General features: G+C 41.5%; 2 protein-coding genes across 14 annotated transcripts in view; one reads left to right on the top strand and one right to left on the bottom strand.

The window, feature by feature from the left end:
- Positions 1 to 641, top strand: part of LOC139754961 (V-type proton ATPase subunit e 2-like) — a 50,252-nt gene extending 49,611 nt beyond the window's left edge. The window contains exon 4 of the mRNA XM_071672802.1: positions 1 to 641. This exon is cut by the window's left edge and continues 3,739 nt beyond it. The gene's annotated coding sequence lies outside the window, so the exon portion shown is untranslated.
- A 53,954-nt stretch (positions 642 to 54,595) lies between these two features.
- Positions 54,596 to 97,297, bottom strand: Rm62 (ATP-dependent RNA helicase Rm62). 13 transcript variants are annotated; one of them, XM_071672795.1, is made up of 12 exons: positions 97,109 to 97,297; positions 85,165 to 85,407; positions 84,877 to 85,063; positions 71,761 to 72,000; positions 59,515 to 59,667; positions 59,226 to 59,398; positions 58,808 to 58,918; positions 58,074 to 58,135; positions 57,910 to 57,969; positions 55,972 to 56,208; positions 55,741 to 55,866; positions 54,596 to 55,037 (listed from the first exon to the last, which is right to left on the bottom strand). In XM_071672795.1, the coding sequence occupies exons 1-12, from the start codon at positions 97,126 to 97,128 to the stop codon at positions 55,030 to 55,032; spliced, it is 1,620 nt and encodes a 539-aa protein (XP_071528896.1). In that variant the 5' UTR covers positions 97,129 to 97,297; the 3' UTR covers positions 54,596 to 55,029. The 13 variants fall into 13 exon arrangements, with proteins under 13 accessions (XP_071528896.1, XP_071528897.1, XP_071528898.1 ...); XM_071672796.1 differs by lacking the exon at positions 58,808 to 58,918 and adding an exon at positions 58,463 to 58,573; XM_071672797.1 differs by having other exon boundaries at positions 85,165 to 85,353.
- Between the last annotated feature and the right edge of the window lie 46,882 nt (positions 97,298 to 144,179).

Raw genomic sequence — 144,179 nt, 5'->3', positions numbered from 1 at the left:
TCCACTCCCAGATACTAAAACACTTTACTTCCTACAGTTTTTCTACATTCAAGCTTACATCCCAGTTAACTTGTCCCTCAACCCTACTGAACCTAATAACTTGCTCTTATTCACATTTACTCTCAACTTTCTCCTTTCACACACTTTTCCAAACTCAGTATATATTTATCTATTCATTCATAAATAGTAACCAGACTCTACCTGAAAGTGAGTACACTGCAAGTAAGAAGTCACTTTCATTAAGGTTGAATGATGTCAGTGAATGGAACAAAGTAGAATCTTGTTAGTAGTTCCTGGGCTCCACCTGCAAGTGATTATATTGAGAGCAAGAAGTCACATGCAAGATGTTCATGAATGGAAAAAAGTACTGTCTTCTTGCTCCAGAGAGTCTACTATTTTCCTGCAGCCTTGAATCTATAGGAAATCCATAAAAGGGGTCCTTGGGTTAGTTAATAAGGATAGATGATATTTTATTCAAATTTTTGTATATGTTGTTTGTTTAGATTGAGTGGTGGTAGATGCTCTGACTGTGTAGGTAGAACTTACCCATATGTTTTCATTGTCAAAATATTACAATTGTTCTGTATCTGTGTTGGTGACTGGAGTCATTGTCAAATATACAGTAACTGTTTAAGTTATTATCACTAAAGTTTTATTACCCTTTGTGTATGTGAAGTCCATGTTTGTAGAGGTAAAGATTGGTAAGAGGTAAGAGCAGACGAGATAAAAGAATAATGTGAAAAGGATACGAGCTGTGATGAAACCACATAGAGGGTTGGATACAATAGAATTTGTTCCTTTAGTCTTTTGATATCTAAACTATATTCTTGCATGCACTATGTTATACAGGTACACCACCGAATTTCTGGCAACTAATAGTTCGGCACCTCCTTTAGTCCAGACAAAATTACGTGAGGGAACTTGAAATTACCGTGGCACCCAGACTAGTTTACTGGGTGCCCACAGATGGCATTGTGTGTAGTGTGCGATTATTTACATTCTTTACATTGCACTTGTTAGTGGTGATACCACAATTCTGCGAGATTCTTAGCTTATTTTGCTTAAAATTATCCCTAACTATGGCTTCTAAGATATATGAGAGTGTCAGTCATGGTGTCAAACGTAAACACCAGTCCATACCGATCCAAGATAAAGTAGAACTGTTGAAAAGAATGGACTGTGGTGTTTCGGTGCGTAAGCTGTGTGACATCTACAGTATTGGTTCATCAACTGTTTATGATATACAGAAGCAAAGGGAGAAAATATTGAAATTCTATGCAGACAGTGATTTCAAGAAGCAAATGACGATTAGAAAAACTATGAGCATGATTGAGTGATGATGGAATGGTTTCGACAGCGTCGGAGTGATGGAGTGGACTTGTCAGGTAGCATGATAATGGCCCATGCTAAGTTGTTCCATAAAGAACTTAGATTACAACATAAGCATGACTAGTGAAGGATAGCTTCAAAGATTCAAGAAGTGTCAGAAAATTTCCATGAATGAAGTGTGTGGAGAAAAGCGGTCTGCAAACCACAAAGGAGCTACCGAGTATGTGGATGAATTTGCAAAACTCATAGCTGACAAGCACCTCAGTCCTGAGCAGGCGTATAATGCAGACGAAACTGCATTATTCTGGCGATGCACAATTAGGAAAACACTAACAACAGAAGACAAAGAAGACCCCATAGGATTCAAACAATCTAAGGACAGACTTACCATCTTAGGGTGCACAAACATTTGATATTTGTTTAATCAAAATTTCTAGCAGTCCATGGTATACTTAAGACACATGGGAGATGTATTATTAGTAGGTTAGAGGTGTCTTGATCAATTATTATTACGTGACCATAGTTGGTCCAGCAAAATGGTTAATCCAGCAAGGCTTTGGAACAAAGAGTGCCGGAAAATCGATGGTGTACCTGTACCTTCTTGTTTCATCAACTACTAGATTTTAGGCCAATGTAAGTAAATACTGTCAGCAAAGATAACCACTGTCCTGAAGTGAAGTATGCAGCGTAACTCACTAACAAGAGATAATGACACAAAGAATTATTTAAACTCTGCTATTGTGTGAATTTCTTGCAACTAATAGTTCGGCACCTCCTTTAGTCCAGACAAAATTACGTGAGGGAACCTTGAAATTACCGTGGCACCCAGACTAGTTTACTGGGTGCCCACAGATGGCATTGTGTGTAGTGTGCGATTATTTACATTCTTTACATTGCACTTGTTAGTGGTGATACCACAATTCTGCGAGATTCTTAGCTTATTTTGCTTAAAATTATCCCTAACTATGGCTTCTAAGATATATGAGAGTGTCAGTCATGGTGTCAAACGTAAACACCAGTCCATACCGATCCAAGATAAAGTAGAACTGTTGAAAAGAATGGACCGTGGTGTTTCGGTGCGTAAGCTGTGTGACATCTACAGTATTGGTTCATCAACTGTTTATGATATACAGAAGCAAAGGGAGAAAATATTGAAATTCTATGCAGACAGTGATTTCAAGAAGCAAATGACGATTAGAAAAACTATGAGCATGATTGAGTGATGATGGAATGGTTTCGACAGCGTCGGAGTGATGGAGTGGACTTGTCAGGTAGCATGATAATGGCCCATGCTAAGTTGTTCCATAAAGAACTTAGATTACAACATGAGCATGACTAGTGAAGGATAGCTTCAAAGATTCAAGAAGTGTCAGAAAATTTCCATGAATGAAGTGTGCGGAGAAAAGCGGTCTGCAAACCACAAAGGAGCTACCGAGTATGTGGATGAATTTGCAAAACTCATAGCTGACAAGCACCTCAGTCCTGAGCAGGCGTATAATGCAGACGAAACTGCATTATTCTGGCGATGCACAATTAGGAAAACACTAACAACAGAAGACGAAGAAGACCCCATAGGATTCAAACAATCTAAGGACAGACTTACCATCTTAGGGTGCACAAACATTTGATATTTGTTTAATCAAAATTTCTAGCAGTCCATGGTATACTTAAGACACATGGGAGATGTATTATTAGTAGGTTAGAGGTGTCTTGATCAATTATTATTATGTGACCATAGTTGGTCCAGCAAAATGGTTAATCCAGCAAGGCTTTGGAACAAAGAGTGCCGGAAAATCGATGGTGTACCTGTACCTTCTTGTTTCATCAACTACTAGATTTTAGGACAGATGTAAGTAAATACTGTCAGCAAAGATAACCACTGTCCTGAAGTGAAGTATGCAGCGTAACTCACTAACAAGAGGATATGACACAAGAATTATTTAAACTCTGCTATTGTGTGAACTTTCTTGCCAACTTGCTACAATAAAAGAACCTCAGCTTATAATCACAGATCCCTTGCATGTTGATGGAATAGCAGATTTTCATATGGTGGTCTCCTTCACCCTCATTTTCCCTTAGACCTCGAATTGTTGTAAGTGATATGTCAATACAGCCTACCACTGGTATTTCTGCTACTGCTTAGAACTGGGTGAAATAAGCATACATCCGATTCCTATTCCCTTTGGGAACTCCCTTTAGGGGTGGCCACAGCAAAAGTTTCCAAAATTGGTGAACTCCAGTGCCACTTCTCAGCTTTTACTTCTTCACCCTTAATAGGCCAAAGGTAGAGGGCAACTTTAGTATAGTGTTTTCAAAGGCTCCTACCTAATGTTCTTACCTACTACTTCTATCTAATACTCATACCATTTTGCTAAAAGGCAGGGCTAACACATAGTGCTCCACAGGAAAATCTAGAGTTACAAAGTTGTTGTTTGAGTTGTGTCATCAAGTGTTGTGTGCGACAAGGAGAGATTTTATTTTGACAGAATTCCAGCAGTCCAGGTGTGAATGAGGCAGAAAGAAAAGACAACTCTCTAGCTAAAAGGAATCCAACTTGACCTCAGAAGACTTCTAAGAAGGAATATTCAGTATATTCGCTGAAGTGAAGAAAGATGAATCCATACCATGATCATACAGGTTGATGCTTAGGTAATCAACTATGGGATTTATGTCAAACTATTAACCAACAAAACAGGAATAGATTGCCATCCAATGAAATTAGTACTTCTGCAAAGGCTAGAAAGCCAATGCTGGGATCTCAGTGGTGGTAACCTCAGGTTGGAGAGGGTTGAAAAGAATGAGCCTCCTCCTTTTGGATAGTGAAATAGGAAGGAAGGATTATGTGAATGGGTTGCAGCTGTTGCAGGAAGGGTGATACAATCATTATTCAATTATCAGCCACAATTTTTTTCCCCCAAAAAAAGAATCTTGCAGTCACCACTGCGAAAACCATTGTTACACTGCATTGTACCGTTTTCTCATAGCACTTATCTTCTCTTTGTACTTTTAATAGTTTTAATTGTTTTTAATACAACCAGCACAATGATTTCAGCATATCTAGTGATGATAGTGTTATTTTCACTCATATTTGAAACCCTTAACCCATTCACTACAGGAGAGAAGGTGGATTTCTGTTCTGCTGTGGCCTACTATTTTTTAATTTTTGAAAAAATATATGTTGTCAACATGAATGCAGTGAACAAGAAAAAATATTGAAAGTTATACACTGTGTTGTGAATGAGTAAAAGCAAAATGAAAAAAAGAAACATATGTAACAGAAGCCACATGACATATCACACATCAACATCCCTTATTGACTAGAATAAATGAGTAAGATACTATTTAATATTTGATGCTTTTTTTGGTCTAATATGATCTTTTTCTACATGCATATGTTCATAACTGATAATATACAGCAAACAGTATATATTATAATAACTTTAGTGATTATATTGTGATTACTTAGTACATACTTCCTGCCCCAGGAGTTGAGATAGGTTTACATGACCTTTTGTACATGCATATGTTCATAAATGATCGTATACAGCAAATAATATATATTATAGTAACTTCTGTGATTAAGTGGTGATTACTTACTACTTACTTCCAGCCCCACCAGTTGAGTTAACTGGTACCACTAGTGTATAAATCTCTTCAATACCTTAGGTAGGGAGAAAGAATTTTTCCTCCATTTTTTGTGTGTTGTAAAGGTCAACTAAAAGGGGCAGGGTGCTGGAGAGACCCCAATTGTATTTCAACTTCTGAGAGGAGGAACCAAGAAGCATATAGTGCTCATCCTTCTTGAAGGCTCAGGCTGGGTCATCTACATGTGTGTGGCTGCAACCAAGGTGAGAAGAGAGAAGAGATAGGTAATATGTTTGAGATAAGACACTTGGATGTTCTGGCTGTGAGTGAAATAAAGCTCAGGGGTAAAAAGAAAGAATGGTCTGGAAATGTCTTATGAGTAAAGTCAGGGATTTGTGAGAGGACAAGAGCTAAGGAAGGAGTGTGTGTGATAAAGTGTTAGGAAGTAAATTCTAAGTTAATGTGGGTAGAAATGAAAGTGGATGGCGAGAGAGGTGTGTTGGAGTTTTTAGTTCTTCAGACAATTTGGGAGCCCCACTGCCACTGGGAAATACTTCACTGGAGTTGCCCTCTGTCAGTGGCTTATCTAAGATGAGGAACAAAGGGCTAAGAAGTGGCACTAAAGTCTACCAGTTATGCCAAGGAGTGATAGGTATAAGTATATGAGGGTGATAGTGATGAATGTGAATGGGATGATTGGTGAGAGTAAAAGGAGAGCTTGTGGAGACATTTAAAAGTTATAGTTTGGATGTGCTGGGGATTGGGGAAACCCATATCCTTAGGCAGGGTATATAGAATGAAAATGGATATAATCAAAGCAAGTTATAGAAGGGCATGAAAGGAGCAGTGGTATGGACAGGAATTAAAGAAAATTATCAGAGAAGAGGGAAAGAGGGATGTACAATTCTGCTATCACTGAGAGTGTGGATGGGTGGTACAAAGCATGAATGAAATGGGTCAAGAACAGTATGGATGAAACGAAAGATTGAAACTGTACGCATGGGTATGTGTATGTGTGCCTATGAAAATGAAGACTATGTGAGATAATTATGAAATGGAGTGTTTTTCGAGAAATATGAATGTATAAACAGTTTTGAGAATGAGATAAACTTCATTAAGATAGGTGATATGAATGTGAAAGTGGGATGTGATGAAATTGGCAAAATAAATGGTAAATGGGGAGTGCCTGAGGTAAATGAGAATGGAAGTTATCTTATGGATGTCTGTGCTGAGAGGGGTTTATTCTTTGCACAAGATAATCCACAGGTATGCTTGGATGAGAAATGATGGAAGAAAACAGCAAAGGGTTTGATTGCCTTTATGGCAGTGGATGAAAGATTGAGAGAGGCCATGCTAGAGTTGGGAGAGGATTCTTTGGAGAGCATGACCATATTGCGGTTCTTGTTGGGGTTAGGATCAAGGAGAAGTGGAAGTATGATGTAAGGAAGTATAGCGAGGTAAAAGTGTTGGCAAGTGAGATGAATTAGAGAAAATACTGGGAGGAGTATGAAAGGAGGGTGACCAAAAGTTTAGTTGGAAGTGCAGTAGATGTAGGAAAGCAGTCATGTGTGAATGAGGTGTTTACGATGTTTAGAGAAAGACTCTAAGATTTTATAATTTGTAGTTGGATATGAGGCCATAAGATGTGAAATAAGAAGGGAATTGCATGAGGGAAGGAATATATTAAAAATGCTGATAGAGGAAAGCAAAGAAAGGTACATGAAGATTTTGGAAGAAAGTCGAGTGAAAAGCTTAGGGAAAATAAGAAACTGTACTAGGAGGAGGTAAAAAAAATGGAAGAGGCAGATGTAATAGTGGAAATGATATTGTGAGAAGTAAGGTTTATGAATCAAGAGGAGGAAGTGAAAGGAAGATAGGAGCATTTTGAACTGATGAATGTGAGAGAAGGGGAGGCAGCAATTGTTACATTTGTGGGTACAGAAGATGGAAGGAAGAGGATGCATGTACAATGGCCTATAGAAAAAAAAAAGGAGGCAAAAAGAGCAGTAATAAGTTGCAAGTAAGAAAAGCACCAAAAGTGGATGGAATAATGGGTGAAATCCTGAGGTATGGAGGAGAATGAATGGATGCATCTGATATGTTATTTAGCATCAAAACAGAAGGCTGTGCCAGAAGATTGGGTGAAAGCTATTATTTTTTCCTTTACTTAAAGGAAAGAGTGGTAAGGATGTATGTAGCAATTACAGGGGAATAAGTCTGTTAAGTATACCAGGAAAAGTGTATGCAAGATTGTTGATTGATAGAGTGATGGAAGGGATTGAATGCATAAGTGAGTAGCAAGGGGGTTTTAGGAAAGGTACGGGAAGTGTGGATTCAATTTTTGTGGTGAAAATGACTGTGGAAAGGTATTTAATGAAAGGTAAGAAGTTATATGCAGCTTTTACGGATGTGGAGAAAATATATAACATAGTTGAGTGGAATGCTTTATGGGATGTGTTAAGGATATAAGAGTTACAAGGACAACTATCAGATGGTATGAAAGCCTTCTACAGAGAAGCAAATGCACAAGTAAGAGTGGATGGAGATTGAGCAAAAGTTTCGGTATACATGTGGATGTAAGGCACGGCTGTGTGATATCACTATGGCTTTTCAGTACATATATGTACATTTTATTATATTTTTATACTTTGTCACTGTCTCCCGTGTTAGCGAGGTAGCGCAAGGAAACAGACGAAAGAATGGCCCAACCCACCCACATACACATGTATACACATACACGTCCACACACACACATATACATACCTATACATCTCAACGTATCCATATTTGTACACGCACAGCCATATACATATATACACATGTATATAATTCGTATTGTCTGCCCTTATTCATTCCCGTTGCCACCCCGCCACATGAAATGACAACCTTCTCCCCCCCCCCGCGCATGTGCGCGAGGTAGCGATAGGAAAAGTCAACAAAGGCCACATTCGTTCACACTCAGTCTCTAGCTGTCATGTATAATGCACCGAAATCACAGCTCCCATTCCACATCCAGGCCCCACAAAACTTTCCGTGGTTTACCCCAGACGCTTCAAATGCCCTGGTTCAATCCACTGACACCACGTCGACCCCGGTATACCACATCGTTCCAATCCACTCTATTCCTTGCACGCCTTTCACCCTCCTGCATGTTCAGGCCCCGATCACACAAAATCTTTTTCACTCCATCTTTCCACCTCCAATTTGGTCTCCCACTTCTCGTCCCCTCCACCTCTGACACATAAATCCTCTTTGTCAATCTTTCCTCACTCATTCTCTCCATGTGACCAAACCATTTCAAAACACCTCTCAACCACACTCTTTCTATTACCACACATCTTTCTTACCCTTTCATTACTTACTTGATCAAACCACCTCACACCATATATTGTCCTCAAACATCTCATTTCCAACACATCCACCCTCCTCCGTACAACTCTATCTATAGCCCACACCTTGCAACCATATAACATTGTTGGAACCACTATTCCTTCAAACATACCCATTTTTGCTTTCCAAGATAACGCTCTCGCCTTCCACACATTTTTCAATGCTCCCAGAACTTTCGCCCCCTCCCCCACCCTGTGATTCACTTCCGCTTCCATGGTTCCATCCACTGCCAATTCCACTCCCAGATATCTAACACACTTCACTTCCTCCAGTTTTTCTCCATTCAAACTTACCTCCCACTTGACTTATCCCTCAACCCTACTCTACCTAATAACCTTGCTCTTATTCACATTTACTCTCAGCTTTCTTCTTTCACATATTTTACCAAACTCAGTCACCAGCTTCAGCAGGTTCTCACCTAAATCAGCCACCAGCGCTGTATCATCAGTGAACAACAACTGACTCATTTCCCAAGCTCTCTCATCCACAACTGACTGCATACTTGCCCCTCTTTCCAAAACTCTTGCATTCACCTTCCTAACAACCCCGTCCATAAACAAATTAAACAACCATGGAGACATCAAGCACCCCTGCCACAAACCAACATTCACTGAGAACCAATCACTTTCCTATCTTCCTACACGTACACATGCCTTACATCCTCGATAAAAACTTTTCACTGCTTTTAACAACTTGATTTCCACACCATATATTGTTAATAACTTCCACAGAGCATCTCTATCAACTCTATCATATGCCTTCTCCAGATCCATAAATGCTACATACAAATCCATTTGCTTTTCTAAGTATCTCTCACATACATTCTTCAAAGCAAACACCTGATCCACACATCCTCTACCACTTCTGAAACCACACTGCTCTTCCCCAATCTGATGCTCTGTACATGCCTTCACCCTCTCAATCAATACCCTCCCATGTAATTTCCCAGAAATACTTAACAAACTTATACCTCTGTAAGCACTCACTTTTATCCCCTTCGCCTTTGTACAATGGCACTATGCAAGCATTCCGCCAATTCTCAGGCACCTCACCATGAGTTATACATACATTAAATAACCTTACTAACCAGTCAACAATACAGTCACCCCCTTTTTTTAATAAATTCCACTGCAATACCATCCAAACCTGCTGCCTTGCCGGCTTTCGTCTTCTGCAAAGCTTTTACTACCTCTTCTCTGTTTACCAAATCATTCTCCCTAACCCTCTCACTTTGCACACCACCTCGACCAAAACACCCTATATCTGCCACTGTATCATCAAACACATTCAACATACCTTCAAAAAAACTCACTCCATCTCCTTCTCACATCACCACTACTTGTTATCACCTCCCCATTATCCCCCTTCACTGATGTTCCCATTTGTTCCCTTGTCTTACGCACTTCACTTACCTCCTTCCAAAACATCTTATTATTCTTCCGAGAATTTAATGATATTCTCTCACCCCAACTGTCATTTGCCTTCTTTTTCACCTCTTGCACCTTTCTCTTGACCTGCCTCTTTCTTTTATACATCTCCCAGTCATTTGCATTATTTCCCTGCAAAAATCGTCCAAATGCCTCTCTCTTCTCTTTCACTAATAATCTTACTTCTTCATCCCACCACTCACTACCTTTTCTAATCTGCCCACCTCCCACGCTTCTCATGCCACAAGCATCTTTTGCGCAAGCCATCACTGCTTCCCTTAATATGTCCCATTCCTCCCCCACTCCCCTTATGTCCTTTGTTCTCACCTTTTTTCATTCTGTATTCAGTCTTTCCTAGTACTTCCTCACACAAGTCTCCTTCCCAAGCTCACTTACTCTCACCACTCTCTTCACCCCAACATTCTCTCTTCTTTTCTGAAAATCACCACAAGATAATGATCAGACATCCCTCCAGTTGTGCCTCTCAGCACATTAACATCCAAAAGTCTCTCTTTCGCGCGCCCATCAATTAACACGTAATCCAATAACGCTCTCTGGCCATCTCTCCTACTTACGTACGTATACTTATGTATATCTCTCTTTTTAACCCAGGTATTCCCAATCACCAGTCCTTTTTCAGCACATAATTCTACAAGCTCTTCACCATTTCCAACATTGAACACCCCATGTACACCAATTATTCCCTGAACTGCCACATTACTCACCTTTGCATTCAAATCACCCATCACTATAACCCGGTCTCGTGCATCAAAACTACTAACACACTCACTCAGCTGCTCCCAAAACACTTGCCTCATGATCTTTCTTCTCATGTCTAGGTGCATATGCACCAATAATCACCCATCTCTCTCCATCCACTTTCAGTGTTACCCATATCAACCTAGAGTTTTCTTTCTTACACTATCACATACTCCCACCACTCCTATTTCAGGAGTAGTGCTACTCCTTCCCTTGCTCTTGTCCTTTCACTAACCCCTGACTTTACTCCCAAGACATTTCCAAACCACTCTTCCCCTTTACCCATGAGCTTTGTTTCACTCAGAGCCAAAACATCCAGGTTTCTTTCCTCAAACATATTACCTCTCTCTTCTTTTTTCTCATCTTGGTTACATCCACACACATTTAGACACCCCAATCTAAGCCTTCGAGGAGGATGAGCACTCCCCGCGTGACTCCTGTTTCCCCGTTTAGAAAGATGAAATACAAGGACGGGTGGGTTTCTAGCCCCCCGCTAGAGTTGATAGAGATGCTCTGTGGAAAGTGTTAAGAATATATGGTATGGGCGGAAAGTTGCTGGAAGCAGTGAAAAGTTTTCATCGAGGATGTAAGGCATGTGTACGAGCAGAAATAGAGGAAAGTGAATGGTTTTCAGTGAATGTTGGTTTGCGGCAGGGGTGCGTGATGTCTCCATTGTTGTTTAATTTTTCATGGATGCGGTGGTTAGAGAGGTGAATGTCGAGAGAAGGGCAAGTATGCAATCTGCTGTGGATGAGAGGACTTGGGAAGCGAGTCAGTTGTTGTTCGCTGATGATACAGCGCTAGTGGCTGATTCGGGTGAGAAACTGCAGAAGCTGGTGACTGAGTTTGGTAAAGTGTGTGAAAGAACAAAGCCGAGAGTAAATGTGAATAAGAGCAAGGTTATTTGATACAGTAGGGATGAGAGACAAGTCAACTGGGAGGTGAGTTTGAATGGAGAATAATTGGAGGAAGTGAAGTGTTTTCGATATCTGGGAGTGGATTTGGCAGCGGATGGAACCATGGAAGCGGAAGTGAGGCACAGGGTGGGAGAGATGGCGAAAGTTCTGAGAGCGTTGAAACATTTTTGGAAAGCGAGACCATTATCTCAGAAAGCAACAATGGGTATGTTTGAAGGAATAGTGGTTCCAACAAAGTTATATGGTTGCGAGGCGTGGGCTATAGATAGAGTTGTGCGGAGGAGGGTGGATGTGTTGGAAATGAGATGTTTGAGGACAATATGTGGTGTGAGGTGGTTTGATCGAGTAAGTAATGAAAGGGTAAGAGAGATGAGTGGTAATAAAAAGAGTGTGGTTGAGAGGGCAGAAGAGTTTGTCTTGAAATGGTCTGGTCACATGGAGAGAATGAGAGAGGAAAGATTGACAAAGAGGATATATGTGTCAGAGGTGGAGGGAAAGAGGAGAAGTGGGAGACCAAATTGGAGGTGGAAAGATGGAGTGAAAAAGATTTTGTGTGATCGGAACCTGAACATGCAGGAGGATGAAAGGCGTGCAAGGAATAGAGTGAATTGGAACGATGTGGTATACTGGGGTCGACGTGCTGTCAATGGATTGAACCAGGGCATGTGAAGCGTCTGGGGTAAACCATGGAAAGTTTTGTGAGGCCTGGATGTGGAAAGGGAGCTTTGGTTTTGGTGCATTATACATGAAAGCTAGAGACTGAGTGTGAAAGAATGTGGCCTTTGTTGTCTTCCTAGCACTACCTCGCGCGCCTGCAGGGGAACGGGGTTATCATTCCACGTGTGGCGGGGTGGCACCGTAAATGAATAAAGGAAGCAAGTATGAATTAGGTACATATGTATGTATGTATATGTCTGTATATATATATATATATATATATATATATATATATTTTTTTTTTTTTTTTTTTTTGCCGCTGTCTCCCGCGTTTGCGAGGTAGCGCAAGGAAACAGACGAAAGAAATGGCCCAACCCCCCCCCCCCCCATACACATGTATATACATACGTCTACACACGCAAATATACATACCTACACAGCTTTCCATGGTTTACCCCAGACGCTTCACATGCCTTGATTCAATCCACTGACAGCACGTCAACCCCGGTATACCACATCGCTCCAATTCACTCTATTCCTTGCCCTCCTTTGACCCTCCTGCATGTTCAGGCCCCGATCACACAAAATCCTTTTCACTCCATCTTTCCACCTCCAATTTGGTCTCCCTCTTCTCCTCGTTCCCTCCACCTCCGACACATATATCCTCTTGGTCAATCTTTCCTCACTCATTCTCTCCATGTGCCCAAACCATTTCAAAACACCCTCTTCTGCTCTCTCGACCACGCTCTTTTTATTTCCACACATCTCTCTTACCCTTACGTTACTTACTCGATCAAACCACCTCACACCACACATTGTCCTCAAACATCTCATTTCCAGCACATCCACCCTCCTCCGCACAACTCTATCTATAGCCCACGCCTCGCAACCATACAACATTGTTGGAACCACTATTCCTTCAAACATACCCATTTTTGCTTTCCGAGATAATGTTCTCGACTTCCACACATTCTTCAAGGCTCCCAGAATTTTCGCCCCCTCCACCACCCTATGATCCACTTCCGCTTCCATGGTTCCATCCGCTGCCAGATCCACTCCCAGATATCTAAAACACTTTACTTCCTCCAGTTTTTCTCCATTCAAACTTACCTCCCAATTGACTTGACCCTCAACCCTACTGTACCTAATAATCTTGTTCTTATTCACATTTACTCTTAACTTTCTTCTTTCACACACTTTACCAAACTCAGTCACCAGCTTCTGCAGTTTCTCACATGAATCAGCCACCAGCGCTGTATCATCAGCGAACAACAACTGACTCACTTCCCAAGCTCTCTCATCCCCAACAGACTTCATACTTGCCCCTCTTTCCAAAACTCTTGCATTCACCTCCCTAACAACCCCATCCATAAACAAATTAAACAACCATGGAGACATCACACACCCCTGCCGCAAACCTACATATACATATATATATATATATATATATATATATATATATATATATATATATATATATAGATAGATAATACATATATATATATATATATATATATATATATATATATATATATATATATATATATATGATAGAGTGGCAGATATAGGGTGTTTTGGTCGAGGTGGTGTGCAAAGTGAGAGGGTTAGGGAAAATGATTTGGTAAACAGAGAAGAGGTAGTAAAAGCTTTGCGGAAGATGAAAGCCGGCAAGGCAGCAGGTTTGGATGGTAATGCAGTGGAATTTATTAAAAAAGGGGGTGACTGTATTATTGACTGGTTGGTAAGGTTATTTAATGTATGTATGACTCATGGTGAGGTGCCTGAGGATTGGCGGAATGCGTGCATAGTGCCATTGTACAAAGGCAAAGGGGATAAGAGTGAGTGCTCAAATTACAGAGGTATAAGTTCGTTGAGTATTCCTGGTAAATTATATGGGAGGGTATTGATTGAGAGGGTGAAGGCATGTACAGAGCATCAGATTGGGGAAGAGCAGTGTGGTTTCAGAAGTGGTAGAGGATGTGTGGATCAGGTATTTGCTTTGAAGAATGTATGTGAGAAATACTAAGAAAAGCAAATGGATTTGTATGTAGCATTTATGGATCTGGAGAAGGCATATGATAGAGTTGATAGAGATGCTCTGTGGAAGGTATTAAGAATATATGGTGTGGGAGGCAAGTTGTTAGAAGCAGTGAAAAGTCTTTATCGAGGATGTAAGGCATGTGTACGTGTAGGAAGAGAGGAAAGTGATTGGTTCTCAGTGAATGTAGCTTTGCGGCAGGGGTGTGTGATGTCTCCATGGTTGTTTAATTTGTTTATGGATGGGATTGTTAGGGAGGTGAATGCAAGAGTTTTGGAAAGAGGGGCAAGTATGAAGTCTGTTGTGGATGAGAGAGCTTGGGAAGTGAGTCACTTGTTGTTCGCTGATGATACAGCGCTGGTGGCTGATTCATGTGAGAAACTGCAGAAGCTGGTGACTGAGTTTGGTAAAGTGTGTGAAAGAAGAAAGTTAAGAGTAAATGTGAATAAGAACAAGATTATTAGGTACAGTAGGGTTGAGGGTCAAGTCAATTGGGAGGTAAGTTTGAATGGAGAAAAACTGGAGGAAGTAAAGTGTTTTAGATATCTGGGAGTGGATCTGGCAGCGGATGGAACCATGGAAGCGGAAGTGGATCATAGGGTGGGGGAGGGGGCGAAAATTCTGGGAGCCTTGAAGAATGTGTGGAAGTCGAGAACATTATCTCGGAAAGCAAAAATGGGTATGTTTGAAGGAATAGTGGTTCCAACAATGTTGCATGGTTGCGAGGCGTGGGCTATGGATAGAGTTGTGCGCAGGAGGATGGATGTGCTGGAAATGAGATGTTTGAAGACAATGCGTGGTGTGAGGTGGTTTGATCGAGTAAGTAACGTAAGGGTGAGAGAGATGTGCGGAAATAAAAAGAGCGTGGTTGAGAGAGCAGAAGAGGGTGTTTTGAAATGGTTTGGGCACATGGAGAGAATGAGTGAGGAAAGATTGACCAAGAGGATATATGTGTCGGAGGTGGAGGGAACGCGGAGAAGTGGGAGACCAAATTGGAGGTGGAAAGATGGAGTGAAAAAGATTTTGTGTGATCGGGGCCTGAACATGCAGGAGGGTGAAAGGAGGGCAAGGAATAGAGTGAATTGGATCGATGTGGTATACCGGGGTTGACGTGCTGTCAGTGGATTGAATCAGGGCATGTGAAGAGTCTGGGGTAAACCATGGAAAGCTGTGTAGGTATGTATATTTGCGTGTGTGGACGTATGTATATACATGTGTATGGGGGTGGGTTGGGCCATTTCTTTCGTCTGTTTCCTTACGCTACCTCGCAAACGCGGGAGACAGCGACAAAAAAAAATATATATATACATATATATATATAGGTATTCCCTCAAAGGCCCAGTCCTCTGTTCTTAACGCTACCTCGCTAATGCGGGAAATGGCGAATAGTTTGAAAAAAGATATATATATATATATATATATATATATATATATATATATATATATATATATATACATATATATATATGTATTATTTTATTATTTTGCTTTGTCGCTGTCTCCCGCGTTAGCGAGGTAGCGCAAGGAAACAGACGAAAGAATGGCCCAACCCGCCCACATACACATGTATATACATACACGTCCACACACGCAAATATACATACCTATACATCTCAATGTACACATATATATACACACACAGACATATACATATATACACATGTACACAATTCATACGGTCTGCCTTTATTTGTTCCCATCGCCACCTCGCCACACATGGAATAACAACCCCCTCCCCCCTCATGTGTGCGAGGTAGCGCTAGGAAAAGACAACAAAGGCCCCATTCGTTCACACTCAGTCTCTAGCTGTCATGTAATAATGCACTGAAACCACAGCTCCCTTTCCACATCCAAGCCCCACACAACTTTCCATGGTTTACCCCAGACGCTTCACATGCCCTGGTTCAATCCATTGACAGCACGTCAACCCCGGTATACCACATCGTTCCAATTCACTCTATTCCTTGCACGCCTTTCACCCTCCTGCATGTTCAGGCCCCGATCACTCAAAATCTTTTTCACTCCATCTTTCCACCTCCAATTTGGTCTCCCACTTCTCCTCGTTCCCTCCACCTCTGACACATATATCCTCTTGGTCAATCTTTCCTCTCTCATTCTCTCCATGTGACCAAACCATTTCAAAACACTCTCTTCTGCTCTCTCAACCACGCTCTTATTTCCACACATCTCTCTTACCCTTACATTACTTACTCGATCAAACCACCTCACACCACATATTGTCCTCAAACATTTCATTTCCAGCACATCCACCCTCCTGCGCACACCTCTATCCAAAGCCCACGCCTCGCAACCATACAACATTGTTGGAACCACTATTCCTTCAAACATACCTATTTTTACTTTCCGAGATAATGTTCTCGACTTCCAAACATTCTTCAAGGCTCCCAGAATTTTCGCCCCTCCCCCACCCTATGATTCACTTCCGCTTCCATGGTTCCATCCGCTGCCAGATCCACTCCCAGATATCTAAAGCACTTTACTTCCTCCAGTTTTTCTCCATTCAAACTTACCTCCCAATTGACTTGACCCTCAACCCTACTGTACCTAATAACCTTGTTCTTATTCACATTTACTCTTAACTTTCTTCTTTCACACACTTTACCAAACTCAGTCACCAGCTTCTGCAGTTTCTTACATGAATCAGCCACCAGCGCTGTGTCATCAGCGAACAACAACTGACTCACTTCCCAAGCTCTCTCATCCACAACAGACTGCATACTTGCCCCTCTTTCCAAAACTCTTGCATTCACCTCCCTAACAACCCCATCCATAAACAAATTAAACAACCATGGAGACATCACACACCCCTGCCGCAAAGCTACATTCACTGAGAACCAATCACTTTCCTCTCTTCCTACACGTACACATGCCTTACATCCTCGATAAAGACTTTTCACTGCCTCTAACAAGTTTCCTCCCACACCATATATTCTTAAAACCTTCCACAGAGCATCTCTCTCAGCTCTATCATATGCCTTACCTGATCCACACATCCTCTACCACTTCTGAAACCACACTGCTCTTCCCCAATCTGATGTTCTGTACATGCTTTCACCCTCTCAATCAATACCCTCCCATATAATTTACCAGGAATACTCATCAAACTTATACCTCTGTAATATGAGCACTCACTCTTATCCCCTTTGCCTTTGTACAATGGCACTATGCAAGCATTCCGCCAATCCTCAGGCACCTCAGCATGAATCATACATACATTAAATAACCTTACCAACCAGTCAACAATACAGTCACCCCCTTTTTCAATAAATTCCACTGCAATACCATCCAAACTTGCTGCCTTGCCGGCTTTCATCTTCCGTAAAGATATATATATATATATATATATATATATATATATATATATATATATATATATATATATATATATATATATATATATTCTTCTTTCTTTCTTTCAAACTATTCGCCATTTCCCGCATTAGCGAGGTAGCGTTAAGAACAGAGGACTGGGCCTTGAGGGAATACCCTCACCTGGCCCAATTCTCTGTTCCTTCTTTTGGAAAACTAAAAAAAAAAAAAAAAAAAAAAAAAAAAAGAAAAAAAAAAACGAGAGGGGGAGGATTTCCAGCCCCCCGCTCCCTCCCCTTTTAGTCGCCTTCTACGACACGCAGGGAATACGTGGGAAGTATTCTTTCTCCCCTATCCCCAGGGATAATATATATATATATATATATATATATATATATATATATATATATATATATATATATATATATATATATATATATATATATATATATATATATATATATATATATATATATATATATATATATATGTTGAAATGTATAGGAATGTATATGTGCGTGTGTTTACGTGTATGTATATACATGTGTATGTGGGTGGGTTGGACCATTCTCTCGTCTGTTTCCTTGCGCTGCCTCGCTAACGCGGGAGACAGCAACAAAGTATAATGAAAATAATAATAATGAAATATGACAGAGATATAAGTTTGTTGAGTATTCCTGGGAAATTATATGAGAGGGTATTGACTGAGAGGGTGAAGGTATGTACAGATCATCAGATTGGAGAAGCGCAGTGCAGTTTCAGAAGTAGTATAGGATGTGTGGATCAGGTATTCGCTTTGAAGAATGAGTGTGAGAAATACTTAGAAAAACATATGGATTTGTGTTTGGCATATATTGATCTGGAGAAGGCATATGATAGAGTTGATAGAGATATTAAGAATATATGGTGTGGGAGGCAAGTTGCTAGATGCAGTGAAAAGTTTTTATCTAGGATGTAAGGCATGTGTACGAGTAGGAAGAGAGGCAGAGTGATTGGTTTCCAGTGAATGTCGATTTGCGGCAGGGGTGCTTGATGTCTCCATGGTTGTTTGATTTGTTTATGGATGGGTTTGTTAGGGAGTTTAATGCAAGAGTTTTGGAGAGAGGGGCAAGTATGCAGTCTGCTGTCGATGAGAGGGCTTGGGAAGTGAGTCAGTTGTTGTTTGCTGATGATACAGCGCTGGTGGCTGATTCGGTTGAGAGACTGCAGAAGCTGGTTACATGAGTTTGGTAAAGTGTGCGAAAGAAGACAGCTGAGAGTAAATGTGAATAAGAGCAAAGTTATTAGGTTCAGTAGGGTTGAGGGACAAGTTGATTGGGAGGTAAGTTTGAATGGAGAAAAACTGGAGGAAGAGAAGTGCTTGAGATATCTGGGAGTTAGCAGCAGATGGAACCATGGAAGCGGAAGTGAGTCACAGATTGGGGGAAAGGGCGAAGGTTCTGGGAGCGTTGAGGAATGTGTGAAAGACGAGAACGTTATCTCGGAGCAAAAATGGGTATGCCTGAAGGAATAGTGGTTGCGAGGCGTTGGCTATAGATAGGGTTGTGCGGAGGAGGCTGGATATGTTGAAAATGAAATGTTTGAGGACAATATGTGGTGTGAGGTGGTTTGATCAAGTAAGTAATGAAAGGGTAAGAGAGATGTGTAGTAATAAAACAAGAGTGTGGTTAAGAGAGCTGAAGAGGGTGTATTGAAATGGTTTGGTCGCATGGAGAGAATGAGCGAGGAAAGATTGACAGAGGATATATGTGTCAGAGGTGGAGGGAACGAGGAGAAGTGGGAGACCAAATTGGAGGTGGAAAGATGGAGTGAAAAAGATATTGAGCGATCGGGGCCTGAACATACACGAGGGTGAAAGGCGTGCAAGGAATAGAGTGAATTGGAACGATGTGGTATACCGGGGTCGACGTGCTGCCAATGGATTGAACCAGGGCATGTGAAGCGTCTGGGGTAAACCATGGAAAGTTTTGTGAGGCCTGGATGTGGAAAGGGAGCTGTGGACTCGGTGCATTACACATGACAGTTAGAGACTGAGTGTGAACGAATGTGGCCTTTTGTCTTTTCCTCGTGCTACCTCACGGGTGGGAGGGGGATGCTATTTCATGTGTGGCGGGGTGGCAACGGGAATAAATAAAAGCAGTAAGTATGAATATGTACATGTGTATATATGTATATGTCTGTGTATGTATGTACATCCACCCTCCTACGACAACCCTATCTATAGCCCATGCCTCGCATCCATATAACATTGTTGGAACCACTACTCTTTCAAACATACCCATTTTTGCTCTCCGAGATAATGTTCTCGCCTTCCAAACATTCTTCAACGCTCCACAACCTTCGCACCTCCCCCACCCTGTGACTCACTTCCACTTCATGGTTCCGTTCGCTGCTAAATCCACTTCCAGATATCAAAATCGCTTCACTTCCTCCAGCTTTTCTCCATTCAAACTTACCTCACAATTGACTTGTTCCTCAACCTTACTGAACCTAATAACCTTGCACTTATTCACATCTAATCTCAGCTTTCTTCTTTCACACACTTTACCAAACTCAGTCACCAACTTCTGCGGTTTCTCACCCGCATCAGCCACCAGCGCTGTATCGTCAGCGAACGACAACTGACTCACTTCCCAAGCTCTCTCATCCACAACTGACTGCATACTTGCCCCTCTCTCCAAAACTCTTGCATTCACCTCCCTATCAACCCCATCCATAAACAAATCAAACAACCATGGAGACATCACACACTCCTGCCGCAAACATTCACTGGGAACCAATCACTTTCCTCTCTTCTTACTGGTCCATATGCCTTACATCCTTGATAAAAACTTTTCACTGCTTCTAGCAATTTACCCCCACACCATATACTCTTAATACCTTCCACATAGAATCTCTATCAACTCTACCATATGCCTTCTCCAGATCCATAAATGCTACGTACGAATCCATCTGTATTTCTAAGTATTTTTCACATACATTCTTCAAAGCAAACACCTGATCCACACATCCTCTACCACTTCTGAAACCTACACTGCTCTTCCCCAATCTGATACTCTGTACATGCCTTCACCCTTTCAAGCAATACCTTCCCATATGATTTCCCGGGAGTGTTCAAGAAACTTATACCACTATAATCTGAACATTCACCTTTATCCCCTTTGACTTTGTATAATGGCACTATGCATGCATTCCGCCAATCCTCAGGCACTTCAACATAGCGAGAGGGTTCCTTAACGTCATCTTAGATCTAGTAATCAAAATATTAATAAATCGAAACGTAAAATATATTTTCTTTGAACCAGGATAGGTACTAGTTAATTAACGAAAAATTATACACTTGTATAGACTTCCCAACTTACAGTAAAGCTAATATTTCACGTCAAAATAAAAAGGCAATATTTCAAATACTGAATCAGTGTAGTCCTTGGTTTGAATTACCATTTTGTGTGGTAATGGGAGAGTTCTATACTTGCAGAAGCCCTTCTCTTGAATGTTCTGCTAAGAGTTTGCCTGAATTGGATGACTAGCAAATAGTGCTCACTACAAGAAAATCTAGACTGAAGAATAAAGAATCGTATGAGCTACATGTTGTCTTTACTATTTGTGTGTGTGTGTGTGTGTGTGTGTGTGTGTGTGTGTGTGTGTGTGTATAGTATGCTTAGAGTAACGCACTCAGAAAACTTGTGCTGTACTATACAACAGCCATCCTTTGAGTGCTACTAACATGCTTACAAAATAAGATGAAATTTAATCCCTGATCATTTAAGTCAACCACATCACCCCAAAGACTTATCTTCTCCAGCTGTCATCACAAAACAACAACAGCATACGTTCATATTCAAGTATACGTTCATATTTAAGACAGCTTCGCATCCTAGCTTAAATGTCCAGTGTGAATCGTATACCTATATCATGAATAGTCTGTCGAAAATTCTAATATTCATCGCCAGCGAGGTGATGTCATACGCACTTACATCCATATGGATGGTTGTCGAGGATAGATATTCATGGGTAAGGAGGCACAACTTAATGAGATGTATTGGGAAAAGATACGTGTTGCATGGCCAGGACGGCAGATGAGGTTGGTGCTTAAGAACTGTTTATTGTAAGCTACTTATTTTCATATACAAACTTGGCATAACGACTTAAGTGATGATATTTCAACTTGATCATTCACATCTATTTACAGACCGTTACCTAAATTCCATTTCGATTCAAAGCCTAGAGTATCATGTTTGATACAGAAAGGATCAAATAATTACAAGGGTATCATCATCAATAAATAATTGTCTACAAGGCTATTACCACTAAATAATTGTGCCCATTAGCACTAAATCATTATGTGGCACAGAAAGATGTCTTAAAAAACATTTCATGAATAAGGAGCAATACATAAAATATGCTAATCTACTTTTATAGTAAAAAACAATGAATATCAAGCGTTTACAATAAATGGGACCCTAACAAAATTATTAATGGTTTTAACACCACTTACAGACAACGGCTGTGCGGAACCCAGTGGTGAGATTACTCCCACGGTTTTATCTGTCCCAGCCATTCCGCGGGTCCCCCAATCCCAACCAATTGCTTCTTTTGTGGCGGGGACTGTCGCTTATTTCGATGCATTACTACTCGTCCCCACAAGTCTATTGTGGGGCGAGGACGTCCTAAATGGAGCCCTTGACCATTTGCGTCGGGGTGACAGCCTCGCCGCAACCAGGGCAGTTGCAGAGCACGCACCACGAATGCTAAGCTCCTGTAACTCGCCCGAAGACCGTCCGAATCGTGGTGGAGGTGGTTCAAGGCAGTCGGCGAACTCTGGCCGCGTACGCCGCGCGGAGGAGGCTCCTTTGCGTGGAAACCGGCTTAGAAGAGAGCAATATCGCAAAGTACAGAGACTCTATCGTGAGAGTAGATCTTTGGCTGCTGGACAAGTGCTCAAAGGCGATTGGGAGGTACTGCCAACTTCGGTTGAGCCGGAACGCCTCAATCCCTTCTGGGGGGCTCTCTTCTCTCGACCATCTGAGCCGGATGAACGTGCCATTACCGATTTTGACCAAACATGTGAACAACTAGCAGAGATCATAACCGTAGACGAGATAGCACACCACCTCAAAGTCACTAGAACATCTGCTCCTGGACCTGATGGAATGTCGACTCGATTGCTGAAGTCCATTCCCCCGAGGGTTCTGGCCAAAATGTTCAACCTCTGGATAGCTACGTCTGCGTTACCAGAGCCATTGAAGGCTAATAGAACGGTGCTGATACCTAAGGTACCCAACCCAACCGAACCCAACGACTACAGGTCTATCACCATCTCCTGTGCCATAGTCCGACTGCTCCATAAAATCTTGAGCAGCCGCATCTCGAGCCTCGTCCAGATCGATGAAGCTCAAAAGGCATTCGTTCCAGTGGACGGATGCCTTGAGAACCTCACGATCTTGGATGCGATCGTCGGTCGTGCGCGGGCACACGCCCACGGTGTGCACCTGGCATTCCTCGACATGGCCAAAGCATTCGATAGTGTTAATCATAGCACTATCGAGCGGGCCATGTCGCGGAAGGGCATCCCAGCCCTCGTCAGGACATCCATTATGTCGACGTATGACCGAGCCTTCACTAACATCGAAGGCAGCAACGGGATGTCGGACAAGATAAATATGACTCGTGGGATCAAACAGGGTGACCCATTATCACCGATTCTCTTCAACCTTGTGATTGACGAGGGAATCGCAAGGGTGAAGGAGACCGGTGCAGGGGTTAAGTTGGGTGACCAAAAAGTGTCAGCATTGGCTTTTGCCGATGATTTGGTCCTGGTTGCGCAGACGCCCACTGGCTTGCAGAAGGCAATGGATGTGATGGCTGCGACCCTCGCGGGGGGTGGGCTTAAGGGTAATCCAGGGAAGTGTCGTACCCTCAGCATGGAGGTCGACGGCAAGCGCAAGACTTGGTACGTCAATAAGAACGGGACGTTCCAAGTCTTGGGCAGCGCTGTCGGATCCATGAGTGCTGAGGACGAATACAAGTACCTCGGGATTCTTGTCAGGGCCGGGGGTCGGCGTAAGTCTTACGGGGCTCCGAAACATCACCAGAGCCCCTCTAAAACCTCAACAGCGGATTGCGTTGCTTGTGGAGCATCTGATACCCAAGCTCATGCATAGACTGGTGTTGGGGGAAGTATTTAAGACTTAGTTAGCACGGATGGACAGGCAAGTGCGAGTGGCGGTCCGCCGCTGGCTGCGCCTAGCCCATGACGTGCCCTGTGCATTCTTCCACTCGGCAACTGGAGATGGCGGGCTGGGTATACCAGACTTTGTTTCAACCGTCCGGCTAAATAAACAAGCGCGGTTCGAAAAACGACTCACCTCGACCGACCCAGTGATTCAGGCGGCTGTCCGGGAGCCTGCAGTGTTGAGCAAGCTGCAGCGCTGGTCTGGACCCGCATGCATTGCTGGTCGACAGGCGGGTAGTAAATCCGAACGCCAGCACGTATGGAGGGCTAACCTGGTCAGCACCGTCGAAGGTGCGGCTCTTGCTCCATCTGCCGCTGTGCCTCAGGTGAGCAGATGGGTAAATAGCGGGAACCGTTTCCTGTCAGGTGCTGATTATGTGAAGGCTGTCCAAGTGCGGATAGGCGCATTACCCACCCCTGCCAGGGCGTCCAGAGGCCGGCCCGAGATCAACGGCCTTTGTGACACCTGTCAGAAGCCAGGTACGCTCGGGCACATCGCTCAGATGTGCCTTCGTACACATGGCGGGAGGGTAAAAAGGCACGACAACATCTGTGCCTATTTGGCCGGACGACTGAGACAGAGGGGTTATGAGGTGTCCTGCGAGCCGCGCATTCCGATTGTGGGGTCATTTCGGAAGCCGGACATCGTGGCTTCCAAAGGCACAGAGGCCTACATCATTAACACGCAGGTCTCTGGGGTTCACTTCCCGCTTTCAGCTGCACACCATTACAAGAGCAGCTACTACGGTACCCCGGAAGTCTTACAAGGCGTACGGGAATACACCGGGAAAGACACCGTGCATGTAACATCTGCCACCTTAAGTTGGCGTGGTGCATGGTGTCAAGAAAGCGCGAGTGCTCTCAGAGGGTTAGGGCTGACATAACGGGACCTTGAGGTGTGCACGGTCAAAGCCCTAACCTGGACTCACTCCCTTTACAGGATGTGGTCCAAGGGCACAGGTTAAAAATCGGAGCCTGCCTTGTACATCTGGTGTCGGCCACCGGGCAGGCGTAAGGTCATCTCCCCTTTGTTGGCTTGGGGTGTGCGGGATTAGGCTGTTCTCCCGTGGCTCCCAATGGCAGGTACCAGTTCCTGAGGTCGGGTTGTCGGGCGGGGTGGTGGACGCCTTGGCAGGGTTGCCCATTGCTCCCGTGAGACAGGCCACACTGGAAGGTGAGCGGTGCTGGAAGGTCGCTGTGTCCAAGTCGGCAATCTAAGTCGGAAATCCAACTATACCGAAACATCATCTAACTGCCATCTCCTAACTTATTTCTAACTATGCTATCAGCAATCTGATCTTCAATCTTCCTCTTATAGTGTCCATACACTTTTTCCTATTAACTTCTTTCGCTATCAACATGTAGTTAGGTCGGTTTGCCGACAAATAAACATCCCAGCACAGCACCTGTAGGTAGACCTTCCCTCACTTCACACTACTAACTGGCAGTAGTAAAAAAAAAAAAAAAAAAAAAAAAAAATAACGACAGAAACTTTGACGGTAAACCAAATGAAACTCGGCCTGTACGGTTGACAGCAAATTCATGAGTTTCAACGACCAGTTATTCTTCGGAAAAAAGAGTCACACATCTGCTTCTTAAAGAAAGACAGTTCTTACCTCCTTTCCCAATTGTCTGACGCTGTCGGGGTCAATCGCTGGAGGGCAAAATGGTAAGGTTTGTTTCCGTGTCGTAGCCAAACGTATAAAGAACAGCGATACGTACAAAATATGACTTAACTTATTGAACTACACCAGAATTTTAGTTTGATGATGAAGGTACCTGGTAGATCCAGTAATGTCTGAGCCATCTTAGGACGTTCCTAACGGTACAATCTTGAATTCATGAGCCTGAACTTTTGTCGAAACAACCACTGCTTGAGGACAGTATGTGGATATTTCCAATTACTAACCCATCAAACATTAAACTATCAGTATGTATTTCTTGGCATCTCACATCAAATTTTGAGTTTATACAAGCTGTGATATTGTCCGAAAACACAGACAAAAACGGGTTTCCATACGCTTGTACTCTCACTACAATTGGTAACAGTACCTGAAGACACCTTAATGGAGATAAATACTGGTAATTTCCGATGACTTCCGAGATCTCAAGGCCAGCATTTTCCATCAGCACCCAGTATCCTTCTGCATGATAAGCAGGTCGTAATTCATATTCATTCCTCTTTATATTACACGATGGTTTGGAGTGCTAATAATCCGTAGAGTCCAAATGACACAGATTACTTTAAAAATTCACTTATTGTATTAAGCGACATAATGCTACTTAGCAACTTGAGACCATTACCAGTAAGATATTCTCTCCTATTTTAGAGTTACTGCGTTGGAAATGATTAACCTTCCTTGAGCGGTTTTTGTGCGATTTAAGTAAATTACTTTGAAATCAATGGCCAACTAATTGTTACCCAGAATAGAGAAACGTAGCCTGGCTAAACATAGATGATTTGGGTACCTTCTGCGTTGTATCTTAGTTTCAAAGTCAGCACCTTGCCCAAACAGAACTAATCAAATGTCACATTTGGAAGCAAGATGTCTGATGCAGGTTTGACATTAAGAAACTCATTCATAAGTGTTCCGTTTGATATACATTTCCTTACGTTTTACACGGCAGCGGTGGGTAATAACGGCGAATAGAACGATCAGGATATGCCCGTCACAACGTAAAAGTTTAACTTCAATTATCCTAACCTAACTCAGACGTATATACAAGATAATCCCATTGTGTTTTCTTTTTCACCTTGAGAGACTCTAATATACCGTGCTAACGTTAGATATTCCAAGGAGATGAACGAGTCGGTACTCGCTCGGTTCCGACTAAAGAATATCCATTAAGATGTATAACTCCGTAAAAATGGTATGATATTTCGATTTGATATAAGACGGCGTTACTATGACCAGCTGTCGTCTGTTTTGTCTACATGTCTGAATATTCGCCATGGCACCCTAAATAGAAGGAAAAGTTGCCTTGTCTAAGAAGAGTCAAATCCAGATGAAATTTCATCGATTTCCTAAAAGATTCTAAAACCTTAAGATGCAATGGTACCGTACATGGATAGTTTAGGTTGGAAATAACAGTCATAAATGAATACTTAGCATACGAATGTAACAGGCATTGTAGGCAACAGGAAGACAAACACCATAGAGAGAGAGAGAGAGAGAGAGAGAGAGAGAGAGAGAGAGAGAGAGAGAGAGAGAGAGAGAGAATTATACCTCCTTATTTCCCGCTTGTAACCAAGATGAGAAGAGAGGACAGATAAGAAGTATGCTTGAGGAAAGAAACCTGGATGTTCTGGCTCTGAGCGAAACGAAGATCGAGGGTAAAGGGATAGAATGGTTTGGAAACGTCTTGGGAGCTAAGTCAGGGGTTGGTGAGGGCAAAAGAGCTTAGAAAGGAGTAGCACTGCTCCTGAAACAGTTGTGGGAGCGTGTGATAAAACTGAAAGTGGATTGCGAGAGATGGGTGACAATTATTGATGCTTAAGCACCTGGCCATAAGACCGGGTATTAGTGACAGGTAATTTAAATGCGTAGGCAAGTGATGTTGCAGTTGAGGGTCTAACTGGTGTGCATGGGGTATTCAGTGTTCTGAATTGAAATGGTGAGGAGCTTGTGGAGTTGTGTGTTGAAAAAAGATTAGTGGTTGGGAATACCTGGTTTAGAAAGAGACATTCATTTGTATGATAAATGGGCACTGTCAGATTGCGTATCAATTGACAGGCGTGAAAAAAGAGACTTTTGGATGTAAATGTGCTGAAAAGGACAACTGGTAAGATGTCTTGTCACTATCTTGTGGAGGTGAAGGTGAAGATTTGTAGAGATTTTCGAAAAAGAGGAGACCATTGTGGGGAGAAGAAAGTGGTGAGAGCAAGTGAGCTTGGAAAAGAGACTTGAGTGAAGAAATACCAGGAGAGATTGAAGGCAGAATGGTAAAAGGTAAGAGCACATGAAGTGCAAGGAGTAGGTGAGGAATGGTAGGTATTTAGGGAAGCAGTGATGGCATGTGCAACATATGTATGTGGCATGCAAAAGGTGGGAGGTGGGCAGATTAGAAATGGTAGCGAGTAATGGGATGAAGTAAATTAGCTGGTGAAAGAAAAAGTGGAGGTGTTTGGGTGGTACTTACAAGGAAGGAGTGCAAATGATTGGGATATGTATAAGAAAAAGCGGAAGGAGGCCAAGAAGAAGGTGCAGGGGTTGAAAAAGAGGGAAAATGAGAGTAGGGGTTAGAGAGAATCACTAAACTCTCGGGAGAATAAAGAGATGTTTTAGAAGGTGGTAAATAATGTGCGAAAGACAAGAGAACAAATGGGAACATCGATGAAAGGGGCAAAAGGGGAAATCATAACTGGTAGTGATGGAGTGAAGAGGGTATGGAGTGAGTAATTTGAAGGACTATTAAACGTGTTTCTTGACAGAGTGGCAGTTATAGGGTGCTTAGGTCAGGGTGGTATGCGAAGTGAGAGAATCATGGAGATTGGTTTGGTGAAGAAAGAAGAAGTGGTGAAAGCCTTGCGTCAGATGAAATGCGGCAAGGCGGCGGGAGTCGATGGTACTGCAGTTGAATTTATTGAGAAAGGAGGTAACTGTATTGTTGATTGGTTGGTATGGATATTCAGTGTATGTATGGATCAAGGTGAGGTGACAGGATAGAAGGAATGCATGTATTGTGCCAGTGTATAAAGGCAAAGGGGATAAAAGTGAGTGTTCAAATGATAGAGGCATAAGTATGTTGAGTGTACAGTAAATCATCTAGGAGAGTAATGATTAAGAGGATGAAGGCATATACAGAGCATCAGACTAGGGAGGAGCAGTGTTGTTTCAGAAGTAGTATAAGTTGTGTGGATCAGGTGTTTGCTTTGAAGAATGTGAGAGAAATACTTAGAAAAACAGATGGATTTGCATATGGCATTTATGGATCAGGAGAAGATATATGATAAGGTTGATAGAGATGTTTCGTGGAAGGTCTTAAAAGTACATGGTGTCAGAGGTAAGCTGCAAGAAGCAGCAGGAAGAGAGGAGAGTGAATGGTTCTCAGTGAAGGTCGGTCTGCAGCAAGAGTGTGTGATGTTGCCATGGTTGTTTAATCTTTTTATTGGATAGGGTGACGAGGTAGCTAAATGCAAGAGTCTTGGTGACAGGGCGAGTATGCTGTCTGTTGTGAATAAAAAGACCTGAGAAGTTAGTCAGTTGTTGTTCGCCGATGATACAGCACTGGAGACTGATTCGAGTGAGAAATTGCAGAAGTTGGTGACTGAGTTTGGAGTAGTGTGTGAAAGGAGTAAGTTGAGAGTATATGTGAATAAAATCAAGGTTATTAGGTTCAGTAGGTTGAAGGCCACATGAGTTGGGAAGTAAGTTTGAATGGAGAAAAATTGGAGGAAGTGAAGTGCTTTAGATATCTGGAAGCAGAAGCGAGTCATAAGGTGGGGGAGGAGACGCAGGTTCTGGGAGCGATGAAAAATGCGAGGAAAGAGAGAACGTTATTTCGGAGGGCAAAAATTTGTATGTTTGAAGGAATAGAGTTCCAACAATATTATATGGGTGCGAGGCAAGGGCTACGGATAGGGTTGTGCGGAAGAGGGTGAATGTGTTGGAAGTGAGATGTTTGAGGACAATATGTGGTGTGAGGTGCTTTGATCGAATGAGTAATGAAATGATGAGAGAGATGTGTGGAAATAAAAAGAGTGTGGTTGAGAGAGCAGAAGAGCGTGTTGAAATGGTTTGGACAAAAGGAGAAAATGAGTGAGGAAAGATTGACAAAGAGGATATACGTGTCAGAGGTGGAGGGAACAAGGAGAAGCGTGAGACCCAGTTGGAGGTGGAAAGATGGAGTGAAAATTTTGAGCGGTCGGGGCCTGAATATGCAGGAAGGTGAAAGGCTTGCACGGAATAAAGTAAATTGGAACGATTTGGTATACTGAGGTCAACGTTCAGTCGGTGGACTGAACCAAGACGTGTGAAATGGCTGGGGCGAACCATGGAAAGAAAGGTCTTTGGGTCCTGGATGTGGATAGGGAGCTGGGATTTCCGTACAGTTCACATGACAGCTCGTGTACGAATGTAAGCGGATGTGGCCTTTCTTAGTCTGTTTCCTGGCGCGACCTAGCTGACGTAGGGGATGGCGATGCTGTATCTGCGGGGTGGAGTGGCGTCGCAATTGGATGAAGACGAGGAGGTATGAATATGTACATGTGTTTATATGTACTGTATGTATGTCTATATATATGCGTTGATATGATGATCACACTAACCCGTGATGATAGTTTTGAAGGTGAAATTGCAATTCAGTACGAGTTCAGATGATTTCATATAACGTAATTTTTCTCTACATACATAGCTACATATTTCAGGGAGACAATCCTCTTCATCAGGTGCAAACAGTTCATAAAGTTATTAAATCCCAACACCAACACACAGATTCCGTCTTGTTACTGCCATGCTGAATAATACACTGTGTATCAACCACCATGGCAGCAACAAGACGGAATCTGTGCTGATGCTGGGATTTAAAAAGCTTTATGAAATACTTCCACCTGATGAGGTGGATTGTCTCCGTGAAACACGTAATAGAAAAACTACTTGTTGAATAAAATCATCTGAACTACTGAATTGCTATTTCACCTTTGTATATGTACGTACATATATATATATATATATATATATATATATATATATATATATATATATATATATATATATATATATACCTCGCAAACGCGGGAGACAGCGACAAAGTATAATAAAAAAAAAAAAATATAGGGGAGAAAGAATGCTTCCCATGTATTCCCTAGGTGTCGTAGAAGGCAACTAAAAGCGGAGGGAGCGGGGGGTTGGAACTCCTTCCCTCCAGTTTTTTGATTTTCCGAAAGAAGGAACAGAGAAGGGGGCCAGGTGAGGGTTTTCCCTCTTTAGGCGCAGTCCTCTGTTCTTAACGCTACCTCGCTATCGCAGGAAACGACAAATATGTATAAAACATTACATATGTATATCGTTAAATTTTAGGGAGAATAACAAGATACTTTGGAAAGAGGTAAATAAAGTGCGTAACACAAGAGCACAAATGGGAACATTGGTGAAGGGGCTAATGGGGAGGTAATAACAAGTAGTGGTGAAGTGAGAAGGAGATGGAGTGAGTACTTTGAAGGTTTGTTGAATGTGTTTGTTGATAGAGTAGCAGATATAGGGTGTTTTTGTCGAGGTGGTGTGAGAAGTGAGAGGGTCAGGAAGAATGGTTTAGTAAACAGAGAAGAGGTAGTGAAAGCTCTGCGAAGATGAAAGCCGGCAAGGCGGCGGGTTTAGATGGTATTCCAGTGGCATTTATCAAAAAAGGGGGTGACTGTGTTGTTGACTGGTAGGCAAGAATATTCAACGTATGTATGGTTCATGGTGAAGTGCCTGAGGATTAGCGAAATGCATGCATAGTGCCATTGTACAAAGGGAAAGGGGATGAAGGTGAGAGTTCAAATTACAGAGGTATAAGTTTGTAGCGTATTCCTGGGAAATATTATGGGAGGGTATTGATTGAGAGGTGAAGGTGAAGATTTGTAGGGGTTTTCATAAAAGAAGAGAGAATGTTGGGGTGAAGAGAGTGGTGAGAGCAAGTGAGCTTGGGAAGGAGACTTGTGTGAGGAAGTACCAGGAGAGACTGAGTACAGAATGGAAAAAGGTGAGAACAAAGGAGGTAAGGGGAGTGGGAGAGGAATGGGAGGTAATTAGGGAAGCAGTGATGGCTTGCGCAAAAGATGCTTGTGGCATGAGAAGCGTGGGAGGTGGGTTGATTAGAAAGGGTAGTGAGTGGTGGGATGAAGAAGTAAGATTATTAGTGAAAGAGAAGAGAGGCTTTTGAACGATTTTTGCAGGGAAATAATGCAAATGAGTGGGAGATGTATAAAAGAAAGAGACAGGAGGTCAAGAGAAAGGTGCAAGAGGTGAAAAAGAGGGCAAATGAGAGTTAGGGTGAGAGAGTATCATCAAATTTTAGGGAAAATAAAAAGATGTTTTGGAAGGAGGTAAATAAAGTGCGTAAGACAAGGGAACAAATGGGAACTTCACTGAAGGGGGCAAATGGGGAGGTGATAACAAGTAGTGGTGATGTGAGGAGATGGAGTGAGTATTTTGACGGTTTGTTAAATGTGTTTGATGATAGAGTGGCAGATATAGGGTGTTTTGGTCGAGGTGGTGTGCAAAGTGAGAGGGACAGGGAAAATGATTTCGTAAACAGAGAAGAGGTAGTAAAAGCTTTACGGAAGATGAAAGCCGGCAAAGCAGCAGGTTTGGATGGTATTGCAGTGGAATTTATTAAAAAAGGGGGTGACTGTATTGTTGACTGGTTGGCAAGGTTATTTAATGTATGTATGATTCATGCTGAGGTGCCTGAGGATTGGCGGAATGCATGCATAGTGCCATTGTACAAAGGCAATGGGGATAAGAGTGAGTGCTCAAATTACAGACGTATAAGTTTGTTGAGTATTCCTGGTAAATTGTATGGGAGGGTATTGATTGAGAGGGTGAAGGCATGTACAGAGCATCAAATTGGGGAAGAGCAGTGTGGTTTCAGAAGTGGTAGAGGATGTGTGGATCAGGTGTTTGCTTTGAAGAATGTATGTGAGAAATACTTAGAAAAGCAAATGGATTTGTATGTAGCATTTATGGATCTGGAGAAGGCATATGATAGAGTTGATAGAGATGCTCTGTGGAAGGTATTAAGAATATATGGTGTGGGAGGCAAGTTGTTAAAAGCAGTGAAAAGTTCTTATCGGGGAAGTAAGGCATGTGTACGTGTAGGAAGAGAGGAAAGTGATTGGTTCTCAGTGAATGTAGCTTTGCGGCAGGGGTGTGTGATGTCTCCATGGTTGTTTAATTTGTTTATGGATGGGGTTGTTAGGGAGGTGAATGCAAGAGTTTTGGAAAGAGGGGCAAGTATGAAGTCTGTTGTGGATGAGAGAGCCTGGGAAGTGAGTCAGTTGTTGTTCGCTGATGATACAGCGCTGGTGGCTGATTCATGTGAGAAACTGCAGAAGCTTGTGACTGAGTTTGGTAAAGTGTGTGAAAGAAGAAAGTTAAGAGTAAATGTGAATAAGAGCAAGGTTATTAGGTACAGTAGGGTTGAGGGTCAAGTCAATTGGGAGGTAAGTTTGAATGGAGAAAAACTGGAGGAAATAAAGTGTTTTAGATATCTGGGAGTGGATCTGGCAGCAGATGGAACCATGGAAGCGGAAGTGAATCATAGGGTGGGGGAGGGGGCGAAAATTCTGGGAGCCTTGAAGAATGTTTGGAAGTCGAGAACATTATCTCGGAAAGCAAAAATGGGTATGTTTGAAGGAATAGTGGCTCCAACAATGTTGTATGGTTGCGAGGCGTGGGCTATGGATAGAGTTGTGCGCAGGAGGGTGGATGTGCTGGAAATGAGATGTTTGAGGACAATATGCGGTGTGAGGTGGTTTGATCGAGTAAGTAATGTAAGGGTAAGAGAGATGTGTGGTAATAAAAAGAGTGTGGTTGAGAGAGCAGAAGAGGGTGTTTTGAAATGGTTTGGTCACATGGAGAGAATGAGTGAGGAAAGATTGACCAAGAGGATATATGTGTCGGTGGTGGAGGGAACGAGGAGAAGTGGGAGACCAAATTTTGGGTGGAAAGATGGAGTGAAAAAGGTTTTGATTGATCGGGGCCTGAACATGCAGGAGGGTGAAAGGCGTGCAAGGAAAAAAGTGAATTGGAACGATGTGGTATACCGCGGTCGACGTGCTGTCAATGGATTGAACCAGGGCATGTGAAGCGTCTGGGGTAAACCATGGAAAGTTCTGTGGGGCCTGGATGTGGAAAGGGAGCTGTGGTTTCGGTGCATTATTACATGACAGCTAGAGACTGAGTGTGAACGAATGTGGCCTTTGTTGTCTTTTCCTAGCGCTACCTCGCACACGAGGGTTGATATTACATGTGTGGCGAGGTGGCGATGGGAATAAATAAAGGGAGACTATGAATTATGTACATGTGTATATATGTATATGTCTGTGTGTGTATATATATGTATACATTGAGATGTATAGGTATGTATATTTGCATGTGTGGACGTGTATGCATATACATGTGTATGTGGGTGGGTTGGGTCATTCTTTCGTCTGTTTCCTTGCGCTACCTCGCTAACGCGAGAGACAGCGACAAAGCAAAATATATAAAATAATTGATTGAGAGGGTGGAAGCATTTACAGAGCATCAGATTGGGGAAGAGCAGTGTTGTTTCAAAACCGGTAAAGGATGTGTGGATCAGGTGTTTGCTTTGAAGAATGTATGCGAGAAATACTTAGAAAAACAAATAGATTTGTATGTAGCATTTATAGATCTGGAGAAGGCATATGATAAAGCTGATAAAGATGCTCTGTGGAAGGTATTAAGATTATATGGTGTGGGATGTAAGTTGTTAGAAGCAGTGAAAAGTCTTTATCAAGGATGTAAGGCATGTGTACGAGTAGGAAGAGAGGAAAGTGATTTGTTCCCACTGAATGTCGGTTTGAGGCAGGGATACGTGATGTGTCCATGGTTGTTTGATTTGTTTGTGGATGGGGTGGTTAGGGAGGTGAATGCATACGTTTTAGAGAGAGGTGCAAGTATGTAGTCTGTTGAGGATGAGAGGGCTTGGGAAGTGAGTCAGTTGTTGTCCCCTGATGAAACAACGCTGGTGGCAGATTCGGGTGAGAAACTGCAGAAGCTGGTGACTGAGTTTGGTAAAGTGTTGAGTTTGGTAAAGTGTGTGAAAGAAGAAAGCTGAGACTAAATGTGAATAAGAGCAAACTTATCAGGTTCAGTAGGATTGAGGTACAAGTCAACTGGGAGGTAAGTTTGAATGGAGAAACACTAGAGGAAGTGAAGTGTTTTAGATATGTGGGAGTAGATTTGGCAGCGGATGGAACCATGAGAGCGGAAGAGAGTCACAGAGCCGGGGAGGGGGCGAAGGTTCTGGAGGCGATGAAGAATGTGTGGAAGGCGAGAACGTTATCTAGGAGAGCAAATGGGTATGTCTGAAGGAATAGTGGTTCCAACAATGTTATATGGTTGCGAGGCAGGGCTATGGATAGCGTTGGGCGGAGGAGGATGGATGTGCTTAAAATGAGATAGTTAAGGACAATATGTGGTGTGATGTGATTTGATCGAGTAAGTAATGAAAAGGTAAAAGAGATGTGGTAATAAAAAGCGTGGTTGAGAGAGCAGAAGAGGGTGTATTGAAATGGTTTGGTCACAAGGAGAGAATGAGCAAGGAAAGATTGACAAAGAGGATATATGTGTCAGAGGTGTAGGGAACGAGGAGAAGTGGGAGACCAAATTGGAGGTGGAAAGATGGAGTGAAAAAGATTTTGAGCGATCGGGGCCTGAACATACAGAAGGGTGAAAGGTGTGCAAGGAATAGAGTGAATTGGAACGATGTGGTGTACTGGGGTCGACACGAAGCGTCTGGGGTAAACCATGGAAAGTTTCGTAGGGCCTGGATGCAGAAAGGGAGCTGGGGTTTCGGTGCATTACGCATGACAACTAGAGACTGAGTGTGATCGAATGTGCCATTTCATGTGTGGCGGGGTGGAGACGAGAATGGATGAAGGCAACAAGTATAAATGTGTACATGTGTATATATGTACATGTGTGGGCGTTTTATGTATATACATAGGTATATAGGTGGGTTGGGCCATTCTTTCGTCTTTTTCATTGCGTTACCTTGCTATCGCAGGAAACAGCGACTAAGTATAATATATATACATACACACACACACACACACACACACATGTATATATATATATATATATGTACACACACACACACACACACACACACACACACACGAACAACGTGCATATGAACGCGCACCTTCATAGAACATGAGACGTGAGACGAAGGGTATTCGAGTGCATAGTATTCGAAAAGTCATTTCCCTATTAGAGGCAGTCATAGCCTAGCGGTAGAGCTCCCACCTGGTGCACAGGGGTCTCGGGTTCGATCCTGGCTGTTGGAGGTTTTTATGTTCGATGAAGGTGCGCGTTCATATGCACTTTGTTCGTATTCTTATACCTCCGCGTTGTACAGTTAGGTTCGGTAAAATGCTATCTGCTGGCTGTGAGCCTGATGGTAAATGACCGATGTAGACCCCGTTGCTCACCAACGTGAGACGAAGGGTATTCGAGTATATAGTATTCCTGGGGATAGGGGAGAAAGAATACTTTTCACGCATTCCTCACGTGTCGTAGAAGGCGACTAAAGGGGACGGGAGCGGGGGGCTAGAAACTCTCCCCTCCTTGTATTTTAACTTTCTAAAAGGGGAAACAGAATAAGGAGTAACGCAGGGAGTGCTCATCCTCCTCGAAGGCTCAAACTGGGGTGTCTAAATGTGTGTGTATGTAACCAAGATGAGAAAAAAGGAGAGATAGGTAGTATGTTTGAGGAAAGGAACCTGGATGTTTTGGCTCTGAGTGAAACGAAGCTCAAGGGTAAAGGGGGTTAGTGAGGGGACAAGAGCAAGGGAAGGAGTAGCACTACTCCTGAAACAGGAGTGTCAGGAGTATGTGATAGAGTGTAAGAAAGAAAACTCTAGATTGATATGGGTAAAACTGAAATTGGATGGAGATGGGTGATTATTGGTGCACCTGGGCATCAGAAGAAAGATCATGAGAGGCAAGTGTCTTGGGAGCAGCTGAGTGAGTGTGTCAGTAGTTTTGATGCACAAGACCGGGTTACACTGATGGGTGATTTGAATGCAAAGGTGAGTAATGTGGCAGTTGAGGGAATAATTGGTGTACTTGGGGTGTTCAGTTTTGTAAATGGAAATGGTGAAGAGCTTATAGATTTATGTGCTGAAAAAGGACTGGTGATTGGGAATACCTGGTTTAAAAAGAGAGATATACATAAGTATACGTATGTAAGTAGGAGAGATGGCCAGAGAGCGTTATTGGATTACGTGTTAATTGATAGGCGCGCGAAAGAGAGACTTTTGGATGTTAATGTGCTGAGAGGTGCAACTGGAGGGATGTCTGATCATTATCTTGTGGAGGCGAAGGTGAAGATTTGTAGAGGTTTTCATAAAAGAAAAGAGAATGTTGGGGTGAAGAGAGTGGTGAGAGTAAGTGAGCTTGGGAAAGAGACTTGCGAGGAAGCACCAGAAGAGACTGAGTACAGAATGGACAAAGGTGAGAACAAAGGACGTAAGGGGAGTGGGGGAGGAATGGGATGTATTCAGGGAAGCAGTGATGACTTGCGCAAAAGATGCTTGTGGCATGAGAAGTGTGGGAGGTGGGCAGATTAGAAAGGGTAGTGAGTGATGGGATGAAGAAGTAAAATCATTAGTGAAAGAGAAAAGAGAGGCATTTGGACGATTTTTGCAGGGAAATAATGCAAATGAGTGGGAGATGTAAAAAAGAAAGAGGCAGGAGGTCAAGAGAAAGGAGCAAGAGGTGAAAAAGAGGGCAAATGAGAGTTGGGGTGAGAGAGTATCATTGAATTTCAGGGATAACAAAAAGATGTTTTGGAAGGAGGTAAATAAAGAGCGTAAGACAGGGAACAAATGGGAACATCAGTGAAGGGGGATAATGGGGAGGTCATAACAAGTAGTGGTGATGTGAGGAGATGGAGTGAGTATTTTGACGGTTTGTTGAATGTGTTTGATGATAGAGTGGCAGATATAGGGTGTTTTGGTGGAGGTGGTGTGCGAAGTGAGAGGGTTAGGGAGAATGATTTGGTAAACAGAGAAGAGGTAGTAAAAGCTTTGCGGAAGATGAAAGCCGGCAAGGCAGTGGGTCTCGATGGTATTGCAGTGGAATTTATCGAAAAAGGGGGTGACTATGTTGTTGACTGGTTGGTAAGGTTATTTAATGTATGTATGACTCATGGTGAGGTGCCTGAGGATTGGCGGAATGCTTGCATAGTGCCATTGTAGAAAGGCAAAGTGGATAAGAGTGAGTGCTCAAATTACAGAGGTATAAGTTTCTTGAACACTCCCGGGAAATCATATGGGAGGGTATTGATTGAGAGGGTGAAGGCATGTACAGAGCATCAGACTGGGGAAGAGCAGTGTGGTTTCAGAAGTGGTAGAGGATGTGTAGATCAGGTGTTTGCTTTGAAGAATGTATGTGAGAACTTCTTAGAAAAGCAAATGGATTTGTATGTAGCATTTATGGATCTGGAGAAGGCATATGATAGAGTTGACAGAGATGCTCTGTGAAAGGTTTTGAAAATATATGGTGTGGGAGGTAAATTGTTAGAAGCCCTGAAAAGTTTTTATCGAGGATGTATGGCATGTGTACGGGTAGGAAGAGAGGAAAGTGAATGTTGGTATGCGGCAGGGGTGCGTGATGTGTCCATTGTTGTTTAATTTGTTTATGGATGGGGTTGTTAGGGAGGTGAATGCAAGAGTTTTGGAGAGAGGGGCAAGTATGCAGTCAGTTGTGGATGAGGGAGCTTGGGAAGTGAGTCAGTCATTGTTCACTGATGATACAGCGCTGGTGGCTGATTCGGGTGAGAAACTGCAGAAGCTGGTGACAGAGTTTGGTAAAGTGTGTGAAAGAAGAATGCTGAGAGTAAATGTGAATAAGAGCAAGGTTATCAGGTACAATAGGGTTGAGGGTCAAGTCAACTGGGAGGTAAGTTTGAATGGAGAAAAACTGGAGAAAGTAAAGTGTTTTAGATATGTGGGAGTGGATTTGGCAGCGGATGGAACCATGGAAGCGGAAGTGGATCATAGGGTGGGGGAGGGGGCGAAAGTTCTGGGAGCTTTGAAAAATGTGTGGAAGGCGAGAACGTTATCTCGGAAAGCAAAAATGGGTATGTTTGAGGGAATAGTGGTTCCAACAATGTTATATGGTTGCGAGGCGTGGGTTATAGATAGAGTTGTGCGGAGGAGGATGGATGTGCTGGAAATGAGATGTTTGATGACGATATGTGGTGTGAGGTGGTTTGATCGATTAAGTAACGAGAGGGTAAGAGAGACGTGTGGTAATAAAAAGAGTGTGGTTGCGAGAGCAGAAGAGGATGTTTTGAAATGGTTTGGTCACATGGAGAGAATGAGTGAGGACAGATTGACTAAAAGGATATATGTGTCAGAGGTGGAGGGAAAGAGAAGTGGGAGACCAAATTGGAGGTGGAGAGATGGAGTGAAAAAGATTTTGAGTGATCGGGGCCTGAACCTGCAGGAGGGTGAAAGGCGTGCAAGGAATAGAGTGAATTGGAACGATGTGGTATACTGGGGTCGGCGTGCTGTCAATGGATTGATCCAGGTCATGTGATATATATATATATATATATATATATATATATATATATATATATATATATATATATATATACGAAGAACGTGCGTATGAACGCGCACCTTCATAGAACACGAAACGTGAGACGATGGGTATTCGAGTGTATAGTATTCGATTAGTCATTTCCCTATTAGAGGCGATCATAGCCTAGCGGTAAAGCTCCCGCCTGTTGCACAGGGGTCACGGATTCGATCCTTGCTGTTGGAGGTTTGTATGTTCTACGAAGGTGCGCGTTCATATGCACTTTGTTCGTATTCATATACCTCCGCGTTGTACAGTTAGGTTGGGTAAAATGCTATCTGCTGGCTGTGAGCCTGATGGGAAATGACCGGTGTAGACCCCGTTGCTCACCAACGTGAGACGAAGAGTATTCGAGTACATAGTATTCGAATAGTCATTTCCCAATTATGGGCGATCATAGCCTACCAGTAGCGCTCCAGCCTTTTGCACAGGGGATCCCGGGTTCGATCCTAGCTGTTGGAGGTTTGCATGATATATATATATATATATATATATATATATATATATATATATATATATATATATTGGAAAGGATCACAATTTTGCGCATGACCAAGTATATTCCTATGAGTCAACGGGGTAAAATGAAATACGATAAGTTCCCAAGTGCACTTTCGTGTAATAATCACATCATCGAGAGACTTAGCTAGGACGCCATTTGGTAAACAAGTGATTGTCCACCAAGACAGACAACGAGTATATCATAAACTTATTATGTGAACAAGAAGGTGAATTGTTTACAAATTTTATCAACAATAAAGTTATCCAATTTGCATAGACCTTCACTAATATTAAGGTTATAATTCTTTGTGTATTCAATAACAGAAGATTCAATGATATTTCTCGTGGTACTGGATTTAGAGTTGATAACTGAGATGGCATTACTCCAGTCAATACAGTGATCATAGTTTTTAACGTGATTAAACAGGGCATTTGATTCTTGTCCTGTTCTTATACTTTAATCATGTTGCTTAAGTCAAGCAGAAATATCCTTACCAGTCTGCCCAACATAAAACTTATCAATTTCTACATGGCACTTTATACATGCATCCAGGAGAATTTTCTGGTGAGTTCCTGATAAAGACATTCTTGATTGTATTATTGTTGCTGAAGGCAACATTTACATTAAAGGATATAAGCAACATGGGAAGTACAGCAAAATTATTATTAAAAGGGAGAACTAATAGATTCTTGGTGTCAATGGGAGGTTTGGGCTCAATTGTATAAAATGATTTCTTTGCTAACTTAAGGGATTTATCAATGAAAGATCTAGGGCACTTTAACTTAGATCCAATAGAATATATCTTCTTAAACTCATCATCAATACACTCTGGACTGCAAATGCGTAATGCCCTAAGGAACATAGATTGAAATGATAATAATTTAACTCTGTCATGTTGAGATGAGTAATAATGGATAAATGAGCATACACAGGTAGGTCTTCTGTTAATTTTGATTTCAGACTTGTTAGCTTTGAGGTTTCCTCACTTTTCACAAAAGTTCTAGTTGATGAACTTTTAGAATATCTATTCTATGTTTTGGATGATATTCATTTACCTGTTTCAAAGTCCGTTTTCATTGAACTGAAAAAAAAAACTATAAAAGGCTGTGTATTTCAATTCATTGGAGAATATTATGCTCAAAAATTTGTTATGGCAATGGGAAATTACTAAAGGACACTTTACCTTCTAATGCAATTTGGTTTAGGTACGTAGATGGTATTCTTTGTGTTTGGCTAACAAATGAAAATTTAGACAAATTTCTACCCTTACATAGCAATTTAGTACCTTCCATCAAATTTACTGTAGAAAATGAAAATAATAGTATGTTTCCATTTTTAGATTGCATAATCCATAGGCAAGGAAACAAGTTTAAGTTTAGCATATACAGAAAACCTACCAGTGTATGCTCATATATCCATTATTACTCATCTCAACATGACAGAGTTAAATTATCATCATTTCGATCTATGTTCCTTAGGGCATTACGTATTTGCAGTCGACAATTTACTGATGATGAGTTTGAGAGGATATATTCTATTGGATCTAAGTTAAAGTCCTTCCTTGCCTTAATCCATCCCTGTCGCTACCCCGCCCCACAAGAAAACGGCATCGCTATCCCCTGCTTCAGCGAGGTATCGCCAGAAATACAAACAAAAAGTCTACATTCGTACACACTCAGTCTCTAGCTGTCATATGTAATGCACCGAAACCACAGCTCCCTATTAGCTGTCATGTGTAATGCACCGAAACCACAGCTCCCTATTCACATCCAGACCCCACAGACCTTTCCTTGGTTTATCCAAGACGCTTCCCATGCCCTAGTTCAGTTCAGTGAAAGCACGTCGATCCCGGTATAACACATCGTTCCAGTTCACTCTATTCCTTGCATGCCTTTCACCCTCCTGTATCTCCAGGCCCCGATCGCTCAAAATCTTTTTCACTCCATCCTTCCACCTCCAATTTGGTCTTCCACTTCTCCTTCCTTCCACCTCTGACATACATATCCTCTTTGTCAATCTTTCCGCACTCATTCTCTCCACATGTCCAAACCATTTCAACACACCCTCCTCTGCTCTCTCAACCATACTCTTTTTATTTCCACACTCTTTTACCCTTACATTACTTACTCGATCAAACCAACTCACAACACATATTGTCCTCAAATATTTAATTTCAAACACATCCACCCTCCTCCGTACAACCCTATCTATAGTCCATGCCTCGCAACCATATAACAATGTTGGAATTACCATTCCTTCAAACATACCCATTTTTGCTCTCCGAGAGAACATTCTTTCCTTCCACACATTCTTCATCGCTCCCAGAACCTTCGCCCCCTCCCCCATCCTGTGACTCACTTCCGCTTCCATGGTTCCATCCAGATATCTAAAACACTTCACTTCCTTCAATTTTTCTCCATTCAAACTTACATTCCAATTAACTTGTCCCTTAGCCCTTCTGGACCTAATAACCTTGCTCTTATTCACATTTACTCTCACCTTTCTCCTTTCACACACTTTTCCAAACTCAGTCACCAACCTCTGGAGTTTCTCGCACGAATCAGCCACGAAAGCCCTGTTATCGGCAAACATCAACTGACTCACTTCCCAAGCCCTCTCATCCACAACAGACTGCATACTCGCTCATCTCTCCAAAACTCTTACATTTACCTTGCTAACCACCCCATCCATAGGCAAATCAAACAACCATGGGGACATCCTACACCCCTGCCGCAGACCGACATTCAATGGGAACTAATCACTCCTTTCTTCCTACTCGTGCACATGCCTTACATCCTTAGTAATAACTTTTCGCTGCTTCTAGCAACTTACCTCCCACACCATATACTCTTAAAATTCCACAAAGCATCTCTATCAACTCTAACATATGCCTTCTCCAGATCCATAAATGCTACATACAAATCCATCTGTTTTTCTAAGTATTTCTCACATACATTCTTCAAGGCAAACACCTGATCCACACATCCTCTACCACTTCTGAAACCACACTGCTCTTCCCCTGCATGATGCTCTGTACACGATTTCACCCTCTCAGTCAATATCCTCCCATATAATTTCCCGGGAATACTCAACAAACTTATACCTCTGTAGTTTGAACACTCACCTTTATCCCCTTTGCCTCTATACAATGACACTAGGCATGCATTCCGCCAATCCTCAGGCACTTCACAATGGTCCATACATATACTGAATATCCTTACCAACCAATCAACGACAGTCACCCCCTTTTAAGTAAATTCCACTGCAATACCATCCAAACCCGCCGACTTGCTGGATTTCATCTTCCGCAAAGCTTTCACTACCTTTTCTCTCTTTACCAAACCATTCTCCCTGACCCTTTCACTTCGTACACTTACCCGACCAAAACACCCTATATCTGCCACCCCATCCTCAAACACATTCAACAAACTTTGAAAATACTCACTCCATCTCCTTCCCACTCCATCACTATGTTATTACTTTTCCATTTCCTCCCTTCACCGATGTTCCCATTTGTTCTTTTGTCATATGCACGTTATTTACTTCCTTCCAAAACATCTTTTTATTGACCCTAGAATTACTGATACTCTCTTACCCCAATTTTCATTTGCCCTCTTTTTCAACTCCAGCACCTTTCTCGTGGACTACGTGTTAATTGATAGGCGTGTAAAAGAGAGACTTTTGGATGTTAATGTGCTGAGAGGGGAAGCTGGAGGGATGTTTGATCACTATCTAGTGGAGGCGATGGTGAAGATTTGTAGAGGCTTTCAGAAAAGAAGAGTGAATGTTAGGGAGAAGACAGTGGTGAGTGTAAGTGAGCTTGGAAAGGAGACTTGTGGTAGGAAGTATCAGGAGAGATTGAGATGCGAGCAAATGATGTGAGGGGAGTAGGCGAGGAGTAGGATGTATTTAGGGAAGTAGTGATGGCTTGCGCAAAAGATGCATGTGGTATAAAAACGGTGGGAGGTGGGCAGATTAGAAAAGGTAGTGAATGGTATATGCAGAAGTAAGATTGTTTGGGAAAGAGAAAAGTGAGGCGTTTGGACGATATTTGCAGGTAAGTAGTGCAAATGACAGATGTATGAAAGAAAGCGGAATATATATGTTTACCGAATAAAAGCCTTATTTTTGCTAGTGTTGTTGGTTGATTGTGGCGGAACTTTGGCAGGCTCATAACTCGGTTAATGATAATCACATATAATCCTTTTATAATATTTCTTTTCTTAAATGATTCTTATATAATTAACAAATATTTAAATCCCGTCGCGGTTAATCATCGAATAGGTCCTCACAAAGTGAGCAAGGCTTTGAAATAGAGGGAATTATAGGTTGGAATCTTAGATACCTAACCTAACTACGTCATAGCCCAGAAGAGGTAACCACAGCAATGTTATTGCCAAATATTCCTAAGAAAATGATCGTCCTGTAAACCTTCACTTAGCGCCAGGAAAAATACGGAGAAAGGCCACATCCACTCACATCTATTCTTTAGCTGTCATGTGTAAAGCACCGAAACCACAGCTCCCTATTCACATCCAGGCCCCACAGATCTTTCCATGGTTTACCTCAGACATTTCACATACCCTGTTTCAGTCCGATGACTGCACGCCGACCCCGGTATACCACAACCTTCGAATTCATTATATTCTTTGCACACCTCTCACCCTCCTGTACTGAATATTCAGGCCCCGATCACTCAAAATCTTCACTCCATCCTTCCACCTCCAATTTGGTTTCCCGCTTCTCTTTGTTCCCTCTATCTGTGACACATATATCCTCTTTGTCAACCTTTCCTCACTCATTCTCTTTATATGTCCAAACTATTTCAAACACCCTCTTCTGCTCTCTCAACCACACTCTTTTCATGACCACACATCTTTCTTACCGTTTCATTACTTACTCGATCAAACCACCCCATAATAGATTAGATTAGATTAGATTATTCATTGACCACAGAATCACATGTCACAAATTTCTAAAAAATACCGAAACCAAAAGTAAACCATAACCACCATAACATAAAACGTTAATTATGGTCCAAATGAAAAATACTTATTATATAATGACTTAAACATAAGACACCCAATACAATACATAAGAGAAACATAGTAGCTGGCATATTCTAACACAATTAGGCATATAGGTTCAAAATTTCATGAATAGCATGACATACAGTTTTATGATCCGTCCTATTTACGAAGAAGTCTTGGATGATAGTAATACCGAACTGCTGTCTTAGCTGGGTAGACATTGCGCACTGTTCTATAACATGTTTCTCGGTTTGAATATTTCCACACATACAAAGCCGCTCCTCCAATGGTAACCTGCCCCTCCCTCGCCTGTTCCAACGCCCTTCCTCCACAGCGAGGGAGTGAGCGCTTAAACGCAACCTAGACCATGACATTCGCTCTGTCTCTCTTACATCTGTCTTCAAATTATATATGTCATGTGTTACAAGACTTGGATTTAGGGAACAATAAAGTTGAGTTCTGTTTGATGATGAGTTTAACGATTTTTGTTTCAAATCCATCAGAGCAATGTGTACATCATCTACTTCGTTTTCCAGTAAGTCATGGATATAGCGAGACGTGTTGTGATTATAAGTAAGTATTGTACTGATCGAATGAGCTAAAGGGTCATCTTCCATTGAGCGTCTCTCCCTCCACATGATCGAGAAAAATTTACGTTGTTTGCTTAAAATAAGTGCACGTAGAGTAGGGTATCCTAACTCCAATAAACACAGATCATTACATGTTGTCCTTCTCACTCCCAACAACTGCTTAATGCACTACATGTATAATCTACTGACTGGTTTTATGTCACCATTGAGCCACGATTCACAGCCGTACAACAAGGAAGATATTAACGCCGCTTCAAAAACTTTTTCGCTTGACGTAAAATGGAATATCATTGTTCTTGTTTACAAATGCAATAAATTTAAGGACATGGCATATTTTACTTTCTGCGTGTACCTTCACTGCTGTGGAGGGAGAGCCATCGGCAGTGAAGGGACTGCCCAGGTATACGTACCACTCACAAGCCTCAACCACTACGTCGTCAACCACCATCTGCTGTTTGTCATCCTGAGTGCCATTTATAACGAAGTACTTAGTTTTGCTGTTATTTATCTTCATTCCATGTGTTGTACAAAACCTACTGAGCATCTTGAGTTTACAAATCATTGAATGTTTAGATGTAGATAATAGTACAGTATCATCCATTAAGACAAGTATATGCAACCAGCCCAAAAACCCGTCGTAGCCACAGCCTTGCTTAATCATATGAATGAGATGGTTGACATAGAGGGCAAACAGCAGACAGGAGGTTGGAGAACCCTGCCTACCGAACACCAATGGAGACAGTAACAAGGGCAGTACCGATTATACAGTTAGTCACTCTGTACATTGCTATAATTGACAACAGCATAGTCATGCCACATCCAAGTCTTTTTAGTGCCAGAAAAAGAACATCATGTCGAACTCTGTCATATGCCTTTTCAAAATCTACAAAAGTTACAAACAATTTAATATTTTTCTTTCTTGCTAGATCAGTAAACAGGCGTAACGCTACAATGTCTTCTAGGCAGCCTCTGCCAGCCTGGGCCCCTGCCTGCTCACGATATGGACAGAACCACTCACTCAATCTTTTACACAGGATCATGTCGTATAGCTTTGCAATACAGTCTATCACACTAATTCCTCTATAATTGGATACTTGGCTGCGTAAACCACGTCTGAATATCATGAACAGTTTTGCTGTCGTCCAATTTGAAGGATATGTATTAGATCCTAAAATCAAATCAAACAAAGTGACTAGACATAGTATCCAGGGATGTGATAATCTCTTAAAAATTCCTGGGGATAAACCATCTGGTCCACAGGCTTCATTACTCTTTAGTCTCCTTATCTGGTCAGTTACTTCTTGTGGAGTTATCGGATCGTCCAACGCAGGCATGTAAACGTCCGTATGCAAAGATTCAAGTTCAATGTTTTCAGCATTTGGGGGATTCATGGTGTGTTCAATATATTCTTTGAATTCAAAATCTGTGGGCGTGTCATCATTAAGTGACGTGGTGGGATTTAACCCTCCACGCCAATCGATTGCTCTCCATATCTGAGCATCATCATTGGAGTCAAGCAAACGTTCCCACCTACCTAATAATATTGTCATCTGACATTTCATTTCCAACACATCCACTCTCCTCCACGCTACCCTATCCAAGCCCATAGCTCGCAACCATGAAAAATTATTGGAACTCCTATTCCCTTAAACATACTCATTTTTGCTCTCCGAGATAATGTTCTCTCTTTCCACACATTCTTCATCGTTTCCAGACCCTTCGCCCCCTCCCCTACCCTGTGACTCACTTCCGCTTCCATGGCTCCACTCACTGCCAAGTCCACTCCCAGAGATCTAAAACACTTCACTTTCTCCAATTTTCCTCCATTCAAACTTACATCTCACTTTATTTGTCCTTCAACCCTCATGAACCTAATAACCTAGCTCTAATTCACATTTACTCTCAACTTTCTCCTCACACACTTTTCGAAACTCAGTCACCAATTTCTACAGTTTCTCACTTGAATCATCGGCGGACAACAACTGACTCGCTTCCCAGGCCCTCTGATTCCCAACAAACTGCATACTTGCCCCTCTCTCCAAAACTCTTGCATTGACCCCCCACCCCCACCCTATCCATAAACCACCATGGGGACATCGTACACTCCTGCCGCAGATCGATCTTCACTGGGAACCAGTCATACTCCTCTCTTCCAACTCGCACACTCTTCCACAAAGCATCTCGATCAACCATATCATATGCCTTCTCTAGACCCAAAAATGCCACATACAAATCCATCTGTTTTCTAAATATTTCTCACACACATTCTTCAAAGGAAACACCTGATCCACATAGCCTTTACCACTTCTGAAACCACACCGCTCTTCTCCAATCTGATGCTCTGTACATGCCTTCACCCTCTCAGTCAATACCCTCCCATATAATTTTCCAGGAAAACTTAATCTTACGCCTCTGTAGTTTGAACACTCGCCTTTGTCCCCTTTGCCTTTGTACAATGGCACTATACCTGCATTTCACCAACTCTCAGGCACTTCACCATGATCCATACATTCAGTGAATATCCTTACCAACCAATCAATAACACAATCACCCCTTTCCTTAATAAGTCCAACTGCAATACCATCCAAACCCGCCTCCTTGCCAAATTTCATCTTCCGTAAGGCTTTGATCACCCCTTCTCTCTTAACCAAACCATTCTCCCTGACCCTCTCACTTCGCACACCAACCCGACCTAAACACCCTACAATTGCCACTATCATCAAACACATTCAACAAACCTTCAAACTACTCACTCCATCTCCTTCTCACTTCATCACTGCCTGTTATCACTTTCGCCCTTGCCCCTTTTACCGATGTTCCCATTTGTTTTCTTGTCTTTCGCACGTTATTTACCTCCTTCCAAAACATATTCTTATTCTTTTCCTAAAGCATCCACAAATCTTCACCCTCGACTCCACAAGTCGATGGTTAGACACCTCACCAGCTGCCCCTGTCAGCACATTTACATCCAAAAGCCTCTTTTACACGCCTATCAATTAATATGTGATCTAATAATGCCCGCTGACCATCTCTCCTGTTCACATCCGTATACTTATGTATGTCCCTCTTTTTACACCAGGTATTTTCAATCTCCATTACATTATCCGCACACAGCTCCACAAGCTGTTCACTATTTCCACTCTAACTACGGAATGTCTCATGCCCCCTAATTACATCCTCAAGTGCCAAGTTACTCGCCCTCGCATTCAAACCACCGATCACTAATACCGGGTCCGGGTCTCTTGCACCAAAACTGCTGACACACGCAGCCGCTCCCAAAACAATTGCTTCTCATGATCTTTCTTCTCATGGCCATGTGCATAAGCTCTAATAGTCCTAAAACATACTACCTATCTCTCCTGTCTTATCTTGGTTACATCCACACACATTCAGACACCCCAGTCTAAGCCTTCGAAGAGGAAGAGCACTCCCCACTTGGCTCCTTCTTTTGTCCTTTCTTTTAGAAATTGAAATACAAGTAGGAAGGTTTCCACACTCCTTCTCGAGCCCGTTTAAACGCATTTGACGACACCCAGGAAATACGAAGGTAGAATTCTTTCTCCCCTACCCATATATATATATATATATATATATATATATATATATATATATGGGTTTCATTGTCAGACATAATGACTGGTGCAGAGCATCCCTATGCACAAGAAATTTCCAGATATTCGCAAATGATCCGGTGAAATTGCAGTTTCGGGCATCCTCAATACAATATAATGAAGGTCAAAATCGTCCAAATGACAAAATAAAACAAAAATAATTTCAACCAAACGAAACTAAAATCTAACAAAATCCACTGGATATTCGAAACTGTAATGATACTAATGATACATTGAAAAAAAATCCTGGTTATTACAATGCACATGAAAGTCTACAATCTCATGGAAAATTCCATTTTTACACATTCCCCAGCCGATACGGGTAAATCTGTCATCTTACATTCTTCCACACCTCTCCAATATCTTCCATCTCTACCCATTACTTTCCACACTGTATACATCAGATCTTAAACAGAAAGTGACATAAAGGAGTACTGTATCAGAGAGCGACAATAATAAGCGTAATTAACCACTCACCAGCTATAGTTGAGCATGTCATGACACGCTTGTTGTCTGAACTAGTCATACACATCAACATCCGTTTTCTTTTCCATCATTGGTACTGCTGCCTCTAGTGCGACTCAGCCTCCGCCAACAGGTTAGTTCTGCAAGACATTTTTATCTCCTCAGCATCACATACGGCGGACTGCCCCAGCTGGTAGATATACGATCTTTCACACACGTTGTCTTCCATTTCTCCAGACTTTTCAGTTTCTGTTCCAAGTGTGATTTAAAACAAAGTCCCTTCCGATTACTATAGTCTTATTCACTCATTTTCAGCATCGTGACAGGCTTACACCAAGGAAAAGAATGAATCGAATCTCGATAGAGGAAGGTAAAACAGTGGGCGAGTGTACGGAAGCGAGCCAGGCGTAATTGTCCAGAACTTTGAGGCAGCAGGTGCCTGCACCAATCAGAAGCGAGGTGGTGGCCAGTGCTTTAGGCAGCCAATGAGTGGCTCCTTGACATATTTCTTACGTGTATGTAATGGAGTAAGTTATAAATTTGTAACTATTAAGCGCAGTGAATTCCAGTTGATGTTGTTAAACTATTTTACGAAAAGTTACCATGAACACGAAAAGGCAAACTCAAGAGACGTGCGTGTCGAGTTGTGACGTCAACATAATCACCACTTCCTCTTCCCCGCTTCTTTGATTGGTTGTTATTGTGCAAATCTCCTCTTTTCCTTACTTATATACGATTCTTGTACAAAATACCCAGTGGTATTCTTTACCACAAACGGGTGAACTGATATATGTAATGATAGGAAGGGAAGGTAGGATCGCTCCATCATTAAGTGCCTTCCTTACACGCCCAACTAAATTCTTTGAAGGTTATTCCCGTGTAAAAAGCTTCGCTTCTTTAATTCTAGTGTTCGTACAATACATCACATACTATTTCTTACCACAAGTACGAAATAATAGACAGTATTGACACGGAGGGAAGGCAAAGAGTGTTGGAGTTACCATCTTCAACATCGTATGTCCAGATGTCTGTAGGTAGAAGACAAGTTGTACTTCAATATATACAATAATGCAACATAAGAATTCGGCTTATGTCACCAGCAAAAAAGCATTGGTGTTTAACACCATCGCTCGCTTTAACAACAATACAACCATAACTTGATTTCAACCTCTTATAATAGTGTCTGGCATACGAGTTTTATAAAAAATCATTTATATGTAGTTAAATACGCTGAAGCTTCGTTAAATACACTGAAGCAATGTTTCCAAATAACAATATCACAAATTCTTAAGGTTTCATGAAAAAGTATATAATTTGTATATTACTGTACACTATATTACAACTGCTTTACGAAGCGCCTGTCTGCTCTGCCAATTTACGTACAGACTTTTCCATGCATTTTGCGATCCGATATATCCAATTTGTTCTCTATTACTACTGGCGGCCTGCCTTATATCGACGACCCACAACTGAATCCTGATCCAACTTCACGAAACTGCAATTAACCACCCCACTGCTTGCCATCTGGTACGGGAGTGTCGGGGTACTCTTCAGCAAACTTTCTGTTGCACTTCGTCTGTACATTGATCTGCACCACGTAACACTTCCAACTAGCACCACAAAAGCCTCAAGCGACAATACCATTTTCGCGTCAATTAGCATCCGTATACACTTGCTTGAAGGACACGGGAGCGACATTGCCTGAGAGAGGACGATCACCGTCCGCGTCAAGCGATGTATGCCATTTGTTGTAACCAAGAATGAAGATGTCTTATCGTTTATATCATAGATGCACAGTGACTTTTGGCGCACCCTACAATAACGTTCATTCTCTATCCTCATTAATACATAGTCATTACCCCACCTCTCTCTCCTCCCACGTAACGCCTCATCCATAATACCTTAATTTACCATAGCAATACCCTTAACGTACCTTCACATTTATTTCGAGCCAACCACTCATACCACCACTTATTCACACAAAGCTCAACATACGTTCCAAATGCACACAATATGAAAATATTATTCTTAAGCTGTTTCCCCAAGTCCATAAATGCAACATACACAAATTTCTCCACCACTCATGCAAGAAAGGCCTAAACAAATTGGTTCATCAAAGATCCCCTGTGTTCAAGCTATCATTCTCATTCCCTTTCATTTATACACACACACACACGCTTTCACCGACACTTTGTCGCCACTTACCACAGATGTTTCCCCATCCATCCCAGCTTTTCAATCTTAGTTTTAAAAGTATCTTACTTCAGCCTATCTTTTAATCATACGTACCATTAAACAACGTCTTTCACAATTTCCTATGGACTTGAAATTAAGAAATTTCATCCATTGCCACCATCCTTTCACTGCTTACTTAAAACCCTACAAATTGTTCAGCCTCTATAACGTAGTACTCCATTTTCGCTTTTATAAAACATCGCTGCTTCCTAACTTTAAACCGTTTGGAATATTTTCTTTCCTTTCAGATAGAAGTCTAATCCTTTTGGCGAGTCTATCACATAAATCAAGATCATTGGTCTCAGAACAGGGCCCTGCGCACGCCACTGATTACTTTAATCCATTATTCTCCTAAATATGGTGTGCAAGCCGGGTGGGGGAGGGGGCGAAGGTTCTGGGGAGCGTTGAAGAATGTGTGGAAGGCGAGAACGTTTCTAGGAGAGCAAAAATGGGTATGTTTGAAGGAACAGTGGTTCCAACAATGTTATATGGGTGCGAGGCGTGGGCTCCGCACAACAGGGTTGTGCGGAGGGTGGATGTGTTGGAAATATGTGAGGACAATAAGTGGTGTGAGGTGGTTTAATCGAGTAAGTAATGAGAAGGTAAGAGAGATGCGTGGTAACAAAAAGTGTATGGTTCAGAGCGCAGAAGGGTGTGTATTGAAATGGTTTGGTCACATGGAGAGAACGAGTGAGGAAAGATTGACCAAGAGGATATGTGTCAGGAGGAGGGAATGAGAACTGGAGGTGGAAGGATAGAGTGAAAAAGATTTTGAGTGATAGCGGACCTGAACATATAGGAGAGTGAATGGCGTGCAAGGAATAGAGTGAATTGGAACGATGTGGCATATCGGGGTCAACGTGCTGTCAATGGATTGATCCAGGGCATGTGAAGCGATTGGGATAAACCATGGAAATTTGTGGGGCCTGTATGTGGAAAGGGAGCTGTGGTTTCAGTGCATTACACATGACAGCTGAAGACTGTGTAAAAGAATGTGGCCTTTGTTGGCTTTTCCTAGCGATACCTCGCGCGCGTGTGGGGGAAGGGAGGTGCCATTTCAAGCGTGGCAGGGTGGCGACGAGAATGGATGAAGGCATCAAGTATGAATGTGTGTACATATGCCTGTGTATGTATACGATGAAATGTATAGGTATGTATATGTGCGTGTGTGGTCGTTTACGTATATACATCTATATGTGGGTGGGTTGGGACATTCTTTCGCGTTTCCATGCGCTACCTTGTTAACGCGGGAGACAGCGACAATAAAAAATACACACTATTATTAATATTATTCTCGCCTTCCACACTTTTCAACGCTCCCAGAACTTCCGTCCTCTCCCATCATGTAACACTTCCGCTTCCATGGTTCCATCCGCTGCCAAATCCACTCCCACATATCTAAAACATTTCACTTCCTCCACTTTTTCTCCATCCAAACTTATCTCCCAGTTGACTTGTCCCTCAACCCTACTGTACCTAATAACTTTGCTCTTCACATTTACTTTCAGCTTTCTTCTTTCACACTTTACCAAACTCAGTCACCAGTTTCTCACCCGAATCAGCCAACAGCCATGTATCATCAGCGAACAACTCGCTTCCCAAGCCCTCTCATCCACAACAGACTACATACTTGCTCCCCTCCAAAACTCTTGCATTCACCTCCCTAACAACCACATCCATAAACAAATTAAACAAACATGAAGACATCATCCACCCTGTCACAAACAGACATTAACTGGGAACCAATCACTTTCCTCTTCCTACTCGTACAAGTGCCTTACATGCTCGATAAAACTTTTCACTGCTTCTAGAAACTTGCCTCCCACACCAGATACTCTTAATACCTTCCATAACGCCTATCAACTATTTCATATGCCTTCTTCAGGTCCATAATGATACATAAATACATTTGTTTTTCCAAGTATTTCTCATTCTTCAAATCAAACACCTGATCCACACATACTCAACACTTTTGAAACCACACGGCTCTTCCCCAATCTGATGCTGTGTACATGCCTTGAGTATTCCCAAGAATACTCAACACTTATACCTCTAACTTGAACATGCACTCCGTCTACTCTCAGGCACTTCATGAGCCATACATAAATTGAATATCCTAACCATTTTTTTTTTTTTTAATAAATTCCACTTCAATACCATCCAAATCCGCCGCCTTGCATCTTCCGCAAAGCTTTTACCACCTGTTCTCCGTTTACCATACCATTCTCCCTGATCCTCAAACACCACCTCGACCAAACAACCTACTTGTTACTGTCTCTCCATTAGCCACCTTTAATGATGCCATTTGTTATGCACTTTAACTCCTTCCATTTATTCAAATGTTCATTCACCCTAAATGGATGAACAATCTGGGTTAAGTCAAGGATTTGAAACTATGTCCTCAACCATCGGATGACTACTACACCACCTTAACGGTATACTAAAATTTTTATTTCCTTATCTACATTTCTTCAATTGACTATAGTTTCAGGTTTGTTATACATCAACTACGTATAAACGATTTACTTCCTTACAGCTGTATTTTTCTGCTTGTAAATTTAGCAATTTTCAAAAGTTGGCAGCAGCAAATTTACCAGAGGTATTGATATCAGTTTGCTCTGCCTTCCTATATACACATTCTTACAAACAGAAGTTCAGTATTTACTGTAGAATTTAGGCATACACCTACGGCATCAGAGATTTTAACTAGACTTAATACAATTAATCAAGTAACTAGTTTGCTTATCAACTTAAGGAATTTAGATGACGGTAAAGTAAATGCTTCCTTGATGGAAAACGACGATGCCTACAGCCATAACTAAAATTAAACTTTTTTGTAACTTCATAGCTAACAAAGTTATAAAGATGTAATCTACATTTCTAAGATTTCACTTATACACGCCATCAAATAGTCTTTAAACTTTGGTAACAGAACTCAACTTTTAAGGTTTTCAAGGAATGAAAACGCACTTACCTTCAACTTTGGCCCAGTAATTCTAAACAGTTTTAAGTCATGAAAACGAACTTACCTTCAGTTTCCACTATTTACATATTTAGTCACCTTTGTATTTAAAAAATCCAAACCAGTCCGCTACATTTAAACAAAGCCCAAAAGTAATTAGAGAAAAAAAATGCTACCTACGTTAACCTTCAATATGGATAGACAAACACTTGATCAACTTATAACTATTTTATTTCTTCAGTGGGTTACAAAGTTTCTTGGTCCATACACATCTTTTAAACGATACAATGAAAAATAATATCTTCTATACAGTATAAAGAAAATAGGAAATGCTTCCTAAAAGTACAATGGAATATTTGGTTAAAAAGGAAACGAAATATTTGATAAATCAACGACATGCTGACATGACTTAACCGGCTTTTGGACAGTGAGGTTTACTAGCAATGACGTCGTTGGCTTAAGCAGACAGCAGTCCAGTAGACAAGGAGGAATGGCGTAGGTGTCCGCACACTGTAATGATGGGGTGAGCCGAACTTTCCCTACCCTTGACAACCAGGCCTGTCAAGTACTTAGTGGTAACGTGCGCAACCTCTAATCTCCTAGAAAGGGGATGGTGCAGCGGTAAGCGGTCACCTCCAGCCCGGGCCTCAGTAAGCTGTAATAGATACCAACAGCGTCAATGGTAAACTCAACATAACTACTGATAACTACTGAATAGAACACCTCACTTGCCAAACATGCCATGCCATCTTAAACTTCAGAGACTACATCAGCATATTGGAATGGGAAAATTCCAATTCTGTCCATACAATATACAAAGGTCAAGAAATATCTTTTTTTTTTTTTTTAAGGTACACCTATGATGAGAAACCTTGCCAAGTGAGGCCCCATCATCAGTTCAGTTACAAGAAGACTGAGAGGATCGGTTGACACTTGTTACGGTGATGAGTCGCCGAGGCAAGAGCTGAGGCGGCCACTTGGCAAGGCCCCAGTTGGAGAGCAGGAGGCAGGAGCTTGACTAGGGCAGCCGCGGGGTCACTGCCGCGGCCAATTCAGTGCACCAGGCATGGCCCCCATCATGCCTAGGCCACCAACAGTACCATTTACGGAGGCAGACTGCTTGAACATGCCCACGGCCGTGTTGGCTCCCATGTTCTGGACGGGTGGTCGCTGGGGGCCATTTAAGTGGCCCTGGGTAGCTGATTGGCTCATTGAAGCCTTCATAGAACCAGAACCAATACCCATGAGTGGAGGTGGCCTGTTGAGCCGGGCCTGGCTTGCACCCACCCCATTGGGCACAGCATTGCTATTGCCTCCGCCTCTAAACTGGTTAAATCTTCCAAGCCCTTCAGACGTACCATATCCATTTCCGTTGCTGTAGCCGTTCCTTCCACCACCCACACGGCCGCGATCACGATCGCGATCGCGATCACGCCCAAAACCTCCCCTCCTATCATCATCACGTCCTCTCCAACGGTTACGTCCTGACAAGTAAGGGTGAAATTAAAAACTACTCTTTCAATGACAAAATTGTTCACAACAGTATACAAAATGTATCTTAAAAAACTTAAAAACAAAAACAAAAATACCTTTGCCAGCACCACCTCGCGCCATGTCCATAATCTCGTAAAGTCGTGGATTTACTACTTGGTTTGCCTCTTTCAGAACTTCAATCAGATCCTTAGCCTGCTTGCAGTTGTCTGCTGTGAAGAACGTATACGCTGTACCTGTCTTGTCTGACCGACCTGTTCGACCAATTCGATGAACATAGTCCTCAGAGCACGATGGGTAGTCGTAGTTGATCACGAACTTCACATCATCCACATCTACAGCAGAGATAACGTTAGAAAAATGAACCTGCGACTCTTCCACGAAACTGCCAAGTTCAAAGCTTTAGGCACATTAATTCAGGTTTCCATTTTTTCCGGTATTAACTTTAAAAGTGAAAAACTTGGCAGTTCTCGGGGGCCATTTCACAAAACCCAGTTAAAATGTAAGTACAGAAAGGGTAAGCCAAAAGAGCATGCATAAAAACAAAGTATGAAATGGCCCGTAAAATATTAGATTCTAATAAGGCTAACCCGCATTCCCTTTATTTTCATCATTAAACAAGCCTTCCACAACCACCTGTGGCTGGATACACTCGAGCCCTCAATGGGTGCACACTCATTACTAAACAAATTCTTATTACTTTTTAAAATTTCAGATCAAGAGCATGTTACTAGAACCTAAAAAATTACTGCGAGCATGCACCCCACATGCCCCCAGCAACCACTGCTTCCCGCAGAGATACCTACGTTCCACATGTGGCAGAGCGGGAGAGGCAGCGGCAAGTGGGGGCCGGGGTGGACCCTTAAGGAACATCCATTCCCAGGGCTGAGGGCCCTGTGTTTGGGGTCAGGGCCGCACAAGGGCCTGTTCAAGGCCCCTTGAACCACAGGTCAGGGGCTTGTGGCTTGTCACGATGCTACGGTAGCGAATCAATTAGCAGTTCCAGGATGGGCACATCAGGTGAGACCAGTGCGGACTGCTGCAGACCAGAGTGGGTCGGAGGGGACCAACACAGCCTGCAGGTGACCGTGAACTTTGGTCACCGTTGACCTCTGCCACCTCCTGATGGCCAAGGCAACATGACCACCTGTCTGGCACCAGTGGACACTTGGCACCAATGCGCATTCGTGCTCATTGATACACGACGAGCCTCAGAGGCACCGGAGCCTAATGCAACGAAACATCCTCCGTGCATTATCTCTCTATGAGTGCCTCTGCAAAAGAGAAGACCAGACTGAATTAACAGTGGCTCCATGCAAGGGAATGGCTTACTTAACCTCTGGAGGCACCCATAAAAATCAAAGGGAGGCTTTTAATTATATCAATATTATCAATGATGCCACATACCCATGAACAAGCTAGCATATGACAGCATTACAAGGAAACTTACATTAACCCTATTATTCAGAATATAACCCACATTTTGGCATCCACTCTATCAAAGGCAGACCTGACCTGTACATCAAACAGTGCATCCAGTAACGAATTTTCTTTCATGCATTTCAATAAAAATCGGCATTCCACATCATACAAGCCATTTTTACAGAATCTTGGGCCAGTACAGATCTTCCTTGGCAGAGCCAGTACCTAAATATGGTCGAAAGAAAAGCTAAATTGAACTTTTAATAAGATCTCAAGGAGCATTAACATAGGTGTCACAATAAGTCTGGACAATGATGCATGTTTTACACCTGCATCATGACCAGACTATCACTCCAGAGCCTTAAGAAGCTGTACACAACCACAGGTGTGGAGCTTGTCTTACTACATCATACAGGTGGAAACCATTGCCACTGTCAGCACTTGTGATCACCTGCAGTTATCGATTTCCAGCCAAAGGCTTTTCCCACTATATGAAACCACCAAATGTACAGTCTGGACTTAATCTTGGGTCCCCACCCTCCCACTGTCAATTTATCAAGAGACCCTCCCAACAGTCTGATCAAAGGTACGACCCAAAAGCATTTCATACTTACCTAACCCACGCGCAGCAACATCTGTAGCTACCAAGATTGGTGCCCTACCAGATCGAAATTCTGGGGAAAGTAAAAACTCATTATCAATTCATAACTCCAAAATAGAAAAATTAATTTATTTAAGGCACCAATTTCTCATTCACCAATGAAGTTAATCAACTCACCACTTAAAACCCAATCTCTCTCCTGCTGAGATTTATCTCCATGGATGCACATTGCTGGCCACCTGGACAACAAACAAAAACCACATGTAAATGATCATGAATTCTGACATTTTATCATATTTTCAAATCTATATGAATACAACAACAATGCCAGATCTTAAACAAATACAAGCTACGGATTACAGACCCAAGGGACACAACTTGCTGTGAGTGACGTAGATAACCGTGTGCATTTTGCTGGGGGGTACAATTTTAAACAGCTACTACTAAGTACCATATATACAAGAACATAAACTACAAACTCTCCGGGTCAGATGGGCAGTAATCAACTCCAGGCGTCTGGTATGGTGTGCAATAACACAGCATACAGGATGCCTTTCTTATCTTACCCAGTACTCCTCAAACCACGAGTAACATCCTCCACCTTCCTCTTCGTTTCGATAAAGATTATAGTCTTGTATGCCCTCTCCTGCGCCATCTCATTGATCAACTGGCGCAGCCTACAGAAAACAGGGAAAGGGGGATGTAGAGGAAATGCAACAAGCAGGCATCGCAGACTCTGCTGTCTTTCGAGTACATTAGCCTTTGATTTATATTTCCAACTAAGGGTGAAATTAGCTGCCGTATCCAAAAAAAGCAAAGTCTGCTCTGTGTCCCAAAGGCCTGAGGTAGCTTCAGGTAGAAGAATGTCACTGAGATCCTTAGGATCTATCATGAAAGTGCATTTTCTTTACCCTTCGCGTCTCATTCGCCTGGTCAAATCGTCGACCTTTCTTTTTGTTTCAGCAAACACGATGATCTTGCTTTCCTTTTCTGCCATGATTTCTTCAAGTAGCTGCCGGAGTCTATGGGGCAAGGCAAATCATAAAACAAACAACTTAGGTTCTAAGAGGCTGCTGATATGAGCCCCAAATATTCAGCTTAAAAATAAGTTAAATCTGGCAAACAAGGTAACTGACAAATATTTACAAAAATCAAACAGAATTTAAACATAAGCCACATACAAAAGGCCTTGTATTCACTTCCATATGGAAAATTCACTGTCAGGTATTGCAAATACCTGTATGATAAAAGCATAAACATCTACATCGTTTTAACAGATATGTCAAATATTTCACATTTTCAATGAAAATTAAATGGCATTTCACTTACTTGGTATCCTTTTCTATTTCCTGACACACATCTACGATCTGGAGGATGTTGTGGTTAGCAGCGAGTGAAAGGGACCCAACGTTGAGCTGAATGTATTCCTTTAAAAAGTCCTCTGCTAGGTTTCTTACCTCCTTCGGCCACGTTGCAGACCACATAAGTGTTTGTCTATCAGGCTAAAAGGGGATGAAGTAAAAATGTTTCATGACAAAACACAAGATATTCTATATAGTCAAAATAAATATTTTATCTGCATTACTGAAAATTAGTTATTCTGATCTACCAAACTCACCCGGATTTGATCAACAATTTTTCGGATCTGAGGCTCAAAACCCATGTCCAACATGCGATCAGCCTCATCCAATACCAAATAAGTTGTACGTCGAAGATTAGTTTTTCCTGCTTCGAGGAAATCAATAAGGCGCCCAGGAGTGGCAATACATATCTGAAAATCAAAGTAATAAGATGCACCTTATCACCAAGACAGTAAAAAGTAGCTGTTTTAGTTTTCAGCTTAATGGCTACACTTTACTACAACAGCAGGTAAATGAACTATTCTGAAGTGAAAAATTCCTTAAGACATTACTACTATCTATCCACCCACTGATAACACAGTTCAAGTGACTTTTTCCTTGCACTGTCACTTCTAGCAGTTCTACAATGCCTACCTATACATAAACATTGGTGTTTCCAGACCCTGTCTACCACTGAATACACCACATGTGAAGTCCCATTCAGCAATGTTATTCTAAGCCTGCTGCAGTCATAAACGAAAACTTCTAACTAAAGATTATCAGGGAAAACTTCTCACCAAAGATTATCATTAACCTGCAAGTGTATAGTGCTCCCTTCTTCAAGAGAGTTCCTGGATTTATTTTTCCATACCTGATTGTGGAAAAAAAAAGGGTAATGCACCAAAACCATAGATAGGCATAGACCTATGGCAGTCCTGCTAACAATTGCAATCTTTTAAATGATTAATCCAACACAAACCAAGCAAGATTCATTCAAACAAGAAATACTACATCAAGTATCTAATACTGACTGTTACCTTTTTTACATACCTCTTCCAACCTGTAAATCACTGTGGCCCCAACACCCTATTCTCTGCAAACCCTACACTTTTAAACCACTACAACTTCTTGAGTTTGCCACCTGAGACCTGTTATATGAAAACCTCTTTTTTGCCTCATTCCCGATAATATGCAGACATGCCCCTTTAAAAATTTGACACCCTAACATTTTGCTTCCCCATCATCCTTCCAATAGACACTAATCATACAAGTGACAAAGCTTCCTACATCCTCCGTTCACAACCGTATTTTGCCTTCCCACTAAAACCACCACCAACCAAGTTTTCCTTTATCTCGACAATCAATGTACCATACACGAGTCTGTTAACCAATTCATAAACCTTAAAATCCAGATACAAGTTACTTTATCCCAATGATCCTAACCTTCAAAACCACCACCTGATCCACATACCATTTACCTATCCAAAAACCATACTACTTCTCCTCAAACACCCCCCTTCACTACATACACCTAGCAGCTTGATTACAATCATACCCAGAATCTCGCATGAGGAAATTGCTATCACACAGTAGGGACATATTTCCACTTTGAAGATGGCTATCACTATCTTTTTACCTCCCAATTCACAAAGATTCAGTCCACAAGCCACCGTACTTGTACAAGCAACCTAAATCCACTTCCCATAAATCTAACAATCAGCTCTTTCAAATCCTAAACACATCAGTTTACTACAATCATCTTTGTTACCACTTCCCAATCTGCTGTTCTCACTGTAACCCACAATTTTTTAGCCACTTTGTTTCATTTTCCATCTAAAATTCACAAAATTCATTCGTACTCAACCCATTTCTTGTTAACCTTTGTTTTCAGCTCTTCTCATCTTCTCACCTCTTTTATACGTTTTTCCCCACTTTCACTGAATATATTTCCATAAATCTCCTCTTCTGCAACAAGTTATTTAACTCATTCCATGCAACCCTTTCTCGAACTGTATATCTCAACTTCCTCATGCCATACACTTCAACAACATTCTTAACCATTACTATACTTCTTAAAATACCTTCCACTCATTTCATTTACTGTTGCCTTGTCATTCTTCAATCAATCTTCTGGTGTTTGCATGCAGGACATTTTTCTACGCTATCTTTCACCACTTGAAATTTTCTTTTTTCCTAAACTCGTATCACCACCATATACTTAAAAATGCACCCTAAGGCCATAGCAGCGTTTCTCTTTAAAACAGACTGCTTCTGCCTCAGCATGGCAGAGACTCGAACAAACTACAACCTCATTTGCACACATCCACTCAACTATCATGTGCAATGTCTAAAAAACAAGCCAACCATCAATAGCCAGCCCTAAATAATTCTCCTTGTCTGTTTCATATGCCCTGGTTCAAATCACTAAAAGGCCTTCACCTCCAACACCAATTAAATTCCAACTACCCCACAAATTTTGCCCTCCTGAGAGCTCATACACTAATACTCAAAGTTCCCTCCACTCAATCCTTCACTTCCATGATTCAAAACCATTTCAACACACCTTGGTCTGCCCTCTCTCTCTCCATCAGCCTGCATTTTACTTGTTCCCTTCGTAATCAACCCTCGATGCAGTAGGATGTTTGTCAGTACCCTACAGATCAACATGACCTGAACTCCCCCCAACCCAAGAGGGGTTATTTCCTGACTGGAGTGCCAAAACTCTCCCCACCCAAGAGGGGCAATTGCCTGACTGAAGTCACTAAAACCATCTTATATCTACCAGTGCTCATACAAGAACTGTGCACAGTTATGCAAGCCAATAACTTAGTTTTCCCAAGTTATGTGCATGTCATATATCAACTATATTCAGTAATGCAGCTGTGAAAATATTCATCACTTAACAATCACCATCAATTACAATTTGTCAACTGTCCTGTACCTACTACTGTAAAACTCAAACATTCCATGAACGAGTTACACGGTTAAGCAAGCAAATGGCTTAGTTTTCCCATAGTTACATGCAAGTCAATTGCTATATTACTGTGATGCAACCAAGAAAATATTCATCACAATGTTCACCATTAATCATCACTATTACTTCAGTTCATCAAGTAACTTTACATCAATGTTAATCATTAAATACATAATGTATGTAAAAATATTAATGCAATTTGATAAACAGGTACTTTGAATCACCTATGTTCAATGAATAACCATAAATGAATTACGTATATGTGCTTAACAAAGGTATAGAAGTAGCCAACCCTACCTTGATCTTAAGCTTTTTTTTGAGATGTTATAACTTATGACAATTAAAACACCCTAATTAAGTAATTCCTCAACTGTGAACCTGTTACAATTATTACCCCCCCAATTATGTAAATGAACAATGTTTTCAGCCAAATGGCTGCCTGAATTCAATAAACCATTCTTTACTGAATTTGTTTTTAGTCATTTCATACATATCCTGTACACAGCAGCTGCACCCTTGAAAAACTTTACCTATATCTGCCAAACACAAACTTCAGCCCCAATGGTGTGTCAAACGCATTCCAAAATATCATGAATGTGGTTCACTTCCTGTCATACCCTTTCATATAATCTTCTCCCTCTCTCTCTCCCCTCTCCTTCCCCCCTGAACCCCTTGCTGGAGTTACCTTAATCTGTTCACATCTAATCTCAACTTTTTCCTTTCATAAGCTTCATGTGATTCTCTGTGGAGTCTGCCATTTCAGAATGTTACCTATAAGCCAATTAATTTGCTTCCTATACCTTCCATCCACCCTATTATACCATAGACAAATCCATCCCTATTGACCCTATTAATATTAATTAGTTTTACCGGACTCTTCCTGCTGGAAGTTACACTGCAGGTAAAGTCACCTTTGGCAAGTTTGTATCATGTGTAGTCCCTCTCATCAAAGAATTTCTGTCTCAATTTTCCCAGTGCTGAAAATAGCACAGCCTTGAACATACACACTTCTAATCTCAGATACACCTACTAGCATCTCTCTTTAACCAAAGTATTTCTTATTTGATCCTCCAACATACAGTATCCTTAAACATTTCCTTTGCAACATATACAACCTGTTCTGCATTTTTCCCATTAGGATCAATGCCATGCATTTACACAAAACAGAACTAACATACAAGATAACACCCATCTCTGCCTTCTCTAAAAGCAACCTCTCTTTCCATGCACTCCTAAAAGTGCACATGACACACCCAGTGGCTCTCCAGCTCCCACATTTCTTCACTGCCATGTTAACGCCAAGATATTAAGCAACCTACTTCCTCTGGGTTCTTTCCATTTCAACCATTAAAATTTCCTGTTCACTCTGAACTTCTTTTATACACTCTCCTTGTTCAAATACCAGCAGCTTTTCACTTTAATCTGCCACCAAAGCTGTATAGCTGAAAATCAACAAATGGTAACGGTCACCTTCCAGGTCCACAATCATAACCCTGACGGACCGAAAACTTGCCCCTTCCAATCGCTCCAACCTTCCATCTCATACTTAGTCTCTCACTTCCACAGGTTCCTTCCATGTCTCCTCACTTGCATTCTTGCCATGTACAAACCATTTTGGCACACCCTGATCAGTTCTCTCAAACATGCATTCCTTACTGCAACCACCACCTCTTACATTCATTAAACAATCAAACTTCCTCACACCATATATTGCCTACATGCAGCTTCCAACATATCCACCATCTATACATTTCAATCTACAGCCCATGCCTCATATCCAAGCAACACTGAGGACTACTATACCATCAAACAAGCTCATCTTTGACCTCACATACAATGAATTCTCTTCCCACAATACTCAATGCTCCCAACTTTAAACCCTTATCCAACTTTTAACCTACTTCATATTCCATGGTTCCATCCACTGCCGGGTATCAAAACACATTGCTTCCTCCATGTTCTCTCAATTTTAACTTTATAATCTTACTTTTATAACTTAAAAGAGAATCAGAATTCTCTTTTCACACTTCAGAATCCTAATTCTGCGGTTCCAAATTCTTGTCTGACATCAGAACAGTCTCGTCATACAGCACATGATTAGAGTCTCAGGCCACCCCCATCCCTAACAGACCCAACCCCTCTCCCCAGTGCCCTTGCATCCCTTGACACCAGCCATAAACAGTTTAAAGTAAAATAAAATAAGTGACATCACACACCCTTGCTATACAACCATACTTACCCAGAAACACAAACCTTTCTCTTCCTTATTACATACAACCGACCTTACACTTTTGAGAAACTTCACCGCTTCTAGTAGCTTTCCTCCTACAACAAATTCATAATTCCCATGAAGAATCTCCAACCACACACTCTCTCTAGATCTACATATACTTCATGCAAATCATCTAACATTTCTCACACGGATTATTCAAAGCAAGCACCTAATTCACACATCCTCCGCCACTCCTTAAGCATAGTACTACTCCCCAATCTGATATTCAAGTGCATGCCACCATCCAAGTAGAGTGAATATAACTATACCAACTGATGCTCTAATCAAGGCCAAGTGATTAATGATAATATATAAATATATATACCCTAGTTCAAGCCAGGTACCCATTTTGTCAACTAACCCCTAGGGGCGGCTCAACAGCTGGGTCAACAGTGGACCAACTGCTGCAACCAGGAATCAAACTTGTGCATTCGACCCAGGTGACCCCTGGATGATTTACGGTAGGGAACGCTAAATGCTACACCATTAGGTACATTACTGAAAAACATTATATTTGTGTTTTGGCACTAAAATGCAAAACATACATGGCATATCTTGACAAAATACATAACATAAAATTGTGAAAGAAAAAAAGTCCATGCAGGCAGTAATAGCAGTGTCAGCTACTAAACCAACCCAGTCATTATTCAGAATGAGACCTAAAACTCTGAAAAGGTAAATAACAGCATCAGCTAAATGCTAGTGGCTACCTTATCTACGTCACTGACAAGTGTTCTCACCATAACTCCCTAAATGGGGTGGCCACAGCAATAGTCTCTCCATAAACAGTAAACTACAGTGCTGCTGTAATTAATGGCATCCACAGCTTACCTAAATTTTGGTTTTACCCAAGATAAAACATAACCAATTCTTAACTTTACCTCGCTAATGCAGAAAATGGTAAATACGAAAACCATTAGTGGTCTAAGAAAAAGAATTTACACTCGTGTGCCTTAAAGGTTTAATCTCAGGAACAGGCTATCTGGGTTCCCAAAGTCGTCTTCTGCATAAACGAAGTGCAGGGAAAAAAAGAGCACAAGTTTTCAAATTACATCAACTCATTAGTTTTCATAAGGGGCTGCAATGATCCGTATATCAACTTTTGTTCAAAACCAATGGGTTAAACCACCGATCCCCTTTGCACATAATGGTGTTTCAATCTTAACTGGATATACCACATCAAAATTGAGCACTATTATATCTACAATACTTGATTATAAGGACAGCAGCTGAAGATGGCCTGTAGCTGGTAAAAAGAGAAAAGAGTCAACTACAGTGTAACAGTTTAGGCAATGAAAGTTACACATTTTCAAAAGATGCAACAATAAAACTAGTTTTACTGCCCTTAAATTTTTTGGATGATGAGAAACAATCTTCTGAAAATGCTGGAGGACAACTGCATGATAAAGTATTGAATACCAATTAGGTTAAATCTCTAGTTTGTTTAATGATGGAGATGTACTAAGCAATCCCAACAAAAGTTGCCCATAGTATGCGAAAAAAGTATCCAAAAACTATTGCCCATAGTATCTATATTTTGCTTTGTCACGGTCTCCCACACCAGCAAGGTAGTGCATGGAAACAGACGAAAGAATGACCCAACCCACCTGCACACACATGTATATACATACATGTCCACACACGCAAATATACATACCTATACATCTCAACGTATACATATATACACAGACATATACATAATACACATGTACATAATTCATAGTCTGCCTATATTAATTCCCACCGCTACCCTGCCACACATGAAATAACCCCCTCCCCCTCATGTGCACGAGGTAGCGCTAGGAAAAGACAACAAAGGCCACATTCGTTCACACAGTTTCTAGCTGTCATGTAATAATACACCGAAACCACAGCTCCCTTTCCACATCCAGGCCCACAGAACATTCCATGGTTTACCCCAGATGCTTCACATGCCCTGGTTCAATCCATTGACAGCACGTCGACCGCAGGTATACCACATTGTTCCAATTCACTCTATTCCTTGCACGCCTTTCACCCTCCTCCATGTTCAAGCCCCGATCACTCAATCTTTTTCACTCCATCTTTCCAACTCCACTTTGGTCTTCCACTCCTCCTCATTCCTTCCACCTCTGACAAATGTCCTCTTGATCAATCTTTCCTCACTCATTCTCTCCATATGACCAAACCATTTCAAAACACCCTCTTCTGCTCTCTCAACCACAATCTTTTTATTACCACACATCTCTCTTACCCTTACTAGTACTTACTCGATCAAAACATCTCACACACATACTGTCCTCCAACATCTCATTTCCAGCACATCCACCCTCCTCTGCACAACTCTATCCATAGCCCACACCTCGCAACCATATAACATTGTTGGAACCACTATTCTGTCAAACATACCAATTTTTGCTTTCCGAGATAATGTTCTCTACTTCCAAACATTCTTCAATGCTCCCAGAATTTTCAGCCCCTCCCCCACCCTATGATTCACTTCCGCCTCCATGGTACCATCCGCTGCCAAATCCACTCCCACATACATAAAACACTTCACTTCCTCCAGTTTTTCTCCACTCAAATTTACCACCCAATTGACTTGTCCCTCAACCCTACTGTACCTAATAACCTTGATCTAATTCACATTTAATCTCGGCTTTCTTCTTTCACACAATTTACCAAACTCAGTCACCAGCTTCCGCAGTTTCTCACATGAATCAGACACCAGCACTGTATCATCAGCTAACAACTGACTCGCTTCCCAAGCTCTCTCATCCACAACAGACTGCATGCTTGCCCCTTTCCAAAACTCTTGCATTCACCTCCCTAACAATCCCATCCATAAACAAATTAAACAACCATGGAAACATCACACACCCCTGCCACAAACCGACATTCACCTGAGAACCAACCACTTTCCTCTCTTCCTACACGTACACATGCCTTACATCCTTGATAAAAACTTTTCACTGCTTCTAACAACTTGCCCCCACACCATATATTCTTAATACCTTCCACAGAGCATCTCTATCAACTCTATCACATGCCTTCTCCAGATCCATAAATGCTACATACAAATCCATTTGCTTTTCTAAGTATTTCTCACATACATTCTTCAAAGCAAACACCTGATCCACACATTCTCTACCACTTCTGAAACCACACTGCTCTTCCCCAATCTGATGCTCTGTACATGCCTTCATCTCAATCAATACCCTCCCATATAATTTACCAGGAATACTCAACAAACTTATACCTCTGTAATTTGAGCACTCACTTTTATCCCCTTTGCCTTTGTACAATGGCACTATGCAAGCATTCCACCAATCCTCAGGCACCTCACCATGAATCACACATACATTAAATAACCTTACCAACCAGTCAACAATACAGTCACCCCCATTTTTAACAAATTCCAATGCAATACTATCCAAACCCACTGCCTTGCCGGCTTTCATCTTCCGCAAAGCCTTTACTACCTGTTCTCTGTTTACCAAATCATTTTCCCTAACCCTCTCACTTTGCACACCACCTTGGCCAAAACACACTGTATCTGCCACTCTATCATCAAATACATTCAACAAACCTTCAAAATACTTGCTCCATCTCCTCCTCATCACCACTACTTGTTATGACCTCCCCCTTAGCCCCCTTCACTAAAGTTCCCATTTGTTCCCTTGTCTTACACACTTTATTTACCTCCTTCCAAAACATCTTTTTATTCTCCCTAAAATCTAATGATACTCTCTCAACCCAACTCTCATTTCCCCTCTTCTTCACCTCTTGCACCTTTCTCTTGACCTCCTGCCTTTTCCTTTTATACCTCTCCCACTCATTTGCATTATTTCCATGCAAAAACTGTCCAAATGCCTCTCTCTTCTCTTTCACTAATATTACTTCTTTATCCCACCACTCACTACCCTTTCTAATCTGCCCACCTCCCACGCTTCTCATGCCACAAGCATTTTTGCTCAAGCCATCACTGCTTCCCTATATACATCCCATTCCTCTCCCACTCACCTTACCTCCTTTATTCTCACCTTTTTCCATTCTGTACTCAGTCTCTTTTGGTACTTCCTCACACAAGTCTCCTTCCCAAGCTCAATTACTCTTACCACTCTTTTCACCCCAACTTTCTCTTCTTTTCTGAAAACCTCTACAAATCTTCACCTTCTCCTCCACAAGATAATCATCAGACATCCCTCTAGTTGCACCTCTCAGCCCATTAACATCCACGTCTCTTTTCGGCGCCCCTATCAATTAACACGTAATCCAATAACACTTTCCGGCCATCTCTCCTACTTACATACTTATACTTATGTATATCTCTTTAAACCAGGTATTCCCAATCACCAGTCCTTTTTCAGCACAAATTTACAAGCTCTTCATTTCCATTTACAACACTGAAAACCCCATGTACAAAAATTATTCCCTCAACTGCAACATTACTCAAATTTGCATTCAAATCACCCATCCCTATAACGCAGTCTCGTGCATCAAAACTAGTAACACTCACTCAGCTGCCCCCAAATCACTTGCCTCACGATCTTTCTTCTCTTGCCCAGGTGCATATGCACCAATAATCACCCATCTCTCTCCAACTTTCAGTTTTACCCACATCAGTTTACTTTCTTACACTATCACATACTCCCACAACTCCTGTTTCAGGAATAATGCTACTCCTTCCCTTGCTCTTGTCCTCTCACTAACCCCTGACTTTACTCCCAAGAAATTCTCAAACCACCCTTCTCCTTTACCCTTGAGCTTTGTTACACTCAGAGCCAAAACATCCAGGTTCCTTTCCTCAAACATACTACCTATATCTCCTCTTTTCTCATCTTGGTTACATCCACAAACATTTAGACACCCCAATCTGAGCCTTCGAGGAGGATGAGCACTCCCCGTGTGACTCCTTCTGTTTCCCCTTATAAAAGGTAAAATACAAGGAGGGGAGGGTTTCCAGCCCCCGCTCCCATCCCCTTAAGTATGCGACAAAAAAGTAACCAAAAACCATCTTTACCACATAACTGCCCTCCAAGTTGGTGATGAACATTCTTACTTTTATATAAGATTTAGTAGCAGGTCACCGAGTGAATCTCAAAGAAACAATTTCTGCTGGCAAGGATCTAACTGGGAACCCTGGGAAGATAAAGTGGAAAAAAGTCAGTTGAAGATACTAGCAGTCATACCTATGTTCTATAACCAAAAAGGAAAACAGGACATTACAAACAAAATGCTTGAGAGGACTTATCAGCAACTGCAATTAGCAACCAATAGTAGTAGTAGGTAGGAACATTAGACAGGGGCAGCAAGGAACATTAGCTGGGGCTGTAAGCCAGTAGCAGTATCTGTCCAGCGGCCCACAGCCACCAACTTATTCTTCCGATAAAGCCATTGTACTGTTTTGTACTGCTCCCTACACAGCTGATTTACCCGCACCATGATTCTGGTAGTCTAAAGGAGAGCCACAGGAGCTCGCAACTTCAAATATTCTGTGGCTGCCCTGATGGCAAAGAAGCTGTCCCCTCAGTGCAAATGCCTGAGGGCAGCCTTTAGCACTTTCTCGACCCAAACAGGATTGGTGGGGCCAGGCACTAGCATGCTGAGGTAGGACTTAGTCTTCGTGACAAAAGAGGGACTGGGAAACCCGCAGAGAGTCAGGGATATAAAACTTGGGGTTGACATCATCACCAGGAGTGGCAGGCTCTTCCCCTCTCCCAGATCGGTAACCCCCCCACCAAAAGTTAGCACGCACACTCCTTCCGCCGTGTGGTGCCTCCTCCGGTGTGCCACTCCATGTCTTCTGTCAGCTGGGACATGTCTCCCACCCAACACTATGCACCACTTACCCAACTACACCAACCTTGTGGTGGAGGATACCCTTCAGGATCAACTTCTGAACACTGTCTTGTGTTGCCATTCATTAGATGCCCCCAATTGCCTCCAGCAACCAGCAGAGAACAGTGGCCTGTAACTGCTGGTTCAGGCCCTGCCCAACTACTAAAGAGGGACCAGCTGCCATCATTGCCCCTGCCCTAGCGAGGAGCTCAATCTACTTGTCGGTCCATCTTGCCTTAGACAAGATGTGCCATGTTGCCATCTCCTAGTGAAAGAAGCTGGCATGTGCCCACCGCTTGTGGACCCTACAGCCCTGATAAGCCAGCGAATGCATTCCCACATTGTGGGCAAGTGGAAGAGCAGTCATCAGCCGCTACATCTTTGTTCAGGTTGGCACCTGACATGCCAACAGTGGCTGGCACACAATTCCCAAAGGGCTTTTTTTATTTCTGTTGCTCAGGTATCACAGAACGAAAAACAGTGACAAGGGTAGACGTCCTGGAAGGTTTCAGGCAGTGATACTGCACGAAGACAGCAGAGGACCACAGTCAAGTGATGGAGGCTGCCGCGGCGTATTGGCCCTTGACATCCCTTTAGCAGTTGCCCAGCTAAACCAGTAAACTAGCTTGGACAACTCCCGACTCTCAGCTGCTAAGTGACAGACTGGATAGTCACTGAATGGAGCTAGGGCTTCAGAGGTCGCAATCACAATGCTACCAGAAAGCCTGTATTGCTGCTCAGCATGTTAGCAACATGACTGGTAGAAAAGGCAACCCCCTAAAATGTTAGTGGGTACACTCAGGAGTGCGTGAAAACTGCACTAGATTTGCCCTCAGCCAGAAGCCTATTAAGGGCGAGGAACAAAAGGCTACAATACACCACTAAGTTTGCAAGATAAGAAGACTTATGCCAGGGCCAACCCTTCAAGGGTGTTCCATTAATACGAACTCATAAATGAAATGCTTCTGACAATACGTGGTTTGAGGTTGGTTGTCTGAGAAGGGAATAAAGCGAGGCAACAAGTACTCTCTAACTGTTGTGTGCCAAAAGTCAGGACATTAGGAAAAGTGCAAGATGAAGATTTACACATCAGAAGGAAGAGGTAGGTGGATGGGGAGAGAGCCTGAGCATTCAAGGACATGTATCCATTGGGAAGAATGACCTAAAACAAAATGGTGTATGGAAGTGGGGGTTACAGAAGACTGCTTTCACTGTGCTGAACCAGGGTATTTTAAGCTCTGGTTACTGTGCATATGTGACGGCTTAAGAGTGGATATGAGCAAACGAGGCCACATTGCTGCTGATGTTAAATCCTTAACAGGAGAAACAATTCCATGAAATACAGAGGAAATGTAAACAAAATCTTAAATAATGTTAAACAAAATAAATATTCTCCTTGTAACAGTAATTCAATCAAAACGTGTCGTTATTCAACAAAACTTTAGAATGTTCACCAACCTCCACTCCTCTTTCAAGATCACGTATTTGTGGTCCCTTTGGTGCACCTCCAAATACACACGTGGATCTGATCTTTGAGGATGATCCATAGTCCTGTGCAACTGTTAAGATCTGCTGTGCAAGTTCTCTGGTAGGAGCCAAAATGAGAGCAATTGGACCATCTCCTCGTTCTAAATATGGCTGATGATTTATATGGACAATTGCAGGTAGTATGTAGCCTAAGGTTTTACCTGAGCCCGTCTGAAATGAGAAAAATCCATTATGCCATAAACATTGCCAATAAGCTAACCATGTCTAAAGATATTTCATTTTCCCATGAATATAAAAAGTTTATTTCATGTATCTTTATGTATTTATTATACTTTGTTGCTGTCTCCTGCTTTAACAAAGAAACGCAAGGAAACAGACGAAAAAAAAAAAAAAAAAAAAAAAAAATTTTTAAAAAAAAAAGGGGTTCCATTGGGGGGGGTTAAAAAAGGGGGAAATTTTTTTTTTTTGGGGAGGGGGGAAAAAAAAAAAGGGGGGGGGGAAAAAGGGAAAAAAAAGGGAAAAAAGGGGGGGGAAAAAAAGGGGGGGTTAAAAAGGGGGGAAAACCAAAACCTTAAAAAAAAGGGGTTTTAAAAAAATTTTAAAAAGGGGGGGGGAAAAAATTTTAAAGGGGGGGTTTTTTTTAAGGGGGGGGTTTTGGGTGGGGGGGGGTTCCGGGGGAAAAAATTTGGGGAAAAAAATTTTGGGGTTAAGGGGAAAAAAAATTTTTAAAAAGGGAAAAAAAAATTTTTTTAAAAAAAAAAAGGGGGGGGGAAAAAAAAAAAAAACCCCCCCCCAAAAAAATTTTTTGGGTTTTTTGGGGTAAAAAAAAGGGGGTTAAAGGGGGAAGAAAAAGTTTTTGGGGGGGGTTTTGGGGTTTTGGGGGGGGAAAATTGAAAAAGGGAACCCGGGGAAAAAAGGGAAATTTTAAATTTAAATTTTTGGGGTTTTGGGGCCTTGGTTTTTTGGGGGGGGGGGGTTTTTTTCCCCCTTTTTTTCCCCCCCCCAAAAAACCAAAGAAAAAATTTTAAAAAAAAAAAAAAAAAAAAAAAATTTTTTTTTTTTTTTTTTTCCCCCCTTTTGGGGGAAAAAGGAAAAAAAAAAAAGGAAAAACCCCCCCCAAAAAAAAAACCCCCCCAAAAAAAAAACCCCAGCTTTCATGTTTTTAAAACCTTCCTGGGGTAAACCATTTGGAAACCCCCTTTTATGTTTTTCATTTGCGTTTGTGTTGGGAACCTAAATTTTTTTCCCTTTTTATTTTTGGGCCTTTCCCCCCTCGTTCCCCCCACCCCAGACACGTATATCCTCTTCAAACTTTCCTCACTCATTCTCCCCCATGTGACCCAACCAAATTTTAAAAACAAACCTTTTTATGCTCCCTCAACCACGCTGTTACCACACCCTCTTACCCTTTTTAATACTTAATCATCAAAAACCCCCTTAAAACCACATATGCAGGCGTGGGCTATGGATAGAGGGGTGGCAGGAGGGTGGGTGGGGCTGGAAATGAGATTTTTAGGACAATTTTTGGTGTGAGGTGGTTTGATCGAGTAAAATAACCCTAAGGGTAAGAGAGATGTGTGGAAAAAAAAAGAGTGTGGTTGAGAGACAGAAGAGGGTGTTTTGAAAAGGTTTTTGGGGACATGGAGAGAAAGGGGTGAGGAAAGATTGCCCCAAAAGGATATATTGTCGGAGGGGGAAAGGGGAAAGATAGAAGAGGGAACCAAATTGGAGGGGAAAGATGGAGTGGAAAAAAAATTGTGTTGATCGGGGCCCGAACCCGCGGAGGGTGAAAGGAGGGCAAGGAATAGAGTGGGAAATTTGGGGCGATGTGGTATCCGGGGGGGTTGGGCTGCTGTCAGTGGATTGAATTTAGGGGTGTGAAAACGCTGGGGGAAACCATGGAAAACTGTGTAGGATGTACATTTGCGTGTGTGGACGTATGTAAATACATGTGTATGGGGGGGGGTTGGGCCCCTTTTTTTCGTCTGTTTCCCCTTTCGCTACCTCGCAAACGCGGGAGACAGCGGGGAAAAAAAAAAAAAAAAAAATTTAATAATATATAAAATATTAATATTATTTCCCCCGGGGATAGGGGAGAAAGAAAACTTTCCCCCGTATTTCCCCGCCCTGTCCCTAGAAGGCGACTAAAAGGGAAGGGAGCGTGGGGGGGGCTGGAAACCTCCCTTCTCAATTTTTTTTTTTTGCTAATTTTTCCCAAAAAAAGGAACAGAGAAGGGGGCCGGTGAGGAAAAATTCCCCCCCCTGGCCCAGCTCTCTGTTCTTAACGCTACCTCCTAACGCGGGAAATGGCCCAATATTTAAAAAAAAAAAAAAAAATAAATACATATATATGTAAGATCTTTTGAAGTAAGATTAAAATTATGAAAGAAGAGAGGGGCATTTGGACGTTTTTTGCGGGGAAAAAAGAAAATTGAGTGGGAAAAGTAAAAAAGAATGACAGGGGGTCAAGAGAAAGGTGCAAGAGTTGAAAAAGAGGGAAAATTTGAGATTTGGGGGTGAGAGAGTATCATTAAATTTTAGGGAGAAAAAAAAGATTTTCTGGAAGGAGAAAATTAAAGTCCCGAAAAGAAAAGGGGAAAGCAAATGGGAACTTCAGTAAAGGGGCGCAAATGGGGAGGTGATAACAAGTAGTGGTGATGTGAGAAGGAGATGGAGTGAGTTTTTTGAAGGTTTGTTGAATGTGTTTGATGCCAGTGGCAGATGAAAGGGTTTTTTGGTCGAGGGGGTGTCCCAAAGTGAGAGGGTTAGGGAAAATGTTTTGGGGTAAACGGAGAAGAGGCAGTAAAAGCTTTGCGGAAAAAGAAACCCGGGCAAGGCAGCATTTTTGGGAGGGTTTGCAGGGGAAATTTTTTTAAAAAAAGGGGGGTGACTATTATTGATGACTGGTTGGTAAGGTTATTTAATGTATGTATGACTCATGGTGAGGTGCCTGAGGATCGGCGGAATGCGTGCATAGTGCCATCGTACAAAGGCAAAGGGGATAAGAGTGAGTGCTCAAATTACAGAGGTACAAGTTTGTTGAGTATTCCTGGTAAATTATATGGGAGGGTATTGATTGAGAGGGTGAAGGCATGTACAGAGCATCAGATTGGGGAAGAGCAGAGTGGTTTCAGAAGTGGTAGAGGATGTGTGGATCAGGTGTTTGCTTTGAAGAATGTATGCGAGAAATACTTAGAAAAGCAAATGGATTTGTATGTAGCATTTATGGATCTGGAGAAGGCATATGATAGAGTTGATAGAGATGCTCTGTGGAAGGTATTAAGAATATATGGTGTGGGAGGCAAGTTGTTAGAAGCAAAGAAAGTTTTTATCGAGGATGTAAGGCATGTGTACGTGTAGGAAGAGGAAAGTGATTGGTTCTCAGTGAATGTAGATTTGCGGCAGGGGTGTGCGATGTCTCCATGGTTGTTTAATTTGTTTATGGATGGGGTTGTTAGGGAGGTGAATGCAAGAGTTTTGGAAAGGGGCAAGTATGAAGTCTGATGTGGATGAGAGAGCTTGGGAAGTGAGTCAGTTGTTGTTCGCTGATGATACAGCGCTGGTGGCTGATTCATGTGAGAAGCTGCAGAAGCTGGTGACTGAGTTTGGTAAAGTGTGTGAAAGAAGAAAGTTAAGAGTAAATGTGAATAAGAGCAAGGTAATTAGGTACAGTAGGGTTGAGGGTCAAGTCAATTGGGAGGTAAGTTTGAATGGAGAAAAACTGGAGGAAGTAAATGTTTTAGATATATGGGAGTGGATCTGGCAGCGGATGGAACCATGGAAGCGGAAGTGGATCATAGGGTGGGGGAGGGGGCGAAAATCCTGGGAGCCTTGAAGAATGTGTGGAAGTCAAGAACATTATCACGGAAAGCAAAAATGGGTATGTTTGAAGGAATAGTGGTTCCAACAATGTTGTATGGTTGCAAGGCGTGGGCTATGGATAGAATTGTGCGCAGGAGGATGGATGTGCTGGAAATGAGATGTTTGAGGACAATGTGTGGTGTGAGGTGGTTTGATCGAGTAAGTAACGTAAGGGTAAGAGAGATGTGTGGAAATAAAAAGAGCGTGGTTGAGAGAGCAGAAGAGGGTGTTTTGAAATGGTTTGGGCACATGGAGAGAATGAGTGAGGAAAGATTGACCAAGAGGATATATGTGTCGGAGGTGGAGGGAACGAGAAGTGGGAGACCAAATTGGAGGTGGAAAGATGGAGTGAAAAAGATTTTGTGTGATCGGGGCCTGAACATGCAGGAGGGTGAAAGGAGGGCAAGGAATAGCGTGAATTGGATCGATGTGGTATACTGAGGTTGACGTGCTGTCAGTGGATTGAATCAGGGCATGTGAAGCGTCTGAGGTAAACCATGGAAAGCTGTGTAGGTATGTATATTTGCGTGTTTTGGGGCGATGTATATACATTTTGTTGGGGGTGGGGTTTGGGGCCCTTTCCTTCGTCTGTTTCCTTGCACTACCCCCGCAAACGCGGGAGACAGCGAAAAAAAAAAAAATATATATAAATATTTTATAATATATTTTTTTCATACAAATTTGCCATTTCCCCCGATAGCGAGGTTTGCGTTAAAAAACAGAGGGCTGGGCCTTTGAGGGGAAAACCTTTACCTGGCCCCCTTCTCTGTGCCTTCTTTTGGGAAAAATTAAAAAAAAAAAAAAGAGAGGGGGGGATTTCCAGCCCCCCCCCTCCCTTCCCTTTTAGTCGCCTTTTACGACACGCAGGGGAATTTCGGGAAGTATTCTTTTTCCCCTATCCCCAGGGGTAAATATATATATATTAATATATATATATTAAAATATATATATATATAAAATAATATTTTATAAAATTATATTTTTGTCGCCCATGCATGCATGTGTAAAATAAATCAACCAATATCTGATTTCTGTCCAGCCTTTTAAAAAATAACCTGTGCAATACCAACAAAAACCCTTCCCCCCGAAGTGAATGGGGCCCTCCCTGAGCTTGAATTGGGGTGGGCCCTGGTATCCCTGTTTTTCCCGGGTCCTGCCATTACATAGTCTGGGAAATTAAAATCACTGAAAATACTGGGGGGGTTGGGGAGTTCTTACCACGTAGTGTGATTTCTTTTTCATTCCTGCATAAAGACACACACACAATTAGAAAAACGACAAAAGTAAAAGACTACCATAAATGACAGAAAATTGCAATACAACAAAATAATCAAACAAAATGGTTTCCTGTATTTTTCTACTTTATAAGCGGGCATTGATACAGTCGGTGGGGGGGCTGATAAAAATTCTTCTCGAAAGGGGTAAGTCTGGACAGGGCCCACCTTGGCTTCCGCAGACGTTTTACCCGGGTGCCTCCCCTTCAGCGACGGTCGTCCACCAGCTGAACTCCCCAAACCCCCACGTGAACCCCGTCATCCCTATCGCCGACGTCACGGTCCCGAGAGCGAGGGAAAGGGGAACGGGAGCGAGACCTAGAAGGGGATCTTAGAATTTAACCAGTTTTAGCTGTACCTGAAAGGGGAAAATATGAATTCTTTGAGCCACTCGTGCACTGCACAAAGTTGTGGCCCCAGATTTCCCTTTCCCAATGAAGAAAATCCAGTGCTTCTTTCAGCTGCAGCCTTAAAAAAACTTGTATGGTGGTAACCAATTTCTAGACTTAGGTTCCCTGAGAACAATCTACCAACAAAAAACTATCTTCAGTTTAAAGCAAAATTTGGTTTCTCCAAACGCAGAAATTTAAATTGTACAAAAACCCAAATAAAGGGAATCTTTCCCAATAGCAAACGGGAATGGACACCCCATGCCCATATGCACTTCAATGAATGAATGTTAAGGTCCATTCTCAAGCACAAACAAAATGCTCTTTTTTCCCCTACCCTTAGTCTTCGGGGAGGAGGAGGAACCTGCCCCTTTTTAACCTAATTCAAAACATCTTGGGTTGCATTAAAAACACTGGACAAAGACACCAAAAATAAAACACATCAGTCTTCCAACACTTATCTCCCAAATGAAGGTTGCTAAGGGTTTGCCTAATGCAATAATTGGTCACAAATACTCACGGGTAACAGAACAAAACCTAGCATCCCAAAAAACAGCAAATTACAAAACATGACAAAAAAAAACAAAGCAATGACCTACACTAAAACCAATCAACAAAAATGTGCATTTTTAGAAAGCAAAAAAATTTATGCCCTTTATGCAGAAAAATGGTCATTAATGCAAGAATGCAAACACACTAACAGTCCCATTTACTCGATTCATCTACGGGCAGGGGTCCGCAACCATTATAAATTTTAGTCGCCACTTCCCCTATAAAGCAATTAATGACTAAAAGCAAATGCCACACGCAATAACATGAAAAGTCAAAAAATCCGAAAAAAAAAGGAAATCAGCATTCAGAAATGCAGAACTGTCAAACATTTAATAAAACATAATTTAGCAAAATAGCTTTTAAAAAAAAGGCACAAAACTTTTTCAGTACCAAATAAGGTAAGGTTTTGGCCATTAAAAAAGGACACGATCAAAACCGAAAATTTTGTTTTTTGAAGAATTTTAAACCTTTCTCCAGTCCTCTTCCAATACACTTATCTCTGAATCTTTTTAAACCCCAAAAATGCAATCAGACAGTCCCCAAGCATGCGGGCTACATAAAACCCATTTTGTAACCTTTTTTTCCCTATACTTTAAAGGAAAAAAGTTGCAGACCCCGGATTTACCGTCACTTAAATATCAAGTAACTGGATGGAAAAAATTTAGTAAAGTATAAACACCTACTAAAGCTGGCGGGGAAAACTAGGTTTTCTTGTTTTAAATTGCAAAACAAAGAAGCGCAGACAAGAGGCCCAAATTAAAATGGTTGAAACAAAGACAATGACCAAGTTAAAATGGGTTTAAACACAAGTGTTTTAAACCCAAGAAATTCATTGCAAATTCAATGACCAAAGATGCAATGGGACAAGTAAAATTTAAAACATGTTAGTACCATTATCAAATTAAAAATTTCTAAATCAATTTACAATTTGGGAAAAAAAATTTAAAGTTTAATTTTTTTCATTTTCCCTTGGGTTTTTAATTTGAACCGGAAAACTGGGTGGCATCAGTAAAAGGGAAAATTTAAAGCTATTGAATGACACCTCCAGTATTTATCCAAAAAACTAACTAACTTCAGAGTATGGGGAAAAAGTGCCGATATTCCCACCTGTCCAGGAAATCATGAACAAATAGTTTTGTTCTTACATCATACAAAACAAAAGACTAACCCCTGACAAAAAATAACCATTATGTTAAATAGGACAATGCCCCAAACTCTGAATTGTAAGCTTTGTACAAAAAGGGAAACACTGATGTAAAAACCTTTGGCAGCCCAAAAAAAAAAAAAATATTTGAAAAAGATTTTACCTTAATAAATGTCCCAAGAACCAATGGATAAAAACTCAAAAGCTAACCATTGTAACAGAAATATACAAAACCCGGTTAAATAAAAGAAAAAAAAAAATTGAGCATAAAATGATTTTAAAAAACGGGGAAAATAACTTCGTCAGGAAAATTTTTAACTATGTTAAGTGCATCCTGTTATTTCTATGTATTGTTTAAACCTCCCATTTTGCCATTTTCCTTTCCTAAATCAAGATATTTTTAGATATTTCCTTTTTTTACAAAAAAAAAAAAAAATGCAGAGAGCTTTTCAACCCCTAGAAGGGAAAACCCCTTCCACTTAACACACGAGAGAGGTCAATTTAATTTTTGTCCATGCTAACCTACCCAAAATTTTTATGTAACAAACTTCTAAATATTATTCTAACAGACAATAAGTGAAGCTGGAGGACAGACCCCCTTGGAACAGCATTTTTTGCGTGCACCTAAAGGACTTCACCCTTTAACTGGTAAAAAGGATACAGTATCACCAGTAATATTATCAACTGATGTATAATGTTTTCTGCCTTCATTAAAAAATCCAGCTTGTTTGAGCCAAACACAATCATTGATGTCATTAGCGTTTTCTTAACATTAATTTTTTCTTTAAACTAAGCTCACCAACCTATATACATCATATAAGGTGTACCCATTGCAAGCTTCCACAACCTCCCCAAATAAAACACTACATAAAAGCTTTGAGAGAAACATTACTTGGGTACTGCTCTTATTTAGGCAACCTGAAAATTATCAGAATTGCCATTCATGGGGTAAGATATTTACTCATGTATAAACACCTGAATATATATATATATTATATATATATATTATATATATATATATTATTATATATATATATATATTATATATATATATAAAAGAGGGCAAATGAGAGTTGGGGTGAGAGAGTATCATTAAATTTTAGGGACAATAAAAAGATGTTCAGGAAGGAGGTAAATAAAGTGCGTAAGACAAGGGAGCAAATGGGAACTTCAGTGAAGGGTGCAAATGGGGAGGTGATAGGTAGTGGTGATGTGAGAAGATGGAGTGAGTATTTTGAAGGTTTGTTGAATGTGTTTGATGATAGATTGGCAGATATAGGGTGTTTTGGTCGAGGTGGTGTGCAAAGTGAGAGGGTTAGGGAAAATGATTTGGTAAACAAAGAAGAGGTAGTAAAAGCTTTACGGAAGATGAAAGCAGGCAAGGCAGCAGGTTTGGATGGTATTGCAGTGGAATTTATTAAAAAAGGGGGTGACTATTATTGATGACTGGTTGGTAAGGTTATTTAATGTATGTATGACTCATGGTGAGGTGCCTGAGGATTGGCGGAATGCCTGCATAGTGCCATTGTACAAAGGCAAAGGGGATAAGAGTGAGTGCTCAAATTACAGAGGTATAAGTTTGTTGAGTATTCCTGGTAAATTATATGGGAGGGTATTGATTGAGAGGGTGAAGGCATGTACAGAGCATCAGATTGGGGAAGAGCAGAGTGGTTTCAGAAGTGGTAGAGGATGTGTGGATCAGGTGTTTGCTTTAAAGAATGTATGTGAGAAATACTTTGAAAAGCAAATGGATTTGTATGTAGCATTTATGGATCTGGAGAAGGCATATGATAGAGTTGATAGAGATGCTCTGTGGAAGGTATTAAGAATATATGGTGTGGGAGGCAAGTTGTTAGGAGCAAAGTTTTTATCGAGGATGTAAGGCATGTGTACGTGTAGAAAGAGAGGAAAATGATTGGTTCTCAGTGAATGTAGGTTTGCGGCAGGGGTGTGTGATGTCGCCATGGTTGTTCAATTTGTTTATGGATGGGGTTGTTAGGGAGGTGAATGCAAGAGTTTTGGAAAGGGGCAAGTATGAAGTCTGTTGGGGATGAGAGAGCTTGGGAAGTGAGTCAGTTGTTGTTCGCTGATGATACAGCGCTGGTGGCCGATTCATGCGATAAACTGCAGAAGCTGGTGACAGTTTGGTAAAGTGTGTGAAAGAAGAAAGTTAAGAGTAAATGTGAATAAGAGCAAGGTAATTAGGTACAGTAGGGTTGAGGGTCAAGTCAATTGGGAGGTAAGTTTGAATGGAGAAAAACTGGAGGAAGTGAAGTGTTTTAGATATCTGGGAGTGGATCTGGCAGCGGATGGAACCATGGAAGCGGAAGTGGATCATAGGGTGGGGGAGGGGGCAAAAATCCTGAGGTGGGGGAGGGGGCGAAAATCCTGGGAGCCTTGAAGAATGTGTGGAAGTCAAGAACATTATCTCAAAAAGCAAAACTGGGTATGTTTGAAGGAATAGTGGTTCCAACAATGTTGTATGGTTGCGAGGCGTGGGCTATGGATAGAGTGGTGCGCAGGAGGATGGATGTGCTGGAAATGAGATGTTTGAGGACAATGTGTGGTGTGAGGTGGTTTGATCGAGTAAGTAACGTAAGGGTAAGAGAGATGTGTGGAAATAAAAAGAGTGTGGTTGAGAGAGCAGAAGAGGGTGTTTTGAAATGGTTTGGGCACATGGAGAGAAGGAGTGAGGAAAGATTGACCAAGAGGATATATGTGTCGGAGGTGGAGGGAACGATGAGAAGAGGGAGACCAAATTGGAGGTGGAAAGATGGAGTGAAAAAGAATGTGTGTGATCGGGGCCTGAACTTGCAGGAGGGTGAAAGGAGGGCAAGGAATAGAGTGAATTGGAGCGATGTGGTATACCGGGGTTGACGTGCTGTCAGTGGATTGAATCAGGGCATGTGAAGCGTCTGGGGTAAACCATGGAAAGCTGTGTAGGTATGTACATTTGCGTGTGTGGACGTATGTACATACATGTGTATGGGGGTGGGTTGGGCCATTTCTTTCGTCTGTTTCCTTGCGCTACCTCGCAAACGCGGGAGACAGCGGCAGAAAAAAAAAAAAATATATATATATATATATATATATATATATATATATATATTATCCCTGGGGATAGGGGAGAAAGAATACTTCCCACGTATTCCCTGCGTGTCGTAGAAGGCGACTAAAAGGGAAGGGAGCGTGGGGGGGGGCTGGAAAGCCTCCCTTCTCAATTTTTTTTTTTGCTAATTTTCCAAAAGAAGGAACAGAGAAGGGGGCCAGGTGAGGATATTCCCTCAATGGCCCAGCTCTCTGTTCTTAACGCTACCTCGCTAACGCGGGAAATGGCGAATAGTTTAAAAAAAAAAAAAAAAATATATACATATATATGTAAGATCATTAGAAGTAAGATTATTAGTGAAAGAAGAGAGAGGCATTTGGACGATTTTTGCAGGGAAAAAATGCAATTGAGTGGGAGATGTATAAAAGAAAGACAGGAGGTCAAGAGAAAGGTGCAAGAGTTGAAAAAGAGGGCAAATGAGAGTTGGGGTGAGAGAGTATCATTAAATTTTAGGGAGAATAAAAAGATGTTCTGGAAGGAGGTAAATAAAGTGCGTAAGACAAGGGAGCAAATGGGAACTTCAGTGAAGGGCGCAAATGGGGAGGTGATAACAAGTAGTGGTGATGTGTGAAGGAGATGGAGTGAGTATTTTGAAGGTTTGTTGAATGTGTTTGATGACAGTGGCAGATGTAGGGTGTTTTGGTCGAGGTGGTGTGCAAAGTGAGAGGGTTAGGGAAAATGATTTGGTAAACGGAGAAGAGGCAGTAAAAGCTTTGCGGAAGATGAAAGCCGGCAAGGCAGCAGGTTTGGATGGTATTGCAGTGGAATTTATTAAAAAAGGGGGTGACTATTATTGATGACTGGTTGGTAAGGTTATTTAATGTATGTATGACTCATGGTGAGGTGCCTGAGGATCGGCGGAATGCGTGCATAGTGCCATCGTACAAAGGCAAAGGGGATAAGAGTGAGTGCTCAAATTACAGAGGTACAAGTTTGTTGAGTATTCCTGGTAAATTATATGGGAGGGTATTGATTGAGAGGGTGAAGGCATGTACAGAGCATCAGATTGGGGAAGAGCAGAGTGGTTTCAGAAGTGGTAGAGGATGTGTGGATCAGGTGTTTGCTTTGAAGAATGTATGCGAGAAATACTTAGAAAAGCAAATGGATTTGTATGTAGCATTTATGGATCTGGAGAAGGCATATGATAGAGTTGATAGAGATGCTCTGTGGAAGGTATTAAGAATATATGGTGTGGGAGGCAAGTTGTTAGAAGCAAAGAAAAGTTTTTATCGAGGATGTAAGGCATGTGTACGTGTAGGAAGAGGAAAGTGATTGGTTCTCAGTGAATGTAGATTTGCGGCAGGGGTGTGCGATGTCTCCATGGTTGTTTAATATGTTTATGGATGGGGTTGTTAGGGAGGTGAATGCAAGAGTTTTGGAAAGGGGCAAGTATGAAGTCTGATGTGGATGAGAGAGCTTGGGAAGTGAGTCAGTTGTTGTTCGCTGATGATACAGCGCTGGTGGCTGATTCATGTGAGAAGCTGCAGAAGCTGGTGACTGAGTTTGGTAAAGTGTGTGAAAGAAGAAAGTTAAGAGTAAATGTGAATAAGAGCAAGGTAATTAGGTACAGTAGGGTTGAGGGTCAAGTCAATTGGGAGGTAAGTTTGAATGGAGAAAAACTGGAGGAAGTAAATGTTTTAGATATATGGGAGTGGATCTGGCAGCGGATGGAACCATGGAAGCGGAAGTGGATCATAGGGTGGGGGAGGGGGCGAAAATCCTGGGAGCCTTGAAGAATGTGTGGAAGTCAAGAACATTATCACGGAAAGCAAAAATGGGTATGTTTGAAGGAATAGTGGTTCCAACAATGTTGTATGGTTGCAAGGCGTGGGCTATGGATAGAATTGTGCGCAGGAGGATGGATGTGCTGGAAATGAGATGTTTGAGGACAATGTGTGGTGTGAGGTGGTTTGATCGAGTAAGTAACGTAAGGGTAAGAGAGATGTGTGGAAATAAAAAGAGCGTGGTTGAGAGAGCAGAAGAGGGTGTTTTGAAATGGTTTGGGCACATGGAGAGAATGAGTGAGGAAAGATTGACCAAGAGGATATATGTGTCGGAGGTGGAGGGAACGAGTAGTGGGAGACCAAATTGGAGGTGGAAAGATGGAGTGAAAAAGATTTTGTGTGATCGGGGCCTGAACATGCAGGAGGGTGAAAGGAGGGCAAGGAATAGCGTGAATTGGATCGATGTGGTATACTGAGGTTGACGTGCTGTCAGTGGATTGAATCAGGGCATGTGAAGCGTCTGAGGTAAACCATGGAAAGCTGTGTAGGTATGTATATTTGCGTGTGTGGACGCATGTATATACATGTGTATGGGGGTGGGTTGGGCCATTTCCTTCGTCTGTTTCCTTGCACTACCTCGCAAACGCGGGAGACAGCGAAAATATATATATATATATATATATATATTTTTTCATACTATTCGCCATTTCCCGCGATAGCGAGGTAGCGTTAAGAACAGAGGACTGGGCCTTTGAGGGAATATCCTCACCTGGCCCCCTTCTCTGTGCCTTCTTTTGGAAAATTAAAAAAAAAAAACGAGAGGGGAGGATTTCCAGCCCCCCGCTCCCTTCCCTTTTAGTCGCCTTCTACGACACGCAGGGAATACATGGGAAGTATTCTTTCTCCCCTATCCCCAGGGATAATATATATATATATATATATATATATATATATATATTTTTGTCGCACATGCATGCATGTGTAAAATAAATCAGTCCAATATCTGATTTCTGTCCAGCCTTTTAAAACTAACCTGTGCAATACCAACAAAGTCCCTTCCCTGAAGTGAGATGGGCCATCCCTGAGCTTGAATTGGGGTGGGCTCCTGGTATCCCTGTCTTCGGATCTCTGCCATTACATAGTCTGGGAAATTATAATCACTGAAGTACTGGATGGGGTTGGGGATGTTCTTACCACGTAGTGTGATTTCTTTTTCATTCCTGCATAAAGACACATACACAATTAGATAACGACAAAAGTAATGACTACCATAAATGACAGAAAATGTGCAATACAACAAAATAATCAAACAAGTACTTACCTGTATTTTTCTACTTCATAAGCTGGGCGATTGAGTACAGTCGGTGTGGGCTGATAAAAGTTCTTCTCGAAAGGGGTAAGTCTGGACAGGTCCCACCTTGGCTTCCGCAGACGTTCACCCGGCTGCCTCCCCTTCAGCGACGGTCGTCCACCAGCTGAACTCCAACCTCCACGTGAACCCCAGTCATCCCTATCGCGTCGACGATCACGGTCCCGAGAGCGAGAACGAGAACGGGAGCGAGACCTAGAAGGGGATCTTAGAATTAACCAGTTTTAGCTGTACCTGAAAGGGAAACTATGAATTACTTTGAGCCACTCTGTGCACTGCACAAAGTTGTGGTCCAGACTTCCTTCCAATGAAGAAAATCCAGTGCTTCTTTCAGCTGCAGCCTTCAAAAACTTGTATGGTGGTAACCAATTTCTAGACTTAGGTTACTGAGAACAATCTACCAACAAAGACTATCTTCAGATAAAGCAGAATGGTTCTCCAAACGCAGCAATCTAATTGTACAAGAACAAATCAAGTAATCTTTCCCATATAGCAGAATCAGGAATGGACATCCCATGCCCATATGCACTTCAATGAATGAATGTTAAGGTCCATTCTCAAGCACAAACAAAATGCTCATTTTGCCTACCCTTAGTCTTCAGGGAGGAGGAGGAACCTGTCCCATTTAATCCTAATTCAAAACATCTTAAGTTGCATTACAAACACTGGACAAAGACACCAAAAATGAACACATCAGTCTTCCAACACTTATCTACCAATGAAGGTTGCTAATGGTTTGCCTAATGCAATAATTGGTCACAAAAACTCACTGGTAACAGAACAAAACCTAGCATACAAAAACAGCAAATTACATACATGACAAAAAAAAACAAAGCAATGACCTACACTGAACCAATCAACAAATATGTGCATATTAGAAAGCATAAAAATTATGACCTATGCAGAAAAATGGTCATTAATGCAAGAATGCTACACACTAACATGTGCATTTACTCAATTCATCTACAGCAGGGGTCCGCAACCATTATGAATTAGTCAGCCACTTCACTATCAAGCAATTAATGACTAGAGCAAATGCCACACGCAATAATCATGCAAGTCAAAAAATCCGACAAAAAATGAAATCAGCATTCAGAAATGCAGAACTGTCAAACATTTAGATATACATAACTAGCAAAATGAGCGTTTAAAAAAAGGCATCAAAACTTTTTCAGTACCAAATAAGGTAAGGTTTTGGCCATTAAAAAAGGACACGATCATAACGTAATTTGATTTTGAAGCAATTTACCTTTCTCCAGTCTCTCTTCCAATACACTTATCTCTGAATCTTGTTAACCCAAAATGCAATCAGACAGTCACAAGCATGCTGGCTACATATAACACATTTTGTAACCTGTTTTGGCTATACTTTGAGGAAAAAAGTTGCAGACCCCTGATTTACCGTCACATAAATATCAAGTAACTGGATGGTAAAATTCAGTAAAGTATAAACACCTACTAAAGCTGGCGGGAATACTAGTTCTCTTGTATTAATTGCAAAGCATGAAGCAGCAGACAATGAGCCAAGTTAAAATGGTTGAAACACAGACAATGAGCCAAGTTAAAATGGTTGAAACACAAGTGTTAACCAATGAAATTCATTGCAAATTCAATGAGCCAAAGATGCAATGTACAAGTGAATTAATACATGTTAGTACCATTATCAAATTAAAATTGCTAAATCATTCACAATTTGGGAAAAAATTAATGTTTAATTTTTGCATTTTCTTGGGTTATAATTTGAACAGGAAAACTGGGTGGCATCAGTAAGAGGAAATTAATGTCTATTGAATGACACCTCCAGTATTTATCCATATCTATCTAACTTCAGAGTATGGAAAATGTGCCGATATTCCCACTCTGTCCAGGATATCATGAACAAATAGTTAGTTCTTACATCATACAAAACAAAAGACTAACACTGACATACATAACCATTATGTTAAATAGGACAATGCTCAAACTCTGAATTGTAAGCTTTGTACAAAAGGCAAACACTGATGTAAAAACTTAGGCAGCAACAATACAAAATATATTTGAAAATGATTTTATCCTTATATAAATGTCCCAAGACCTAATGGATATAAACTCAAAAGCTAATCTATTGTAACAGAAATATGACAACCTGGTTAAATAAATGAAAAAAAAAAATTGAGCATAAAATGATTTAAAAAGCGGGGAAAATAACTTCGTCAGGATATTCAACTATGTTAAGTGCATCCTGTTATTTCTATGTATTGTTTAAACCTCCCATTCTGCCATTTTCCTTTCCTAAATCAAGATATTGTAGATATTTCCTTTATTTACAAAAACAAAAAATGCAAAGAGCTTTGCAACATCTAGAAGGGATACCGTTCCACTTAACACACGAGAGCGGTCAATTTAATTTTTGTCCATGCTAACCTACCCAAAATTTTTATGTAACAAACTTCTAAATATTATTCTAACAGACAATAAGTGAAGCTGGAGGACAGACCCCCTTGGAACAGCATTTTTGCGTGCACCTAAAGGACTTCACCCTTTAACTGGTAAAAAGGATACAGTATCACCAGTAATATTATCAACTGATGTATAATGTTTTCTGCCTTCATTAAAAAATCCAGCTTGTTTGAGCCAAACACAATCATTGATGTCATTAGCGTTTTCTTAACATTAATTTTTTCTTTAAACTAAGCTCACCAACCTATATACATCATATAAGGTGTACCCATTGCAAGCTTCCACAACCTCCCCAAATAAAACACTACATAAAAGCTTTGAAACATTACTTGGGTACTGCTCTTATTTAGGCAACCTGAAAATTATCAGAATTGCCATTCATGGGGTAAGATATTTACTCATGTATAAACACCTGAATATATATATATATATATATATATATATATATATATATATATATATATATATATATATATATATATATATAAGAGGGCAAATGAGAGTTGGGGTGAGAGAGTATCATTAAATTTTAGGGACAATAAAAAGATGTTCAGGAAGGAGGTAAATAAAGTGCGCAAGACAAGGGAGCAAATGGGAACTTCAGTGAAGGGTGCAAATGGGGAGGTGATAGGTAGTGGTGATGTGAGAAGATGGAGTGAGTATTTTGAAGGTTTGTTGAATGTGTTTGATGATAGATTGGCAGATATAGGGTGTTTTGGTCGAGGTGGTGTGCAAAGTGAGAGGGTTAGGGAAAATGATTTGGTAAACAAAGAAGAGGTAGTAAAAGCTTTACGGAAGATGAAAGCAGGCAAGGCAGCAGGTTTGGATGGTATTGCAGTGGAATTTATTAAAAAAGGGGGTGACTGTATTATTGACTGGTTGGTAAGGTTATCTAATGTATGTATGTCTCATGGTGAGGTGCCTGAGGATTGGCGGAATGCCTGCATAGTGCCATTGTACAAAGGCAAAGGGGATAAGAGTGAGTGCTCAAATTACAGAGGTATAAGTTTGTTGAGTATTCCTGGTAAATTATATGGGAGGGTATTGATTGAGAGGGTGAAGGCATGTACAGAGCATCAGATTGGGGAAGAGCAGTGTGGTTTCAGAAGTGGTAGAGGATGTGTGGATCAGGTGTTTGCTTTAAAGAATGTATGTGAGAAATACTTTGAAAAGCAAATGGATTTGTATGTAGCATTTATGGATCTGGAGAAGGCATATGATAGAGTTGATAGAGATGCTCTGTGGAAGGTATTAAGAATATATGGTGTGGGAGGCAAGTTGTTAGGAGCAAAGTTTTTATCGAGGATGTAAGGCATGTGTACGTGTAGAAAGAGAGGAAAATGATTGGTTCTCAGTGAATGTAGGTTTGCGGCAGGGGTGTGTGATGTCGCCATGGTTGTTCAATTTGTTTATGGATGGGGTTGTTAGGGAGGTGAATGCAAGAGTTTTGGAAAGAGGGGCAAGTATGAAGTCTGTTGGGGATGAGAGAGCTTGGGAAGTGAGTCAGTTGTTGTTCGCTGATGATACAGCGCTGGTGGCCGATTCATGCGAGAAACTGCAGAAGCTGGTGACAGTTTGGTAAAGTGTGTGAAAGAAGAAAGTTAAGAGTAAATGTGAATAAGAGCAAGGTAATTAGGTACAGTAGGGTTGAGGGTCAAGTCAATTGGGAGGTAAGTTTGAATGGAGAAAAAGTGGAGGAAGTAGTGTTTTAGATATCTGGGAGTGGATCTGGCAGCGGATGGAACCATGGAAGCGGAAGTGGATCATAGGGTGGGGGAGGGGGCAAAAATCCTGGGAGCCTTGAAGAATGTGTGAAGTCAAGAACATTATCTCAAAAAGCAAAACTGGGTATGTTTGAAGGAATAGTGGTTCCAACAATGTTGTATGGTTGCGAGGCGTGGGCTATGGATAGAGTTGTGCGCAGGAGGATGGATGTGCTGGAAATGAGATGTTTGAGGACAATGTGTGGTGTGAGGTGGTTTGATCGAGTAAGTAACGTAAGGGTAAGAGAGATGTGTGGAAATAAAAAGAGCGTGGTTGAGAGAGCAGAAGAGGGTGTTTTGAAATGGTTTGGGCACATGGAGAGAATGAGTGAGGAAAGATTGACCAAGAGGATATATGTGTTGGAGGTGGAGGGAATGAGGAGAAGTGGGAGACCAAATTGGAGGTGGAAAGATGGAGTGAAAAAGATTTTGTGTGATCGGGGCCTGAACATGCAGGAGGGTGAAAGGAGGGCAAGGAATAGAGTGAATTGGATCGATGTGGTATACCGGGGTTGACGTGCTGTCAGTGGATTGAATCAGGGCATGTGAAGCGTCTGGGTTAAACCATGGGAAAGCTGTGTAGGTATGTATATTTGCGTGTGTGGACGTATGTATATACATGTGTATGGGGGTGGGTTGGGCCATTTCTTTCGTCTGTTTCCTTGCGCTACCTCGCAAACGCGGGAGACAGAAAAAAAAAAATATATATATAAATTACAATGAAAATATATGGTAAATGTAAGTAATATGCTAACTATACATACTACGATGTAAAGTGACACCTGAGAACCATAAAGAGCGCACTGGGTTAAAATACTTTAAATTTCATTCCTACCACATAAAGCCTATCCATGGACCTCCAGTAGTGCTCAAGAAAATAGACAAATCCATCAAGGATTGTGGTGGTTGTGATGGAGTGCGAAATGAAAGTGAAAAACAATTTAACAGTTTTTGTCTTCATTGTGAGAGATTTAGCTAAGACATGAAGGATCCAGGTTTGCTATATCTCCAAGAATAGGTGGTGTCCACAGAAAACACAAGTGAAACTAGCATCCTGAGATCAGTGCAAGAATGGTGTGGTGGTGGTATACGAGAATAGGTCATTTTGATATGAAAATTTATTAGGGTTTTTCACAGTTGTATTTGTTGGGATGGGAAAGCAGTTGTTGAATACTTCTCTGGCCATTTTGATGTGAAAATGTTTAGTCAGCATTTCACTGCTGCATTTGCTGAGATGGGAATGCAGTTGAAGACTCATCTGGTTATTTTGATGTAAAAACGTTTATTGTTTCAGTACTGCATTTGCTGGGATGCAAAAGCTGTTGCTGAATACCTGTCTCATAATTCTGATAAAGAAAATGCTTAGTCAGTGTCTTAATGTTGCATTTGTTGGGATAACGAACCAGATAATGAATACTCGTCTGGTCATCTTGATGTGAAAATATCAAGAGTTTCAGTCTTCTGCTTGTCAGGATGGGGTAGTGATGGTACAAGTGAATGGGTTGTGAAAGTTATTGAATACCTGTCTGGTCGATATGAAAATTTATTAGGGTTTTTCAGTGTTGTGTACGTTAGGATGGGAAAGCAGCTGCTGAATACTTCTCTGGCCATTTTGATGTGAAAATGTTTAGTCAGCATTTCAGTGTTGTGTCTGCTGGGATGTGAATGCAGTTGTAAACTCGCATCTGGTCATTTTGATGTAAAATGTTTATCGTTTCAGTGCTGCATTTGATGGGATGCAAAAGCCGTTGCCAAATACCTATCTCTTAATTCTGATAAAGAAAATGATTAGTCATTGTCTTTGTGTTGCATTTGTTGGGATGGTGAAGCAGATAATGAATACTTGACTGGTCACCTTGATGTGAAAATACCAGGCATTTCAGTCTTCTTGTTGGGATGGGGGATCTATCAGTTCAAATTAAATGAGAGGCAGGGATAAGCCTTTTATTCTTACTTGGGGATTGGTCGAGTGGGATCTAGCACTGCTGCAAAGAACTAGTGGGTCTGTACTAGGACAGGTGTTTCAAGTTTGTAGTTCCTTGGTGAGTAACAAATTGTTCAAGGTGCACTCTCCTGAGCTGTTTGCAGCCGTTATATTTACCGATGACAGTGTGTATAACCAACAAATAATTTCCAGCAGTTATACCTACTTACAAAAGGGTGTACAACCCATGTGTGGGGAAGTTTCAGGTAGAGCAGATTAACTGTAGAGGATATGCTTTCTTTCCCAGCAGATAACATCAATGTGCTCTTAGGAAACAAAGACAATCAAGTGTACCATTCGTAACATACAGACGCATGTTGCATTACCAGGAAAGCAAAATAAACCAACAGCCCCAGTACCCTAATACACCCAAAGTAACTTTCTTTACACACCTTGATCCACCTAGTACCTGTCCTCCTACCAACCTCAATGATTCACAGCTCCCATAATTCATATCTACAGCCATATCCACTCAGTCATCCAAAACACCCTACTTCCTCCAAATTCTCTACATCCATACTTGCCCTCAACCCAGTTGCTTCCCAATGCTAAATCTACAAACCCAACTTTTATTCACTATAAGCTTCTTCCTCTCACACCCAGACAATGACATAAGCATCTGCAGTTTCCTAGAGATTTCTCATCTACAAACAGTAATCAACTCTTGCTTCCAGACACCACCCCTCCCCTATCAAGCAGCAGCATTCTGCAAACCAGCCCTTTTCTCATGACACCTACCTCACCACCTCATCCATGAATAGCTCCAATACACGGTGATATTACACTCCTTTGACCTGTCCTCTTATCAGCCTCATGATTCACTGCTCCCATAATTCATATCTACTGCCATATCCACTCATTCATCCAAAAACACCCTACTTCCTCAGTTTTCTACATTCATACTTGCCCTAAACCCAACTGCCTCCCAATGCTAAATCTAAAAACCCAAATTTTATTCACTAGCTCTAAGCTTCTTCCTCACACCCAAACCATGACAAAAGCATCTGCAGTTTCCCCAGAGATTTCTCATCCACAAACAGTAACCAACTCTGCTTCCAGACACCCCCCCCCCCCCTATCAGCAGCAGCATTCAGCAAACCAGCCCCTTTCTCACGACACCTACCTCACCACCATCCTTGAATAGTTCAAATACATGGTGATATTACACTCCTGTTACGAATATACCCCTCAACCGAGAACCACAGATCCTTCTCCCTACTTCTACACACATTCAAAGCCTTGAAATGCTTCTCCAACAAACCCCACCATACACTCTTCCAGCATCCAAATTCCCACAAATACCTTTTCCTTCTCTTACATTCTTTAAGTAAAAAACATGGTCTACACATCCTTCACTTTTAGGCCTAAAGCCACACTAATCGTACGCTATCTTGGGCTCCATACTTAACACCACTCATTTCCCAAAACATTACATATTCAACATATACTTTAAATCTGGACTTTCAGTACTAATCACTGCGCGAAGTGTAAGAACACTAAACAGTACAGTTACTGCCAGTCCTTTGACACCAAAACTTGAACCTTTACTTCTTTCATACTTAAGTCGTGTCCTGTGTTAGCTAAGTAGCACAGCCAGGAATGCATATAGAAAGGGTGCATTTGCTAATGTCCATTCTCTAGCTGTCACGTGTAATCAGCTGAAACCTCGGCTCCATATTACCAACCAGGCCCCACGTCCTTTCCAAGGTTAACTCCAGCACCTTCACATGCCCCAGGTTATGTCTGTTGCCCTATAAGCTAAAAATCATGAACTTGACACAACCCCTATCTACTTAAGCAACTCAGCCAAATCATCTTATGCAAGGCATTCACAATTTCCTACAAGCCTCACTTCACATACCTCTACTACACCAATCCATTCCTCGTAAGATCGCTTCGCATACTTCTATATCCCAAGTAAACATTGTTCCATTCCTCCTCCACTTTTCAACAATGCGTCTTCTTTCCATGTCTTTGCACTTTGATATTTGTGGCTAAAGATGCTAGGTTCTAATACAGCTGCCAGATGCACTTAAAAGTTTCTTCATGGAGTTTATTAGGAAATTCACAAATGCTGATGACATATATGGTATCTCATAAATGGCTCAAATCTGCTCTAGATCTAAAAGGGCTGTTAACATAAGCAATCTCATACATATGTAGTAATCAGGTCTCATTTTTCCTGCCTTAGAACAAAGGGTTAAAGCACAAAAAGAGTATCCATAAAATCCGCATACTAGAATTCAAAGAGATTGAGGTAGAATACACCTGTAATCCTGAGGGAGACCCAGTTGACAAATGAAGACCGTTTAACATTCTAAACTTTTCTGCAAGATTATGTAGTAATCATCTCAAAGTGGTTGTGCTAAACCAGTTTCTGAAAAGGGGTTTTCCAAATGAAAACATTGAATAAAATAAGAATGACACCTAAAAACCAAGAAACAAGTGATATAACCCTATCCTCCTCAGGGAAAAATAAAATAAGAGCACACTACATAAGAAAAAGTACTCCAGTCTAGCTAGTGTCGACTTGTCTTACTATGCAGCACTTACAAAATGTTCTTATATAACCACAAACTTCACCTGCTAATACCTGATGCCTAGATGCCCTAGTTCCATATCTCAAATGTTTAAGACTTTTTATCTATATCATGTCATCTTTTCTACCAAGTAGTGCAATACATAATGCAAGGAGTATCAGAATCAGATATATCCATTTTTAACATACATTGCTATCTGCATGAAATTAGTAATTGTGTACTACATGCAAGGTAGTATTTGAATACAAGTTGCCGAGCAATAATATGTACATGCTTAATTGTCCAATATCAAATACATAAATCATGCAAGAGAATCTTTTTACCTTTTTTGCCATGTGTAATGCAACAAAAATGTGGGATTAAAATGTAAAGCCTTGTATCTCCCCTAACAAAAATCACAAAACATATGCCGAATTAAGATATTTAGTTATATAAAGTATAATACCTGAAAAATAGTAGCATTTTGCTTTCTGTGAGCAGCATTGTGAAATTTACCGAGAAATCATGCCTATTGTCATTCATGATGCCGTTCTAGATAACCCAGAAATAATCAGAACCAATATGACTTACCAACTTGCAAATCAAATCATACATATATGTTTGCTGGTCAATTATGCTTAATAAAGCGGCCACTACTAAATATTTACAAACCAACGTATAGCACTATCATAATCGATAATGCAAAACAAATGGAACCAATATATTCCTAACAAATTCTAATCTGGATCTCCATTACCGTTTAGCCAACCCTTCTGCCATCTCAAACTCCTGTAAATGAGGTGTATCTAAAAAAAATTAGTTACCACATAAAAGAACCTGTGAAAATCTATGCAGCATAGTATAGCAGCAATATGCCAACAATTTGTTTTGCTGCTAAATATCATATAGTCCTAGTGACTGCAGTTTAGGGTGAAGTTCAAACATGGATGTGACTGGTATTATTCAACGATAATCCTTTGCACGAGGACATTTGTCAACTGCATAGGTTAGGCACAGTTTTCACAAGTTCTGAGGATTACACATGTTTATTAAATATTTCACTACACATCTTCACATGTACACAATCCTAAACACCTTCACCTTGTTTTATTTTAAATAAGTATAATACTCAAAATGTTAAACTATTTTTTCAACATGTGCATTACAGATCATAATCAAATTAACCAAAGCTAATAGCAATGCAGTTAAACTACACTTTTACAGTGATATCCAGTTCTGATGTGTCTACATCCTTTGGAATGACCCATCCCAAAATTTTACTTAGTACACTAACTATAAGATGCTCCTTAAGATAGTCAGAATTAAGCTATTTACATACTTGATCCTCCCCCCCTTTTCCCTTTACAAAAACTGAAGTAAAAGGGAATGAACATTTCCAATTTTTAGGATCTCTGCAGTCTACATAAGCCGGTAGGAAAGTCCTATTATCCCTCAAGATATAAAGGAAGTACAATCCTTAAAACACAAATAGACGAGACAGTCTTCAAATGCAATCAAGCCATCGGCTGATGTGTTACACTGGCGAGATCATGACCTGTATCACACAAGCAGTTCTTCATTAAGCAAACAAAACCAAGAAATATGGCTAACGGGGTAATAGAGCAACGAACGTACAACCTACTCTGGCCTAATATTACACTTCACGTAGTCTAGGAATAGTCTACACAACTCAAGCTACAAAAACCTAACCTAATAAAATCCAAAAACATTTACCTACAGTATAGAACCCTATCGAGCAAGCGTTATGATTTCTTAACTATACAGTAATTTAACCCATTTCTTGCACGTAATGACTTCATTATGGTTCATGATGCTCTCGTACGAGAACAACTAAAAGTACCAAGTTTACTCTAATCGACCACAGTTATCGAAATAATTCATCCATGTCCTTCAAATTAATACCAGCCATTAGAATTCCTGAGAAACTTTTCCATTTTGGAGTGGTTATTCTGCCGACTACTCAAAATAATATGAAGAAATATCCCTTCTAAAGTAGTCTAAAAGTAACTTCAAATACCATATGTGTATAGTGCGTTCCATACATAATTCTGGGTGAGATAAAATCTTGTACAAGTCCTCATGTATCATGGATGATCCCATACACGTTCTAACGCCTAAATATGTAAGCCAATAAAACTAACCCCGGCAGCCTTTATTATATATAAGCTTTATCTAAAATTACTGCAGGGGACATACACCATCAACTGGTATTATTTCCATCTACATTTCAAATTGTCATTTTTACTCAATCCGCATCAATAACCATTATGTCTATATCCAACCTTAACCGGCAACATGTTGGAAAACAAGGACGCGAGTCAATAATAACGATTACCACAGCCTACTAAAACCTACCGTCCACGTCCACTCATGCCGGTCATCACCGTTACCGGTTTACGGTAGTTTGCCATTAACTTCTTCTGTACAATAAGGGGACACCTTTTCAAGGAGGAAAGGAGCACAACCATCTCAACTATCAACTTCAGATAACCCTGCAACTATGTAGGGATGAGCTGCCCACTGGGCTGCTGACTCCAAAAGGCTTCCGACTGGTTGGTGTCGACACTAAAAATGGCCGAAGTGATGACGCAACTTCAACAAAATGGCCACCCAAACCTTTACGCAGCAACGTGATCGATTTTCATGGCCATTTTCTCAAACACCGGTAAAATGCCCGATATGAATGCTTATAACCATGACCGCTCCAAGAGTCTTCTACACCTTCACACTAAACGAGTATATGTAGAGCAACATAGCTCTTACAAATAAACAGCTGCTCAAAATGATACACAAAAATTGCCACACATCCAGTCCTTCGACCATGCCTTCATATAGTAAATGTTATCCCAGCCCTTTGTACTGTGGGGTAAATATCACTGCGTATGTATGGGACAAACAAAATGGCGACAAGAGCGGTGAATGACACATACCTAACCCAGCCTACCCCCAAGAAACTTAAATCGTCAATCATCACAACATGAATACACACTACACAATCAGAATCCAAGCAATTTTCCAGAGGGTTATCCTGAAATGAGAATTACAGCACATACAGTAAACAACAAGCCTGATGAACAGAAAGATAAGCCTGGCAAGATAAATCGATGAGGGTCTCATAGCACTCGCCATGTTGGAAGACCCTCCCGCAATAATATTCACTGTATACTCACCGACGGCTTCTATAAGACATGTTGTTGACTTTCCTTTAATTTCTGTACACTATAAACTTTCTAGTATGTTTCAACAGGAGCAGGTGTTAGCTCCTACTGTGGGTTTCTTGATGGAAAAAAAATTATTGACAGACAGGCCGCGCGGTGTTACTTCGGCCCGCTTCTGACCCACGAAGAAAGACCGTCTGTGAGGCAAGCGCAATAACCACCAGGATCCTGCGCTGATGCGAGTGTTTCCATCTTGCGCCGTAATATTTTCTACAATCTGTGGCAATGGTTCATTCGTTTGTCTACAAAAGCACAATCTATATGAATATTTCTTATATACCTATCAATATCTTTACTCAAAAATGATGCAGGTCTTGGAAAATAATGGATCTTGGTATATGCATTGGTATTGACGGAGGAAAACAAGCGAGCAACGAAGGGCGCCCAACACAGCCCTTGTTCGATAGTTTTGTGTAAAGTGGTAGCTAAAGGAAGACTGTATAACGAGTAATTCATATATTAAATTGTAGGTTATTTTTCTTAAGGTTATTTCTTCCTTTGAGATCATTGAATTTTACGAAATGTTTTTCGACAGATTTTTTTGACGGAAATGCCTCCGAAAGTGTTCATACGACTTACGTACTCAAACTGGACAGACTGCTATTAGATCTTTACCATTTTTACGAATAATTCTAAATAATTAATGATTTACAAACTAATGTGATTTATCGTAATAACCTAAAATAAGTTTGAGTGCCCTTGCCTCTAAAAATCAAATTATAAAACATGTTGCTTATCCGAACGTGTGAAAGAGTGACCTCGGAGCATTGCTGAACGCACGAGGAACTGGATTTTCCACGTGGGTTTTATGCTGGACTTGCTAAAGAGTTGTGTACACGTCATAAGAGTTTCCCCCTGACTTTCTCAATAATTCCAAACAAAAAAGATATCTTGGTAAAAGATTTCAGGTGGCTTGATGTGCATGGAACTCGGATATTAGAAATTCACTTGATCATTTGCGGAACAAAATTCTAGGTATCTAGGGAATCACATGTGGCCATATGTCGAAAACAGTGATTATTCCTACTATCAAAGCAAGTAATATTGACGTGCAATAAGAGTGACGATTCAGAATAAGTTCCTTACGTGGTTGAACCTTCTGACTGCAAAATGCGGTAAAATCCTATTCATTTACCACCCCACAGTGTTATAATGGTGATAATAAGTACAGGAAATGAACAATGCCATGTTTTTAGACGAATGCAACGCATGATGTGATATGTGATGATGACTAAAGAGACCTAGATAGGCAGCCTCTCTACTACTGCGTAGGAAGAAAGGCAGACGCTTTCCTCTGAGGCTCTGGCACTCGTCTGAGAGGATATAATAATCGTTCTTGGTATAGTAATCATTAGTTTATGCTCAAATTACCATAGGCAGGTGAGGACACACGACTTTTTTTTCATTTCGACAAAATTTTCCTCGAGCAGAACATACGAGACCGAGGGCCGTTTCCCGCACCTCAGTTCCCAGATATGGCGGACTAATACAGTCCTCAATTTCTACACGTCCCACTGTTGCCGATGAAGACAGCAGTAAATGTAGATGTTCGTTCTAAGCTTCAATTCCCAACATGAAATCGGTATGCACCCTGCCAGTCATACTCAGCCTTCAAGAGCAATTTCAGTGAGGTTCATCTTCATCAAAATGTCCATCACCTCCTAGTCACAAGAGGCACAAATGTGGCCGAAGCGAGTTGGCAAGGTGGAGCGGTGTGTTCCATCCTTTGTCCCACGAAAAGCGTCTCACTTGAGCCATGGCTGTTTTACAGGGACTTGCATGAGTTGGGAGAAAAAAATTACAAATCCATATACTGATTCTTTGTACTTTCCTTCAACAACGAATCCTTACTGATGTATACTTATCCTTTGGATATTGATTACAAAGGATGGTAAAAGTCAAGCAGTCGAAGCACTTTTTCGAGTATTTGGTAAACAGTAAATTGTTTCTATACCAACAAAACAGAATCTAAACAAAAGGCTTGTATAGTGAGTTCACATCACCCTATTTAAGGTTTGTTCAATCCTTGAAAGTAGATATTGATTGGACGTCAGTATCTAGCCTTTGTAAGACAGAAACAGACAAAATATTTTTGTGACAACTTTACAGGATGAATTGTTAATCATTGTAATGTGATTCCTGGAGAAAAGCGAAACGGGTACAAACTGATGTTTCGTCAATATTAACCTCTGCCTCTCGTGGCAAGAGTACGATGACGTCATAGACAGGGTCCCCTGGACTCCGAACATCGACATAGTGACGTCATGATTACGTAATGCATTTCTTTTCATTTTTTTTTCACTAAAGCGTTTCCTGTGTTCAACCCTAAGATCACCTCTCAATCTGTATAACAAAAAGAGTGTGTACGTACTGTGATTTTAAGGGTGTAATTTATACTTGCGGTATTGGAATTTTAGATTTATAAATTGCATGATGTTTTGTTTCTAGGTAGCGGCATAGATGCCAGAATCGTCTGTTTGCATATATTTTCCGTAAACTACATAGATATTTCCATTTAATTTTGTAGACCATTACATTAGGTAACTAAAACACAAATAAAATCTATGTGTATTGAAAATAATGAAAATGATTCCAGTACAAAATTAGATTAAAATAATCTTTTGTCAAACGTTGGTAGTCGTAGAGTCGATAACCCCGTCTGCTGCTCACACCGCACGTTGCCAAGGATTTCCGCTCGGCGAATTCTCGTGTTTAATATAATTTTCTTTTGCCTAATGCTTCACGTAGCTTCTAAGAAATCCCATTTCCTCTTTATGAGTTTGTAATTTATTCATATTAGCTGGTTGCTCTTTCTGTACGCTCTTGTAGGAGAGAGCCAGTTCAAGAGATAAGACAGAAATGCTAACTGGCACTTAATTTGTGCTTCCCATTCCCCCCCCCCATCCCTCATTCCAACTTCTGCTGCCGATAACCCACACTTCTGTCTGTGTAGTTCTGTTAATCCCCTATGCGCCTTGTATTTTAAGCAAGATTAGTTAGGGCGAATGGAAATAATCAAGCTGCATTACAGATAAAAACTCTCCTGCTTCGATGAAGGCGCTGTGTCTACTTAAAATGTACAGGGTGACTCTTACATAATCTATGCGGCCGCAGGGTCTGTCCACACTGTATGCGTATGAAGAAGGTTTTCAGCCGTATGGATGCAGTAGATTGAAACTCATCTCCGGATTTCATGTCATAAGTTCTTATTAAGTTAAATGATGTGAATAGATGGAGTTTTTTTCCGTATTCAGCTGCAGTTCATGAATTCATACACAGACCACAATATTATCGTTCCGACACCTGACATTTTTTGTGTGCAATGATACAGGATACAATATATATATATATATATATATATATATATATATATATATATATATATATATATATATATATATATGAATGACAATAAGGGAACACCTGGAGAAACGTTTTAATTTCAATACTCATCTTATTACGTAATCTTATTAAATATGGATGTATTATTAATCAACGAAAGCTTGAACAGTCATCATATCGAGATTTATGCCATTGGAAAGCAAGAATCGTCCTTATTATCAATGGCACCTTCTCTACATAACCCGTACCATTACGTAATACGTCACCCTGCCGTTCTACCCACCAAACACACCCTTATTCTCACGCCTCTTACCAGCAGCATGCAACAGACATAAGCGATATTTTGAATACATACACGTAATTTATGCCAATAAATAGCGTAAACTTCAGATGTTGAAATGTGTGCAGAAGTGGCGGAGGATATTAGAGAAGGGGGACTCTAAGGATTAAGCCTGCTATAAAGATGTGAGTACTTGAGACACTTGAGATGTTAGGTTCTTTCGATGGTTTGGATATTATCTAAATCGTAATTGGTGAAATTAGTAGCATTCTATGTAATCTTATAAGATTTTACCTAGGTGATTACCGAGCAAAGATCATATCTCAAAAAAAGGGACAACATATCACAGCTCTAACCGAATTTTCATTAAACATGATACATTCTCCATTCCACCGCCTGTAGTATAATTTGATATACATTATTATTTATTTGTGGATGGATTAACGATAATGAGAATCAACAATTATCAACGCGTAAATATAGGGAAAATACACTCTATATATTCAGGAGTTTGCAGTTAAACAGTTTATATAACAGGGTGGTAGTTCCATGACATAGGGTTCACAAATGTGCTCAAGCACTCGCGTTGGTTTCATTATTATCGTCCCAATTATCTGTTTCCCACAATGTTTAGCTGCTTCGGTGCTGTTGTAGCTAGGCGTTGCTAAGCGCTTAATCCACTGGCCCGGATTCGATCCCCGACGCGCAACAGCTCACCCAGCCGCTCAACTTTCTCCCTCTGGTTGGTAGGTTAAATGGCGGGGGTTAAACCGTAACAGCTGTTGTAACTGGGCACGTGTTTACCTCCACGGTTGTCTGTGGACATGGCCCTAGCATGGGATAGAACTCTTACCAGCATATTTCTTTGCAGAATGCAAATGTCTGCCATGGATATTAGTGATATGTCGACCTCCATGAAGTATTGACAGAAAATCCTTTGAACGGTAAGGAGAGGAAGTGACTGATGAGAGGCGACATGCAACATAATATTCCCGGAAGAGAGGAACAGTTCATCTTAATATGTTCAACTTTGCATGCATAAAACATCTGTTAAAGAGGCGTCTATACATATGTAAACATTTACTGGTAACTGCGTCTTTCTACATTTTTATGCTGTCAAGACTGAAAATGTGATTCTAACGTTAACGTAGACTCTAATGTCCAGCTTGTCTTACCTTAAGCTTTAGATTTTACCTCCCAAACATGGTTGTGACGTAACGTATTTCGTTTAATACCCGCTCTGTTACATATAAGTATGTATGCATTTTCCACATCGACATAAAAAGACAGCTTGTGATATAGGATCTATGTCATTTAACCAGGGTGGAAAAGTTGCTTAATATTGCCAGTAAACACTGTTGAGATAGATTTAAGAAATCCACAGAAATGAATTTGAGGGCAGCAAGTGCAAACTTGTTATGTAACTCTGCATTACTCCTTCCGACACGGTTAGCTTTTTGTCTACAGTTGCTTCACATGTGTATATATGTATATGTTTGTGTATGTGTATATATGTATGTGTTTGTGTATGTGTATATATGTATGTGTTTGTGTATGTGTATATATGTATGTGTTTGTGTATGTGTATATATGTATGTGTTTGTGTATGTGTATATATGTATGTGTTTGTGTATGTGTATATATGTATGTGTTTGTGTATGTGTATATATGTATGTGTTTGTGTATGTGTATATATGTATGTGTTTGTGTATGTGTATATATGTATGTGTTTGTGTATGTGTATATATGTATGTGTTTGTGTATGTGTATATATGTATGTGTTTGTGTATGTGTATATATGTATGTGTTTGTGTATGTGTATATATGTATGTGTTTGTGTATGTGTATATATGTATGTGTTTGTGTATGTGTATATATGTATGTGTTTGTGTATGTGTATATATGTATGTGTTTGTGTATGTGTATATATGTATGTGTTTGTGTATGTGTATATATGTATGTGTTTGTGTATGTGTATATATGTATGTGTTTGTGTATGTGTATATATGTATGTGTTTGTGTATGTGTATATATGTATGTGTTTGTGTATGTGTATATATGTATGTGTTTGTGTATGTGTATATATGTATGTGTTTGTGTATGTGTATATATGTATGTGTTTGTGTATGTGTATATATGTATGTGTTTGTGTATGTGTATATATGTATGTGTTTGTGTATGTGTATATATGTATGTGTTTGTGTATGTGTATATATGTATGTGTTTGTGTATGTGTATATATGTATGTGTTTGTGTATGTGTATATATGTATGTGTTTGTGTATGTGTATATATGTATGTGTTTGTGTATGTGTATATATGTATGTGTTTGTGTATGTGTATATATGTATGTGTTTGTGTATGTGTATATATGTATGTGTTTGTGTATGTGTATATATGTATGTGTTTGTGTATGTGTATATATGTATGTGTTTGTGTATGTGTATATATGTATGTGTTTGTGTATGTGTATATATGTATGTGTTTGTGTATGTGTATATATGTATGTGTTTGTGTATGTGTATATATGTATGTGTTTGTGTATGTGTATATATGTATGTGTTTGTGTATGTGTATATATGTATGTGTTTGTGTATGTGTATATATGTATGTGTTTGTGTATGTGTATATATGTATGTGTTTGTGTATGTGTATATATGTATGTGTTTGTGTATGTGTATATATGTATGTGTTTGTGTATGTGTATATATGTATGTGTTTGTGTATGTGTATATATGTATGTGTTTGTGTATGTGTATATATGTATGTGTTTGTGTATGTGTATATATGTATGTGTTTGTGTATGTGTATATATGTATGTGTTTGTGTATGTGTATATATGTATGTGTTTGTGTATGTGTATATATGTATGTGTTTGTGTATGTGTATATATGTATGTGTTTGTGTATGTGTATATATGTATGTGTTTGTGTATGTGTATATATGTATGTGTTTGTGTATGTGTATATATGTATGTGTTTGTGTATGTGTATATATGTATGTGTTTGTGTATGTGTATATATGTATGTGTTTGTGTATGTGTATATATGTATGTGTTTGTGTATGTGTATATATGTATGTGTTTGTGTATGTGTATATATGTATGTGTTTGTGTATGTGTATATATGTATGTGTTTGTGTATGTGTATATATGTATGTGTTTGTGTATGTGTATATATGTATGTGTTTGTGTATGTGTATATATGTATGTGTTTGTGTATGTGTATATATGTATGTGTTTGTGTATGTGTATATATGTATGTGTTTGTGTATGTGTATATATGTATGTGTTTGTGTATGTGTATATATGTATGTGTTTGTGTATGTGTATATATGTATGTGTTTGTGTATGTGTATATATGTATGTGTTTGTGTATGTGTATATATGTATGTGTTTGTGTATGTGTATATATGTATGTGTTTGTGTATGTGTATATATGTATGTGTTTGTGTATGTGTATATATGTATGTGTTTGTGTATGTGTATATATGTATGTGTTTGTGTATGTGTATATATGTATGTGTTTGTGTATGTGTATATATGTATGTGTTTGTGTATGTGTATATATGTATGTGTTTGTGTATGTGTATATATGTATGTGTTTGTGTATGTGTATATATGTATGTGTTTGTGTATGTGTATATATGTATGTGTTTGTGTATGTGTATATATGTATGTGTTTGTGTATGTGTATATATGTATGTGTTTGTGTATGTGTATATATGTATGTGTTTGTGTATGTGTATATATGTATGTGTTTGTGTATGTGTATATATGTATGTGTTTGTGTATGTGTATATATGTATGTGTTTGTGTATGTGTATATATGTATGTGTTTGTGTATGTGTATATATGTATGTGTTTGTGTATGTGTATATATGTATGTGTTTGTGTATGTGTATATATGTATGTGTTTGTGTATGTGTATATATGTATGTGTTTGTGTATGTGTATATATGTATGTGTTTGTGTATGTGTATATATGTATGTGTTTGTGTATGTGTATATATGTATGTGTTTGTGTATGTGTATATATGTATGTGTTTGTGTATGTGTATATATGTATGTGTTTGTGTATGTGTATATATGTATGTGTTTGTGTATGTGTATATATGTATGTGTTTGTGTATGTGTATATATGTATGTGTTTGTGTATGTGTATATATGTATGTGTTTGTGTATGTGTATATATGTATGTGTTTGTGTATGTGTATATATGTATGTGTTTGTGTATGTGTATATATGTATGTGTTTGTGTATGTGTATATATGTATGTGTTTGTGTATGTGTATATATGTATGTGTTTGTGTATGTGTATATATGTATGTGTTTGTGTATGTGTATATATGTATGTGTTTGTGTATGTGTATATATAACCCACTTACAACTACTGGATTAGAGGTAATCGCAGGATGGAGGATATTATAGTATGAAAATATGCCGACTCACATACCATATTATTGCTCTGAAGTCAGAGTGGGGTTTGAAGTCAGAGTGGGGGTTACTTCCCTGATGTCAGAGCGAGGTAAGGGTACCAGCACCATAAGCCAGTCAGAGAAGCGGCCGATCATATCAGGGAAGGAAAGGGATTCGGAGGGAAGATTGTATGGATACAGTGTTGTCACAGCGGAGGACACTGCAGCCCCAACACTGAGGTGGGATGGAGAAGAGAGAGCCCGTGGTATACTGAAACTGCCAGAAGAAGCATAACGAAGTTGAGAAAAAATACCTTGATCTATAAAAGGTTAATGACCCTGATGCTATCTCTCAATACGTGCTGAGGGAAATGTGCAGACCCACTCGTCACTCAGATGAAATGTTGTTCAGTATATTTCAGGGTTAAGTTGCACTGTCAAAGGAATGGAAGAAGGCAAAGGTCGTGCCTACTTTTATCAAAGGAGTTGCGGAAATAGCACTGAATGGCAGACCAGTTTCCCTAATAAGCGTGGTGCGTAAATCATTGGGAAAAGATTCATCAGAAAAAAATGAATAACAGAATCTGCTTCGTTCCAGACTGCCAGAAAGCATTTGACACTATGCCACACAGGAGGTTGGCAAAGAAAATGGATCTCCAAGCAGGAATAAGGGTAGACTTAGTGAAAGAGGATAAAGAACACTCATCAGGAGGGCACTATCGAAATGGAGATGGGTGGGTCGGGGAGAGCAGTGAGTAATGTGCCGTTGAGATCAGTTTCGGGAACACTGCTCTCCGTCAGCCATGCAGATGACCTGCTAAAAGGACTGAACTTTACACCTGCACATGGTTGCAGATCTGCCCCAGTTTACAAGGAGACCTACACACACTTTAAAGTTGGTCTGAAGAATGGTTTATGAAGTTCAGCCCAAGTAGATGCAAAGTAATGAAGATGGGACACAGTGGAAGAAGGCTAAAATACGATCATTGGAGAGCAGGAGACAGGCAACAGGATCTATGTGTGAGAGAGACTTGGCTGTTGATGTTGTGCTAAACCTGCCAACGAAACTCACCATCAAGGGAAAGTTTAAGGGGTCATACTGTTTGCTGGTCAACTGTGAACAAAATTATAATACGTGGATAAGGACATGTTCAGTACGCTTTTTACAACGTGTATCAAAGCAAAACCAGAATCACCACAAGTCTGGTCATCGTACTTGAAAAAGCGCAAAGATTTAACTGAGGGAGTCGAAAGATTAGCATCATTTAAGGGAGCTGAGCTACAGAGAGACAGACTAAACACTGTCAAGTTCCACAGCAGAGAGGAGTGAAGAGTGACCAGATCACAGCCAACAAGATTGTAAATCATTTGCATGACGTCAGCAATGATCAGTTCTCCTTGAGATGCAGTGGCGGAGGAACCAGAGGGCACTGCCCTAAATTCAGAGATGAAGCCTGTTCGACTGGCTGTAGGGAAGTACTGCTCCAGTGCTGGGTGACGAGCAAGCAATGTTGTCCACGGTGAAACCTGACACTGTACAAAAGCTCTGGAAGTTGAGTGACAGTAAATAAAAGTTCAAGAAATGGGGGCCCTATGAGTATGTAACGCCCTCGCCGTACAGTACCAACAGATATGATTACATAAGCATAGCCAAGAGGCAGCGAGGATCTCTCCAACCACCTTCCCCACGACGCAACCAGTTAGCGCCATATTTTACTCATGAAAAAAGTCGCCGACATCGAACCCTTGTCGATTCCTTCATCTTCTGTGGACGTGTTCATACGTGCCAAGAATGAGGACGTGTAATGGAATTCCGTCCTTCAAATCATAGCGTTTTCCCATCAACATACTTCACTAGGGAAGGGAAATTAAGGTGATCATAACTAGAAGTGGCAACATCGCCATTCCCCCCCTCCGCAATACGTACACCTCCCCCACCGCAAGACCACAGCCACGTCAGAGATAACCAACAAACTACCTAGTACCTACCAACAATGAACCTACTTACGATGTACCTACCCACGATGTACCTACCCACGACATACCTACCCACGACATACCTACACACGATGTACTTATCCACGATGTACCTACCCACGATGTACCTACCTACGATGTACATACCAACGATGTACTGACCTATGATGGACTTACCCACGATGTACTTATCTACGATGTACCTACCCACAGTGTACCTACCTACGATGTACATACCAACGATGTACTTACCTACGATGTCCCTACCCACGATATAGCTACCTACGATGTACCTACCAACGATGTACTTACCAATGATATACCTACCCACAATATACTCACCCACGATGTACCTACCTACGATGTACCTACCCACGATGTACTTACCTAAGATGTACTTATCTACGATGTACTTACCTACGATGTGCCTACCTACGATGTACCTACCCACGATGTACCTACCTGCGTTGTACTTACCTACGATGTACTTACCTACGATGTACCTACCCACGATATACCTACTTACGATGTATCTACACACGATGTACCTACTACGATGTACCTACCCACGATGTATCTACCAACAATGTACCTACCCACGATGTACCTACCCACGATGTACGTACCCATTATGCACCTATCCACGCTGTACCTACAAACAATGTGCTTACCTACGATGTACCTACCCACGACGTACCTACCCACGATATACCTACCCACGATGTACCTACCTATGATGTACCTACCAACGATGTACCTACCCATGATGTACCTACCCACGATGTACCTACGATGTACCTACCCACGATGTACCTACGATATACCTACCCACGATGTACCTACCCATGATGTACCTACCCACGATGTACCTACCCATGATGTACCTACCCACGATGTACCTACGATGTACCTACCCACGATGTACCTACCCACGATGTACCTACCCATGATGTACCTACTCACGATGTACGTACCTACGATGTACTTACATATGATGTACCTACCCACGATATACCTACCCACGATGTACCTACCCATGATATACCTACCCATGATGTACCTACCCACGATGTACCTACCCACGATGTACCTACCTACGATGTACTTACATATGATGTACTTACCCACTCTGTACCTACCCACGATGTACGTACCTACGATGTATCTATCCACGATGTACCTACCCACGATGTAACTACCCACAATGTACCTATCTACGATGTACCTACCTACGATGTGCCTACCTACGATGAGATTTTGCCACTAAGTAGGTCTAGCGCGTAGAGCTCACCAGTGGAATTGTTTTAAGAGCTGAGGAGAGAGTCATGTGAGTTACTGATTGTCATGTATGTTATTAAGTCTGAGATGCAGAAAGAGTGTGTGTCTATGAGACACTGAAGGCCACATAAGAAAATAATTGGGATAGCACCTCAGTAATTCATTTAGTTATCAAGAGTAAAGATAAATAATTCATTTAGTTATCAAAAGTTAAAATTTTAAGTTTGGGTAACGCACGACCCAGCACGTAAGATCATAGGATTTCACAGGCCAGTTGACCAATCGTACTTCAAAGACCAGGTCGAAACGTAATATTTCTAGGTTTCCCTCGACCAGGTATCAGGTGGAAACTGAGGAAACGGTGTCGTAGCTGAGGCTCTCGCTAGAAGCATATCAGATGACCTAAGAGGAATCATACACCGTATGACAAGTTCTTCCACTGGAAAAAAAAAAGATTGTAAGAGGCTCAAGTTCCTTGCCTCGAATACTATAGACTAAATGTGCTATTCCACCTTTTCTCACATACACTAAACTCAGACCACAACCAGATTGAGGTACATATGAAGAAGACAACACACTATCATGGCTAAACGCACGCCAATATGGAAATGAATTCAGCAGGCGTGATTTCAACGGCAAACCTGTAGTTGGACAGAAGTAAACAGTCAACTGTCTGACATATAATGAGACTCACACATGTATGACAGACATGTGTGACTGCAGAAGCACTCAGGACACACACCAAACACATGGCGGTGAGAGAAGAGTGGACGAGGTTTAAGACGAGAACTAGAAAGACTCCTATTACAGAAGGAGGAAAAGAATCGTACACTTGAGGAAAGACAAAATTTTTCCCATTCAGCGGAAAGCAAACTTATCGAAAGAATTGGGAGACATAAACCATCAACACAGAATAGCGTTCGAGATCCTCAAGAAAAAGATGGCGTCATCAGAGAGAGAGAGAGAGAGAGAGAGAGAGAGAGAGAGAGAGAGAGAGAGAGAGAGAGAGAGAGAGCATGCCATTCTTCAGCTAGTAGGTCACTGTGGTTGGACTGGAGAGACGCTGGAGAACAAATGAAATGCTGGTGTGACAGATATATACTTTGCAAAAGCCTGTGACAAATGTGACCATGGTGTCACACAGAGCACGGAATGCGCAAATGTTTTTTTTCATGTTGAATATTCCAGTCAAAGTCCACATCAAGGCCGGACCTTAAATGAAATATAAAGAGAATTATGAGACGGAAAAGAAAATACAAGGGAAAGTATTTACGAATTTTGGAGGTAGTGAGAAACCTGTCTTTTGAAATGTGCCAGGTTATATTTGTTGGGAAAGACATGAGAAGGCAGAGAGTTCCAAAGCTTCGACGTGAAAGGAAGGAAACAACTATCAAAACGACCCACCCTTGAGTTGCCACCGACCACATAGTAATCACGTGACGCAGTGACGCGTGGTCTAGCTAGTGGTGGGGGCACACAAGCAGCCAGATCTCGGGAGCAAAAACCAAAGTAATACCTTTAGAAGAGAGAAAGTGAACCAACATTGCGGCGTAGGGCAATGGGGTCAAGTTTGGAAGTTAGCCTGGGAGAGTTTATAATTCGGACCGCTTTCGACTCAACTCTGTCAAGTAAGCATGCAGAGCTAGAACCTCCCCTGATGTGAGAGCAGTACTCCATACAAGGACGATTCAATTCCTTGTATAAACGGAACAACTGTTCTGAAAAGAAGTTTCGACATCTAACAGGACACCCAGTTTCTTAGAGGCACACTTAGCTATTTCCGTAATGTGGGTTATCCAAGAGAGAGTGGATGTTCCAGTAATTCCAAGTATTGAGTCAAGATGTGGAATTACAGAACCATCAAAGGAGAGACGAGAGATGTGAGTCGTTTTCGACAGAGAGATGGGTAGAAACTGGGTTTTGGAGGCATTAAACTTAATAAGATTTTGTGTTCCCCACTGAGATACCCTGTCCAAGTTTGAAATGGGAATAACTCGGAAAGTCGGACGATGGACATAGATTTTCTAAACCAATAAACCACAAGATGATGACCTCCCCAAAAAAGCTCCAATACCCTGAAGTTCGTATGAAAGGCATAATCATTTTTTTTTACGAGATCGTCAGATTTTGATTTGAAGATAAGTCCAAGACGACCAGATTGTTAGGGAGTCTGCTTCCTGCCAAACGCAATAAAAAAGAAGGAATATACACCGTCTCCTCTTTACATAACTAGATCGATGATGACTAGGAGTTTAGAAAATTTAGCGAAAGACTTATGACTTAATTTCTAATCAGACTGAAGCCTTACCATTATTCCAGTACAGTAAATATGTTTACTTGTTCTGTGAGCAAGAGTGATAGCGTCCCAATCTACCGTCAGCGCCCAGCGTGTGGAGGCTAGTGGAAGGAGGTATTCGAGATTAATGATAGACTTTTCTGAGTAATCCCCTCACAGCCAGCGTGATATATGAGCATGAGACAGAAGCAGGTCGAAATAATAGCGCTGCCTGGGTTGAATATAGACTGAGAGAATACATGGTTAAGCTTCCAGACACAGAACGCACCCAGAGCACACGAGGCTAAGGCAGTGAAACCTGCTATATACCTGGCGAACCTTCCATCGATCTGTAGCGCCCCTCGGTAGCCACCTCAACGTGAGGTCAACAACATGGTGTGTTTGTTCCCCGTGCCCCGCGCGCCGCCTTACGTGACTTGCTACGTTTTCCAAAACGTCATCAACGAAATGCTTAGTCACAATATACACATATCCACACGTAAAAAAAAAAAGGTACATGTAAATATGTACTCGAGCACGCATGTATCAGTGCAGACAGGCACGGATACATACATAAAAACACACGCACATGAACACATACAAAACATTCTCGGACATGTTAGTCTCACTTTAAGCATTCGTACTCTGGTTTCTGGGGCTGTTCTCTAACCCCTCTACGTTAGTCTACGACCAGACGTTTAAGGAGTTGATCTGCTAAGCTGTACCAGCTAGGCTGCTTGATGCAGTCTCTGGTATAACCTGGCTGATCTAGGGGACACTGTACTATTTCTTTTATCCTCAAGAATCCTAGGGATCTTCTTCAAGGTTCTAAATACATGTTGCTGATAGGTTAGAGGAACCAGGGATCTTGATATCTAAACTATTTTCCTTAATATTTCCAACCTAATTCCTGAGCTTCAACTGATTTGTTTTGAGCATTCTACTAACACGACAAATCTTACAAACTTCGTTTGCACTCTGAGAACAACGTATTCTCATTACCTTTTATGGCAAAGATTCCAATCACGAAAAGCTATCTTTATGGAGGCCATATAGAAAAAGATAAAAGAATTAGACTGAAAACAAAGACAAAACCTCTAAATTTGTCTGGCATTGGAAAACTTGCCCCTTTTGATAAGGGAAAGATCTTTGTTGCTAAGAAAGATCTATGATGACATTGTTATCGTGTATCTTATTATTAGCGTCTCACGTCTGTATTCCAGTCAATACAGATCTAGAGCTTCCAGCCTGTGTCAGTAATTCAGAAGTTTTATCAAGTTAAGAAGGGCGATAACGGATCTACGGATAACTTACAGCTCTACAAGATTTTCAGGCTTAAAATGACGAAGTATAAAGTTTCCACTGGTATAGAAATTACGTTATTTTCCTTAACCCTCTAAAAGATTCAGTTCATATTTGCACGTAAATATTACCACAGGAGATTCCACGTCATACGTAGCTGTTCTCTGCGTACGTATCAACGATAAACATTACTATGGGGAAACAGTATGGGTGATCTAATTATGTTAGGCGGTGAGTTTATGTACGATGAACGATAACTTTGTTAGAATTACAAAAATCCTCACTTGATCAGTGGTTTCCTGACTACGCATTCCGTTTGTTAGTAGTCCATGGTCAAATCAAGGCCTTCGCCAAGTGTGAGTGTGCATAGCACACCCCATGTGTGGTTGGATTCTACGATCTTATTTACTTTTTTGAGCACGACAGACAGTGTGTTACCCATGAACATGACGTTACAACCCCTAAGTAAGATGTCCTCGCTATTACCCTGATCGTCAAAGGTCATCCTCATTCAGAGTTCGAACCGTCGCGCTCGACATTAATGGTCTAGTAGCTGTGAAAGGAGGAATTATACATTGCTGGTGAAAGCTTACAAGGGAACAGAGGAAGGAGCTAGGCGGGAGTGCTCATCCTCCTCGAAGGCTCAGACTAGGATGTCTTACTTATGTGGATGTAACCAAGATAGAAGAGAGGAGAAATAAGTGTTTGAGGAAAGAAACCTGGATGTTCCGGCTCTGAGTGAAACAAAGTTCAAGGGTAAAGAGTTTTGAAATGTCTTCGGAGAAAAGTAAAGGGTTGGTGAGAGGACTAGAACTAAGGAAGGAGTGAAACTACTCCTGAAGCAGGAGTTGTGGGAGTGTGTGAGAGAGTGTAAAGAGGTAAATTATGGATCGATGTTGGTAAAATTGAAAGTGGATGGCGAGAGATGAATAATTATTAGTGCTTATGTACTTGGCCAAGAGAAGAAATATCATAAGAGGCAAGTGTCTCGGGAGCAGCTGAGTGAATGTGTCTGCAGTTTTGATACACGAAACCCGATATTAGTGTTGGGTGCCTTAAAGGCGAAGGTAAGTAATGTGACAGTTGAAGGTATAATTGGGGTGCATAGGGTATTCAGTGTTATGAATGGAAATGGTGAAGAACATGCGGAGGTATGTGCTGAAAAAGGACTGCTGACTGGGAATACCTGGTTTAAAAACAGGGATATTGACAGGTATACGTGACTAGGAAAGATGGTTAGCAGGCATTATTGGATTACATATTGATTGACATGCGTGTAAAGGAGAGGCTTTTGGATGTAAATGTGATGAGACCGACAGTTGGTAGGATGTCTGATCACTATCTGGTGGAGGCGAAGGTGAAGATTTGTAGAGGTTTTTGAAAAAGAGGAAACAATGTCGTGGAGAAGAGAGTGGTGAGAGTAAGTGAACTTGGAAAAAAAACGTGCGAAGAAATACAAGGAGATATTGAGTGTAGAATGGCAAAAGGTGAGAGTGAATGAAGTGAGGGGAGTGGGTGAGGAATGAAAGCATCGAGGGAAAGAGTGATGGCATGTGACATGAGAAAGGTGGGAGGTGGGCGGATTGGAAAAGGGTAGTAAGTGGTGGTATGAAGAAGTACAGTTGCAAGTGAAAGTGAAAAGAGAGGGGTTTGAGCGCTGTCTACTGGGAAGGAGTGCAAATGATTGGGAGATGTATTACAAAAAGTGGCAGGCGGTCAAGAGGAAGGTGCAGTGGTTGAAAAAGAGGGTAAATGAGAGTTGGGGTGAGAGAGTATAATTAAACTTTAGGGAGAACAAAAAGATGTTTTAGAAGGAGGTAAACGAAATGCCAAAGAAAAGAGAACAAATGGGAACATTGGCGAAGGGGATCAAAAGGGGAAGTGATAACAGGTAGCGATGAAGTAAGGAGATGGAGAGAGTATTCTGAAGGATTATTAAATGTGTTTGGTGATGTAGGGCGTTTTGGTCGGAGTGGTACGCAAAGTGAGTTATGGAAAGTGGTTTGGTGAAAAGAGAAGATGAAATGCAGCAAGGCGATGGGAGTAGATGGTATTATAATTGAATCTGTTAAGAAAGGGGGTGACTGTGTTGATTAGTTGGTGAATGGATCATGGTGAGGTGCCTGAGGATTGGAAGAATGCAAGTATAGTGCCACTTCATGAAGGCAAAGGGGATAAAGGTGAGTGTTCAGACTTCAAAGGTATGAATTTGCTGAGTATACCTGGTAAACTGTATGGGAGAGTATTGAGTGGGTGGGTGAAGGCATGTACAGAGCATCAGATTGGAGAGGAACATTGTGGTTTCAGAAGTGGTAAAGGATGTGTGCTTGCTTTAAATAATGTTTGTGAGAATGCTTAGAAAAACAGAAGGATTTGTATGTGGTATTTATGGATCTGGAGAAGGCATACGATAGGATTGATAGAGATGCTTTGTGGAAAGTATTAAGAATTTACGGTGTGGGAGATGAGCTGTTAGAAGCAGCGAGAAGTTTTTCAAGGTTGTAAGGCGCATGTACGAGAAGGAAGAGAAAAAAGTAAATGGTTCCACATGTTGCCACAGTGGTTGTTCAATTTGTTTATGGTGAGGTAGTGAGGTAGGTACATTCAAAAGTTTTGGAGACAGGGGCGAGTAAGCAGTGTGAGGGGGATGAGCGGGCCTTGGAAGTAAGTTGTTGTCTGCTGATGATACAGCACTGGTGGCAGATTCGAGTGGGAAACAGTAGAGTTTGGTTACTGAATCTGAAAGAGTGTGTGAAAAGAGAGAGTTGAAAGTAGATGTGAATAAAAGCAAGGTTATTAGGTTCAGCAGGTTTGAGGGGTAGGTTGGCTGGAGTATGAGTTTAAATGGAGAAAAATTGGAGGAAGTAAAGTGTCTTAGATATCTGGAAGTGGATCTGGCAGCAAAGAAACCATGGCTTCCACGGTGAGTCATAGCTTGGGGGAGGGGGCGAAGGTTTTAAGAGCACTTAAGAACGTGTAGAAAAAAAGAAAATCATTTGGAAGGGCAAATTCGGGTATGTTTGAAGGAATAGTGGTTCCAACAATGATACATGGATGCGAGGCATGGGCTATAGATGAGGCTGTACAGAGGAGGATGGGCGTGATGGAAGTGACACGTTTGAGGACAATATGTGGTAAGAGGTGGTTTGATCGAGTAAGCAATGAAAGGCAAGAGAGATGTGTGGTTATGCAATTATGAAAAAGCGTGATTTAGAGAGCAGAAGAGAGTATGCTGAAATGGTTTGGACATATGGAGTGAATGAGTGAGGAAAGGTTGACAGAGAGGATATATGTGTCTGTGGTGGAGGGAACAAGAAGCGTAAGACCAAATTGGATATGGAAGGATGTAGTGAAAAAGATTTTGAGTGATCGGGGCCTGAACAATGCAGGAGGGTGAGAGGCGTGCACACTTAGCGAGAATTGGAACGATGTGGTATTCGGGGATCGACGTGCTGTAAACGGAATGAAACAGGGCATGTGAAGCGTCCGGGGTAAACCAAGGAAAGGCCTATTGAGAATGGATGTGGGTAGGGAGCTGTGGTTTCGGTGCATTAAACATGACAGCTAACGCTGGAAACGGTGATCAAGTGTGGACAAAAAAAGTGTGTATCTCTACTGAGGTCCTTAAACTTCCTTATAAGGATAAGAATTCATCGCATTACTATGATATACTATTCTAATGTCTTCATTTCTGATTTCCAATATACATCATAATAATTTCCGTTATGATTATTCATATATAATTCGTGCCTATCATATGATATTTGGTCCCTCTGATCTAAAAGGATTCTTTCATCATCGTAATGAGTAAACTGAATCTCATAACCAGATATGCCGTTTGGAAATGTCCCACTGATACCGGATTATGAGCAAAATGTTCCAAAATTAGAAAAGCAACAAGAACTAATATAGCGTCAACCTTGTTGGACTACTGGTGACATTACCTGATGGCAACAATTTAATTCGTAGGTCGAGTATCAATCCCTAATCCGAACTCAGAGAAGGAAGGAACAATATGGGACCGCGGGTGTAATATCTCAAAGTGCTGAAAGGTAAAATGTTGTGTCTAAGACGAACGAGGTTGTCTTAGGAAGATGCCAGGGGAACCAAAAGGTCAAAACAAATGAAAGCAAAGATGGATATTTAGTATGAGTCAGATTTTCAAGCTGCCATGGTCACTGCATTAAGAATAGTCTGCTGGCTGCGAGGACTGTTACGTTTTCTTATTTCCTGACTTACAAAGCTACTTTGAACTGATGCACAGTGGCTCACGTGAATCACATTTGTGTGACTGCTAGCAGCACACTGGGTAGAACTGAAGCAGCGCAAAGAGTCAGAGACGGTCCCTCTGCTTCATGAGGATGATCAACAAAACCAAGCTACAGGTAATCCCAGTCTACGCTGGTAGCAAGCATCAGCGGTCTCCCTCGAGATACAGGCGTCAGACTCTGAAAAAAGAAAAAATCTAATTTTTTCCTCCACGTCTCTCCAGCGCCAGATTGTTTTTAGAAGCGACTCGCAATGCTCAGTTGCCTTAACATTTACGATCTTGACACGCCACAGACAGACAGTGAGGGTCACCCCAGACAACATGGAATATGAATTAGTTGTCTAGATTACCTCAGAGAGAGAGAGAGAGAGAGAGAGAGAGAGAGAGAGAGAGAGAGAGAGAGAGAGAGAGAGAGAGTATTTATCTCGAGTTATGTAAGCGGAGGGAGCGTCCACTCAGTGAGCATATGTTAAGAGCTGCGTGGTGTTGCCACGTTGTATTTATATCTACTCACCACTGAGCTGCACCTTCTCTAACCTTAGCGATCTGTTGTTATGTAATGAGCGATCCTCGGTATCTGTCTAGGCTATTTATAGTGAATTTCATCACTGGCTGCGATGGTCGAACATCATGATATGATAAACTGTAATGTTTTAATTGCCCATCAGTCAGACTTAACAAATGGAATATGAGTAACTCTGTTAAATAAGATGACTTATGCTCAAAAGATGTGATTGAACTTCATGATGGTTGATGATCACAATGCATTCTTTTTCTTTCGAGTTTTTAAGATACAAACCTTATGCCACGAAAGTGCAAGGCTACTCTACACACTCCAAACCAGTTTACTGTAAAAGAAAAAAAATCCAAATTTCGTAAGTAACAAGTCGCGCTCATGAAGGAATTCAGTAACCATTTCTTAGATAAGATAGATACAATGTCGAAATCATAAGGAAGACCTGCTCTCGCAAAAGTATATTACACATTACCCCACTTGCGTTTGTTAATCGTGAGGTATTCTGGATTATATTAATTTTGTTGCTTACATTGCTAACATCTTTGCTTTTTCGACTAACATCTTGAAGGAATGTGCGTATTCTTATAGATTTAGTATCTACCTACTTAACAGTAATAGTAAATAAGCGAATGATTTTTATATCTAACTCTCTGTATAGTAACCCTAACCACTAATGCAGATCACATCTAGCCTGCAGATGCCAGCGAGTGTCTTTTCCCTTCAAATTGCTCAGATACTTCTCCTCCCACTTTCAAGCATGTGTGCCCTCGAACTGAAACGTGATAATCATAAGGGAAACTCACCGACAGTGATTAGAATCATGTTTGATGCTGATAGTGTGCTGGGTCTAGTCAAACCTGTAAATGGAGACACTGTACGATAACATCCGTGCATATTGTACGATAATCAACATAACATTTGTTGTGATAAAATCTTGCCAGACGTATCGGACAAGATAGAGGCATAAACCAGATATTATTCGAAGCATTTTGATCACTATTCAAACTATGTTTTATTGACTAGGTGAAATAAATAGTTCCACTGTTAATACTTTTATCAGTTTAGGGGAGGTGAAGATCAATGCAAAAGGGAATCGTGTTGAATACTATCCATCTCAGGGCTTCTGATGCATGTGAGCATGACGCAAGGTTGTCAAGGCAGCTCTGAATCGACTTGCACAAAACACGGATCTATTTTATCAAAGCAAGAAAACTCAGACACCACATATCATGCAATCTGATGTTTTTAGAGGGTAAAACAATGCTGTCCAGAGGTGGAAGGTGGGTTGATACACGAAGTTGTTTACCTCGGCTCCCAGAAGTTCAAGGTAGAGAGCAAGCTACTGAAGTTTTGTCATGTCAATAGCTAGCTAGCACGTAGCGCTCATCGCATCTCTTGCTTGTTCATAGGTTCTCTTACTCTCCTACGCCATGGGGACTGTAAGTTGCCAAGTTTGTATCCATCTGCAACGGTTTTTGACCATTTAGCAAGTCTTTTGGCGACTTTGTGGGATTTTTCTTCATCTTTTTTCGCTCTTATTGTACTTTCTGTCATATTCTTAGGGTATCTTATATTCCCAAGCCCTACTGGACGAAATATACAACAGGCCCATCTTCCTCACTTCTTGCTACTGCAACATGATGAAGAGAATCCTACTCCACCCAACTACTTTATTCCATCGGGAATTGACTCCCACCAGATACCTATGTGTTCTTACCTGATAGGAATACCCAGAACTTTACCCAACGTACCTTACGACTCTGTGGACTACCATTATTGACCTTAGAAGTGCCTTTGACATGTCTTACAAGAACCTTTTACCTAAGACACTTGCACAACTAGGGGTAAGGGGTCAAACGTTCTGATGGGTCCACAGATACCTGCAGGACGGTGTACACTCCAGGTGTACTTCAGGGGTGCGCTAAGCTCCTCATCTTCCTGTTCATTGGCCTGATGCAGAGTTCTGCAATCACTGGACATTCGTCCTGGAGTGTGTGAGAACTAATTTCGTTTGTATCTGTGCAGAAGACCCCAAGCGACTACAAGAACTCCTGTCGTCGTTCCACACTTTGCGAACTTCTTATCTCGTCTGAGAAAAGTCGAATCCTTTCTTCCCACGACTTAGCCCATCTAGCATACTAATGGGCGGAGTGGGTGGGGATATCATTCTATATGTTACTCATTATTGCTATATGTGTATTCCAGCTGTTATTCATACAACTAGGATCACTCTGGAAAACGCCCTAACCTGTTCTCTCCAAATAAGACAACAGCTCCCTGTACTTGCTAACGGACGCAAGGGCAAATCCTTTCTATGTTTCACTTTGTAAGTGTTGTGGTTATAGTTGCTAGGCAGCCTGTCATTGGTCTGGGTGCCGTATTTTGTGTGGTTTGAGGTTTTCTATTTTTGTTATGAGGGAGCAGAAGGCAAGGAAGGCGAGGCGGAATTAAGAGTGGAACGGATGAATTGTTTACAGATGTTACGGGTGGTTTTTTCTCGTCCTAATTTGTTGCCAGACAGCGTTCTGAGGGCATATAGTTTTGTATGTTGCTATTGTGGCGATGTTATCGAAGTGAGGAGTGAATATCATGTATGTAGAAGGACTGGCGTTTTGTTCAGTGGAAATCTTTATCTATTCAGGGAGAATGGAGGATGAGAGCTGGATTCGTGTTTGTCTGGAGTGAAAAGAACGATTGAAGATTTTATAGAGTTGCAGACATTTTGTTTTGGGTGTGTCATTGTTCCAATAGTGTAATGTACTGCTGCATGCTTGGTGTTCCAACTGTGGTGTCATGGTCATGTGATGTGATCATGAGGTCGTCTGCAGTTTATTAGGGGTAATGAGAGGCTGTGAAAGAAGAGACTGAAGAGGGTTGGGGAAAGAAGTGCAGCTTGGGCAACTCCGATGTAGAGTATAAGCGTTATAGTGTTGAAGCTCTTGTGAGTGACTCTACCATGGCGACCGACTATGAAATTGGTCAACCAATTTTTATCATCGTCGTTGAGGAAGGTGTCAAGTGTCTTTTGTGTGAAGATGTGTCGAGGGACAGTGTCAAATGATCCGTTGGTGTCTGTTGCCACTAGCAGTGTGCGGGAAGGGAGATGTGTTTGGTTGAAAACCTTCTGGTACATTCTGTAGGATGTGAGTGTGTTGTGTGGTGTTAAGAGTGGTTGGGTCTGAAGCCATGTTATGTGGGTGGGAGTTGGATGTTTTGTTTTACTCTGTTTTGCATGAGTTGTTCATAGAGTTTGGATAATGATGGTGTAGAAGAAACAGAGCCGTTGGAGGGGAGAGAGAGAGAGAGAGAGAGAGAGAGAGAGAGAGAGAGAGAGAGAGAGAGAGAGAGAGAGAGAGAGAGAGTGTGTTAAGTGGTTTGGAGGGTTTTAGGGGTGGTATTATGTTGGCAAGTTTCCAGATGTTATAGAGATTTTATTGTGTAAGCAGGAGTGGTTGAAGACTTCTGTAAGTGCTTGTACTACAACCAAGCCATAGTATTTTATGTGAAAGTTTGATATGTTGTGAGGGTGTGTAGCAGGAGAGTTCATTAAGGTTTTAATTGCTTGAATCAGTGTGAGGGAAGAGCGGGTGGGCGGTTATTTTTAGATGGAGTCTGCCAAGGTTTTTACATGACTTTCCTGTTTGAGAGGGTGTTGGTTTATGGCTAATTTTTGAGTTGCGTATAATATATATATATATATATATATATATATATATATATATATATATATATATATATATATATATATATATATATATATATATATGATCCGAAAAGAAGAAAACACGAAACAGAAGAGCTGGTATATTTCGGTTCAGAGTCTAGGGCCATCTTCAGCGGGCTGAAATGAACGGATAAACAAAGCCAAAAGTTAAGTCACGTGACCGGCCACGAGGCTTGAAGGACAAGTCACGGAGCCCAACCCTTGACCTAAGATTCCTGACATATGACCCACACACTGACCTGAGGAGAGGTCGGGGATAATCCTCTAAATGACAGAAGCCATGGTCAGCTCAGGTGACCACTGCTAACATGACAGCTGGAAATTAGCGGTAGAGCTAATGAAAGCAGATTCTACTATTTTTCTGCTAAAGATACAATGAAACTTATATAACACAGAAGAGTTGCCCCAGACAAAATGAGGGTCACCTTGCTGACTGGGACAACTTCGTCAGAAAACCTCTCATACCTAAAGAGTCCACATTTCCCTGCTACTGGACGTAGCGCAGCCTTAGGCGGCAGGAGTGTCTGGAAAGAGGCATTTGGTAAAACCAGGACTTGCCCATAAGGAAGACATTCCTGGGATAATTATAGACTAATTGATAGATTTGAAGACTCCACCCCACGCCTTCCCTCGCCAGTGCGTGAGGCCGGGGAGCGTGCACGCACTTGGCCACCAGTGCCTATATATAAGGCGCTGGTGGGCGAGTACATATACGCTTCCCTCGCTTCACGCACTGGCAAGGGAAGGTGGGTAGTGGTCTCACTCCTCGCTGTGCAGGGTTGATGTATTATTTGGATGTGAGCACTGTTAAGCAACTCACACACACACACACACACACACACACACACATATATATATATATATATATATATATATATATATATATATATATATATATATATATATATATATATATATATATATTTTTTTTTTTTTTTTATTATTTCATACTATTCGCCATTTCCCGCGATAGCGAGGTAGCGTTAAGAACAGAGGACTGGGCCTTTGAGGGAATACCCTCACCTGGCCCCCTTCTCTGTCCCTTCTTTTGGAAAAAAAAAAAAAAAAAAAACCGAGAGGGGAGGATTTCCAGCCCCCCGCTCCCTTCCCTTTTAGTCGCCTTCTACGACACGCAGGGAATACGTGGGAAGTATTCTTTCTCCCCTATCCCCAGGGATATATATATATATATATATATATATATATATATATATATATATATATATATATATATATATATATATATATATATTACTGGACTCTACCTTCGTGAGGTTACACTGTAAGTGAAAAGTCTCATTTGGCGAGGCTGTATCCACGTCAGATGGCGACACAAGGCAGTCTCGTCAAGGAACTTCTCGCTTCATATGGCTCCGTCTGTGCCTGCTGCTGGGTTTAAGGGCAGCATTATAGCTGCAAGAGCCACTGGGAAAGAGGTATAGACGTTAAGCTTGACCCAAGAGTCCAAGAGTTCCTTCTGTCTTTAAGGGGCTCATGCTGCGCTCATGAAGCAGATCACATCCATATATATATATATATATATATTTTTTTTTTTTTTTTTTTTTTTTTTTTTTTTTTATACTTTGTCGCTGTCTCCCGCGTTTGCGAGGTAGCGCAAGGAAACAGACGAAAGAAATGGCCCAACCCCCCCCCCATACACATGTACATACACACGTCCAGACACGCAAATATACATACCTACACAGCTTTCCATGGTTTACCCCAGACGCTTCACATGCCTTGCTTCAATCCACTGACAGCACGTCAACCCCTGTATACCACATGACTCCAATTCACTCTATTTCTTGCCCTCCTTTCACCCTCCTGCATGTTCAGGCCCCGATCACACAAAATCTTTTTCACTCCATCTTTCCACCTCCAATTTGGTCTCCCTCTTCTCCTCGTTCCCTCCACCTCCGACACATATATCCTCTTGGTCAATCTCTCCTCACTCATTCTCTCCATGTGCCCAAACCATTTCAAAACACCCTCTTCTGCTCTCTCGACCACGCTCTTTTTATTTCCACACATCTCTCTTACCCTTACGTTACTTACTCGATCAAACCACCTCACACCACACATTGTCCTCAAACATCTCATTTCCAGCACATCCATCCTCCTGCGCACATCTCTATCCATAGCCCACGCCTCGCAACCATACAGCATTGTTGGAACCACTATTCCCTCAAACATACCCATTTTTGCTTTCCGAGATAATGTTCTCGACTTCCACACATTTTTCAAGGCTCCCAAAATTTTCGCCCCCTCCCCCACCCTATGATCCACTTCCGCTTCCATGGTTCCATCCGCTGACAGATCCACTCCCAGATATCTAAAACACTTCACTTCCTCCAGTTTTTCTCCATTCAAACTCACCTCCCAATTGACTTGACCCTCACCCCTACTGTACCTAATAACCTTGCTCTTATTCACATTTACTCTCAACTTTCTTCTTCCACACACTTTACCAAACTCAGTCACCAGCTTCTGCAGTTTCTCACATGAATCAGCCACCAGCGCTGTATCATCAGCGAACAACAATTGACTCACTTCCCAAGCTCTCTCATCCCCAACAGACTTCATACTTGCCCCTCTTTCCAGGACTCTTGCATTTACCTCCTTTACAACCCCATCCATAAACAAATTAAACAACCATGGAGACATCACACACCCCTGCCGCAAACCTACATTCACTGAGAACCAATCACTTTCCTCTCTTCCTACACGTACACATGCCTTACATCCTCGATAAAAACTTTTCACTGCTTCTAACAACTTGCCTCCCACACCATATATTCTTAATACCTTCCACAGAGCATCTCTATCAACTCTATCATATGCCTTCTCCAGATCCATAAATGCTACATACAAATCCATTTGCTTTTCTAAGTATTTCTCACATACATTCTTCAAAGCAAACACCTGATCCACACATCCTCTACCACTTCTGAAACCGCACTGCTCTTCCCCAATCTGATGCTCTGTACATGCCTTCACCCTCTCAATCAATACCCTCCCATATAATTTACCAGGAATACTCAACAAACTTATACCTCTGTAATTTGAGCACTCACTCTTATCCCCTTTGCCTTTGTACAATGGCACTATGCACGCATTCCGCCAATCCTCAGGCACCTCACCATGAGTCATACATACATTAAATAACCTTACCAACCAGTCAACAATACAGTCACCCCCTTTCTTAATAAATTCCACTGTAATACCATCCAAACCTGCTGCCTTGCCGGCTTTCATCTTCCGCAAAGCTTTTACTACCTCTTCTCTGTTTATCAAATCATTTTCCCTAACCCTCTCACTTTGCACACCACCTCGACCAAAACACCCTATATCTGCCACTCTGTCATCAGACACATTCAACAAACCTTCAAAATACTCATTCCATCTCCTTCTCACATCACCGCTACTTGTTATCACCTCCCCATTTATATATATATATATATATATATATATATATATATATATATATATATATATATATGGTGAAGAGCTTGTAGATTTATGTGCTGAAAAAGGACTGATGATTGGGAATACCTGGTTTAAAAAGCGAGATATACATAAGTATACTTATGTAAGTAGGAGAGATGGCCAGAGAGCGTTATTGGATTACGTGTTAATTGACAGGCGTGTGAAAGAGAGACTTTTGGATGTTAATGTGCTGAGAGGTGCAACTGGAGGGATGTCTGATCATTATCTTGTGGAGGCTAAGGTGAAGATTAGTATGGGTTTTCAGAAAAGAGGAGTGAATTTTGGGGTGAAGAAGGTGGTGAGAGTAAGTGAGCTTGGGAAGGAGACCTGTGTGGGGAAGTACCAGGAGAGACTGTGTACAGAATGGAAAAAGGTGAGAACAATGGAAGTAAGGGGAGTGGGGGAGGAATGGGATGTATTTAGGGAATCAGTGATGGATTGCGCAAAAGATGCTTGTGGCATGAGAAGAGTGGGAGGTGGGCTGTTTAGAAAGGGTAGTGAGTGGTGGGTTGAAGAAGTAAGAGTATTAGTGAAAGAGAAGAGAGAGGCATTTGGACGATTTTTGCAGGGAAAAAATGCAATTGAGTGGGAGAAGTATAAAAGAAAGAGACAGGAGGTCAAGAGAAAGGTGCAAGAGGTGAAAAAAAGGGCAAATGAGAGTTGGGGTGAGAGACTATTAGTAAATTTTAGGGAGAATAAAAAGATGTTCTGGAAGGAGGTAAATAGGGTGCGTAAGACAAGGGAGCAAATGGGAACTTCAGTGAAGGACGTAAATGGGGAGGTGATAACAAGTAGTGGTGATGTGAGAAGGAGATGGAATGAGTACTTTGAAGGTTTGTTGAATGTGTCTGATGACAGAGTGGCAGATATAGGGTGTTTTGGTCGAGGTGGTGTGCAAAGTGAGAGGGTTAGGGAAAATGATTTGGTAAACAGAGAAGAGGTAGTAAAAGCTTTGCGGAAGATGAAAGCCGGCAAGGCAGCAGGTTTGGATGGTATTGCAGTGGAATTTATTAAAAAAGGGGGTGACTGTATTGTTGACTGGTTGGTAAGGTTATTTAATGTATGTATGACTCATGGTGAGGTGCCTGAGGATTGGCGGAATGCGTGCATAGTGCCATTGTACAAAGGCAAAGGGGATAAGAGTGAGTGCTCAAATTACAGAGGTATAAGTTTGTTGAGTATTCCTGGTAAATTATATGGGAGGGTATTGATTGAGAGGGTGAAGGCATGTACAGAGCATCAGATTGGGGAAGAGCAGTGCGGTTTCAGAAGTGGTAGAGGATGTGTGGATCAGGTGTTTGCTTTGAAGAATGTATGTGAGAAATACTTAGAAAAGCAAATGGATTTGTATGTAGCATTTATGGATCTGGAGAAGGCATATGATAGAGTTGATAGAGATGCTCTGTGGAAGGTATTAAGAATATATGGTGTGGGAGGCAAGTTGTTAGAAGCAGTGAAAAGTTTTTATCGAGGATGTAAGGCATGTGTACGTGTAGGAAGAGAGGAAAGTGATTGGTTCTCAGTGAATGTAGGTTTGCGGCAGGGGTGTGTGATGTCTCCATGGTTGTTTAATTTGTTTATGGATGGGGTTGTTAGGGAGGTAAATGCAAGAGTCCTGGAAAGAGGGGCAAGTATGAAATCTGTTGGGGATGAGAGAGCTTGGGAAGTGAGTCAGTTGTTGTTCGCTGATGATACAGCGCTGGTGGCTGATTCATGTGAGAAACTGCAGAAGCTGGTGACTGAGTTTGGTAAAGTGTGTGGAAGAAGAAAGTTAAGAGTAAATGTGAATAAGAGCAAGGTTATTAGGTACAGTAGGGTTGAGGGTCAAGTCAATTGGGAGGTGAGTTTGAATGGAGAAAAACTGGAGGAAGTGAAGTGTTTTAGATATCTGGGAGTGGATCTGTCAGCGGATGGAACCATGGAAGCGGAAGTGGATCATAGGGTGGGGGAGGGGGCGAAAATTTTGGGAGCCTTGAAAAATGTGTGGAAGTCGAGAACATTATCTCGGAAAGCAAAAATGGGTATGTTTGAAGGAATAGTGGTTCCAACAATGTTGTATGGTTGCGAGGCGTGGGCTATGGATAGAGTTGTGCGCAGGAGGATGGATGTGCTGGAAATGAGATGTTTGAGGACAATGTGTGGTGTGAGGTGGTTTGATCGAGTAAGTAACGTAAGGGTGAGAGAGATGTGTGGAAATAAAAAGAGCGTGGTTGAGAGAGCAGAAGAGGGTGTTTTGAAATGGTTTGGGCACATGGAGAGAATGAGTGAGGAAAGATTGACCAAGAGGATATATGTGTCGGAGGTGGAGGGAACGAGGAGAAGAGGGAGACCAAATTGGAGGTGGAAAGATGGAGTGAAAAAGATTTTGTGTGATCGGGGCCTGAACATGCAGGAGGGTGAAAGGAGGGCAAGGAATAGAGTGAATTGGAGTGATGTGGTATACAGGGGTTGACGTGCTGTCAGTGGAGTGAATCAAGGCATGTGAAGCGTCTGGGGTAAACCATGGAAAGCTGTGTAGGTATGTATATTTGCGTGTGTGGACGTGTGTATGTACATGTGTATGGGGGGGGGGGGGGTTGGGCCATTTCTTTCGTCTGTTTCCTTGCGCTACCTCGCAAACGCGGGAGACAGCGACAAAGTATAAAAAAAAAAAAAAAAAAAAAAAAAAAAAAAAAAAAAAATATATATATATATATATATATATATATATATATATATATATATATATATATATATATATATACATATATATATGATGATACAGCGCTGGTGGCTGATTCATGTGAGAAACTGCAGTAGCTGGTGACTGAGTTTGGTAAAGTGTGTGAAAGAAGAAAGTTAAGAGTAAATGTGAATAAGAGCAAGGTTATTAGGTACAGTAGGGTTGAGGGTCAAGTCAATTGGGAGGTGAGTTTGAATGGAGAAAAACTGGAGGAAGTGAAGTGTTTTAGATATCTGGGAGTGGATCTGTCAGCGGATGGAACCATGGAAGCGGAAGTGGATCATAGGGTGGGGGAGGGGGCGAAAATTTTGGGAGCCTTGAAAAATGTGTGGAAGTCGAGAACATTATCTCGGAAAGCAAAAATGGGTATGTTTGAGGGAATAGTGGTTCCAACAATGCTGTATGGTTGCGAGGCGTGGGCTATGGATAGAGATGTGCGCAGGAGGATGGATGTGCTGGAAATGAGATGTTTGAGGACAATGTGTGGTGTGCGGTGGTTTGATCGAGTAAGTAACGTAAGGGTAAGAGAGATGTGTGGAAATAAAAAAGAGCGTGGTCGAGAGAGCAGAAGAGGGTGTTTTGAAATGGTTTGGGCACATGGAGAGAATGAGTGAGGAGAGATTGACCAAGAGGATATATGTGTCGGAGGTGGAGGGAACGAGGAGAAGAGGGAGACCAAATTGGAGGTGGAAAGATGGAGTGAAAAAGATTTTGTGTGATCGGGGCCTGAACATGCAGGAGGGTGAAAGGAGGGCAAGAAATAGAGTGAATTGGAGTCATGTGGTATACAGGGGTTGACGTGCTGTCAGTGGATTGAAGCAAGGCATGTGAAGCGTCTGGGGTAAACCATGGAAAGCTGTGTAGGTATGTATATTTGCGTGTCTGGACGTGTGTATGTACATGTGTATGGGGGGGGGGGTTGGGCCATTTCTTTCGTCTGTTTCCTTGCGCTACCTCGCAAACGCGGGAGACAGCGACAAAGTATAAAAAAAAAAAAAAAAAAAAAAAAAAAAAAAAATATATATATATATATATATATATATATATATATATATATATATATATATATACACGTGTGTGTGTGTGTGTGTGTGTGTGTGTGTGTGTGTGTGTGTTTGAGGAAAGGAACCTGGATGTTTTGGCTCTGAGTGAAACGAAGCTCAAGGGTAAAGGGGAAGAGTGGTTTGGGAATGTCTTGGGAGTATAGTCAGGGGTTGGTGAGAGGACAAGACCAAAGGAAGGAGTAGCACTACTGAAGCAGGAGTGGTGGGAGTATGTGATAGAGTGTAAGAAAGTAAACAAGATTGATATGGGTAAAACTGAAAGTGGATGGAAAGAGATGGGTGATTATTGGTACCTATGCACCTGATCGTGAGAAGAAAGATCACGAGAGGCAAATGTTTTGGGAGCAGCTGAGTGAGTGTCATAGCAGCTTTGATGCACGAGACCGGGTTATAGTGATGGGTGATTTGAATGCAAAGGTGAGTAATGTGGCAGTTGAGGGTATAATTGGTGTACATGGGGTGTTCAATGTTGTAAATGGAAAAGGTGAAGAGCTTGTAGATTTGTGTGTTGAAAAAGGACTGGTGATTGGGAATACCTGGTTTTAAAAGAGAGATATACATAAATATATGTATGTAAGTAGAGGAGATGGCAAGAGAGCGTTATTGGACTACGTTAACTGATAGGCGCGTGAAAGAGAGACTTTTGGATGTTAATGTGCTGAGAGGGGCAACTGGAGGGATGTCTGATCATTATCTTGTGGAGGCGAAGGTGAAGATTTGTAGAGGTTTTCAGAAAAGAAGAGAGAATGTTGGGGTGGAGAGTAAGAGTGAGAGTAAGTAAGCTTAGAAAGGAGACGTCTGTGAGGAGGTACCAGGAGAGATTGAGTACAGCATAGAAAAAGGTGGGAGCAAATGACGTAAGGGGAGTGGGGGAGGAATGGGATGTATTTAGGGAAGCAGTGATGGCTTGTGCAAAAGATGCTTGTGGCATGAGAAAGGAGGGAGGTGGGCAGATAGAAAGGGTAGTTAGTGGTGGGATGAAGTAAGATTATTAGTGAAAGAGAAGAGAGAGGCGTTTGGACGATTTTTGCAGGGATGTAGTGCGAATAACTGGAAGATGTATAAAAGAAAGAGGCAGGAGGTCAAGAGAAAGGTGCAAGAGGTTAAAAAGAGGGCAAATGAGAGTTGCGGTGAAAGAGTATCATTATATTTAAGAGAGAATAAAAAGGTGTTTTAGAAGGGGGTAAATAAAGTGCGTAAGACAAGAGAACAAATGGGAACATCGGTGAAGGGAGCTAATAGGGGAGGTAATAACAAGTAGTGGTGAAGTGAGAAGGAGATGTAGTGAGTATTTTGAAGGTCAGTTGAATGAGTTTGATGATAGAGTGGCAGATATAGGGTGTTTTGGTCGAGTTGGTGTGCGAAGTGAGAGGGGTCAGGGAGAATGGTTTGGTAAACAGAGAAGAGGTAGTGAAAGCTTTGCGGAAGATGAAAGCCAGCAAGGACGCGGGTTCAGATGGTATTGCAGTGGAATTTATTAAACAGGGGGGGTGACTGTGTTGTTGACTGGTTGGTAAGGATATTCAATGTATGTATGGTTCTTAGTGAAGTGCCTGAGGATTGGCGGAATGCATGCATAGTGCCATTGTACAAAGGCAAAGGGGATAAAGGTGAGTGTTGAAATTACAGAGGTATAAGTTTGTTGAGTTTTCCTGGGAAATTATATGGGAGGGAATTGACTGAGAGGGTAAAGGCACGTACAGAGCATCAGACTGGGGAAGAGCAGTGTAGTTTCAGAAATGGTAGAGGATGTGTGGATCAGGTGTTTGCTTTGAAGAATGTGTGAGAAATACTTAGAAAAACAAGTGAATTTGTATGTAGCATTTATGGATCTGTAGGAGGCATATGATAAATGTTGATAGAGATGCTCTGTGGAAGGTATTAAGACTATATAGTGTGGAAGGTAAGTTGCTAAAAGCAGTGAAAAGTTTTTATCAAGTATTTAAGGTATGTATACGAGTGGGAAGAGAGGAAAGTGATTGGTTCCAAGTGAATGTAGGTTTGCGGCAGGGGTGCATGATGTCTCCATGGTTGTTTAATTTGTTTATAGATGGGGTTGTTAGGGAGGTGAATGCAAGAGTTTTGGATAGAGGGGCAAATATGCAGTCTGTTGTGGATGAGAGAGCTTGAGAAGTGGGCCAGTTGTTGTTTGCTGATGATACAGCGCTGGTGGCTGATTCGGGTGAGACTCTGCAGAAGTTGGTGACTGAGTTTGGTAAAATGTGTGAAAGAAGAAATCTGAGAGTAAATGTGAATAAGAGCAAGGTTATTAGGTTCAGTACACTTTCGTGTAATGATCACATCATCAGGGGAGATACAGGAAAGAAATGTAACAGTCGGTTGATATATAAGGAAGAGACGTAGCTAGGACGCCATTTGATAAACAAGTGACTACCCAAATGGAGGTCGAGTGCGTTTAAGTCTGGCAACATTTTTATTAAAATGTTTATTATGTGGACAAGAAAGGGAACTTTTTAGAAATTTTATCTACAATAAGGCTATCCAGTTTATATAGACCTTCACTAATATCAATGTTACAATTCTTTGTGTATTCAGTAATAGAAGATTCCATGATATTTCTCGTTATACAGGAGTTAGAGTTAATATATGAAATGGCATTACTCCAGTCAATACAATGATCATGATTTTCAACGTGATTAAACAAGGCCTTTGATTCTTGTCCTGTTCTTATCCAATATTTTTGTTGCTTAAGTCAAACAGAAAGATCCTTACCAGTCTGCCCAACATAAGGATCTTTCTGTTAGACTTAAGTAACACAGATATAGTACAAGAACAGGACAAGAATCAAATGAATTGTTTAATCATGTTAAAAGATATGATCACTGTATTAACTGGAGTAGTGCCATCTCAGTTATTAACTCTAATTCCTGTACCACGAGAAATATCATTGAATGTTCTATCATTAAACACACAAACAATTATAACCTTAATATTAGTGAAGGTCTATACAAATAGGATAACTTTATTGTTGATGAAATTTGTAAACAGTTCCCTTTCTTGTTCACATAATAAATTTTATGATACGCTTGTTGCCAGACATTAAAAGATTTAATATAAGCTCATATGTCCATCATTACTCATCTCAACATGACAGAGTTAAAATATCATCATTCTAGTCTATGTTCCTTAGGGCATTACGTATTTGCAGTCCAGAGGTTTTTGATGATGAGTTTCAGAAGATTTATTCTATGGGATCCAAGTTAAAGGTATCCTAGATCTTTCATTGATCAATCCCTTAAGTCTGCAAAGAAAGTATTATATAGAGTTGAACCCAAACCTCTCCTTGACACCAAGAACCTTTTAGTTCTCCCTTGTAGTAAATCCTGGAGGTGAAAATGGCGGCAAATAGAATGATGGGGGTTGAGGGGAGTTATAGGGTAACAAGAGGGTACGGTGGAGAAGGTCTTGAGTGCATTAAGGAGCGTGTGGTAGGAGAGGTCAGTGTCAGCAAGTAAAAGAGAAGAAAGTATTTGAAGGTATAGTAGTTCCGACTGTGTTGAATGGACGCAAGTCTTCTGAATCGAGAGGAAGGTGGATGTATTGGAAATGAAATGCCTGAGGATGATTTATGGGGTGAGGCGGCCTTGTCGTATATAGAAAGTCAGTGTTGGAGAGGGTGTGGTAAAGTGGAATCATCAGCATCAGAATGAATAGGGTTAGAGGTGGAAAACAGGTTATTTATTAAGAGAAGAAAGAGATTGGGTGATAAACCAGAACCCTGGGGAACACCACCACTGTTGATAGGATAGGAGGCAGAAGTCACTCTTTCAACAGGTGCTGCTGTGGAACTGCCAGAGAGGAACCTATACGTTAGAGAACAGAGAGAAGCGATGTGACCAAAGAAAGGGAGTTTAGAAAGCACAGACGTAAGCTTCATCGTGTCAAATGCTTTTGAGGTGTCGAGGACGACGACAAAAGTTTCACCAAAACCCCAGAGAGAGGAGGACAAGAGGTGAGTCACACAGGAGAGATCACCAGTAGACCTGTACTGCGAAATCCATACCGATGACCCGAGTGAAGGGAATGGGATTCTAAGTGTCTGGAAAAGTTTGAGTTCAGGAGAGTTTCAAAGATTCTGAAGACATTAGACTTGAGAACAATGGGGCAATAGTTGGAGGGGTTAAAGCGGTCTCCTCTCTTATGGATGGGCTGCACCAAGGCGTGCTTCTAAGCGGAAGGAAAATTGTAACTATTTGGGCAGAGACGAAATAGGCGAGTAGGGATTGATGCTAGCTCAGAGACACACTCATTTAGGACTTAAGGATGCTAACTTAAGATGGGAAACTCCAAAAGTTATAAATAATATATATCAAGCGACCGAATATATGTTCGTTATATGTTCTTTCAAAAGCTTTTTCATATATTCTTTCTTTCTTTCAAACTATTTGCCAATTCCCGCATTAGCGAGGTAGCGTTAAGAACAGAGGACTGGGCCTCTGAGGGAACACCCTCACCTGGCCCAATTCTCTGTTCCTTCTTTTGGAAAATTAAAAAAAAACGAGAGGGGAGGATTTCCAGCCCCCCGCTCCCTCCCCTTTTAGTCGCCTTCTACGACACGCAGGGAATACGTGGGAAGTATTCTTTTTCCCCTATCCCCAGGGATATATATGTATATATATATATATATATATATATATATATATATATATATATATATATATATATATATATATATATATATATATATGTATATTTTTTTTTTTCCAAAGGAAGGAGCTGGGAAGGGGGCCGGGTGAGGATGTTCCCTCAGAGGCCCGGTCCTCTGTTCTTGGCGCTGCCTCGCTGAGGCGGGAAATGACGAGTAGTATGAAAAAGAAATATATATATATATATATATATATATATATATATATATATATATATATATATATATATATATATATATATATATATATATATATATCAATTTACGCCAGACACACAATGTACGATCAACTGAAATGAGGAAGAAGGAGAGCTTAGGGTGAATGTTAGTCGGTTTTCGGGACTGAGATTCAAACCCACGAACGTAGATTCATAGCCAGTGAGGCAGACCACTGTCCCACAGAGGCAATCATATCCACCATGGGGCTGGCTCTAAGGTCTCTCGCTGCTGTGGGAAGACCGTTTGAACACTACTGCCAGGAATTAGTGTGTGTGACGGGGGCCACACAAATGTGAGTGATAATGACATTTTAACTGAATGTACCAACGGGCCAGTGAGGTGCGAGCGATAGTGCCAATGCTATAAACGTAATATGTCATATCTGCCATGGTGTCATGACTTTATGTGCATTGTACATATTCCACAGCGCCTCGGGCAGCTGCTGAACACATGCGTCCCTCTTACCTGGACGCTGTTCACGCCTCTCTGCAGCACGTGCGAAAGGACTGGATCGTCAGCTGGTGTGGTCAGGGCGTAACACCACACCATACCGTCCAGGGGACACACAAGTCACGCTACCCAACTTTCCGGTTCCAGTCTCGCCTTCTTGAGTTCCCAGACACATGCCACCTGCACTGAGCCACCTGGCTTTCTACGACCTTACTTCAGTTCCTGTTGGCGCAGCGGGCGGGCTCCACCTTGCACTGGTGCAAGGAATGAGGAGGGAGGGGCAAAGGATAATCATCCAAGTCCATCAGTAGACTCAATCATGTACTGAACGCTAGGGAATTTCAGCCCATCTCTGTAACATGCCTTACATCCACCTGTACATATCCATACGCTCTTGTTTATCGAGTACCCGTAATGTACAGTCTAAGCCAGAGCTTATTGGGTGGCAAGTCCAGTGATAAGACGAACTCACTCGACCCACTTCAGTTCCTTGTACAAAGGTTTAGCCTTATCATCTACCTCTTCCATCGGTATTCGAATGGAAACAGCATCACACTACGGCCACTGCTCTTTTAAGATATCATTATTAGGGCTAATGCTCAGGTGAGCTGTGTGGCTTGGACCCGTGACACACGTCAGGCTATTGCTTTGCATAATTTCTGTGTGCAGACCAGCCACACGAAGATGGACCGTTACGACACCTACTTCCCTAAAACAGCTGACCTGTGGAAGGCTCTTCCTTCTTTTCATCTTCCCATCTTCCTTTAACCTTCCTACCTTCGAGACGTGGGTCTGCAAACACCCAAGAACTTCTGTTTAACTTCACGATTCTTTTTCTTACCTAACATTCCTTTCACCCAATCCAGCCATGACTGGAACACGTTTTTTTTCTATGCCATATCTGGTCATTATGAAAAGGAAAAACAGACCACTGGGTCCATTCGAGCCCGTTTGTGACAGTGGAAGACCTGAGAAACAAATCAGTGTGGTACGAGCAGGAGAGCCAACTAATAACTTGAAGAGAAATATCTGTAAACTTTACATATAAGGAAGGACGCGCCAATAATGTCGCCTGATGGTCGGATGCGACGCATTTGTCGAGTCTATTCTTGAACGATTCGATGACGTAGCTCTCAGCTACTCTAACTGGTGAGCCTTGTGATATATAGCCCTGCAGGTGTCAGGTGGAACGTCTTGTACCGAAGCTAGACATGTTGCTATCACTACAACACTTGCTGGATCCGACAGGAGATATCTACATCTCCGCCAGTTTTTTTTTTTTTTTTCCGTGACTCTCATGCCTTCTCTCCCGAGCCCTGCCTCAGTTATCGATCTATAATTACCCTATAATTCTTAGGAGGGGCCCTAGTCTTACCCTGGGATACCCTTCCCAGTTCTACGAGGAGACTGAACTCTCTCTCTCTCTCTCTCTCTCTCTCTCTCTCTCTCTCTCTCTCTCTCTCTCTCTCTCTCTCTCTCTCTCGATGTTCTATAGCCTTGACGAAGGTGGCTCTCCACTCGCCATGTAGCCACAGGCAGGCGGAGTCAGATGATGTGATTGGTCTTAGGTTATAGCCTTGTTAAATGGATTCGCCCTCTGGTCTCCACACTACACGTGATGGGGTAAGATTTCATCCTCTCATTGGATCCTTGTCCACGTATGGGCGACCTAACTCGCTGGCGACGGAGCGGTAGATCATCCGGGGAGAGATGATGCCGAAGTTGACACAGCCACGTATCTTCTGCACACAACCCCCTGAAACAAACACTGGGGTACCGTCCTTCTCCTGCAGGAGGACCCCAGCGGATGACGAGAACATCTCGACTGGTAGATGGGAATGAGGCTTGACGCATCTCAGCAGGGTTATGCATAGGAAAGGACGTCGACGAAGATAACTTGCACCTGTTACATGGATCAGTGGGATTGAAAAACCCCCTGGGTAATGTGCCTCCCTGAAAACCCCCCACCTACACCCCTCTGCCTCATGTGACATCTCGTGGATACAGATAGCATTGTAAACCACTTAAACACATCCCTCAAACTGAACGATTTAGAGGGGCTCTCTCAGTAAGGAGGAACTGCTTGAGACACACACAGACCACACAGACCCCATGGTCCAAGCGAGGTGGTCTGGCCTTAACACCACTGAATAAAAGATGTCGTCCCCTTAAAAGCAGTAGAAGAAAAGGACCGCTTAATGGAGACTGACGCCTGCTGACCATACTTGATAAAGACCTCTTAAATGGCACTGATGATGTATTTCCTTCCACCTCCTCTACTTTTCTTCTGAGCTGCACGAATCTCATCTTGATGGACCGGGCTCGGTACCGTATTTCAGGCGATGTTCTTTCTCTTCACTGGTACCAGTTCAAACTGGTAGTTTTGCACTGGAGTACCAGGATTCTCTCCATCACTGGGTTGAAATGTTAAACTAACCGTAATGATTGTCTTGATCGAAAGATTATACACTTCGTTGTGCTTGGGACACCATTAGACTAAGTAAGTCAGGTTACTGAACATAATATGTCTTTCTCAAAAGTGGTCAATTTCATATCGTCAGTGGTGTATGTTTCCAGAGTTCTTGGTCATTCGGATGTATATTAATGATGACGAACTTGTATGTGAAACGTTTCCACGGAATGTCTTTACAGAGGGTGTTATTCTCAACCACTCTGATTCCAGTCCTATACCCTTCGTTTCCTATACAGATTCTTCCTCAGATCCCACACTCCTCGTCTGTCTGAAAGGTATGCTAAGACATCATACGTGATGGTTAGAAAACTGGCGCTACAGTCTGACAAAATGGGAACGTCCTCGATGTTCAACAAACTACGACCAATTACCAACCAACTTGAGGCTGACCCATACACGAATGACCTCATTAAGGACACCAGAGACCCTGTAAGACATTACAGAGTGTGTCCCTCTTACCACGATTCCGTGCGAGTGAGGCACTTTATAAATACCTACCCCCAGCTCTACCACCTACACCATTGCATAACATTTGGGAGAGAGTTGCCACAGGGCCAGCAGCGTGGGCTGTGCTTAAGGTCCAAGGCCAATGACGCCCCCCTCGAACACACATAGTCATTTCATCCACGATCATCTTGTGGCCACAACTATGACATCTTCTTCACGTAAGATACAGTACATGAACATTCTAACACTGTTTACACGCTAGAGAATCTGCAGCTGGTTTAAGCCGTCCTTACGTAATGATGGTACCTGTATGTTGCTCAAGTGTCTGGGAGCAGCACCAGCCGGCCCACATACACTGTGAGAACCGTAATACTCCTAAGCCGTCCACTGCAACACGAGACCCTCAGCTGGCACGCTTGTCGACGTAAAAGAACGACGAATCCCGACCTACGGTATGGATACCCTGTATACCATCACTACAGGATTAATGGATTGCTATTATCGTGGCCCATAAACTGTCGCCCTGAAATGGTCACCACCCAGTTGTAACTTGTCCCTACGCAAAGTCACAACTTCACCATAACACTATTGTTGACACAGACTGTGTGTGTTGGTGGGGCTGGCAGACCAAGGGTCGAATCCTTGGACAGGACAGTCGGCTCACGGCCAACCCAGGTGTATTGGTGGGTGGGGGAAGGGACGTTAATAATGTGAAGACAGCAACAGTTCTCCTACGGCTGACAGTGGGGGAAGAGGCGATTAGGAAGGAGTAACTGGCAAAGAGGATTTAAGAAGTACATGGGGTATTTTGTAGAACTAGTTGCATGTGTCAGATGATGAGGAGAAGTGTGTGGTGTGTTTTGCAGGACGCGGGACACACAGTGGGTCATGGCGAATGGAATGGTGGGTGAATAGCTGTCGAAGCCTCGCTTAAGACGCATCGTAGGAAAGCGTCAGGAGTGGACGGAACTGCTGCCCAGTCTTTTAAGATAGGGAGGGGTGACAGTGGAAAAGGTAATTAAGTAGTCGGAGGAGGAGGGGGGGGGGGGGAATGCTGTTTCCTGTGTGGCGGGGTAGCGACAGGAATGGATGAAGGCAAGCAAGTATGAATATGTATATGTGCATATATGTATATGTATGTATATGTGCGTGTATGGGTGTTTATGTATATATATATGTGCATATGAGTGGATGGGCCATTCTGTTTCCTGGCCCTACCTCGCTGACGCGGGAAACAGCAATTAAGTATAGTGAATAGATAATATAATGTATATATGGCCCGAAGTGAGAGGCTTCAGAACAGAATGAGTCCATGTTTAGTGCTCTTGTATAGAGGCAAGGAGAACCCAAAATGAATGTTTGGAATTACATACGTGTAGGTCTGTTGAGCATACCTGGTTAAGGTACAATGGATAGTGGTGACAGATGGTGGCACGTACAGAGCAGCTGACGAGGGAGGTGCAAGGTATTTCCCGGAGGTTTAAAGGATGTGTGGAACAGGTGTTCACTGCTTGAGAGAGAGAGAGAGAGAGAGAGAGAGAGAGAGAGAGAGAGAGAGAGAGAGAGAGAGAGAGAGAGAGAGAGAGAGAGAGAGAGAGAGAGAGATCCCATGATAAAATCAACGGAGATGCGTTATGGGAAAGTATTAGGGCTACATCTGGGGTGACCTGAAAAGTGACTAAAGCGGTGGGGCTTTTTACATGGGTGGAGCCATGAGGGATGAGGTGCGTCACACAGGACGGGAGACTGGGTGAAGGTTCCGGCCGGGTGGAGGAGCCTGCTGGGGAAAAGGTCATCGTCCTCTAGGACAAGGGAATGTATGTTTGCAGGGTCCAACCGTCCTCATCTGTGGCCTATGGATGTGAGTCTTGGGTCTCGAATGCAAATGAAGAGGGAGGACATGTTGGAAATGAAGTGCTTGAGGGCAATATGTGGTGTGAGGTGGATCGATCAGGTAATGAATGATAGTGTAAGGTCGGGTAGGCGGCTCAACCTGACTGACATTGCTGACCAGGATGTGCTGAAAGTGTTCAGACATATAGAGAGGATGAGTGAAGAAAGACTGACAAGAGGATCTCTGTGTAAAAAGTAGGCGAGAGAGAGGAATATATATATATATATATATATATATATATATATATATATATATATATATATATATATATATATATATATATATACATATATATATATATTTATCATTATTTTGCTTTGTCGCTGTCTCCCGCGTTAGCGAGGTAGCGCAAGGAAACAGACGAAAGAATGGCCCAACCTACCCAGGGTCTTAGTGTAATCCTGGATCTCCTTTCTTAAGAGCTCCTGCAGCTCCATTGCCACGCTACTTCCAGTAGCAGAGTATTGATGAACTACTTCGCAGTGACAAGTCATTCGATGAGACTGTCTCCTCCCTTCCGTGGACAGACGACGATACAGCCTCGCCGGAGGTGACTTTTCCCTCGCGCTTTAACTACAGGAAGGCAGAGTCCGGTAACACACACACACACACACACACACACACACACACACACACACACACATACACGCACACACACGTAACTGGTTGTAGTCGTGATCGAAGGATATAAAGAAAATCTTTCTTTATCAATAATAAAGTCTATTTCACCCAGGAGGAGGACAGTAGATTACTCTGCCAAGGAAGCTGGAGACGGAACGACAGTTCAAGGTGGAGACCTGCTCGAGTCTCTGAGGAACTGACTCCAAGGCAGCCTGTGGTAGGGCGCAGAAACGAAGTGTTGGTGTAGAGAACACAAGACGCTGTCTGTGACATGTCATGGTTAGTCAGGACACTTAAAAGGTGGGACGAGCTTTGAAAAATTAGCTCATCTTTCACGTCACGGGCCATGTGATAGCTGGAGCGTCTTGCACTGTTCTGTTTAGAAACTCAAGTTTGGTGATAAGCGAACAATGTAGCGCTCAACCCGTCGTGAATAGTGTGGCGTGTGTATAACCTTCATGAAAAATGTATAACGTTCAAGATGGTCTCCACTGTCAGGCCTCGTCCTGCCTCCAGCGTAACACGACCCGATAAAAACTGGTGACGCTCAGTTTCCTTATCTACCGCTAATGGGCTGGGCTGAGATGTACATCATATACATAGATATATACATAACATACACACAGCGAGCCACGTCACTTTGGCGAGGACGTATCGTCGACAGCTGACATAACCGAGTATCTCATCAAGTGGAGTCCATCCTGTCCCTGCTACTGATCAGAGCGCAGCATTGAAGCTGCCGTGGGGGAGGCTTCTAGAAAATGGGTCATTTCAGAAACGGTCTAGAGGTAATTACAGACAGACAAATGAATACGAAATACACACAAATATGAGTAAAGACATGGTATATATATATATATATATATATATATATATATATATATATATATATATATATATATATATATATATATATATATATATATAAATATATATATATATATATATATATATATTTCATGTTAAGAGACGGTGCAACATCAGAGTAAAGCTCCCTCTTCCTCTCTCTCCCCGTGACACAGTCATCACACGCCATCTGGCGGGAGCCACAGCGGAGTATCTCGTTGGCATAACAACTGGTGGTGGGACGCGGCCCAGTGAGCGCAACCCACTATGATATTTATCAGAGAACCTCAAATGTTGATCGATCTCCAACACACACACACACACACCCGCCTCCCAGGTCCTGTTTACAGTCCTGACCTGCTAACATCCCCATGATGGTTGAGAAATTACATTTTCTTTTCTATTTGAATTTCTCACACTCTCGGTATACATATACATTTATGTCTACCCCAGGACCAATTTCAACAGAGGAGCCCTGGTGTCGCCAAGGACATCTCTTCAATGGCTCCTGCAGCCCAAGGTTGCACTACTTCCAGTAGCAGAGTAATGTTGACTTCCGTGGAGTGAGAAGTTCTATGACGAGACTTTCCTCTCAAAGATACAGTTCCGGCCTAAGGTGACTTTTTCTCTTGCGGTGTAACCTCTTGTAGGCGGAGTCTGGTAACACAGATATCTTATTCTATGTTTTATTATATCTAGTCGCTGTCTCCCGCTCCAGCGAGGTAGCGCAAAGAAACAGACGAATGAAATAGCCCAATCCACTCACATACACATGTATATACATAAACGCCCACACACGCACATACACATACCTATACATTTCAACACACACACACACACACACACACACACACACACATACATACACATGTACATATCCATACTTAATGCCTTTATCCATTCTCGTCGTCACCCAGCCACACATGAAATGGCACCCCACTTCCCCTGCAAACGAGCGAAGTAGCGTTAGGAAAGGACACTCAGTCTCTAGCTGTCGTGTGTAATGCACCGAAACCACAGCTCCCTTTCCACATCCAGGCCCCACAAAACTTTTCATGGTTTACCCCAAATGCTTCACATGCCCTGGTTCAATCCACTGACAGCACGTCGACCCCGGCATACCACATTGTTCCAATTCACACTATTTCTTGCAAGCCTTTCACCCTCCTGTATATTCTGGCCCCGATAGTTCAAAATCTTTTTCACTTCATCCCTCCACCTCCAATTTGGTCTCCCACTTCTCGTCCCTTTCCATCTCTGACACATATATCCTCTATGTCAATCTTTTCTCACTCATTATCTCCATGTGACCAAACCATTTCAATACACCCCCTTCTGTTCTCTCAACCACACTCTTTTTACTACCAAACATCTCTCTTACCCTTTCATTACTTACTCGATCAAACTACCTTACACTACATATTGTCCTCAAACATTTCATTCCCAACACATCCGCCCTCCTCCGCACAACCCTATCTATAGCCCACGCCTCGCAACCATTTAACATTGTTGGGACCACTATTCCTTCAAACATATCCATTTTTGCTCTCCGAGATAACGTTCTCGCCTTCAACACATTTTTCAACGCTCCCAGAACCATCGCCCCCTCCCCCACCATGTGACTTACTTTCGCTTCCATGGTTCCATCCGCTGCTAAATCCGCTCCCAGATATCTAAAACTATTCACTTCCTCCAGTTTTTCTCCATTTAAACTTACATCCCAATCAACTTGTCCCTCAACCCTACTGGACCTAATAACCTTGCTCTTGTTCACATTTACTCCCAACTTTCTTTCACACACTTTACCAAACTCATCCACCAACTTCTGCAGTTTCTCACACGAATCAGCTACCAGCGTTGTATCATTAGTGAACAACAACTGACTCACTTCCCAAGCCTATCATCCACAACAGACTGCATACTTGCCCCTCTCTCCAAAACTCATGCATTCACCTCCCTAACAACCCCATCCATAAACAAATTAAACAGCTGTGTAGACATCACGCACTCCAGCCGCAAACCGACATTCACTGAGAGGCAATCACTTTCCTCTCTTCCTACTCGTACACATGCATTACATCCTCGATAAAAACTTTTCAGTGCTTCTAGCAACTTACCTACAACACTATATACTCTTGGTACCTTCCACAAAGCATCTCTATCCACTCTATCATATGCCTTCTCCAGATCCATAAATGCTACATACAAATCCATCTGTTTTTTTAAGTATTTCTCACATACATTTTCAAAGGTAACATCTGATCCACACATCCTCTACCACTTCTGAAACCACACTGCTCTTCCCCAATCTGATGCTCTGTATATGCCTTCACCCTCTCAATCAATACCCTCCCATATAATTTCCCAGGAATACTTAACAAACTTATACCTTTGTAATTTGAGCACTTACTTTTATCCCCTTTGTCTTTGTACAATGGCACTATGCAAGCATTCCGCCAATCCTCAGGCACATCACCATGAGTCATACATACATTAGATAACCTTACCAACCAGTCAACAAGAGAGTCACCCCACCCCCTTTTTTGATAAATTCCACTGCAATATCATCCAAACCCGCCGCCTTGCCGGCTTTCATCTTCCGCACAGCTTTTACTACCTCTTCTCTGTTTACCAATTCATTTACCCTAGCCCTCTCACTTTGCATACCACCTCGACCAAAATACCCCATATCTGCCTCTCTATCATCAAACATATTCAACAAACCTTCAAAATACCCACTCCATCTCCTTCTCACATCACCACTACTTGTTATCACCTCCCCATTAGCCCCCTTCACTGAAGTTCCCATTTGTTCCTTTGTCTTACGCACTTTACTTACCTCCTTCCAAAACATCTTTTTATTCTCCCTAAAATTTAATGATACTCTCTCACATCAACTGTCAATTGCCCTCTTTTTCACCTTTTGCACCTTTCTCTTGATCTCCTGTCTCTTTCTTTTATACATCTCCCAGTCATTTGCATTATTTCCCTGCAAAAATCGTCCAAATGCCTCTCTCTTCTCTTTCACTAATAATCTTACTTCTTCATCCCACCACTCACTACCCTTTCTAATCGGCCCACCTCTCTTCACCCCAAGATTCTCTCTTATTTTCTGAAAACCTCTACAAATCTTCACCTTCGCCTCCATAAGATAATGATCAGATATCCCTCCAGTTGCACCTTCAGCACATTAACATCCAAAAGTCTCTCTTTCGCGCGTCTATCAATTAACACGTAATCCAGTACCGCTCTCTGGCCATCTCTCCTACTTACATACGTATACTTATGTATATCTCTCTTTTTAAACCAGATATTCCCAATCACCAGTCCTTTTTCAGCACATAAATCTATAAGCTCTTCACCATTTCCATTTACAACACTGAACACCCCATGTACACCAATTATTCCCTAAACTGCCAAATTACTCACCTTTGCATTCAAATCACCCATCACTATAACCCGGTCTCGTGCATCAAAGCTGCTAACACACTCATTCAGCAGCTTCCAAAACACTTGCCTCTCATGATCTTTCTTCTCATGCCCAGGTGCATATGCACCAATAATCACCCATCTCTCTCCATTTCCTTTCAGTTTTACCCATATCAATCAAAAGTTTAGTTTCTTACACTCTATCACATACTCCTACCACTCCTGTTTCAGGAGTAGTGCTACTCCTTCCCTTGCTCTCGTCCTCTCACTAACCCCTAACTTTGCTCCGAAGACACTCCCAAACCACTCTTCCCCTTTACCCTTGAGCTTCGTTTCACTCGGAGCCAAAACATCCAGGCTCCTTTCCTCAAACATACTACCTATCTCTCCTTTTTTCTCCTCTTGGTTACATCCACACACATTTAGACACCCCTGTATGAGCCTTCGAGGAGGATGAACACTCCCCGCGTGACTCCTTCTGTTTCCCCTTTTAGAAAGTTAAAATACAAGGAGGGGAGGGTTTGCAGCCCCCCGCTCCCGTCCCATTTAGTCGCCTTCTACGACACGTGAGGAATGCGTGGGAAGTATTCTTTCTCCCCTATCCCCAGGGATTATATATATATATATATATATATATATATATATATATATATATATATATATATATATATATATATATATATACATATATATATATATATATATATATAGTATATATATATTCAAGGTGCATTGATCTGGTGGACTACATATCTCAGTCAGGCATGGACCTGTAAATGATAATGCCATATTTGACCTCACTTGACCTGACTGACGTATTCAACGGGGGATGGAGGTAATAATAACCAAGGCATCGATGGTTTATAACGGAGACGATAATGTCAGCATTCACGACAAGCCAGCCAAAGTGGACGTATCAATCCAGAGGAATTCAAAGGAAAAGTAAATGAAATACTAATTGGCATCATGAGAGCGCGGGGTGATGAGTGGGATGGGTGTTGGGGTGGAGGGTCTCTGGGTGGTTGGGGTGGAGGGTCTCTGGTTGGTGGGGGGGTTTCTAGGCCAACACACCCTCCTCCCCCGGCAATAACCCACCACCCCACATCCCCCGGGAGACCTGGTAGGGAGGCCACACCGCTTCAACCCACACCAGGGCGTCTCACTCCCTCTGTGGCTGTGCACGGAACCTCTCCCTCTTACCGTAGGCTTGCTTCGGGACGCTGGCCATACTGTGGCGTGTATGTCTTGATGACGGGAATCCTGGGAAATCCAGGTTATGTGGTCTGCACGAACGTCTGCACCAGACTTTTACATCCAGGATGCACG

This window comes from Panulirus ornatus, chromosome 18 (assembly GCF_036320965.1).
Source record: "Panulirus ornatus isolate Po-2019 chromosome 18, ASM3632096v1, whole genome shotgun sequence".
Taxonomy (NCBI): Eukaryota; Metazoa; Arthropoda; class Malacostraca; order Decapoda; family Palinuridae; genus Panulirus; species Panulirus ornatus.
This window is presented reverse-complemented; position numbering and strand designations above follow the sequence as displayed.

What these genes read in the sequence shown, in the direction of transcription:
- Rm62 (XM_071672785.1), bottom strand. Translation starts at nt 96,406, where the DNA reads ATGGTTGTGCTCCTTTCCTCCTTGAAAAGGTGTCCCCTTATTGTACAG. An exon ending in ACTTTGTTGGTATTGCACAG is followed by an intron (nt 72,001 to 84,876) that starts GTTAGTTTTAAA and finishes TTCTCATTTCAG; the next exon opens with ACGGGCTCAGGTAAAACCTT. An exon ending in AAATTGTTGATCAAATCCGG is followed by an intron (nt 59,399 to 59,514) that starts GTGAGTTTGGTA and finishes ATCCCCTTTTAG; the next exon opens with CCTGATAGACAAACACTTAT.